The 144179-nt window shown below is 47.6% G+C and overlaps 1 protein-coding gene across 1 annotated transcript; it reads right to left on the bottom strand.

Moving 5' to 3' along the window:
• Positions 1 to 43355: 43355 nt before the first annotated feature.
• syt10 (synaptotagmin X) lies at positions 43356 to 133535 on the bottom strand. The gene is made up of 7 exons (XM_041216103.1): positions 133385 to 133535; positions 107407 to 107773; positions 75696 to 76269; positions 74170 to 74290; positions 72233 to 72404; positions 70671 to 70800; positions 43356 to 43557 (listed from the first exon to the last, which is right to left on the bottom strand). Exons 1-7 carry the CDS (start codon positions 133533 to 133535, stop codon positions 43486 to 43488), a joined length of 1587 nt encoding a protein of 528 aa, XP_041072037.1. The 3' UTR covers positions 43356 to 43485.
• Positions 133536 to 144179: the final 10644 nt, after the last annotated feature.

Here is a 144179-nt window from a genome sequence, read left to right as displayed (position 1 = left end):
ATGAATAAAAAAAAAAAACGATGCATCCACAGTATTTTGCTTTTGCATCCCAAGGCTCTTCACAGGAACATTACAAAACAAATTATGACACCGAGACACATGAGGAGTTATTTGGCCAAATGGCCAAAACTTTGTTCAAAGAGGCTGTTTTTAAAACAGTCCTAAAGGCAGAAGGAGAGGTAATGAGAGGCACAGAGGGTTAGGGAGGGTTCCAGAGCTTAGGGCCCAGGCAATTAAAGACACTTTTAAAAATTCATTCACGGGATGTGGGCTTTGCTGGCTGGGCCAACATTTATTGCCCATCCCTAGTTGTCCTTGAGAAGGTGGTGGTGAGCTGCCTTCTTGAACCGCTGCAGTCCACGTGGTGTAGGTACACCCACAGTGCTGTTAGGGATGGAGTTCCAGGATTTTGACCCAGTGACAGTTAAGGAACGGCGATATATTTCCAAGTCAGGATGGCGAGTGACTTGAAGGGGAACTTCCTGGTGGCGGTATTCCCATGTGCCTGCTGCCCTTGTCCTTCCAGATGGTAGTGGTCATGGGTTTGCAAGATGCTGCCTATGGAGGTTTGGTGAGTTGCTGCAGTGCATCTTGTAGATGGTACACACTGCTGTCACTGTGCATCAGTGGTGGAGAAGTGAAATGTTTGTGGATGGGGTGCCATTCAAGCAGGCTGCTTTGGCCTGGGTGATGTCAAGATTCTTGAGTGTTGTGGAAGCTGCACTCATCCAGGCAAGTGGGGAGTATTCCATCACACTCCTGACTTGTGCCTTGTAGATGGTGGACAGGCTTTGGGGAGTCAGGAGGTGAGTTACTCGCTGCAGGATTCCTAGCCTCTGACCTGCTCTTGTAGCCACAATATTTATATGGCTAGTCCAGTTCAGTTTCTGGTCAATGGTAACCCCCAGAATGTTGATAGTGAGGGATTCAGGGATAGTAATGCCATTGAATGCCAATGATGGAGCGATTGTAATTGGGAATGCTTTTGAGGCCAGAATTAAAGGAGTACAGGTATCTCGGTTTATATCTGAACTATCTCCATTTTGATGGGCTGCCATTGCTCATTTTCTGTTTTCCCGGCCAATCCTTGTTTCTAGTCCACCTGTACTAGATCACCTCTCAAATCACTAAAACTGGCTCCCTTCCAGTTGGGAATTTTCATTGTTGATTTTTCTTTGTCCCTTTCCATAGCTACATTAAACCTAATTATATTATGATCACTATTCCCTATATGCTCTCCCTAAATGTAACATATTCCACTTGACCTACTCAATTCTCCAGAAATAGATACAACGCTGCTTCCATCCTCATTGGGCTAGAAGCATACTGGTTAAGACATTTCTATCCTACATATTTTTAGGAGTATTTCACCTCCCCCCAACCCCACCAACACCGCCCCCCCTCCACCCCAGGCCCCCCACCCCACCTTCCAGCCTCTTGCTCTTCAAATTGTTATTCCTCAGTCCTTGTTAAGGTAATTGAAGTCCTCTACAATTACTACTCTATTATTATTATATTTACCTGAAAGGCATCTACAGATTTGCTCCTCTATCTCCCTCTCACTATTTGGAGGTCTATAGTTAACATCCAGCAAAGTAACAGCTTCTTTTCTGTGAAGGATGGTCTGAAGTTTTTAATAAGTATTTCAGCCCCGGGCTTGAATCTACTTACAACGAAGCATAAGTTGGGTGCAGCTTCTGGAACTTTAACATTTCCTAATTTAGTTATTACAGTAAATGGTTCCTACTTTTATTTTATTGTAATTTATCAAATGTCTCCTCCATGCAGTCACACACATATAAATTAGGTTGGCTGCCTGTAATAATGCCTTGACACACTGGTGTTAATGAACCATATCTAATACTGAACTCTTGTATACAGGGAGATGTACCGCAGATAACCCAGTGAATTCAGCCTTGTTATGCTCTAATTAGAATGGATAATGTTGTTATTGAAATAATGACTTATTGTCCTGCACTAATCATACAGCGAAAGTTGCTGCAGCCATTTCGTGTTGATCATCTGTGCAGCTTTTAGTGCACACCACTCCAGACCAACAGCCACAGAGCCCAGTAAAAATCAATGAATAGCTGTAGAAATGAAACAGGCAGTGGCAATTTTCAAATGCCAGCCTTTCAGAAATAATAAGACAGTCCCATCGGTGGCGTTAGGGTTAAGGGTCACTGGGAGGGCTAATTTGGATTTAGGGTTGGGGTTACCGGAATGGCTGAGTTCGGGTTAGGGTTAAGGCGGTGGGGGGGAGGGGTCACAAGGAAGGCAAATTTGGTTTTCGGGTTGGGGTCACTGGGAGGGCTAATTTGGATTTAGCGTTGGGGTTAACGCAACGGCTGAGTTCGGGTTAGGGTTAGGGGGGGTCACAGGGAGGGCAAATTTGGTTTTAGGGTTAGGGGTCACTGGAACGGCTGACCTGAGGTTAGGGTTAGGGGTCACAGGGAGGGCTAATTTCAGGTTAGGGTTAGGGGTCACGGGGGGGGGTGGGGGCTAAGTTGGGGTTAGGGTTAGGGGCCACAGGGAGGGCTAATTTGGGGTTGGGCTTAGGGGTCACTGAGAGGGCTAAGTTGGGGTTAAGGTTAGGGGTCACTGGGAGGGCTGAGTTGGGGTTAGGGTTAGGGGTCACAGGGAGGGCTAAGTTTGGGAATTCAGCTATAGTCAAAAGGAGTAGAAATCAGCTGCAGTAATGAATCAATTGATTGTAGTCACAGGTTTGTGAGTGCCTGTAAGGTTTAAGTGTTGAGATGAATAAACAGGACCAGTTTAGTAAAGCCTATGTTAACGGTTACTTCTCTTCTTAGGCTGCTCCGTATTTTAACTCCATGGACAGTCCTGGTGTCAGTAGAATGTTTCCAGAGTTACTTTTAACTCTCACATGAGCGGAAATAATGGAAAAATTGATCCTGTGATCCAGCAGTTCCTTATTGGAGGACGATACATGGTAGAGAGGGGTTGATGCGTCTATCCCAGTGGGGGAATGACAAACCCAGTAAGGCGAAACAGTCTCATCAGGGCAAGGCTCCCATATGAAGCAGCACTTCCAGTGAGTGTGCTACTGAAATTGGGGCATGAAATTCTCAGGGATGAGGTGCAGACAGCATTGGAACACACCCATCACTGGGACTTTTGGAGCACTGGAATATCTCCAGCACTAGAACACACCCAGCACTGTGGCATTCCCAGTGCGGGAGAACTCTCAGCACTGGAACACTCCCAGCACTGGAATATTCCAAGAACTGTGACATTCCCAGCATTGGAGCATTTTCAACACTGCACTCCAACACTGGAACACTCCCAATGCTGGAACACTCTCAGCTCGGAAACACTCCCTGCACTGTGTCATTTTCAGAATGGGAACCTGTTCACCACTGCATTCCCAGCACTGGAGCACTCTTAGCACTGGAACGCCCTAACACTGTGACATTCCCAGTGCTGAAATACTTGACACTGGGGCACTCTCAGCACTGAACCAATCCCAGCACTGCAACATTCCCAGAACTGGAACACCCCCAGCACTGCAATATTCCCAGCAATGAATTCCAAGCACTGGAACTCTCCCATTACTGGAAAGTTCTCAGCACTGGGACACATCCAACACTGCATTCTCAACACTGGAACATTGCCAGCATGGCATTCACAGGGCTGGAACACTTCAAGCACTGGAACACTGCCAGCATTGGAACATTTCCACCACTGGAATATTCCCAGCACTGGAACATTACCAGGGCTGGAGCACTCCAAGCACGAGAACACTCGTGACACTGGACACACTCAGCACTGGAACATTCCCAGCAAAAGAACACTTAGGGTGAGATAGTGGCATCACTGGACTAGTAATCCAGAGGCCCATACCCTGGGCACAAGGGTACAAATCCCACCATGGCAGCTGGTGGAATTTAAATTCAATTAATAATCTAGAATTGAAAAGGTGGCCTCAGTGATGGTGACCATGGGACAATGTTACAGCCCCACCAAAGGCAATGGGCAGAATTTTGACCCTGTCGGACAGGCACACGCCCAACCCGACCCGACCCGAACGAGTGTAAAACGACACGCGTTGACATTGGGCACGCGTGCTGACATCAATGAGCACTGGCGCGATATTCCGCTCGGTGGGCAATCGCGGGAGTTGGAGCTGTGCCCGCCATTAATTAAGAGGCCGGTTAAGGCCTTTGACACCCCTATAATCGGTGATTTAACGTTGCCTGTGTGATTTCTCGCCCATCGTATGGGCAAAACGGGTAGGCGGCCAGCCCACAATTTGCAAAGGCTCATCCACGGGCTGGATAAGGAGGGTCAGCAGCATTGTCAATGTGAGTAACGAGGAGTTTTGGAGATCGTTTGCTGCTGGTTGTTTGTTTGAGCTGGACAGTTTCATCTCGTTTCTCAGCTTCATTCTGATCAGTTCTAGGCTTCGTTCCAGGGCTCATCGTTGTCTTCCAGGCACCCCAGAGGATTCGGACTGCGCGGGCCCTTCCAGCTATCACTCAGAACCTTCCCTTGCCCTGGTAATGGGGATTGTGGTCTCTGCTGGAGGCACCTCCTCTGAGGAGAAACAGAGGGGGAGGAGGCCAGGTGTCCCAGTGCAGCTTCCAGGGGAGGGACCTGTGGGAGGAGAGACGCAGGCACAAGGGGGGCAGGGCCAGCAGGAAGTCCAAGGTGGAAGGGGCCACAGAAGATGTCACTGTCCTGCTGCCTGGATTTACAGGCAGCAAAGCAGCTACCACAATATGTCTTGGGTGCAATGTCGAAAGAGACCTCGCCTCTCCAGGGAGCCTGTGAACTCCATTTGTTAGATGATTGGGCCTGAGAGGCACCTGTGTGGGTGGACTTTCCATGTCAGTGGCTCTGAAGGTCACAGTGGCCCTCAACTTCTATACCTCCGGCTCTTTCCAGGAGTCAGTGGGGGAAACTGTGCGGAGTCTCCCAATCAGCTATCCACAGTTGTGTCAAGCTGGTGACAGAAGCTCTGTTCAGGTGGATACTGACCTTTATTCTTTACCGTATGGACGAGGCCAGCCAGGCTGAGCGAACCAGAGGGTTGCAGTGATTGCTGGGTTCCCTGCGTCCAGGCTGCAATCGACTGTACACATGTGGCCATCAAGGCCCCAGCGGGTCAGCCGGGTGCCTTCGTCAACAGGAAGGGATTCCACTCCATGATCGTGCAGATAATGTGTGACCGCAGGATGCAGGTTCTGCATGTCTGTGCAAGGTACCCAGGCAGCTCCCATGATGCTTACACCCTGAGACACTCCCGGGTGCCGGGACTCTTCAGTGCTCCAGCCCGGCTGGATGGGTGGCTGCTGGGTGACAAGGGCTATCTGTTGAAAAGATGGCTCTTGACACCTCTCAGCCACCCAAGAACAGAGGACGAGCAGCAGCACAATAGGAACCATGGCTCCACAAGGGCGGTGGTAGAGAGAACCATTGGTTTCTCAAGATGCTCTTCTGATGCCTGGACCATTCAGGTGGCGCACTCCAATACCCCCCAGATCGTGTGTCACTGATAGTGGTTGCAGGCTGCACTCTCCACAATCTGGCACTGGCAAAGGGGGGACCCACTGGAGGAAGAGGATCTTGACTCAGCTGCACAGGCCCCAGAGGATGAATCCAGTAGTGAGTCAGAAGAGGAGCACGATGAGGATAATGCTGAGGGCGTGGAGACAGACCTCGGTAACCTCCAGGGAGGCAGGGACACCAGGGATGCATTGATCCAACACTCCTTCAGCTAGGCTGCCAAATGAGAACTCCCACCTTAAGCCAGGGCTGCCGCCTCCATCCTAGTTCCCAGAAAAGACCCTTTCCTTGGCCCCCACAATACACCCGGTGCCTGTGTAATAAGGTTTCAGGACACCCACGATAAGCATTACATACTGGCCTACCCTGCACCTACAGAATAAATGAAGCTTACTCAGGCCAATAACACAAAATCAAACGTCATTTAATGTTGGAACTCACAGATTCTTGAACTGAACAATATCCGGTGTGGGTAGTCACACCACTTAAAAATGAAAAGCTAAACGGGGAACAAAAGATCGCCTGTGACCAGTCCCTCTTGTGTTTAAGGTGCTTTAAACTTACATTTACAGGTGCTACGTCTGGGTGCTCCCCCCTCGCTGGCACCAGCACTGGAGGCAGCTGCTGATTCTGCTGTCCTGTTGGCCTTGATGACCTTGGCGGGCGTCCTCTGGCCAGTAGAGCTTGTGCTGGGCCTGCCTGGGAGGGAGTGGCCAGTGCCACCGCTGGTATCTCCCCAGTCACCGCAGCCTCATCAGATACCACAGTCACTGACAGAGGAGCTGCTGCCATTATCCAGGGCGCCCTGAGAGGAACCCGCAGAGATGACAGGCAGCTCGTGCACAAACGTGAAGTCACTCTGGAGCCCCCTTCTCACCATTGATGGACGGCCACCTAGCTGGGATACTGGGTGCCCGATCCATCTCCCACACTGACACTGACCAGCTGAGGTCATTGCCTATGTGTGGCCTTGCAGGTCCGAACTCAACCCCAGGAACCCCTGATTGAGTCCCTGGAGGAGCCGCTCCATGAGAGTCGCTGCTGTCTCCATGGAGGAGGCATTGCGCTCGGCCATTAGGGTCAATGCTCCGCAGGGACTCCTCCACAACGGATACCATGGCACACACATCCTCATGGATCTCCGCCAGATCCTCCCACATATCTCGCTGGACTTCCAGCATCTGCTGCCTCAGGGACAACTCCAGAGGCTCATCATCAGCCTTCGACTGAGCATCATCCTGGTCTCCAGCCGTCCTCTGACTGCTGGTGCCCTGGGCACTCTCTGCCTCCACCTTCACCTCAAGCGAGTGTGAAATGCCCTCAGCAATGTGCAGCGAGATACTAGCCGCCGATCTACTGCCCACCAAGGTGCTGGTATCTGCACTGGTCCTGCTTGACAGAGCAGATGTGACACAGGTGCGTGGGGAGCATGGTGGTCTTCCGGGGTCAGGGGTGGGTCTTCAGGGTCCTCAGTGTGAACGCCTGCTGGTGAATCTAAAAGGGAGAAGAACATGTCATTAGTTAAAGTCATCACACTGTCACTGTGCATGCCAGGCACCCTGGTGAGACAATGGAGATCTGCATCACGGTGCCCTTATCTTTCGATTATCAATGGGGACTCGAAGTTCGAGGCTCTATCAATATAGAGACTACACTGCAATGGTTAACTGACATTCTCACCTCAGTGCACGGCACTCTTACCTTCGTCTAACACCCTAACCTCACTGCGGCCGCTTGACCGAGGTGCATGGCGCCTCTCCAGCTCCAAGGCCTCCTATTCATACCGGGTGAGGATGAGGAGGTGTGGGGGTCCCTCGCCAGTCCGCGACCTCTCAATATTGTTATGGGATATCTTCTCCTGAAAGGACAGAGGAGCATTGATTATTCCACTCTCTACCTGCAGCACCATTGCAGTCTGGCCAACCCCAGCTGAGGAACATCTCGCAGGGCACATCCGAGTCGTGGCCCTTGAGCTGCAAGACACTCAGACAAGCTGCCAGCCCTCAACCCATTGGCCAATCCTGGCGTCATTGGCAGTTGGCACTCAGACTGTAACAGCCCTGAGGTCCATGGGGGACGGTCAGTCCAAAACACTCCAGCACACTGACCCATGCCAACACAGTACTCACCCTTCCTGAGGGCAGCAGGTCATTGTAGCGCTTCCGGCACTTCACCCAGGAGCGCCGCACCACCCAGGTGCTCACTCGGGCTGCCACCTCCTCCTGTGCCCTCTTTGGGAGGTGTGGTGGCCTCCCCCTCCCATCCCTGTGGATGAGGGTGTCCCTCCTGGCAGCCACCTCCTCCAGGAGGGCAGCGAGAGGCGCTCGTCAGAGAAACCCTGGGGGGCAACTGTCCCGCCAACCTCACCGCCCGCCTGGGTTCACCATCCTGGGTCACAGCCATGTCGCTGTTGCTACTCCGACATGGGTAGCCTCCCTGCGGCTGCCTGCGCCATTGTTGACTTAGCCATCGGGTCACCATTGGACCCCCACCCCCACCCCCACCCGCCCCGTCTCGGAGATTCTCCAACCGGCGTTCGCGCTTAATCGGCCACCAGCATGAAATCGCCTTCCAGCCTGGATCGCGAGCAGAGGTCAGCTTCATTACCACCACCACCCGCCCCCACTGAGCCCACCCAACAAGGGCAAAATTCTGCCCAATGGGCTTTTGAGTGGCTCAAGCATTTTACAGCCCGGCCCCCACCAAATGGGGCCTTAAAATTCCAACCCATGAAACCATTGTCGGCTGCCATAAAAACCGATCACATTCACCAATCTGCCATCCTTACCTGGTCTGGCCCACATGTGACTCCAGACCCACAGCAATGCTGCTGACTCTGAGCTGCCCTCTGCAATGGTGGGGCAATCCACTCAGTTCAAGGGCACATAGGGATGGGCAACAAATGCTGGACTTGACAGCAAAGCAGACATCACATGAAAGAATAATAATAATAAAAAAAGCTCCCACACTGAAACACTCTCAGCACTGAGAAGCTCAGCACTGAGACATTCCCAGCACTGAGACACTCTCAGCACTGAGACGCTCAGCACTGAGACATTCTCAGCACTGAGACACTCCCAGCACTGAGACGCTCAGCACTGAGACATTCCCAGCACTGAGACACTCCCAGCACTGAGACGCTCAGTACTGAGACATTCCCAGCACTGAGACACTCCTAGCACTGAGACGCTCAGCACTGAGACATTCTCAGCACTGAGACACTCCAGCACTGAGACACTCCCAGCACTGATGAAACACTCCCAGCACTGACACTCCCAGCACTGAGATGCTCAGCACTGAAACACTCCCAGCACTGAAACACTCCCAGCACTGAGACACTCCCAGCACTGAGACGGTCAGCACTGAAACACTCCCAGCACTGAGACACTCCCAGCACTGAGATGCTCAGCACTGAAACACTCCCAGCACAGAGACACACCCAGCACTGAGATGTTCAGCACTGAGACATTCCCAGCACTGAGACATTCCCAGCACTGAGACACTCCCAGCACTGAGATGCTCAGCACTGAAACACTCCCAGCACTGAGATGCTCAGCACTGAGACATTCCCAGCACTGAGATGTTCAGCACTGAAACACTCCCAGCACTGAGATGCTCAGCACTGAGACATTCCCAGCACTGAGATGTTCAGCACTGAAACACTCCCAGCACCGAGACATTCCCAGCACTGAGATGCTCAGCACTGACACTCCCAGCACTGAGACACTCCCAGCACTGAGATGCTCAGCACTGAAACACTCCCAGCGCTGAGATGCTCAGCACTGAAACACTCCCAGCGCTGAGACATTCCCAGTACTGACACTCCCAGAACTGCATTCCCAACACTGAAACACTCTTTGCACTGCATCCCCAGCACTGCATTCCTTGCACTGCATTCCCATCACTGGAACACTCTCAGCACTGGAACGCTCCTAGCACAGTTTTCCCAACACTGAAACACTCTCAGACTGCATCCCCAGCACTGGAACACTGCATGCGCTGGAACACTCCCAAAACTGGAAACTCTCAATCCTGCATCCCTATCACTGGAACATTCCCAGCAAAAGTGGTAATCCCAGTAAGTTAACATCCACCTGGAACAATACTCACAAAGGGGTATTAGTCTCATAGGCATAATACTCCCAACAGGGTTACTACTCCCAAAGCTGTGAAACCCGCTGTGACATCCTGAGGCGCATCCTGTGACAAGCTGCTATATAAATATATAAATGCAAATTCCCTCTCTCCTTTTCTTCATACAAGCCTGAATTTGGAAAAAGTACTTTAACTGGCAATCAGAAGTCAGAAAGTTACCCCAAGTGTCCTCCCCATAACCCTTTCACTCCTGGTATCAATATAGAAACATGTCTTAGGTTAAATTGTACAAATGAGTCAATTGTGAACAGGAGACTCATTGACATCCTTGTCTCAATTCCCAATGAAGGTTAACTTTACCTTTCTTCTTTCATGGGATGTGGGTATTAGCAAGGCCAACATGTGCGGCCCTACCCCATTACCCTTCAACTGACCTTGCTAGGTCAGTTAAGAGTCAACCACATTGTTGTGGGCCTGGAGTCACATGTAATGCTCTAAAGGGGGTTAGTGAACTAGATGGTGTTTAATGGCAACTGATGATAGTTGGATGGGGGCAGAATTTTGCCCTTGGCATGCGGGATTGGCAGGGGCAGTGGGGAAGCCGCCCGCCGCTTGCGACCAGCTCCGCACTGCGATTTCACGCAGGGCGGGCCTTAATTGGATACGAGGCTTGGGAACGAGCAAGAAAGGGTGGGCGGGGGCATGATGTCCGCTGGGTCCAATGGCGACCCGGCGGCCAATTCAAAAGCGGCCTTGGCAGTCTCTGGAAGGCTGTTGCGGAAGGACGCTGGAGTCTACGCGATGGAATCCATCGCGGGCGGACACGGCAGGCGGGAGGGCAGGTCGGAGGGGCAATCGGCCGCGCGTTTCTCTGAGGAGTACCTCGTGCCCTCCTGGAGCAGGTGGCATCCAGGAGAGAAACCCTTGTCCCCAGGGACTGGAGGAGGAGGCCCCCCCACCCCACCCTCGCCTCACCAAAAAGGCCTGGGAGGAGGTGGCGTGGCATCCAGGGTGAGCAGCCTCAATGTGGCGAGGCACTCATGGGTCCGGTGCTGGAAACAGTTCAGTGATCTGCTGCGATCGGGAAGGGTGAGAACCCTGTTGGAATGGGTCACTTTGCAGAACAGGTAAGAGCTGCCCAACCGCCCCCACCACCACCCCCCCCCCCCCCACTCTGTGGACCTCAGAGATGTTAGAGTGCGAGCGGCAAATGTCAATGAAGCAACATCTGGCCAAGGCGGTGAGCCCCAGTGCTCGGACTGATTGTCTTGCCTAGGGTCACAAATCGGCTGAGCCCTGCGAGGTGTTCCTCAGGTGGGATTGGCCAGGTTGCAATGGTGCTGCAGGTAGAGGTCGGACTAATCAATGCTCCACTGTCCTTTCAGGAGAAAACATCCCATAACAACACAGAGAGGTCACGGACTGGCGGGGGACCCCCAGACCTGTTAATCCTCACTCGATACGAGCAGGAGGCCCTGGAGCTGGAGAGGCGCCATGCCCCTCGGCCAAGCGGGTGCAGTGAGGTTGGGGTGCCAGAGGGAGGTAAGAGTGCAGTGCACTGAGGTGAGATCTCGGTTATTGCAACCATTCCAGTGCAGTCTCTATATTTATGTGATCCTCGAACCTGGAATCCCCATTGATAATGGAAAGACGAGGGCACCACGATGCAGATCTCTGTCTCATCTGGGTGCCAGACATGCACAGTAACAGACTAATGACTTCAACTAGTGACATGTCCTTCTTCTCCCTTTTAGGCTCACCAGCAGCCCATCGGGGTGAGGAGCCTGAAGGCTCACTTCTGACCCCTCAGCAAGCACCTGCGTCACACCCTCTCTGTCAAGCAGGCACCAGCACAGATACCAGCTCCTCGGTGGGTATAAGATCACTGTCTGGTATCTCAGTGCACATTGCTGAGGGCATTTCACACTCGCTTGAGGTGAAGGTGGAGGCAGAGAGTGCCCAGGGCGCCGGCAGTCAGAGGACGGCTGGAGACCAGGATGATGCTCAGTCGATGGCTGATGATGAGCCTCTGGAGTTGTCCCTGAGGCAGCAGATGCTGGAAGTCCAGCGAGATGTGTGAGAGGATCTGGCGGAGATACATGAGGGAATGTGTGTCAGGGTCTCCATTGAGGAGGAGTCCCTGTGGAGCATGAGCACTGGATTGACCCTCATGGCCGAGCGCAATGCCTCCTCCATGGAGAGAACGGTGACTCTCATGGAGAAGCTCCTCCAGGAACAGAATCAGGAGTTTCTGGAGATGTGCTTGGACCTGCAGCCCTCACACTGACAATGGCCTCAGCTGGTCAGTATCAGTGTGGGAGATGGTTAAGGCACCCAGTATCCCAGCTCAGTGCCCGTCCATCAATGGTGAGCAGGGTGGTCCAATGTGACCTCACGTTGGCGGCCCCACACCTGCCAGTCCTCTCTGTGGGCTCCTCTCAGGGTGCTCTGGATAATGGCAGTAGCTCCTCCACCCCTCTGCCAGTGACCGTGGCATCGGATGAGGCTGCGGTGACTGGAGAGATGCCAGCGGTGGAACTGGCCACTCCCTCCCAGGCAGGGCCAGCACAGGCTCCACTGGCCAGAGGACGCCCGCCAAGGTCATCAAGGCCAACAGGACAGCAGAGTCAGCAGCTGCCTCCAACGCTGGTGCCAGCGAGAGGGGAGAACCTGGATGTAGCACCTGCAAGTGTAAACGTAAAGCATCTTAAGCGCAACACGTCCCTATTACGGGTGGTATTTTGTTTCCTCATTTTGCTTTTCATTTCTTCAGGGTGTGATTGAAAACACAGGCTAATGTTTATTTTTGCAACGTTTCACATTTACAATTAAATGTGATGTTATTTTGTGCAATTCGCCTTTGGATGCTTCATTTGTTCTGTAGGTGCGGGGTAGGCCATTATGTAAGATGGATTTGTGTCTCCTGAAACTTTATTGCACTGGCACATAGTGTATGTTGTTGACCAAAGAACTGGTCGTGTCAGGGATCGAGTGTGGAGCCTGCAGCCCTGGCATGTGGTAGTGGTTTGTATCTGGTGGGCTAGCTGAAGGACCATTGGATCAAAGCTTCCCCGGGTGTCCCTGCCTCCCTGGAGGTTGCCCAGATTAGAGTCTATCCCCTTAGCGTTCTCCTGACTGTGCTCATCCTCGGACTCACTACTGGAATCCTCGTCTGTTGCCTGTGCAGCTGCATCAAGATCCTCTTCCTCCACAGTGTCCCCTCTTTCCAGCACCAGATTGTAGAGAGCGCAGCATGCAGCCGCTATCAGTGATACCCGCTCTGGAGGGCATTGCCGTGCGCCCCCTGAAAGATTCAGGCACCGGAAGTGCATTTTGAGAAGACCTATGGTTCTCCCGACTACCGCCCTTGTGGAGGTGTGGCTGCTGTTGTACCGCTGCTCAGCCTCTGTTTTTGGATGGTGGAGAGGCATCATGAGCCACCTTTTTAGGGGATAGCCCTTGTCACCCAGCAGCCATCCATCCAGCCGTGCTGGAGCACTGAAGAGCCCCGGCACCTGGGAGTGTCTGAGGATGTAGGTGTCGTGGGAGCTGCCTGGGTACCTTGCGCAGACTTGTAGAATCAGCATCCTGTGGTCACACACTATCTGCACGTTCATGGAGTGGAAGCCCTTCCTGTTGATGAAGGCACCGGGCTCACCCACTGGCGCCTTGATGGCCACATGTGTACAGTCTATTGCACCCTGGACGTGGGGAACCCAGCAATCACTGCAAAGCCTCTAGCTCACCCTGGCTGGTTGGCCTCGTCCATATGGTAATGAATGAAAGTCAATGCCGTCTGAACAGAGCATCTCTACCAGATTGATACAACTGTGGACAGCTGATTGGGAGACTCCACACAGAACCCCCAGTGAGTGCTAGAAGGAGCCAGAAACATAGAAATTGAGGCCACTGTGACCTTCAGAACCACTGGCATGGGGTGTCCACCCACACAGTCAGAGCTGATCTCAGGGCTGATCATCTGACAAATGGGGGTCACGGTCTCCCTTGAGAGATGGAGCCTCCTTCGGCATTGCATCTCAGGCATATTGAGATAGCTGCATCGCTGCCTGTAGACCCTGGCAGCAGGATGGTGGTGTCTTCTGTGGCCCCTTCCACCTTGGACTACCTCTTGGCAATGCGTCCCTTGTGCCTGCGCCTGTCCTCCCACAGGTCGCTCACCTGGAAGCGAAGGAGGTGCACCCACCTAGTGAAATATCATGAGAGTGCATGTTGACGTTGGCATGCCAAGCTAAAAGTTCTGCCCATGGTCACCATTACTGAGAAAAGCTTTATATTCCAGATTTACTAACTGAATTCAAATCCCACCAGCTACCATAATGTGATTTGAACCCAAGCCCCCAGGGCATTAGCCTGGGTCTCTGGTCTAGCAACATTACCACTACACCACCAACTCACCCTCTGGAGCCGGCGAGACTGTGGACTGATAAAGTTCATCCTGTGACTGCGTTCTTGCAAGTCCAGCCTCTTGCTTCATCCCAGAGGACCCAAGCTCTTGAATTCCTCCCTAAAAGCTCTCCGCCCTCTACTCCTTAAAACCTACCTCTTTGACTAAGCTTTCAGAGTTACCTGTGACGATAGCTCCTTAGGTGTCCGCGGGTCAAACCTCATTCAGGATAAACACTCTTGTGAAGCACCTTAGGATGTTTTACTGTGTTAGACGTTGTTGCTGTAGACCATTGGGGTTTTTCTGGCTCCTCACGTCATTGGCTGGTGGGGCTCCACATTCTCCTCCTCAGATTGGCTTCTCAAGTATTCACCGTGGCCTCTGCACTCTCCTCTTCACTTGGTCTGTTCATCAGTCCTAGACTCGCTGACAGATGAACAGATGTCTGAAGCTTATTACCTTCTGCTTCCCGTTTTGTATGGATCATGATTTCCTCCTGTTAGACACTTGGTTCCATCCTCCAGGGAAACCGCAGCCTCATTATTCACACATTCACTCTCTGCAAGTTGTTCCTGTCAAATACTAATTCATAAATTCTCAATTATCCATTTGGCAGCCACTCAGCGAATAGTGTTCAAGCAGAGAATTCCGCAGCACCGAATTACAGCGGCCAGTGTTAATGCCCCTCCCCCATTCTCCAACCCCAGCTCCCCAAAAAAAGCTGGGGTCAGGTATAAAACATTTAAAAATCTCAAACCTGACCCCAATCCACCTCCAGCCTGTTTGTTCCCTCAAGTGGATGTAAAAGATTTCACGGCACTATATTGAAGAAAAGCGATGGATTTCGTCCTGGTCTCCTGGGCCAATATTTATCTCTCACCCAATCTCATTAAAAAAAAGACAGATTATCTGATCATTGTCACGTTGCTGTTTGTTGGAGCTTGCCAAGTGCAAATTGGCTGCTGCATCCCTGACATCACAACAGCAGCTCCATTTCAAAAACACCTCATTGGCTGCAAAGTGCTTTGGAACGTGCTGCAGGTGTGTAAAGCGCCATATAAATGCAAATCTTTTGGAGGTTTTTTTTCAGTCATATGATTGAGACCTTCTATTCCAAGTTAATGTGCTTTTGCCTTCTTTAACTCTGTTACACTATGTTAGTGTTTTAAAAAAAGTAGCTTTACTCAAAAGAAATTAAACTTCAGCGTAACAGGTTAAAATTATACCAGCAATCAGCCGTTTTATCTGCGATTGCCTCCTGAGGGAGGGATCAAATCACACAACTCAAATACAAACAGTTGCTCGGTAGAATAGAACTTGAGTCTTGCTGGTGAGAGGGACGTGTTGCCGAAGCTTTTCATCTTGCACTCATCAGGACAAACACAAGAATGCCAAATTTCAACCAATCAGAACAATTTATACTACAGGAGAAAAGGGTGCGGATTGTTGGCAAGTCGACTGTGATTGGCTGAGGCATTGCTATGGAGAAACAATGGGGAGATGTAGGTTGCCTAAGTGCCCGGGTAATTCAAAAAAGGTACAGAATTGAACATATTTCTTCTGTTTGCAGAGAACGGGTCCCTGTGTAAGACTGTATGTTGCTTTCAGCAAGCGTAAATGAGTCACGTTACAAGCTTGATTGATTATCTTGAATTGGTTGTTAGTGTAGCTATTAGCGCACTCAGGATTTTTCAGCAAGTGCTGCCCAATTGCAGAATTTAATCGAATAGTGGACGTTTTTGGCAACACATCTCTCTTTTCATCAATATTGAATAGAAATGGTTTGGGGATTTCCTGTAAGGACTCCATCCCATTCTCTCAGTTCCTTCGCCTCCGTCACATCTGTTCTGATGATGCCACTTCCCAAAATAGTTCCTCTGACATGTCTTCCTTCTTCCTTAACCGAGGTTTTCCACCCCCGATGGTTGACAGGGCCTTCAACCGTGTCCGGCCCATCTCCCACGCATCTGCCCTTGCACCTTCCTCTCTCTCCCAGAACTATGATAGGGTCCCCCTTGTCTTCACTTATCACCCCACCAGCCTCCGCATTCAAAGGATCATCCTCTGCCATTTCAGCCAACTCCAGCATCATGCCACCACCAAACACATCTTCCCTTCACCTCCACTGGCGGCATTCCGCAGGGATCGTTCCCTCCGTGACACCCTGGTCCACTCCTCCATCACCCCCTACACCTCAACACCCTCCCACAGCACCTTCCCATACAACCGCAGAAGGTGCAACACCTGCCCCTTTACTCCCCCCCTCCTCACCGTCCAAGGGCCCAAACACTCCTTCCAAGTGAAGTAGCATTTCACTTGCACTTCCCTCAATTTAGTCTACTGCATTCACTGCTCCCAATGTGGTTTCCTCTACATTGGAAAGACCAAACACAGACTGGGTGACAGCTTTGCGGAACACCTTCGGTCTGTCCGCAAGAATGACCCAGACCTCCCTGTCGCTTGCCATTTTAACACTTCATCCTGCTCTCTTGCCCACATGTCTGTCCTTGGCCTGCTGCATTGTTCCAGTGAAGCTCAATGCAAACTGGAGGAACAGCACCTCATCTTCCGACTAGGCACTTTACAGCCTTCCGGACTGAATATTGAGTTCAACAACTTTAGATCATGAACTCTCTCCTCCATCCCCAACCCCTTTCCGATCCCCCTTTTTCCAATAATTTTATTTTTTAATATATTTTTCTTTTCCCATCCATTTCCATTATTTTTAAATGTATTCCCATCCATTGTTTCATCTCCACCTTTTAGCCTATTTCGATCCCTTCCCCCGTACTCCACCCCCACTAGGTCTATCTGTACCTTGCTTGTCCTGCTTTCTACCCTTAATGTCCCCATTAGCACATTCCTTAGATAATATCATCACCTTCAACACCCCTTTGTCCTTTTGTCTATGACATCTTTGGCAATCTCTTCTTTGCCTCCACCTATCACTGGCCCTCTATGCAGCTCTACTGTCCCACTCCCCTCACCCAGCTGATATTTCACCTCATTTCTATATTTCCTCAGTTCTGTTGAAGAGTCATACGGACTTGAAACGTTAACTGTGTTCCTCTCCGTAGATGCTGACAGACCTGCTGAGTTTTTCCAGGTATTTTTATTTTTGTTGGGGATTTCTTCAGTTGAGTGTCTGAATAACAGTTTTATCTTTGTTGAACAGACAGTTATTTATAATCATAGAATGATACAATCACAAACCACAGACAGAGACCATTCAGCCCTCCATATCTGTGCCAGCCCTTTAAAAGAAATTTAAATTTGTTTGATATTGGTCACTTTTTTGATGAGGAATGGTATTATAAATCCAATATGAGTCCAGGACTCACATGTTGAACTGGAAATAATTAGCTGAATGGAAGGTAAGATTATGAAATACTACCACAGTGCACAACAGTAGAGAAAAGGTCCAACTGCACAGTTTGAGAGGCATGGCCGGAATTTTACGATGCGGGGATGGACACGCAATACTCACGACAAGCCGTAAAGTAGATCGTGATGATGTCAGGAGGGGGAACCCCAATGCCATCAAACTGCATCGCAATATGTCGGGTAGTGGGCATGTCCAAAATTCAGCAACCTGCCCGACGTCAAAACTGAAGGAGGCCATTCAGCCCCTCGAGTCTGTTGTACGTTCAATTAGATCAAAGGCTGATCTGTATCTTAACTCCATTAATCCATTCGTATTCTGTAATCCTTAATAGGACGTAATCCTACTTCAAGGCAGCAGTTGGCCGAGTGTGGAATCAAGGAGCCCTAGCAAAACTGGAGTCAATGGGATAAAAGCAAAATACTGCAGATGATGGAAACCGGAAATAAAAACAGAAAATGCTGGAAAAACTTAGCAGGTCTGGCATCATCTGTAGAGAGAGAAACAGAGTTAACATTTCTAGTCTGTATGACCCTTCTTCAGAGCTCTTTACTGGAGTCAATGGGAATCAGGGGAAAACTCTCAGCACAAAGGAAGATGGTTGTGGTTGTTGGAGGTCAATCATCTCAGCTCCAGGACATCACTGCAGGAGTTCCTCAGGATAGTGTCTTCAGCCCAAACATCTTCAGCTGCTTCATCAATGACCTTCCATCCATCATAAGGTCAGAAGTGGGGATGTTCGCTGATGATTGCACAATGTTCCGCACCATTCACCACTCCTCAGATACTCAAGTAGTTCATTTTATTTAATTGATCATTCATGGGGTGTGCGCATCTCTGGCTAGGCCTGTATTTATTGCCCATCCCTAACTGCCCTTGAGAAGATGGTGGTGAGCTGCCTTCTTGAACCGCTGCAGTCCATGTGGTGTAGGTACATCCACAGTGCTGTTAGGAAGGGAGTTCCAGAATTTTGACCCAGCGACAGTGAAGGAACGGCGATATATTTCCAAGCTAAGATGGTGAGTGACTTGGAGGGGAACTTCCAGGTAGTGGTGTTTCCATGCATCTGTTGTCCTTGTCCTTCTAGGTGGTAGTGGTCATGGATTTGGAAGGTGCTGCCTAAGGAGCCTTGGTGAATTCCTGCAGTGCATCTTGTAGATGGTACACACTGCTGCTACTGTGCACTGATGATGGAGGGACTGAATGTTTGTGGATGTGGTGCCAATCAAGTGGGCTGCTTTGTCCTGGACCGTGTCAAGCTTCTTGAGTGTTGTGGGAGCTGCACTCATCCAGGCAAGTGGGAAGTATTCCATCACACTCCTGACTTGTGCCTTGTAGATGGTGGACAGGCTTTGGGGAATCAGGAGGTGATTTACTCTTTGCACGATTCCTAGCCTCTGACCTGCTCTTGTAGCCACAGTATTTATATGGCTAGTCCAGTTCAGTTTCTGGTTAATAGTGACCCCCAAGGATGTTGATAGTGAGGGATTCAGTGATGGTAATGCTATTGAACATCAAAGAGCGATGGTTAGATTTTCTATTTTTGGAGATGGTCATTGCCTGATACTCGTGTGGCGCGAATGTTACTTACCACTTGTCAGCCCAAGCCTGGATATTGTCCAGGTCTTGCTGCATTTGGACATGGACTGCTTCAGTATCTGAGGAGTCGTGAATGATGATGAACATCATGCAATCATCAGTGAATATCCCCACTTCTATCTTAGGGTGGAAGGAAGGTCATTGATGAAGCAGCTGAAGATGGTTGGGCCAAGGACACTACCCTGAGGAGCTCCTGCAGTGATGTCCTGGAGCTGAGGTGACTGACCACCAACAACCACAACCATCTTCCTTTGTACTAGGTATGACTCCAACCATTGACTCCTGTTTTGCTAGGGCTCCTTGATGCCACACTCAGTCAAATGCTGCCTTGATGTCAAGGGCAGTCACTCTCACCTCACCTTGAGAGTTTAGCTCTTTATTCATGTTTGAACCAAGGCTGTAATGAGGTCAGGAGCTGAGTGGCTCTGGCAGAACCCAAACTGGGCATCAGTGAGCAGGTTATTGCTAAGCAAGTGCTGCGTGATAGCACTGTTAATGACCCCTTCCATTGCTTTACTGACGATCAAAAGCATCTACAGCACAAGTCTTCAGTACTATTACTGGAATATTGTCAGGGCTCACAGCCTTTGCAGTATCCAGTGCCTTCAGCTGTTTCTTGATACCACATGGACTGAATCAAACTGGCTGAAGACTGGCATCTGTGATGCTGGGGACCTCCGAAGGAGGCTGAGATGGATAATCCACTCGGCGCTACTGGCTGAAGATTGTTGTGAATATCTTAGCCTTATCTTTTGCACTGATGTGCTGGGCTCCTCCATCATTGAGGATGGGGCTGTTTGTGGAGTCTCCTCCTCCAGTGAATTGTCCACCACCATTCATGACTGGATGTGGCAGAGCTTAGATCTGATCCGTTGGTTGTAGAATCACTTAGCTCTGTCTATCACTTGCTGCTTATGCTATTTGGCACGCAAATAGTCCTGTGTTATAGCTTCACCAGGTTGCCACCTCATTTTTAGGTATGCCTGGTGCTGCTCCTGGCATGCCCTCCTGCACTCTTCATTGAATCAAGGTTGATCCCCTGACTTGCTGATAATGGTAAAGCAGGGGATATGTCGGGCCATGAGGTTACAGATTGAGTTTGAGTACAATTCTGCTGCTGCTGATGGCCCATAGCACCTCATGGATGCTCAGTCTTGAGTTTCTAGATCTGTTTGAAATCTATTCCACTTAGCACACAACACAATGGAGGGTATCCTCAATGTGAAAACAGGACTTCGTCTCCACAATGACTGTGTGGTAGTCACTCCAACCGATACTGTCATGGACAGATGCATCTGCAGCAGGCAGGTTGGTGAGGATGAGGTTCTCTCACCACCTGCTGCAGGCCCGGTCCAGCAGCTATGTCATTTGGAACTAGGCCAGCTCAGTCAGTAATGGTGTTACTGAGCCACTCTTGGTGATGGACATTGAAATCCCCCCCACCCAGAGTACATTCTGTGCCCTTGCCACCTTCCTCCAAGTGGTGTTCAACATGGAGGAGCACTGATTCATTAGCTGAGGGAGGGCGGTACATGGTAATCAGCAGGAGGTTTCCTTACCCATGTTTGACCTGATGCCATGAGACTTCATTGGGTCCAGAGTCGATGTTGAGGACTCCCAGGGCAATTCCCTCCCAACTCTATACCACTGTGCTGCCACCTCTGCTGGGTCTTTCCTGCCGGTGGGAGAGGACACATCCAGGGATGGTGATTGCGGTGTCTCAGACATGATCTGTAAGGTATGATGTCTGGCTGTTGCTTGATTAGTAGTACTAGCACATGTTAGTAAGGAGGACTTTGCAGGATCGACAGGGCTGAGATTGCCACTGTAATTTCCGGTGCCTACCTTGATGCCGGGTGGCCCATCCAGTTTCAGCTTTCTAGGTCATTTTAAGAGTCTGGAGTCACAGTCACATGTAGGCCAGACCAGGTAAGGACAGCACATTTCCTTGCCTAAAGGGCATTAGTGACCCAGATGAGTTTTTACAACATTCAACGTGGTCATCATTAGACTTTTAATTCCAGATTTTTACTGAATTCAAATTCCACCATCTGCCATGGTGGGATTCAAACCCAGGTCCCCAGAGCATTACCCTGGGTCTCTGGAACACTAGTCGAGCAACAATACCACTACACAATTGCCTCCCCGGTCCATATGCAGGCTTGGGCTGACAAGTGACATGTAACATTTATGCCACAAAAGTGCCAGGCAATGACCATTTCCATCAAGAGAGAATATAACCATTGTCCCTTGACCTTCAATGGCATTACCATCACTGAATCCCCCACTATCAAGATCCTGGGGGGTTACTATTGACCAGATACTGAACTTGAATAGCCATAAAACCATTGTGGCTATAAGAGCAGGTCAGAGGGTAGGAATCCTGCAGCGAGTAACTCATCTCTTGACTCCCCAAAGCATGACAACCATCTACAAAGCACACAGGAGTGTGATGGAATACTCTCTACTTGCCTGGGTGAGTGCAGCTCCATTAACACTCAAGAAGCTTGACACCGTCCAGGACAAAGCAGCCCGCTTGATTGGCACCTCATCCACAAACATTCACTCCCTCCACCACTGACGCACAGTAGCAGCAGTGTGTATCATCTACAAGACGCACTGCAGGAACTCACCAAGCCTCCTTAGACACCACCTTCAAAATCAGCCATCTCTACCACCTAGAAGGACAAGGACAAGGGCAGCAGCCACTTGGGAACACCACCACCTGAATGTTCTCCTCCAAGTCACTCACTATCCTGACTTGGAAATATATCGCCGTTCCTTCACTGTCGCTGGGTCAAAATTCTGGAACTCCCTCCCTAACAGCACTTTGGGTGTACCTACACCACATGGACTGCAATGATTCAGGAAGGCAGTTCATCACCACCTTCTCAATAAAGGGATAGGCAATAAATGCTGGCCCAGCCAGCGACGCCCACATCCCATAAAGAAATAAGTAACTTTAAGGGTATTCCTTTTGGTCCTGCACTGCCCTCTACCAGAGGAAATAGTTTTCCTCTCTCTACCTTATCAAATCCTTTAATCATCTAAAAACATCGAAATCAGATCACTCCTTTAATTTTCTATATTCAGGGGAATAGAAGTTTAGGATATGCAACCGGTCATTGTAATTTAAGCATTTTAGCCTCAGTATCATTGTGATGAATCTGTGTTGCACCCGCTACAAGGTCACTGTTTGTAAGATGTATTACCTATTTGGCTGCGATCTCAGAGTGGGTTGTTACATACTGCACAGCAATCAGTCGAGATTTCATGTGGCTCTCATGTAGCGTAGTTCAGCAGGTCTGGACATCAGAAGCTGATCTCTCCCATGGCATTTGTAGCCTTACTGGAGCTTGTAAGGGTCAGCTCTTCATTATCTGATTTAAGGATGTCTACCAGGAGTTTACTTTGATTTTTCCAGCAGTTTTTATGATTAACAGGATGTTGTCTGAATCAGCTTACAGGGTTGGGGGCTGTTTCTTTAATTTCCTTCCTTAATATTTAGCTCAATACCTGAGTACTCCTGTGAGGATTTAATTTGATGAATTGCTCACTGTATAGACAGGAGATTTGATTGGCTGACCGAGCCCTGTATCTATATTTGTACCCAGGCAGTCAAACGGATCAGTTAGGTTCAAGGCAAAATGTGTTATTTTCTGATTTGCCTTTACCATCAAGAGACCAACTGAGAAACTAGTAGAAATTAAACTCCTTTGATTGGGGGGTGAGGAGAGAGCTGTGAAAAGTGTGTGGGGGTGGTGGGGGTGGAAGAGATGGAGGGAAAGAGAGAGACAGGGAGAGAGACAGGTAGGGAAGAGAGAGGACAAGATGGGGAGAAAGAGGGAATCGGCAAGGGAGACAGACAGAAAAGGGGGAGAGAGGAGAGGAGAGAGAGGGAGATGGGGGGAGAAAGAGACAGACAGGAACAGGGTGGGGAGAAAGGAGAGGAGTGGAAAGGGAGAAGAGAGGGGAAGACAAGGGAGTGGAAGAGAAGAGAATCAGAGAGAGGAGAGAGGGAGAGGGTTGGAGAGAAAGAAAGAAAGGAGAGAAGGGAGCAGGGAACAAGAGGGGAGAGTGGGGAGAAAGAGAAGGGGAGAGGAGGAGGGAGGACAGGTACAGATTAGAAAGAGTGGAGGAAAGAGGAGACAGAGGGAAGGGAAAAGGGAAGAGAATAAGGTTAGGGTGGGGGAGATGGGAGAGAATAAGAAGAGGGGGAGGAAGTGAGAGGAGAGGGAGTAGGAAAGGAAAGAATAGGGAGAGAGGAGGGGGAGGGGAGCGAGGTGGAGAGATGTTAACACATGGTATATCTATTTGAGATGCAGTAACAATGAATGCCAGCACCCCATCACTGATAGACCTGCCATGCTATGCTGTGTGTTGATGTGGCACTGGACTAATAGTGCAGAAGTTGTGTGTTCAAATCCTGCCAGTACAGAGCCTCCAACAGCCGTGACGATAATGAAAGCTGCCTGATTGTCACAAGAACACAACTGACACCCACATTTTACTTGTCCCATGAATGACCCCAGTCTCAGAGCACATGACTGGGTCCCTGATTTGGGCTAGCAAGACATTCAGTTATAAAAGTCATTGCTTGAGAAGAGGGTGGGAGTGGGGGAGAGTTCTCCCCGGTGTCGTGGCCAGTATTCAACCCTCAAACAACACCACCAAAATAGATTATCTGATCTTAATCAGGTTGCTGTTTGTGGAAGCTTTCTGTGCACAATTGTCTGCTGCACTTCCTGCATCGCATCAGTGACCACACTTCAGAAGCATTTTGTCCATTGTGAAGAGGTTTGAGCTGCCCTGAGGTTGTGAAAGGTGCTACAGAAATGCAGGTTCTTCATTTTCTGAATCAGATAGATGTTGCTATTCAGAATAGATCTGTTTATTTGCAATACTTTGAAGCTAATAACGTCTTTTGACAATGTCCTTATGCAACAGCTAAAGGTGATCAGTGTCGATCGAAAGAAATGCTGTAAATATTCCTATCAATATCTGCATTTACTTGCCAGCGCTTTCGCAGGTTGCTAAGCAACGGAATATCAGAGAACATCACACTGTGGCCTGATAATTCTAGGTGAAAAGTGAGGAAGTTTGTTAATATCAAAGTAGCAGACTATAATTCACGTACTGGATGGATTTGGGCAAACAGATCTGAATCAAGATAGCGTGCTGGCACCTGTCACAAAATGTTTAACTCTCCCAAAACAACAAATACAATTCCACTTCACCATCATGCAGCCCTTGGCATTTTATCAAGAAGGGAATGGAACGTTACCAAGAGTCAAAACTTATTTTAGACCCTTTGCCTCAGCAACAAAATATAATTTTACGCTGACATTTTCTTCAAGCATCGCGATTGGACAGGGAAGTGATTAACACTGAAACATTAAGAATTATAGTGAATGAAAAAACCTTCACTCTTAAGTAGCCCTCAACAGTATACAGCCCGGTAGTCATTGCGGTGACTGATCTGTAGCTTAAACTGCCTGAAGGTACCTTTAATGCTATCAACGTTGAAAAAGTTTTATCTAAGATCATAAGAACATGGGAATTGTTGAATAGAAAAAGGCATCTAATTCACCTCCTGCCAACCTGCTAATCGGATGATACAATGATAATGGGCTTATTGACCAATCAGTGATCAATCTCTATCAATTGGTCTATCGCAGGCCCAGACATGAGCTGGGGAAAACCCCCAGTGGTGAAGACCAACAGGAATCAGAATTCTGTAAAAACAAGATAACTGTCACATAAAAATCTGTAGTTTTGTACAGTGGATTGTGAATGATGAATGCAGTAAGTACATCGATCAGCAACTATAACTAATCTCCATTGTCACATCCTGCATTTCACATTGGAAATATATCGGCCGTTCCCTCACTGTCGCTGGGTCAAAATCCTGGAACTCCCTCCCTAACGGCACTGCGGGTGTACCTACACCACATGGACTGCAGCGGTTCAAGAGGGCAGCTCACCACCACCTTCTCAAGGGCAATTAGGGATGGGCAATAAATGCTGGCCCAGCCAGTGACACCCTGTGAATGAATCCAAAAAGATTGGAATGCTTTCAGAACCTTAAAAGCAAACTGTAAAGATTTCAATTAAATTCAGATAGCTGAAATAATGCCTTTGTTTAAGCTATTTGTTTGCTTAACAGAAAATTAATGGCTGGGAGCTGATATTCATGTCATGCATTGGTTATTTTCTTAGCTTAACTGAAAACCCATGCTGTTTTCGCAGGAAATCTTGCTAGAATTTTGCCCTCGTCGGGTGGGTTCGACAGGGGCGAGCGGGAGGGGTCAAGAAGCCATCCGCCGCCCACCATCAGGGTCCAACCTCGGTTTCACGCTGGTGGACCAGTTAAGGCCCGCCCAGTGTGGAAGGCGCGTTGCAGGAGCTCAGCACTGCCTGCGTGGGGAGAGGGGAGGAGGGCGAGCATGCACAGAGCTGCCTCAGGGGGGCGAAGGTTTCTGAAAATTAAAAATGAAGAATTTTAAAATGTTAAAAAAAAATGCGTCCCCTCATGTGGCTATGAATGAAATGTTCAAATCTTAACTTAACTTTTAATCGCTGTTGGAGACCTCGTCCCACCCGTGGGTGAGGTTTCCTAAAAATCCCAAGGGCCGCTTGGCCTTTTCGCCTGCCTGCCAACCATAAGCAAAAAATTTAATTCAAATAGATCTTTAATGGCCTTAACAGGCCTGTTAATTGTCAGCAGGGACACTGCCGACTCCCGCTCGACGAGTGCAATGTTCTGGCCGTGGTGTGTAATGAAGTTTGTATCCAGCAGTAGGCGCTAGTTATGGAGGTAATATTGAAAGCACTTTCATTTTTATACCACTTCTCATAACCTCATGGTCAATTTATGACTTCTTATTCGAAGTGCTGTCAGTGTAGGAAAACAGAGCCCAGTTTGTATACAGCAAGGATCCACACACACAAGGTTAATCTGTTTTTACTGTTGTTGGCCGAGGGATAACTCTCCCACTTTTCTTTCAATGGTGCTGTGGGATCTTTCACATCCTCCTAAATAAGTGAACAACATCAGGGTTTAACATCTCACATAAAGGAGAGCGACTGAGTAAGGCACTCTCTTAGTACCACACTACAAACATCAGCTTAGATTACAGGCTTAAGTCTCAAGAGCAAGGCTTGAACACACAACCTTCTGTGCTCAGAAATAAGAGTGCTCAAAAACTTTGTAGATGGGGAGACTGGTTCTGACAACAGTGATATGTATGCCCTGGGAAAATACTGAAATATTCTCATGCAATGTGAAGGCTTGGCAGCTGTTAGTCATTTTACCCACAGCAGGGTCCTGAACTCCATCATCTGACTTAACAGTGCAAAGCAAACTAACAGTCAATGATAGAGGTTGCTTTTAGTTTCCATAATTGCTTTTATTCTAGTCAGTCTGCCTCAGAGCACTGAGCACCTGCTGGAACACACCACAATAGTACCTCGTCTTCAAATGTGACTTTCCAAGCCTCCTGCTGCAAATGTAGTGAAAAGGGAAGTAGATAAAAGCTTCCATTCAATCTTCTCTAGGCGTAAGGGCATGGCTGAGGAATAATGTACGTTTAACACAGGGCTTTGAGCTAAAGCTATTGCTGGAGACTTGCACAAATGAAACACCTTTCCCCGCTAATATTTATCTTCGCTTAGAACAATGGCAGAACTCAAACAAACATCCAACAATGAGCTCAAACAGGAAGTAGTTGATTATTCATCTCACACTACCCACACTGACCCTGGGACTATTCCAAAGCTTGGAAAATTTGGAAAGTAGAGTTCAAAAATGTTAAAGAAAATCAGAGCAGGAAGCTCTAAGTCTTAGAAACTGGATGACTTGGAGCTGGGGTGAATCGACACAAAGTGTGAAGCTGCTGCAGAGTAGGTAATTGGTGTGTGAGGTTCATTATGATATTACAGACAAGCTATGGGCACCAGTTATGGCCCTGCCTTTCTCACTGCTTTGCTATCAGTTTTGAAAGCCAAGCCTCCTGAAATGCTATCATCAAAGGAGGTTTCTTCTCAGAGCCAAACAGTTCTTTTAGCACCAGCTTCATGCAGCACCTGCTAAGGTGCTCCATCAGCGATCCTTAGGATTAATCTTCTGCTGAATTCCATTTGCAGTCAGTAACTTGCCTTTAGAATTGACTCTTCTCTCTTCAAAACAGCTGCTGTGACCCTTCGAAGTGCCGCAGCAACACTGTGATATTCTACTTAGTCCTGCGTGGATTTAACAAGCCTAGTGACTCCATGTGGCTGGGGTCTTTGACTGGATATTTAATTGGATCCCAAAAGAGATATTCAGATCAGAGCAGTCACAAACACGGATGGTCCAGAGCTCACCAGTTCAATCACAAACCCGATCCAAAACAGAGTTTGTAGCCTCCAGAATCCATGGTGTTCGAAGGAGCTAGACTCACTACAGGGCAACAGAGCCACTAAAGATTTTGGAATCATTAGTTCCTCATCCCGAGGAGCCTGCTTTAACCACACCAACAATAACAACAGCAATTTTTTAAAAACGAAACTTATTAAAACAGTTTATCTACTGACTGTTGATTTTGATCTCTCTTGAGGAGCTTAATGAAAGCTCGCTGTTCACTACGCAATGGGGTTGCAAGGGAAAACTGAAGAGAGCAATTTATTTTAACCCTGAAATAAGCGGGAAATACTCAGCGGGTCTGGCAACACCTGTGGCAAGGCAGGTCAATGGCCTTTCAAGAAGTTAGAGATTTGCTTGATCAGAGGTTGCTAAATCATGAACTTCTATAAATTCTGATGGAGGGTCATCAAATTGAAACATCAACTCTGTTTCTCTCTCCTGGTTGCTGGCTGCACAGCTGAGCAGTTCCAGCATTTTCTGCCTTCATTTTAAATAAACATCAATTTGGGCTCTTTGCTTACACACTGAGAATGATACACTTATCTTTGTGTAAGATTCATTGGGCTGTTATCTTGGCACTTGCCCTGGGATCAAACCCACTGCTACCCTCTGAAACCAAAATCCCCTGCTAGAGTTTATGGGCATCAGTAGGAGAGCACCCCATATCTTTACTTCCCACTTGCTCTGATGCACCTGGAGATAGGAACAGCCACCCTCCCTTGTTAGTGGGCTGCAGTGGTGTTCCAAATGGTCACTCCTGCCTCAACAGTGCTTTGTCCCCTTGTTCAACCTGGATCCCAGAGGATTTTCCTTGTGGTGGATCCAGTGGATCATACAGCCCTGTACAAATTTGACTAAAACATGTTGCACAATCTTAAATTGAGTTTTTTCAGCCACTGACTGAAATGTTTTGAACAGCTTTGAGCATCAGTACTGCAACTAAAGGGAACAATGGAGAAAGGAGAATAAAGCTAACAGTGAGTGATTGGATTCCATGATAAGGTCATTGCACAACAGGGATACAAGAAAGTGCACTGTTGTAGCAGATAGGGGCCAGTTTCATTGACCTTCAAAATATTTTCATTAATTGATTTAGATATGTCCTCCTGCATTATATAATGAGATAAATTTGAAGGTCTAAGGAAATATATTTATTTACCAAGTTTAGTCAAGCAGGTTACTCTTAGACATATTACATGTGTATAAATCAAACAAAAGCTTCTTGTTTGATTGTTGTATCATGGACTCTCTCCCCATCAGTCCGAGTCCATCCAAAACCTGTGTCTGATTTATTCTGCTGTTAATTCCCCTCCAACGCCAACTCTCCAATTTTAGTGACAATGATTTTCCTCTCCATTCTCCCCTAAAAAAGCAAACAATATTATTACATATCTCTACAACTTTCAAACCTGAATGAGCTCGTATGAAACAAATCAATAAAGAAGATTGCTGATCTCAGGCTTCTGTACAATGCAATAAGGCTTCTCATACCACAAGATCCAGTTGCAGATTTCTTCTGTGTCAACTGTGGTCTAATTGATAGAAAACTTGTCCCTAAATCACAAGGCTATGGGTTCAATTCCACTCCAGGGCTTGATGTAACAATCAAGTCCAATACTCCCATGGACTGCTGCAGTGTTGGAGGTGTTCAACTCCAGGGGATGTAAAAGATCCCTTGGCACTATTTTGAAGAAGACCTGGGGAGATGTCCCCAGTGTCCTGGCCATATTTATGCCTCAAGCAACATCACTAAAAACTTACGATTTGGCCATTATCTCAACGTGGGGACTTGCTAAATGCAAATTGGTTGACCCGTTTTCTACATTACAACAGTGACTACCTTTCAAATATACTTCATTGGCTGTAAAGCACTTTGGGATGTTTGGTGGTCATGAAATGTGCTTTGTAAATGCAAGTCTTCTTTTATGTAAGGTACGAGGGTCAGCTGTTCTGGTCAGTGAGTGGGGGTGGGTCCCGCTTGCTGACGTGTAAAATGATGCAGGGTTAGTTCAGGTAATCGTCCCGATGTCCCCGCCACGTCATTTAGATTTTCAGTTCGGTGGGCGCACAGCCAACTCGGCTGTGCAACCGCCGACCTGTCAACGGCCTATTAAGGACATTAAAAAAGTAATTGACATGATTAATGGACCTGCCCGTCCAACCTTAAGGTCAGTGGGCAGGCGAAGAGACCAGGCGGCCTTCCGAAAAAGCATGAAGCCTCATCCATGGGCGGGATGAGGGGTTTAAACATTTCAGAAAGTTTTTAAATAAAAGTGATGGATGCGTCCTAGCCCATGTGACAGTGTCACATGAGGGGACATGTCAGGAAAATTATTTCTACCCTTTAAAACATTTTTAAAGCTTCCAACGATCTCCCTGAAGGCAGCGCTTTGCCTCAGGGAGATCTGTGTGCTCTTTTGCGCGCATTTGTGAAAGAGCGCACTCCCAGCTCAGGGAACCTCCTCCCTCCGCCCGCACAGGGAGCGCTCAGCGCTTCCAAGCGGACATCATGCTGGGCGGGCCTTAATTGGCCCGCCTACGTAAAATGGCGGCGCGTCCCGGACTAGGGGCGCTGATCAGGAACCCGCCCGCCTGCGCCCACTCCCGCACAACCCCACCCGACGGGGGGACAATGCTGCCCAAGATGTTGCTGTGTTATACCTGCACTTTGCACTGTGACTTTGGACCAGGGACCAGGATTTCCAAAACTAAGGCTGGTCTGTGTTGTGCAAATTTTGGATTTTTGGAGGATATTCATGAGCACTGAACATGTATCTTTCATTTGGAAAGAGAAATCCTCAGGGTGTATATTAGGCAGTTAATACATTGTTGTCCATTTTACACCATTTTGCAATGTTAAAATGACCACTGTACAGTGATTGAGTTACCAATGTGGCCCCTATGTGAATGGTATGAAACTTGGAGGCATTGTGAACTGTAGGACAATGTAGAACTTCAAAAGAACATAGACAAGTTGGTGGGATGGGTGGACAGTGGCAGAGGGTCATGAGGACTCGAAACATCAATTCTTTTCTTCTCCGCCGATGCTGCCAGACCTGCTAAGTTTTTCCAGGTAATTCTGTTTTTGTTTTGGACAGTGGCAGATGCAGTTCAGTGCAGAGAAGTGTAAAGTGATTCATTTTGGTAGGAAGAATATAGATAGACAATATAAAATAAAATGTTCAACTCTAAAGGGGCAGGAGCAGAGGGACCTGGGTGCAAATGTGCATAAATCATTGAAGGTGGCAGGACAGGTTGACAGAGGGGTTAATCAAGCATCCTGGGCTTTATTAATAGGAGCATACAGTCCAAGATCAAGGAGGATTATGTAAGTTGTATAGGACACCAGTTCTGCCTCAGCTGGAGTATTGTGTTCAGTTCTGGGTGCCATGCTTTAGGAAGGATGTGAAGGTATTGGAAAGAGTGCAGAAAAGATTCATGGAATTGGTTCCAGAGATGAGAAAATTCAGTTATGAAGATAGATTGGAGAGGTTAGGTCAGTTTTACTTGGAGAAGAGAAGGCTGAGAAGAGGTTTGATAGAGATATTCAAAATCATGAGGAGTTTGGGGAGATAGGGAGAAACTTTTCCCACTAGTGAAAGGATGGAGAACAAGAGGACATGGATTTAGAGTAATTAGCAAAAGAGGCAAAAGTGATGTGAGAAAAAAATGTTCACACAGCAAGTGGTTAAGGTGTAGAGTGCACTGCCTGAGAATGTGGTAGAGGCAGGTTCAATCGAGGCCTTCAAAAGGGATTTGCTGTTATCTGAAAAGGGAGAATGTGCAAGGTTATAGGGAGAAGGCAAGAAAATGGCACAAAGTAAATTGTTTATTCCGAGAGCCAGTGCAGACACAATGGGCCAAATAGTCTCCTTCTGCACTGTAACAATTCTGTGATTCTGTGATTGATACTTAATCACTGGACAGATGCTCATTTTAACACTGTCAATAACTCAGTCAAAGTCACCTATCTTTATGACTAGATAGCACTCCACTCAGCATCTCAATCACTGTGCCATACCACTACTCTGTCCCGCCAATGACTGCTCAAAGATAAAAACAACCTGCATTTGTATGGCGCCTTCAAGACGGTAAAACATCCCAAGATGCTTCACAGGAGCGCAGTTGAACAAAAATTGACACTGAGACACAGAAGGAGATATTAGGACAGGCGACCAAAAGCTTACTCAAAGAGACAGGCTTTAAGGGGAGTGCCTTAAAAGAGGAAAGCGAGGTACAGAGTTGGAGAGGTATAGGGAGGAAATTCTAGAGCTTAGGGCCCAGGCAACTGAAGACACGGTTACCAAAGGTAGAACGATTAAAATTGAGGGTGTACAAGAGGCCAAAATTAGAGAAGGGTAGAGATCTTGGAGGGTTGGTGGAAATAAAAAAGGATGTGACCATGAAGGAATTTGAGAACAAGGATGAGAATTTTAAAAGCTGTCAGCTATCTGTAAACACCTACAACTCTAGGGGACATGTACAGAGTTGGTTTCCTTTTTTAAGGAAGAATGTAAATGCATTAAAAGCAGTTCAGAGAAGGTTTACTAAACTAATACAAGGAATGGTCTGGTTGTCTTATGAGGAAAGGCTGGACAGACTAGACTTGTATCCACTAGAGTTTAGAAGAGTAAGAGGCGACTTGATTGAAACACATGAGATCCTGAGGGGTTTTGACAGGGTGGATGTGGGGAGGGTGTTTCCTCTTGTGGGAGAATCGAGAACTAGGGGGTCGCCCATTTAAGACTGAGATGAGAAGAATTTTTTTCTCTCAGAGGGTAATGAGTCTTTGGAACTCTCTTCATCAAAAGGTGGTGGAAGCAGAGTCTTTGAATGTCTTCAAGGCAGAGCTAGATAGATTCTTGATAAACAAGGGCTGAAAGGTTATCGGGCGCTGGTGGGAGGTTACAGTCAGATTGGCTATGATCTTATTGAGTGGCGGAGAGGGCTCAAAGGGCTGAGTGGTCTACTTCTGCTCTTAATTCATATGTTTACATTGATGTTCTTGATCCACCACCCATAACCCCTGTTTGCTTTGAGCGCTTTCTCTGGGACCTGCCTTGATGTCTACATGAAACTCAACAAATGGTTCAGGTACTTCAAAATCATGGATTAACATCCATTTCCTCTTGTGAATGATGGACAATGTTATTTTCAGGTGCAACTGATGATCTGGTCTGAAACAGATATCGCCATCAAGAGCCAATATCCAGCTTTCAAATTCAAAACTAACCTTGGCTTGCCGGAGATGTTGATGTAGTGGTAATGTCACTGGACTAGTAATCCCGAGGCCCAGGTTAATGCTCTGTGGAGGTGTGTTCAAATCCTGGTAACTGATATGATTAAATTCAACTAACAAAGTCTGGAATTGAAAACTAGCCTCAGTAATTCTGTCCATGAAGCTATCATTGATTGTTGTAAAACTCCATCCAGTTTACTGAAGGAAAACTGCCATGCTTGTCTGGTCTGGCCTACATGTGACTCCAGACCCACAGCAATGTGGTTGACTCTTAATTGCCCTCTGAAATGGGCTAGCAAGTTTCTCAGTTTAAGGGTAATTAGGGATGGCTAACAAATGCTGGCCTTGCCAGCAACGCCTACATCCCATGGGAGAATAAATAAAAATCTATACATTCCCAGTATGTCAGTTGGCTATTAGTTACCAAATTTATTGCAAGGCAATAGTTTTTTGTATGGGAAAATAGCACCAAAGATTCAGCCAAGGTTTTGCTTTGGTCACAACATTTTTCACAGATATTCACAGAGTGCTGTCTGTTTTAATTTGCTGGATGATATTTGAGGAGTCTTTCCCGCTGTTACTTCATTAATGAGTATATCGCTTAATCGAGAGGGATGTTGCACACAAACACCCCACCCAGAGGCACTCACTAGATGCCTCTGTCACTCACTCTAGTTTCAAAACTGGCCTCGTTTTGTTATGTAACTATTTAAAACAAAAGTAACTGTCAAGTGAATAAACAACAAAAAAACAATTTACTGAATAAACTGATTCAATTCAATGTCATTCAGTTTCAGAAACCCAAGATGGTTTTCCTTTCAAATTATTATTTTTCTCCTCTACCCTGAAATCAAGTTTGATCCCACAAAGGACAATCTTCAGTCTGGTCACAAAGTGTAAAACTGAGTTATTTATTCTGTACACAACATCACATAGGATATAAAAGCTGGAAACTACTCTCCTCACCAAGTGAAACAATGACATACTTGATCATTTCCCTTGAACGACACATAAGCTCTAACCCTTCAAATCATTTCTTGGTGATAGAAAAGACCCAGAGCTGGAACAAGTAGAAATACATAACAACAAAATGTTGGGAATACTCAACAGGTCTGGCAGCATCTGTGGGGAGAGAAACAGGGTTAACAGTGAAGTGCTTTACAGAAAATGATAATCAAATAAAACATGACACATAAGGAGATATTAGTGCAGATGAGCAAAGGTTTTGAAAAAGAGGTAGGATTTAAAGTGTGGCTTAAGGGAGGAGAGAGAGGTAACTCTTAACATTACTAGGGTTTGATGTGAAATACCTGGAAAAACTCAGCAGGTCTGGCAGCATCGGCAGAGAACAACAGAGTTGACGTTTCAAGTCCTCATGACCCTTCAACAGAACTCGAAGGTGAACAAGGCAAAAAAAAGATATGGAAATCCTATCGGAGAGAAGACCAATACTTCTTCAAGGTAGGCATTTCTTGAAGAGAAGTGGCAGTTAATTAAACACAGAGATAAAAACAAAAAAACCGCGGATGCTGGAAATCCAAAACAAAAACAGAAATACCTGGAAAAACTCAGCAGGTCTGGCAGCATCTGCGGAGAAGAACAAAGTTCTGTTGAAGGGTCATGAGGACTTGAAACGTCAGGATTCTTAAGAAGCTGTTAAACTTTCTTCATCTGACTGAACTGATTTCTGCAGTTGGCTGGATGTTTGTTAATAGGCCACAGACTACAAGGGTCTCTTCAGACATCACAACTTCATCTTCTGCACAAGGGTGTGGCCCTGTCTGTCTCAAGAGGCACATTCAATCACCTCCTCCCAGTGGCTGAAATGCTCCTTCCAGAGTCACAGCGCGATTTCTGCCCATCGAGAGGCACCAGAGACATGATCGCCACTGTGCGGCAACTGCATGTGGCCTTCTTTGACCTCACAAAAGTCTTTGTCATTGGAGGCTTATGGAATATCTTCCTCAAATTTGGCTGCCTTCAGAAATTTGTCACCATCCCCTGCCTACTCCACGATGATATGCAAGCTGAGAACGGAACCATCACAAACCCTATCTCTGTGAAGAGTCAGGTCAAACAAATCTGTGTCAATGCATGAACCCTGTTCTCTGTTTTTCTCATTACAATGCTGACTGGTAGTCCGGGTATTACCATACACCACCATCTCACTCCCCGTCCTTCGAATATGGACAGAATAAAAATTGAACGGGTGTTAAATTGGCCATAATTCTTGTTAATGATTCACTGATGGACAGTTCATTTCTTCTTCATAAAAGAGTGAGAATTCTTAAATGCTATAAATTGATAACCTGGAGAAACCAGAGTATCAGATTTATTATCCTGACGCTACTCATGAGGTGGTTAGTTATTACTAACTAATTTGCTATCGACTGATACAATCATTCCTGCAAATAATTGTCCCTCCAGTTGATGAAAAAGTCCTGCTATTAAAATAAAAATGAACTAAAGGTCTTGGCTTTGTTTACACCTTCAGATGCTCTCTGTGCTATTAAAGTGGAGGAAAGTACCCATCTGCTGTTTGACATGTTCATTGGATGGGTGCATTTTTACATTTGCTGATGATATGCAACAAGACACGTTTGTTGACTTGCCATTACTGCAACTTGCCTGAGGGATCAGCATTTATATTTCTGTTCCATTGAAGTTCTGTTGGGAAACAGCTTAGACGAACCTGGAGATGTTCCAGCATTTTTACCCTGAGGGGATTTTGTTTTGTTGATGTTGGCGGTTGCTGTTGGCGTGTCGAAATGTGAAGGGTGCTGTGATTAACGTTAATCGATGTTGACATTTCGAGGGGCTCTCCACCCCTCGATGATGATGGCTTTCGTGCATCAGGTCTGAAGAATGATGTAGCTCCAGAGGTGATAATGCCTACAAATTAATCAGTGCAAATGAATCATTGTGATTATAATGCTGCCTTCACATTAAAATACAGACAAGGATGGCACCTCAGCATCCTACCTTAGGCCAACAACCCAGCAAAACCCTTCAATCTCCTCTTTCCATCGCAGTATTGAATTTTTCCTTCAATGTCTTCTACTCTACTTCAAAATCCTTCCATCTATCAATCACCATCCCCGGAGCATCGGCCAATCCATCCCTGTCTCAACCCACCTGCTGCTGAAATTTTTATGCTTTTGTTACCTCTAAATTTGATTATTCCGATGGCCTCCTGACTGGGGTCCCACATCCCCTGCTCTGTAAACTGGAGGTCATCCAATATTCGGCTGCTCACATTCTTAATAAAAGTTAAACAAAATAATCGACAGCCATTCGCTGACTTGTTCCTCAGGCAAATGCCTTGACCAATCAGAGTCAAGCTGCCTGGTTTAAATTTCAAACAATGTCTAGCAGTTAACTGTCAGTCACCATCAGTAGTACATTCTCCGTTGCAATGCCACTTGCCAACCAATCAGCACCTCCTTCACATACAGTATGAATTGTTGCTTTCACCTTTCACCGGGGGTGGGGGGGAGGGGGGAGGGGGTAGGAGGAGGAGGAGGAGGGGGGGAGGGGGGGGAGGGGGCGGACAGTGGGAGGGGGCGGAGGCGAGGGTGGGGTGGGGTGGGGTGGGGTGGGGGTGGGGGCAGGGGCGGGGGCTTGGGGAGGGGGAGGAGGGGGGGAGAGGAGGAGGAGGAGGGAGCGGGGAGGGGAGGAGGGTGGAAGGGGGGTGGAGGGAGGGGTGGAGGTAAGGGGGGAGGCGGCATTTAATCATGTGCGATGGTGGCTCACAAAGCCACAGCTGACACTTACAGGCATAATGTTACCAACCCTTCCTGTTACCTGTATAACTTTCTCAGTCACTCAGTCCTCACTGCAGGACACCCGCTTAACCTTAGATGTTTGAGTCTAGTGTCTGAAAAATGCATGCAGTTAATTGGTCAAGCAAAGTGTCATTCAGCAGCAGAGTGACCTTCACTGTATCAGAAAGGGAGAACATGTTTTTCTCTTTACATCAAAAACACTTTGCGATGTGTTGCAGCTAAATTTGGCTAAAATATTCTTGGGAGACGGCGGTGTCGTGGTAATGTAACTGGACTAGTAATCCAGGCTAATGCTCTGGCGATATGGGTTCAAATCCCACCATGGCAGCTGGTGGAGTTTAAATTCAATTAATTAATCTGGAATTATAGTAATGGTGACCATGAAACTATCATCAATTGTTGTAAAAACCCATCTGCTTCATCAATGCCATTGAGGGGGGGAAATCTGCCATCCTTACCTAGTCTGGCCTACATGTAACTCCAGACCCACAGCAATGTGGTTGACACTTAAACGCCCTCTGAAATGGCCCAGCAAACTGCTCAGTTCAAGACTAACATAGCATGGGCAACAAATGCTGGACTTGCCAGTGACACCCATATCCCATGAAAGAATAAAGAGAAAACAAATGTTCATTACCTCTTGTAAGAACTTGGGAAAAATGGACAATTACACCAACTGAATTGGACTAAATCAACATGAACCCTGATAATAGTTGCTGTTAAACACAGGATTAGAATCACCAAATCAGAGTCTTACAGCACAAAAGACTATTTGGCCCATCATGCACCTGCTTTCTGTTTCTTATTATCCCAGTCTCCAGCCCGCTCCTCATATTCTTGTGATTTGCTTTTCCTCTTTAAGTAGAGATCCAATGAATCTTGATTTATTTATAGGGTTTTGTCTAATTCTTATTGGAAGCGATTGAATGATATTGTCATTCTCCGGATACGTTTGGACTGCTTCTCATGATATACTTCCAATTGTGTATTCTGATGCAGCCTCCCAATGTGAAAGGGTTTAACATTCCCCTGAGTTGCTGATGATACTTCATCACAGCCCTGCCACATTTCCTCTCACTGTCTAATTTTTGGTATTTTGCTTTATCACAAGGTACAGTCAAGCATGATAATAACTTCTGACTATTCTGGCCTCTCTCAGAGCTCCTGGAGTTTGGCAGTTGTTAACTGCATGAGAACTCATTCATGATGTCCCAAATTCAAGTTAACCGGCACGTGAAGTCCTTGATATAATTAATTGAATTTAGTCACAGTCTGACAGGTGGACGTGTTGTAAGGAATTGTGAGCATTCTGTTGTATTAAAGCATTCGCATGTTACTGACATTGCTCATCAACCTATGTTGTCTTTAGCGTAGAAATATGGAAAAAGAAATTAATTGTATTGCTGCAATAACTCTCAAAACCTCGTAACATCCCAAAGCGCTTTACAACCAATTATATTACTGTTCCTTCACCATCACTGGGTCAAAATCCTGAACCTCAGTGGTGGGGAAGCTACTGGAAGTAATTCTGAGGGACAGAATTAATCTACTCTCGAAGAGGCAGGGATTAATCAAGGACAATCAGCATGGTTTTGTTAAGGGGAGGTCACGTCTGACCAATTTGATTGAATTTTTTGAAGAGGTGACCATGTGTAGATGAGGGCAATGCATAGTCTACTTGGACTTCAGCAAGGCTTATGATAAGGTCCCACATGGGAGACGGATAACGAAGGTAAGAGCCCATGGGATCCAAGGCAATTTGGCAAATTGGATCCAGAATTGGCTGAGTGGCAGGAAGCAGAGGGTGACGGTCGAGGGGTGTTTTTGTGACTGGATGACTGTGTCCTGTGGGGCTCCACAGGGATCGGTGTTGGGTCCCTTGCTGTTTGTGGTATATATAAACGATTTAGACGTGAATGTGGAGGGTTGATCAGTAAGTTCACGGGTGACACGAAAATTGGTGGGGTGGTAAATAGTGAGGAGGATAGCCTTAGATTACAGGAGGATATAGACGGGCTGGTCAGATGGGCAGATCAGTGGCAAATGGAATTTAATATAGATAAGTGTGAGGTGATGCACTTGGGCAGGACTAACAAGGCATGGGAACACACGATGAATGGTAGGATCCTGGGAAGTACCAAGGATCAGAGGGACCTTGGTGTGCATGTCCACCGGTCCCTTAAGGTAGTGGGACAGATAGATAAGGTGGTTAAGAAGGCATATGGGATACTTGCCTTTATTAGCCGAGGCCTGGAATATAAGAGCGGGGAGGTTATGCTGGAACTGTATAAAACACTGGTTAGACCACAGATAGATTATTGCGTGCAGTCCTGGAATCCACATTATAGGAAGGATGTGATTGCACTAGAGAGAGTGCAGAGGAGATTTACCAGGATGTTGCCTGGGCTGGAGAGTTTTAGTTATGAGGAGAGATTGGATAGACTGGGTTTATTTTCCCTGGAGCAGAGGAGATTGAGGGGGGACATAATTGAGGTGTTTAAAATTGAGGGGCACAGATAAGGTAGACAGGAAAGAACTTTCCCCTTTGGTGGAGGGATCAGTAACCAGGGGCCATAGATTTAAGGTAAGGGGCAGGAGGTTTAGAGGGGATGTGAGGAAGAATTTTTCATCCAGAGGGTGATGGGAATGTGGAACTCACTGCCTGAAAGGGTGATAGAGGCAGAAACCCTCATAACATTTAAGAAGTATTTGGATGTGCACTTGCGATGCCATGACATACAGGGCTATAGGCCTAGTGCTGGAAAATGGGATTAGAATAGTTAGGTACTTGTTTGACCAGCACAGACTCGATGGGCCAAAGGGCCTTTTTTGTGCTGTAGACCTCTATGACTCTTTGGACAGGATCTTTAGTTTGGCGAATGGGGGGCAAGGCCCACTTGCCAACGCGTAAAATGACGCAGGATGACGTTGGATGGAACTCCCGAGGTCACCCCGCAACATCTCCATTTTCAGGTCGCCAGGGGTGCAGCCGAACCAGCTGTGCGCGCATCGACCTGTCAACGGCCTATTGAGGCCATTTGAAAAGTAATTAACCTCATTAATGGACCTGCCCGTCCCGGCTTAGAGTTGGCGGGCAGGCTGAGAGCCCAGGCGGGCTTCAGAAAAAGCAGGAAACCTCATCCACGGGCGGGATGAGGTTTCACAAGGGTTTTTAAAAGTTTAATACATGATTGATTTAAAGTGATGGACATGTCCGATGAGGGGACATGTCAGGGAAAGCTTTTCAACATTTACCTACAAAGTTTTAATTCTGAGCCGACCTCCCTGAGGCAGCACTTAGCCGCAGGGAGACGAGTGCACTCTTTCAAATGCACATGCACAAAAGAGCACACACCCGGCTGAGGGAATCCCCCCACCGCCCGCACAGGGAGTACGTAGTGCTTCCTTGCGGATGTCACGCTGAGCGGGCCTTAATTGGCCCACCCGCTTAAAGTGGCAGCGCGCCCCCGACTGGGGGCGCCGATTGGAAGTGTGCCACCACACGCCCGCTCCTGCACTTCCCTCCCGACAGGGGGAAAAATTCTTCCCTATGACTCTATAACTTCCTCCCTAACAGCGCTGCGGGTGTACCTACACCACATGGACCGCAGCAGTTCAAGAAGTTAGCTCACCACCACCTTCTCAAAGAGCAATTAGGGATGGGCAATAAATGCTGGCCTAGCCAGTGATGCCCACATCCCACAAATGAATAAAAAATAGTGACTTATGCAACGTAGGAAACAGGGTGACCGATTTGCACACAGTAAGCTCCCACAAATGGCAGTTAAGTAAAGGGCAAGAGAGAGTGCTTCAAAAAAATCCAGTGAGTCATAGCTGCCACTATCAGATCACGAGCTAAAGAACTGGTGCTTCCTCACACTTACAAGCTGTTTAGTGCAGCTTGCCACGGAGTGTGGTGACTTATATCTCATATTCTAAATGTGAACCGAACGACCTACTATAAAGTGTTAAAATATTCTGTTTCAATTTATAACGAAACACCTTCAAGACAAGATCCCAGTGCCTGATTAGTCTGACAACCAATGTTTATTTTATTAATAACTCTCCATTGATCAGATATTTCTTGAGAATTGTTGACCCTCTCTCGCATCAGTGTAACAAAGAGCTCCTACGGCCATATTAAAATAATCATCAGTTTATTCATTCATTTATATTCAAAATACATATTAAACAGATATCTTTGCTATATAATTTTAATGTAATTATGATTTTACAAAATATATCACAAACTGTACACTTCATCACATATTAATCCATATATTATCCATCTGTAAATGTTACATATGATGCAGCGGATTTCCAGGCTCACAACAGGAAGTTCACACCACTGAACTCCATCAACAGTGCGTCAAATACATTGGGATAGAACAACAGCAGGATAAACCGGCACGCTTCGATTTCCACAATTTAGCTCACATTTACTTCAAAACAGTTACACAGTGCTGATCTGAAGCGTACAAGTAGTGCACAGTCCTTGTTCTGTTACAATATTTACTATTGATGTTAGTACATCTAATCGCATTATCACTAGATTATAGTCACAAAGATGTATCAAAGCACACTGCAAGGGTGTTAACGGAACTTCAGTTAAATGGCGCCTCCTTTTTTATTCAGTCCAAACATGAGTTTCACTTCTCCCAACACATTGTTAACGGCAATCATTTCCTATTGATCATATTGAGAGGAGTGCCAGCGGGGTCCCTGAATTTTTTTTTCAACATGGCAATTTTTGTTAACAAAAATGTTCTGGCAAAAAAACTTGCGCAGTTTTTTTTTTAAACTCTCCAATACAGCCACTTATCAAAGGACTTGGGGAAACGTTGAATTGAAATACACTAGTAAAACTTGCACACCTTCGGCTTACCATATCCCATCCTAGTTTATCATTGCACCAGGTTGGAGCCAAGAATGGTCCAAGGGCTTTTCTGCCAAATGTGCAATTGTTTCAAGTGTTTATTTTTGGCAGTATTTCTTTTTGTGTGGTTTTCAAGTCAGGTACAGGTTAGGTTTCAAAGGGCTTTGTACCTTTTAAACTTTCATTTTGAAGGTCAGTGCGAAAGGGATCCCTCAGCTTTTATCTTAAAAATGAAATGTGACCTTGTTAGCTTGCAATTTTATACCCAACGCCTTTATTTCTTTAAAATTGTCGCTCAGATTCATTCTTGGTCAGGTTGATTTTAGAAAAATCTCCAAAATGCTTGGAGGCCGACCAAAACATCAAAGTCACCAGAGGAATCGGTCATTATTATGATGCGTGATCGGGACAAAAATTAAACAGGAATGAAAAAGTTTTAATTCCAAGAGATGCATTTGTGCAGTTTAATCAATATTACAAATGCATGGGTTTTAGGGGTGATCATTCCAAGACATTATGGACAGAACTCTTTCTGACATTTTCTTGATTAATATTTAAGATATTTTATATTAATGACAATTAATGTTAGATTTGTTAAACATTTTCCATGTGTATTCGCTTATACAGTATCAGAGGGATGATTCAGGAAACAGCTGTTTCTGTCCCCAGCAAACTGAGCACTTAAGATACTGCAGACTTTGACATTAATGTAAATGGCTAATGGATTGCTTTTACTGGCTGACATCATTGACTGCCTGTTTTAAATGTGGGCGTTGTTAGGTGGTGGTGATCATACAGTAAAAGAACTTAGTGAGTGGTCCTCAAGAGTCTGTGTTGTGCGTGTGTGCGATGCACTGAAGGGATGATGCAGATTGCTGTAAGACACTTTCTACCTGCCAGTGTCAAGGAGATATTGAGACATCAGAAGGGGGGGAGGGGGGAGGTGGGGGTTTAAACTGCATCTTAAACAAAGCAGCTGCAAGCTGCCGGCTTCCAGTCCCAGATATACAGGACGTTCCACCGGTTCCAAGGTAACTGCCTGTGTCATGGCAACAGACTTTGCAGCTTAGGTTTGTTACCAAGGGCCTCAAACGCCAAAGGAACAGCACAGCAAACTGAACTTGGTGCCAGCCTGGGCCATTCTCCTCTTAATATTAATGCTTCAGGATGCTCCACATCTGCATCACAACCTCTAAGATAAGGATCAACCCCTTGGGTTTAAATCTCTGCAAAGTACAACATCAGTTCTTTTCATAACTGATTCCTCCAGGGTGCTCAGAGTTACGAGGCCAAGTTCTATTGCCTAAGCTTGTCTTCCTTCAAGAATGGAAGATTAAGGGGTGAATTAATTGAGAGGTTTAAGATGATTAAAGGAGTTAATAGGGTAATTGGAGAGAAAGTTTTTCCTCTGGTGGGGGTTTGGGGGTGGAGGGGAGGAGCGAGGGGGTGGGTGGGTGGTGGTGGGTGCGAGGGGTAGTCCAGAACAAGGGAGCAGTATCTTAAAATCAGAGCCAGATCATTCAGGGCTGATGTCAGCAAACACTTTTCCACTCCTCTTTGTGTGAACATCTGGGACATTCTCTCCACCACCCACCCCCCAAAAAAAACCTGTGGAATCTAAGGAGGTCAACTGCAAACGTCAAGACTGACATTGACAGATATTTTACAAAAAGGAAAATAGTGCGGAGGCTGGAAATCTAAAATAAAAAACAGAAATACTCAGCGGGTCAGGCAGCATCTGTGCAGAGAAACAGAGTTAACGTTTCAGGGCCTGCGATCTTTCATCAGAACTGGCTGATAGAGTTTTGGTGGGAAGAATATTATAGGTTACGCAGCCAAGCTGTGCAAATGGAGTTAAGGGTACAGATCGACCACTATCCAATTTAATGAAGGAGGCAGGTCAGAGGGGCTCAATGGCCTTCTCCTCTTCTTATTTCCCTAATCAAAGGATTTAAAATTCTCACAAAAAGCATCATCTCCATCACTGACACTTTCAGATGGAAACTGTCAATTGCAGCTCTTGAGAGGGTACATGGCCCTGTCTACTGATTAAACAGTTTCAGATACTCTATCTCTCCACTCTCTCCCTCCTGCTATATAAGTAAGATGGACAACTCCAGATACTCTTCAGTAATTATCCAGAGGTACTCAGCCTTGCACAAGCAGTGCTCCTATGGTGTGGGTGGCAGTTTGGGAGATGGACAGGATCCTTGACTGTCGAAGCTGGTGGCTCGATCTGGTGCCTGCAACAGAATCATTTCAGAGTTATTCCAGAAATCAACACCTGAGGATTTTGCTTTTATTTATAAAGGACTTGTAATTATGCAGCACTTCTCACAATGCTGGACATCTCAAAACATTTCACTTGCAAAGTGTAGTCTCTGTTTTACACAGCAGCCAGCGACACACTAATAACCAGATTTTCAGCGACTTTGGTGATGTTGGTTGAGGGATAAATATTGGCCTTGATACAGGGGGAGAACTGCCCTGCTCATCTTAGAAATGATGCCACAGGATCTTTCACATTTACCTGAGAGGGCTGATGGAGCCCTGATTTGTCTTATCTAAAAGACACAACCTCTGACAGTGCAGCACTCCCTCAGTACTGTCCCTCCAACACTGCAGGGCTCCCTCAGTACCTTCTCTCCGACAGTGCAGCACTCCCTCAGTGCAGCCCCTTCAACAGTGCAGCACTCCCTCGGTACCTTCTATCCAACAATGCGGCACTCCCTCAGTACTGTCTCTCTGACAGTGCAGTGATCCCTCAGTAATGACGTTCTGACAGTGCACTGTTCCCTCAATAGTGACCCTCCGACAGTGCAACACTCCCTCAGCACTGACCCTCTGACAGTGCAGCACTCCCTCAGTACCAATCCTTTGATAGTGCAGCAGTCCCTCAGTACTGTCTCTCTGACAGTGCAGCAATCCCTTAGTAATGACCTTCTGACAGTGCACTGTTCCCTCAATAGTGACCCTCCGACAGTGCAGCACTCCCTCAGCACTGACCCTCTGACAGTGCAGCATTCCCTCAGTACCGATCCTTCAACAGTACAGCACTCCCTCAGTACTGACCCTTCGACAGCGCAGCGCTCCTTCAGTACGGTCCCGCTGACAGTGCAGCACTTCCTCAGTACGGCACTGGGAATATCAGCCTGGATTGTGTGACCAAGTCTCTGGAGTGGGACTTGAAACCATGATCTAACTTGGAGACAGGAGTGATAGCCACTGAACTGACACTTAAGCAAGGAGCACGAAATTCCCCTGCGAGAAAGTTGAAGACCAGACTTGGACACCAATTGAAGCCAAATATACAACTCAACTAAGGGGTAAAACCCAGGTCAGTTAGCTATGGCTTCATCTTGGGTTTTATAAATAGGCACTGCTACTATGTTGTAAGCTCCTTTCCCTTAGAAAGAAGAATTCAAGTTACGCTTTTTTAAATGCATATTTATGGGCTCAGTAGCTTGGTGGTTATATTACTGGACTAATAATCCGGAGAACTAGGCTAATCAAGTTCATTTTTCTCATGGGATGCAGGCACTGCTGGCTAGGCCAGCATTTATTGCCCATCCCTAATTTTTTAAAGTGTCAACCACATTACTGTGGGTCTGGAGTCACATCTGCCAGGCCAGGTAAGGACAGCAAATTAATCACCCAGATGGGTTTTCACAACAATCAGCTTCACGGTCATCAGACATTTTAAATTCCAGGTTTTTACTGAATTCAAATTTCACCACGTACCTTGATGGGGTTCAAACCCAAGTCCCCGGAGCATTACCCTGGGTCTCTGGAACACTAACCCAGTGACACTACCACAATGCCACCAGCTCCCCCACAGTTCTTACCACAGCAGCTGTGGAATTCAAATTCAGTTAATGAATCTGCAATAAGTATCAGTAATGGAGACCACTTAACTACTGCATTGCTGCACAAACCTACCTGGTTTACTAATGCCCTTGAGAGAAAGAAATATGATGTCGTTACCCAGTCTGGCCTACATGTGGCCCCAGACCCACAGCAATGCAGTTGACCCTTAACTGCCCTCTGAGATGGACTGGGCAAGCCATTCTTTTGTCAACACAGTGACTCATCACCATCTTCTCAAGGATAATTTGTGGTAAATTCTGACTTTACCAAAACTAGTAGTCGACCTATAACCCCCTTCTCCCCAACCCCGCCCCATGGACCTATACCGTCAAACTAAAAGATCATGGCTGACCTTTGACTCAATCCCTGCTGACCCCCTGAGAGTCCAAAAATGTATCGATCTCAGCCTTGAATATACGCCAGGACTGAGCATCCATAACCCTCTCATCATGGCTGGTCTGTAACCTAAAACCACATACACCTCCAGTGCAGCACTGAGGGAGTGCCGCATTATCAGAGGTACTATCTTTTGGATGAGATGTTAAACTGAGGCCCCCCATTTGCCCTCTCACTTGGATTTAAAAGGTGATAAGGCACTACTTTGAGGCACAGCAGAGAAGTTATTCCCGGTGTCCGGGCCAACATTTACATTCACAGAATTTTAAGAGGTTCACCTGATAACTTACCAAAGGGAGATTAATCTTCACACTTCAATTGTCTTCGAAGTTTAGTTGCAAATAAAAAGATAATTTCATATCCAGCAGGACTAGCGACCATTCTATATACTAAACCAGTGCCAGACAACAATACACAACTTCCCAGTATTGTTGTTATACTTAATAGAATTTATAACTGGAATAAACAGACTGGTAGTGAGATTAAAGGGTTAAACTACAAGGACAAATTGCAGAAATTTAGTTTGTAATCTCTTGCGTTTAGGAGATTAAGGGACGATCCATATCGTTCAAAATAATGAAGGGATTCAATAGAGCAGATGGACAGAAACTGTTCCCTCTGCTGTGGCAGTGCTGAAGAAGAGGGACATAACCTTACACTTACAGCTCGGTCACTCAGGGGTAAAAATGGGGAGTGCTTCTCACACAAAGGCCAGAATTTTTAGCTGGCCGGGCGCGCAGACGCACTACCCAATCCGAACGAGCGTTAAACGACGTGTGGTGGTGTCGGGCGAGCGTCCCTACATCATAGCGCTCTCGCGGGGTATTTCGGTCAGTGTGCACCCGCGGGGTATTTCGGTCAGTGGGCACCCACGGGGTATTTCGGTCAGCGGGCACCCGCGGGGTATTTCGGTCAGCGGGCACCCACGGGGTATTTCGGTCAGCGGGCACCCGCGGGGTATTTCGGTCAGTGGGCACCCGCGGAGTATTTCGGTCAGTGGGCACCCACGGGATATTTCGGTCAGCGGGCACCCGCGGGGTATTTCGGTCAGTGGGCACCCGCGGGGTATTTCGGTCAGCGGGCACCCGTGGGGTATTTCGGTCAGTGGGCACCCGCGGAGTATTTCGGTCAGTGGGCACCCACGGAGTATTTCGGTCAGTGGGCACCCGCGGGGTATTTCGGTCAGCGGGCACCCACGGAGTATTTCGGTCAGTGGGCACACGCGGGAGTTGGCAGCGCGGCCGCCGACAATTAAAAGGCCATTAACACTGTAACTGCATTAAATTTTTCGCTGCCCGTCCAACCCAACAGTTGGTGGGAGGGGGAGGTGGGGGGAGGGTGGTGGGGGGCGGGTGGGCGGGAAGGTGGGGGTGGGGGGGGTGGGGGTTGGGGGTTGGGGGTGGGGGGGGTGGGGGGTTGGGGGTGTGGGGGGTGGGGGGCAGGCGAAAAGGCCAAGCGGCCCTTGCACTTTTTTGTGAAACTTCATCCACGGGCGGGATGAGGTTTCGGTCTCTCACTTAAAAAAAAAATATTTAAAAATGTTCGTACTAAATTCTAACATGTGACAGAATCACATCAGGGGACACGTGTTTTTAACAATAAAATTCTTTATTTTAATTTTGTTATATCTTCGTCTCCCTGAGGCCTCTCTGTGCCCTCAGGGGGCTTTTCCTGTGCATACCTGTGTGAAGTTCCCCACTCACCCTCCTTCCCTCCCTCCCTACACACACACACACACACACACACACACACACACACACACACACGCACACACACACACACAGAAGCAGCGCTGAGCGCTGCAGCGCTCGTTTCAATGCCAGGTCCACCAGCGTGAAATCGCGGTCCGGCCCCGATCGCGGGCAGAGGTCAGCTTACCGATCGCTCCCACTCGCACCACCCCCACCCCGCACCGAGTCCAAACGACCAGGGCAAAATTCTACCCAAAGGATAGCGGGGAATCTGGAACTCTCTCTCGCAAGAAAGGTGTGGATAGTGGGGTCAATTTACATCCCAGGGACGGAGAGACTTTTATTAAGTGTATCAAGGAAAATGGGGCAAAGCCGGGGTATTAGAGTTGAGGTGCAGATCAGCCACAATCGCAGTGAACGATGGAATAGGACCAAGGGCCTGAATAGCCTCCTCCTGTTCATTTGTTCCATTGTTATTGCTGAATCATTCCCTGTACTCTTTTTTTTAAATCTTCCCTTTTCAGATACTTTTCCCAATGATGTTACCATAAGACCATAAGACACAGGAGCAGAAATTAGGCCATTCAGCCCATCGAGTCTGCTCCGCCATTCAATCATGGCTGATAAGTTTCTCAACCCCATTCTCCCGCCTTCTCCCCATAACCTTTGATCCCCTTACCAATCAAGAACCTATCTATCTCAGTCTTAAATACACTCAATGACCCGGCCTCCACAGCCTTCTGTGGCAATGAGTTCCATAGATTCACCACTCTCTGGCCAAAGAAGTTTCTCCTCATCTCTGTTCTGAAAGGTCTTCCCTTTACTCTGAGGCAGTGCCCTCGGGTCCTAGTCTCTCCTACTAATGGAAACATCTTCTCCACGTCCACTCTATCCAGGCCTTTCAGTGTTCTGTAAGTTTCAATCAGATCCCCCCTCATCCTTCTAAACTCCATCGAGCATAGACCCAGAGTCCACAAACATCCCTCATATGTTAAACCTTTCATTCCTGGGATCGTTCTCGTGAACCTCCTCTGGACCCTCTCCAGGGCCAGAACATCCTTCCTGAGATACAGGGCCCAAAATTGCTCACAATATTCTAAATGTGGTCTGACCAGAGCCTTATAAAGCCTCACCAGCACATCCCTGCTTTTATATTCTAGTCCTCTCGAAATAAATGCCAACATTGCATTTGCCTTCCTAACTACTGACTCAGCCTCCAAGTTAACCTTAAGAGAATCCTGGACTCGGACTCCCAAGTCCCTTTGCACTCCAGATTTCTGAATTCTCTCCCCATTTAGAAAATAGTTACAGTGGCTGCTACAATGGTCCCATGTTGTGAAATGTGTCATGATGCATCAGCAAGAGATTGCAGGCAGTCCAGGGTCACACTGAACCAAAGACAAGTTTTCAGCTATTAAATGTAATGACTTCAGATGCGGTTATACCTTTACTCCGCCTACAGGTTTAGTAACAGAACTGTAAAAAACATAATAGATTACAATGCCCAAGGCTTCTGGTTAAAAAAATCCCTATACCCAGCCCTTACTACAATCTCGGCGGAACATAAAAATGTTAGCTTTTCATACGAAGAAAATCTACTTACAGTGTCAGTCATGGCTCTTTGAGTCACAGGGTCATGAGTTCAAGTGTAGTCTGACATTTCACAGAATCACAGTGCAGAAGAGGCCCTTCGGCCCATCGAGTCTGCACCGACACGTGAGAAACACCTGACCTACCTACCTAATCCCATTTACCAGCACTTGGCCCACAGCCTTGAATGTTATGACGTGCCAAGTGCTCATCCAGGTACTTTTTAAAGGATGTGAGGCAACCCGCCTCCACCACCCTCCCAGGCAGCGCATTCCAGACCGTCACCACCCTCTGGGTGAAAAAGTTTTTCCTCACATCCCCCCTAAACCTCCTGCCCCTCACCTGGAACTTATATCCCCTCATGACTGACCCTTCAACTAAGGGGAACAGCTGCTCCCTATCCACCCTGTCCATGCCCCTCATAATCTTGTACACCTCGATCAAGTCACCCCCTCAGTCTTCTCTGCTCCAACTAAAACAACCCAAGTCTATCCAACCTGTCTGCATAACTTAAATGTTTCATCCCAGGCAACATCCTGGTGAATCTGCTCTGCACCCCCTCCAGTGCAATCACATCCTTCCTATAATGTGGTGACCAGAACTGCACACAGTACTCCAGCTGTGGCCTCACCAAGGTTCTATACAACTCCAACATGACCTCCCTACTTTTGTAATCTATGCCTCGATTGATAAAGGGAAGTGTCCCATTTGCCTTTTTCACCACCCCACTAAAATGCCCCTCTGCCTTCAGAGATCTATGGACACACACGCCAAGGTCCCTTTGTTCCTCAGAACTTCCTAGTGTCATGCCGTTCATTGAATACTTCCTTGTCAAATTACTCCTTCCAAAGTGTATCACCTCACACTTTTCAGGGTTAAATTCCATCTGCCACTTATCTGCCCATTTGACCATCCCGTCCATATCTTCCTGTAGCCCAGGACACTCAACCTCACTGTTAACCACCCAGCCAATCTTTGCTGTGCAGTACTGAGGGAGTGCTGCACTGCCAGAGGTGCCATTTTTTAGATGAGATATTAAATTAAGGCTCCATCAGCCCTTTCAGGTGAATGTAAAGTTCTCCTAGTACTGTCTGAAGGACAGGGGAATTCTAACATGTCCTGGCCAATATTTATACCTCAACCAATATCATTAAAACAGATGATCTGGTCATTGCTGCTTGTGGGAGCTTGCTGTGTGCAAATTGAATGCCAAGTTTCCTGCATTATAAAAGTAACCATACCTGTGAATGTAATTTGATGGCTGTTCTGTGCATTGGGATGTTCTGAGGTCGTGAAATAAAGGCGAATACTTCCCTTTCTACCTGTCACTCATCTACAGTCACCGAAAAATTCAGCTTGCACCCAAAACAGCCACAAGATGAGCAGAGCAAGAACTCTGCTGGTTGGTCTATGCGCTGAGGTGAAATTTGCTTCTGGTCTCATTGAAATGCCATTGACGAGCTGTCAGGGGTCCAATGCTTCAACCGGCCGGTACAGCTGGGGAAACCAGCCAGCTCCTAACCTATCAGTCACCTGTCGACCATTTTGTGTAAAAAAAGACGAGTTTCCTTTCCTAAAGGACATTAGGATTGTTACGGCAATCTGAAAGCTTCATGACCCTTTTTACTGAGACTAGCTTTTCTATTTATAGACTGAACTGCTAAGGTGGGATTTGAACTCGCTTTCTAAAAAAAAGCATAAGAAACAGGAGCCAGAGTACCCTCCCCCATCAATCAATAAAATCATGAGTGGTCAACCTCAAGTCATCTTTCCCATCCAATCTCCATATCTCTTACTTCCCTTGGAGTCCAAAAAAATCTTCTAATCTGAGACTTAAACATACTCAACAATGGAGCATCCATAGCTCCCTGGAGCAGGAACCCCAAAGAGTCACATCCTAGTGAGTGAAGAGAAAAACTGGAAAATATTGAAGGCAAAATGCTCAACTTGGAAGAGCTAATTTCAGTGAGGTAGAAGGGACCCATCACAGGCAGATTGGAAAAGAAGATTGAAGAGTAATGTAGTCACGGAGAACTGCAGGATACCCAGGGAAGAGATAGTTCCCATATAACCTGGGCACATTCTGTTCAAAGAAAAAGTTAAACATCCAAAGTGCGGCCTGGATGATACTGGAAATAAAAACGAAAATAAAACAGACTTATGGAACATGTCAGTTAATAACTAGGAAGATTATGGAAAGCACAGTAGGGAACTGAAAAAAGTTAATAAGGTAGGCAAAGACAGATTACAAGGGAAAGATTTACAAGCAGCATTAAATTTAATGATAAAATATTTTATAGGAAGTGTAAACTTTTAGCTAGGGAGAAGCTGGGTCGATTAAGGACCCAAAGGGAAATCTTCATGTAGAGGTAGAGGACACGGTGAAATATTAAATGACTATCTTACATCAGTCATCATAAAGGAAGATGTGAAGGTTACACAAATAAAGGGCAGGGATGTTATAAACAGGATATGAATACAGAAGACCATACTGAAAAGATCAGCATTTTTGAACATTGGGAAATCACCTGGTCCATATGGAATGCATCCTAGGTTATTGAAAGAAGCAAAGGTAGAAATAGAAGAGGCATTGGTCACAATCTTTCAATACACACTGGATACTACAAGGAGCAGTGACAGAGGACTGTTCACATTGTGCTGCTGTTCAAGAAACCGGAGAAGAATAAGCCAGCAAACTACAGGCCAGCCGGCCTGACATGGTTGTGATGGGGGTGGGGGGGAGGTGGGAAAGTTATTGGCAACCATCTTCAGGAACAAAATAAATTATCATTTGGCATGGCATGGGTTAATCAAGGAAAGCCAATATGGATTTGTTAATGGTGAATCGTGTCTGATTGAACCGACTGAATTCTTTGATGAGGCAACAGAAAAGGTTGATCAAGGTGGTGTAGTGACAGTATCGGATCACAACACCTCCAATTGGGGAAGTTTATGGAATAGCAAAATCCAAACTCACGGACATGTTTTGACCTCACGGGCAGAGTTTTACATCCCTGGGGCGGGCGGGCGCTGGACCCGATCGGGAGTGAAATAGTGCGCGATGATGTGGGGCGAGCATCCTGATGTTATCGCGCACCCGCCCACTCCTGCGTGTGCCCGCTGTCAATTACCAGGCCTATTAAGGCCATCAATCAATGAATTTAACACTATTTTTTGCTGCCCATCCGGTTGGCGGGCGGGAGACTAGACCAGGCGGCCTCTGCATTTTTGACGAAACCTCATCCACAGTAATTTTTAAAAAAAATAAAAACTTTGAAACATTATTTTTAATGTACTTTAATACGTGGTGACATGTTTCCCTTATTTTTAAAGATACTTATTTTTCATTTAAAGTTACTCAGCACCGCCCCCCCCACGCCCCCTCCGCCAAGGCAGCTCCGTGCCTTCAGGGAGCTTCCTGTGCACACTCCCCCCAGCCCCGCGCACACGCAGACATCAGCGCCCGCGCTCCCCCCGGCCCCGCGCACACGCAGACCTCAGCGCCCACGCTCCCCCCAGCCCCATGCACATGCAGACATCAGCGCCCGCGCTCCCCGAGCACACGCAGACCTCAGCGCCCGCGCTCCCCCCAGACCCGTGCACACGCAGACATCAGCGCCCGCGCTCCCCGCGCACACGCAGACCTCAGCGCCCGCGCTCCCCCCAGACCCGTGCACATGCAGACATCAGCGCCCGCGCTCCCCGAGCACACGCAGACCTCAGCGCCCGTGCTCCCCCAGCCCCGCGCACACGCAGACCTCAGCGCCCGCGCTCCCCCCAGCCCCGCGCACACGCAGACCTCAGCGCCCGCGCTCCCCCCAGCCCCGCGCACACGCAGACCTCAGCGCCCGCGCTCCCCCCAGCCCCGCGCACACGCAGACCTTAGCGCCTGTGCTCCTCCCGCCCCCACTCCGTCAGCGCTGAGACTCTCAGTGCGCGTTTCACCCTTACTGGCCGTCAATTGCCCAGCCGGCGTGAAATCACAGTCCGAGCCCGATCGGTGGGGGTGGGGCGTGGCGTCTGTCTGCCTCGTGGCCGTTCCCAAGTCTGCCCACCACACCCGTCCGACGATGGGAAAATCCAGCCCCACGCTTTGAGCTATAAAGCACTAAAAGCCAGGCTGCAGCCGACAGCACTGGGCTGGGGCAGTGTTCTAAACAGGTCGAGTTACGTTTAGAACGGCCCCAACAGGCCGTTGACAGTTCGGCGGGTGCACAGCCGCCTCTAGCGCCCAGCGCCGAATGAAATATCGAAACGATGCACGTCGGGGTGCACGCCTGACATCATCGCCTGTCATTTCACACATGGGCGTGTGGGGCCTGGCTCCCCCTGCTCACCCACAGCAATATCCTGCCCTCTGTCTCTCTCTCTCTCTCTCTCTCTCTCCCCACAGACCCTGCCAGTCCTGCTGAGCTTTCCCAGTCTTTTCCCTTATCGTAGCTGATCACGTTCGTCTGGGTTATTTTTCCCCATGGGACGGCTGTATTGTCTCAGCCAGCGTGAGCTGATCACATTCACTTGGACTACGCGTGGAATAGACTGAAGAGGTGTTAGTTACCGGACATCGGAACAGCACGAACAACAGGAAATACGTTTGGTGTGTCAGAGCTGAACCGTTATAAAAAGGGCATATCAGAGTTCGACCGATGCAGATGGAAGAAAGGGTCAGGACTGGTCATCTTGACTCAGGACCTACAATCATTACCATGTTGGATTCTAAGCGTTTCGGCCAAATGGTAGCGATATCGGACTGAAGGTTTTGGGACAAAGGTTTAGTGTTTTTGTCTGCCTTTTGCCTGATTTAAACAAGTCGTAGTGACTATGTTTTGGCTAAAGGGGAGAGTCGGGGGGCGGGGGGGGTGCGGAGGGGGAAAGCAGAAAGGTTCAGCTGGGAGTTGAAGGTGCTAATTTCAGCGTGCCGCTGAACTGGGGAATTTGTGTCCGTTTTGGGGAACTTTTGTCGGCCTGTTTAATTTTGTGAGCTCGGAATCTGTCAGTCAAACTCAAGGGCATTTTGTACTGGGGATGGATTGTTTGTTTATTTGCGGGGGGTGGGGCGGGGGAGGTTTCTGTGTTATTCAGCTAATCATAGAGGTATCTCTATTGGGGATACAATAAAACAACAAACTTATGGTTTAGCCAAACCCTGTGTCTGTGTATTTCTATTTGTTATGAATCCCGAAGTCCAAGATCTGCTTGTAAGTGGGGGGATCGGGAACCTCTTACATATGGACTCTCAGAAGGCTTTCAACAAAGTGCCACATGAGAGGCTTATTAACAAGAAGATGGAATTAAAGGGAAGGTGGTCGGAATATAGAATTGGCTTAGTGACAGAAGGGGCAAAGGGTGGCGACGATGAATGGTTTTCAGACTGTGAGCTGGTTTGTAGCAGCTTCCCCCCAAGGGTCAGTTCTGGGTCCGTTTCTCCTGGAAATGTTTATAAATGATCCAGCTACAGGGAGCAGCAGCAGGAGGTCTGCAGGTGATACAAAACATGGCGAGGTTGTGGGCCAGCATGGGGACAGTTGTAGGTTTCAGGATGACATAGACAGGATGGTGAAATACTCAGGAGCATTGCAGATGGAGTTCAATAGAATAAAATGGTGCACTTTGGGAGCATTAATGTGGAAAGACAGAATACTATAGATGGCATGATTTTGGAAAGTGGTAATGATCACAGAGACCTTTACAGGGACATGCCAACTCTCATCAGCTAATCACAAGCGTAAGAAATTGGGGTCTTGAATAAACGGATATTTTCTGTATAATACAACCCCCTGAAAAGCTTTCTAAAAAGGCAACACTTTATAAACAGTCTGTGGAAATAGGCAAGGTCACTTAGTTCATGTTGTCATTCCTAAGTTAAGATGGTGTCTTCTGCACTGCCTTCTCTATGCAAGTGCTTAAAAAGAACCAGGATATGGCCCTCAGTGTGATGTCAAATAAAACTAACCTCGAGCGAGGTGATGCACGAGGTGGGCGGGGGAGGGAGGGGAGGTGGGTGCGGGGGGTGGGGGTTGGGGGGCTGGGGGGTGGGGGGTGGGGGGGTATTAACCACCCTGACGTTTTTGAGTAGCTGTCCTGTATCCATTTGTCAGGGTAATTAGATAGATGATCGACACTGGATAAGCCACCAACCACCAGCCCCCCCAAAAAAGGGTGTGTATGTTGGTGTCATACTGGCGAGGGGGCTGAGGTTGGGCGGCAGTGCTGGAGAGGTCCTGCCGAGGGATCGTGCGCTGCTGAGGTGCTGGGGAAGTTGCAGTACTCGTCGGCAGCTGCCTTCTTAACCTGGACAAGGAGGAGGAGGATGCTGAGGTCAACACATTCCGTGTGAAGTACGTGTCCGCTGTCTGGAATCGGTAAACCGCGGCTGTAACAGGTCGTGGACTTTTTCTGTCCAATTAGTTAACGTATCATATCTAAACTGTTGTTTCTTCATAAACTCAATAAACCATAATAAAATTACTTATGATTAGTCGACTGCCTAGTTAGTAGTCCAGAACCCAAAAATCTTACACAAGAGACGTGATTTCTTGGCCTAGTTCGGCTTCACTATGGTCTCACAAGAAGGCTCTGAAACCTTCTGGACTTAACAACTTCAGATCATGAACTCTCTCCTCCATCCCCAATCCCTTTTCGATCCCCGTTTTTCAAATATTTATTTTTATATATTTTTTTCCCACCTATTTCTATTATTATTTTAAAAATGTGTTTCCATTCGTTGTTTTATCCACGCCTTTCAGCCTGTTTTGATCTTTTCTCCCACATCATCCCCTCTCCCACACCCACTCGGGCCACTTGTCACTTGATCATTCTGCTTTCTACACTGAACGTCACCATTAGCATCTCCTTTAGCCAGTATCACCACCATCAACACCCCTTCCACCTTTTCTTTGTGACATCTTTCGCAATCTCTCCTTTGCCTCCACCTATCACTGGCCTATCCAGCTTCACCTGTCCCACCCCCCTTAAACAGCATATATCTCACCACATTTCTATTTCTCTTTAGTTCTGAAGAAGGGTCATACTGACTCGAAACGTTAATTCTGTCTCTCTCTCTCTCCACAGATGCTGTCAGACCTGCTGAGTTTTTCCAGCCATTTTTGTTTTTGTTTCAAATTTCCAGCATCCGCAGCATTTTTCGCTTTTATCGGAAAAATCAAGATTTTTAACAGCCCATCGGTGTATGCACGCTTAGTTCAGGATGCCCAAATGATTGATCTCGCCCACACACGCACCGAGATGGAGAGTTAATTGCAGAGTAAACTGGAGGTGGGACCTACTGCAGCTGACTACTTTGACAAGCCTGGATCCAGGAGCTGCTGTGCTCTCCTTAGCAGCTTGAGGACTGGAGTTGTTGCTGCTGCTGCGTTGGTCTGTGAAATTGCAGGCTGCTCTGATCTTGGCCCCTTTTGCTGTGCTTTGCTTTGCAATGATCCTCTAACTCGTTGCACTGTAGATTGCTCCTTTAATCATTAACAGTAATTCACAATATTGTTGTCAGAAATCAACCTTTGTGCTTAAATTGTGGATCGATTGGTACTTTGATCACTATTGGTATTTGGCTGCTTCATGTTAACTGCATGTTAACCTCAATATTAATCCGTGATAGCGACCAGTACAGTTAGCGAATTGCAATTGCTAGTGCTACACATGAGTCGGTTGTGGATTGATTGGTACTTTAATTGCAGTAATCATTCATGGTTGCACTACTATGATTCAGGCAGGGGGCAAGCAAGGCAGCCAGGAACCTCCAGGTCATGAAAGGCAGCTCCACGCTCCAGATTTGCAAAGGAACATGTGTTGACATGCCCCGCTTCTGGCTTCCTCTGCCATCAGCCCTCCATTCGTACGCACGGGACCTAGTGCACCCGCCCGCGCGCGCACACACGCAAGGACTGATGCGCCTTGCAGTCTGCCCACCTTCAGGTAGTTTTTGGCGACAGGACTGGCGTTCTAACAGAACATCCCCCAGAAACCTGGCTGATCCACCAGCTCCACCAACCAGTGTTACTGCAGCCCGGTAAACAGAGGGCAGGGTTTCCACCTTGATGGACGGGCACACACGCGTCCCGCTCGAGTGTGAAATGACGTGCGTCGATGTCGGGTCGAGGGTCCCGGCGTCCACGTGCGGTCGCGCGATAGTTTGGTCGGCGGATGTGCACGCAGGAACCAGAAACCCACCCGCCGACAATGAAAAGGCCTGTTTAAGGCCATCGAAGTATCAATTAAGTTAAGATTTTCACTGCCCGTCCAACCTTGTGGTTGGCAGGGGGGGGCGGTGGGGGGCAGGCGAAAAGGCCAAGCCGTTTTTTTTGGAAACCTCATCTACAGGCGGGATGAGGTTTCCAACATCAAATAAAAATAAAATAAATTTCTTTTAAACCTCACTTATAACATGTCCCGACTCGTGTGACAGAGTCGGATGAGTGGAGAGGTGGCTTTATAACATTTCTCACGTCTTCGGTATTTTTTTTTTAAAGCCCTTCATCTCCCTGAGGCAGCTCCGTGCCTCGGGGAGATTCTCAAACCTGCTCTCGCCCCCCACCCCCGCTCTCGCTTTCATCCCCCTCCCCTACAGGCAGCGCTGGGCGCTGCCGCTCGCGTTTCACGCTGGACGGGTCTGAATTGGCCCACCCAGCGTGAAATCGCCTTCAGGCCACGATTGACTTACCGTCCGCCCCACCTCCACTCAGCCCACCCCACAAAGGGCTAAATTCTGCCCAAAATACAGAAAATGCGGCAAAAACTCAGCCGGTCTGGCAACATCTGTGGGGAGAGAAGCAGAGTTAAACCTTGCGAGTCCATATGACTTCATCGGAGCTAAACCTCTAGCTGCAGAGACAGGATGCAGCACTGATAACAGGCAGGATATTTTAAAACATTTTTGTAAAGTACTTTCAAATGCAGTAATATGGTTTTTGTAAAGAGGTCTTTGTACATGACTGTTAATAAAATGATTGAGATTAAATAAGCCACCAATGAGCATTATAAACCAACCATCAATCTATATAGGTTTATGTTTAAGAATATAGCAGCTCATGATTTTTAAAGCAAATCTCCTGAAAAGTTTGTGTCTTGATTTACAAGATGGGGAATTTGGCTCATCTGTACCTGAATTGTTGTGGGTGTCAGTTAGTTTGGTTGGTTTGATGGCGAGAGTGTGGTGCCAAAAGATGCAAACATCATGAGTCCGATCCCCAGGCTGGTTGTGGTAGTTCATGGACTGCCTTCTTACCTTGTCCCACGCTTGTGGAATGGTGTCTCTCACGCTAAACCCCAGAAAATATAGGCCCTTTCTTCTCAAACTCCCCCCTTCGGTCGACCATCCCATCCCAGGTACTAGCGATGGGCTCAGTGGGTAGCACTCTTCCCTCTGAGTCACAAGTTTCTGGGTTCAACTTCCACTCCTGGACTTGAGCACAAAAATCCAGGCTTGGCACTCAAGTGCAATACTGGGGGACAGCTACCCTGTTGGAGGTGCCACCCTGCAGGTGAGGCAATAAACTGAAGCCCTGTCTGCGCTCTCAGGGATGTGAAAGATCCCGTGACCCTATTTCAAAGAGGAGTAGGTGGATTATTCCTGGTGTCCTGGTCAATATTTATCCCTCAATCAATATCACAAAACAGGTGACCTGGTCATTATCACATTGCTGTTCGCGGGAGCTTGCTGTGCACAATTAGCTGCTGCATTTCCTGCATTACAACAGTGACTACACTTCAAAAGTACTTAATTGACTGTAAGATGTCTGGTGGTCATGAATGGCGCTATATAAATGCGAGGTTTTTTTCCAAACTAGAAGCTACATATATTCATAGTCAGTGACCTATCCTCTGCAGCCAAAAGGAATACGTCCAGGCATTGTGCCTTTTTAAACTTAAACAATAGCATGGGGTACAATAGTTCCCCGGTGCATTCTCCATGGCAGTGCCTCAAACAATCAGAGTTGACTTGCCAATCAATCGGCACCCTTTTTTCATGCAGTATAAATTGTTGTTGGAAATCTGGCATTCTTGTATCTGTCCTGATGAGTGCAAGGCGAAAAGCTTTGACAGCTTGTCTCTTTTTTCAGCAATACTCGAGTTCTGTACTACCACGTAACTATTCCTTTGTATATTTTTTTTTCCCCTGTGGATTACCAGTCTAGCAACATAACCACTTCAGAGCACCAGCTGCTTTTGAAATGATAATGAGACAGTGAGTCAGTCATTTCATCTTTCCACAACTTGGGAACAATAAAAAGAGACTTCACATTACAGCTCGGATAGAGCAGGTTTAGTCAGAGTCTCTTTGGGTTGTGTAGCTTTTGTTTCCTGATCAGTTATTTCCTTTCAGTTCCATAATGGGGAATCATTCACGGCTTCCAAATTACATTTGAGTGGAATGAGCCTCCCGTGTGACGAAATATTTGGAAAATTAAATTGAAATGACGCATTCAACGAGCGTCGAACAGCCCGATCACACGTTAGGCTCGGAAAGAATTGTTAAGTAATCTGGGCAAGACAGTTTCTCTGCTCAATTTCAGAATGTTGTGTAGCATTGGCATAATTGCTGCTCCTTTTAGCACTTGGGGAACTTTAATTACAGTTAGATTCTCTGCAGCGTTCGAGATGCATTGACATTATCCTTCTTTGTCACACAAAAAACGGTCAACATTCTGGCAGCTAATCGTTCGCAGAATGTATAGAACGTACCTCAAAATACCAAACTGCCAGCTGCCACTTCCTGAAAGAGGTTTAAAATAATTCACGAACATACGACCAAGGAGCCAGGAGTAGGCCATTCGGCCCCTCGAACCTGCTCCGCCATTCAATCAGGTCATGGCTGACCTGATGCTAACTTGAAATCTGCGCCTTGCCTACCCCTGAGAACCCATCACCACCTCAACACCCCCAACCCCACTCGCTTATCAGGAATCTATCCACTTCTGCCTTAAAAATATTCAAAAACTCTGCTTCCGCCGCCTTTTCAGGGAGAGGGTTCCAAAGGCTCACGGCCCTACAAGAGAAAAAATTTCGCCTCGTCTCTGTTTTCGATGGGTGACCCGTTATTTTTAAACGGTGACCCACCCCCCCCCAACCACCCCCGAGTTCTAGATTCTCCCACAAGAGGGCCAGGAGTTTTGCATTCGTCGGGTGGGCTTGGCGGGGGCGGAGGCAGAGCTGATCATCACCCGCGATCGGCTCCGTGCCACGATTTCACGCGGGTGCACCAATTAAGGCCCGCCCTGCGTGGAGTGCTGCCTGTGCGGGCGGGGAGGTGGTGGGGGGAGGGGGAGGAGGGAGAGTCTGTTCCAGCGCCTCTTCACCGCATGCGTGCGAAAGAGCACTTCAATCTCCCTGAGGCATGGCGCTGCCTCAGGGAGGCTGAAGCACTTTTTAAAGACAAATATAAGGACGGTAAAAATTTGATGGAACGTGTCCCCCTCGTGCGGCTGTGTCACAGGAGATGGGGCACGTTTTGATTTTTAAAATAATGCTTTTATATAATCAGGATTAGCTTTACGAAACCTCATCCCGCTCGTGGATGAGGTTTCCTTTAAAAGTGTAATTTTTGCCTGCCCACCTCACTTTAAGGTTGGACGGGCAGTGTAAGTTTGAAGTTAATTAGTTGGTTAACGGCCTTAATAGGCCTTTCGATTGTTGGCGGGCGCGCAGCCGACTCCAGCACGCACCCGCCGAACGAAATATCGTGAGACAGCGCGATGATGTCAGGATGCGCGCCCAACGCCATCGCGCGACATTTAATGTTCCACCGCGTCGGGCACGCGCCCACACTCCGAATGTAAAATCCTGCCCGAGGAAACATCTTCTCCGCATCCACCCTGTCAAGTCCCCTCAGGATCTTATAAGTTTCAATCAAATTGCTTCTTACTCTTCTAAACTCCAGTGGATACAAGCCTGGCCTGTCCAACATTTCCTTATAAGACCACCCACCCATTCCTGTTATTAGTCTGGTAAACCTTCTCTGAACTGCTTCCAACTCATTTATGCCCTTGCTTAAATAAGGTGACCAATACTGTACACAGTACTTCAGATGTGGTCAAAAGAACATAAGAAATAGGAACAGGAGTAGACCATTCAGCCCCTCAAGCCTGTTCTGCCATTGAATAAGATGGTGGCTGATCTTCTTGTGTTTCGATTTCCACATTCCCATCTAACCCCAATAACCTCTGATTCACTTTCCTAACAAGAATCTATCTACTTCTGCCTTAAAACTATTTAATGACCCCGCCTCCACCACCTTCTGAGACAGAGAGTTCCAAAGTCACACAACCCTCTGAGAGAAAAAAATTCTCCTCATCTATGTCCTAAAAGGGCGACCCCTAATTTTAAAACAGTGCCCCCTAGTTCTGGACTCACCCACAAGAGGAAACATCCTTTCCATGTCCACCTTGTCAAGACCGTTCAGGATCTCGTATACTTCAATCAAATCACCCCTCACTCTTCTAAACTCCAGTTCTAAACTCTTCAAGCCCAGCATGTCCAACCTTTCCTCATAAAACAACCCACTCCGACCAGTGCCCTGTAGAAATGAAGCATAACTTCCCTACCTTTGTATTCAGTTCCGCTCACAATAAATTATAACATACTATTAGCTTTCCTAAATGCTTGCAGTACTTGCATTATAGTCTTTTGCAATTCATGCATTAAGGCACCCAGATCCCTCTGCAGCTCAAAGCTCTGCAATCTCTCACCATTAAGATAATATGCTTCTCGTTTATTCTTCCTGCCAAAATGGACAATTTCACATTTTACTCCATTTGCCAGGTCTTTGCTCACTCACTTTCAATATCTTTTTGTAGCCTGCTTAGATCCTTTTCACAAAATACTTTCCTACCTATCTTTGTGTCAAAAAGCAGGCCATTCACAGTGCTGCCTTTTCTGCACTGAGTGCTGTCTTGAGTTGCATTTGAGTGCTTCAGTTGGAGTTTGGTGAGTGAAGGAGCTTGATGAAGGGGGAAGGAGGTGATCCATTCATTTTCTACCTTTCCTCAAAAAGATCAATGGCCTTGGTAAGTAGAACTTGGTGAGCATTTGCACTGTCCTTAATATTTTCTAATCTAGAGGGAGTAATTTAAGGGTAAGTTGTAATAGGGTAGCTCAGTCACGTGAAATGCTCCTCCTGTGCAATGTGTGAAGTCAGGGACACTTCCAGTGTCCAGGGCAACTACATGTGCAGGAAGTGTCTCCAGCTGAAGCTACTGGAAATCCATGGTTCTGATCTGGACCAGTGGCTGGAGTCACTGTGGAGCTTCCGCAGGGCTGAGATCTTTATGGATAACATGTACAGTGAGGTGACCACACTGCAGGTGAAGAGTGCACAGGCAGAAAGGGATTGGGTAACTGCCAGACAAAGTAAAAGCACTGGGCGGGTATTGTAGGAATCCCCTGGGTCCATCTCTCTCTTCCACAGGCTTTCTGTTTTGGATACTGCTGGGAGAGATGGTTTCTCAGGGGGTTGCAGCAAGATCCAAGTCCGTGGCACCACAAGTGGATCAGCTGCAGAGTAGGGGAAGGAGAAAGAGTGGGAGAGCAATAGTGATAGGGGATTCTATTGTAAGACAAAAAGGTAGACATTTCTACGGCTGCAGAGGTGACTCCAGGATGGTATGTGGTCTCCCTGGTGCCAGGGTCAAGGATGTCACTGAGTGGCCGCAGGACATTCTGAAGGGGGAGGGTGAACAGCCAGAGGTCGTGGTCCATATCGGTACCAACGACATAAGTAAAAAGAGGGATGAGGCCCTGCAAGCAGAGTATAGGGAGCTAGGAAGTAAGTTAAAAAGCAGGAACTCAAAGGTAGTAATCTCAGGATTACTCCCAGTGCCACGTGCTAGCGAGATCAGGAATAGGAGAATAGACCGGATGAATGTGTAGCTGGAGGGATGGTGCAGGAGGGAGAGATTTAGATTCCTGAGGCATTGGGATCAGTTCTGGGGAGGATGGGGCTTGTACAAGCTGGAGGGGTTGCACCCCAGCAGGAGCGTGACCAATATCCTCACAGAGGTATTCACTAACACTGTGGGGGAGGGTTTAAACTAGAGTGGCAGGGGGATGGGAACCTGAGCAGGGGGCACAAGAGAGTGAAACAAAGATCAGAATGAAAGATAGCAGAGTAAAAAGCAGCAGTGGAAGGCAGAGGAAACAAGGGCTAATTGCAAATAGGGCCATAGTACAAAAAGAGTAAAAGTATTAAAAAGACAAGTCTAAAGGCATTGGATCTGAATGCATGGAGCATTCGCAATAAGGTACACAAATTAATAGCACAAATAGATGTAAACGGATACGATATGATCACGATTATAGATACATGGCTGCAGGGTGACCAAGGCTGGGAACGAAATATCCAAGGCTTACTTGATATTTAGGATGGACAGGCAAAAAGGGAAAGGAGATGGGGTGCCGTTTTGAGTTAAGGATGAAATCAATGCGATAGAGAGGATATTGGCTCAGAAAATCTAGATGTAGAATCAGCCTGGTTGGAGCTAAGAAGCAACAAGGAGAGGAAACCATTAGTAGGAGTTGTCAATAGGTCTCCAAATAGCAGTGATAAGGTAGGGGACAGTATTAATCAGGAAATTAGAGATGCGTGTAACAAGGATGCTACAGTAATAATGGGTGACTTTAATCTACATATGACTGGGCAAACCAAATCAGCAATAATACCGTAGTGGATGAATTCCTGGAGTGTGTACAAGGTGGTTTTTTAGACCAGTACATCGAGGAACCAACCAGGGAATAGGCGACCCTAGATTTGGCTTTGTGCAATGAGAAGAAGTTAATTAACAATCTTGTTGTGTGGGGTCCTTTAGGGAACAGTGAACATAACATGATAGAGTTCTTCATTAGGATGGAAAGTGAAGCAGTCCGATCTGAAACTAGGGTCCTAAATCTTAACAAAGGAAACTACAAAGGTGTGAGGAGTGAGTTGGCTAAGATAGCTTGGGGAAATTCATTAAAAGGCATGATGGTGAATAGGCAATGGCTAACATTTAAGGAATGAATGTGTGTATTGCAACAGTTATACATTCCTTTCTGGTATAAAAACACAACAGGAAAAGTGGCCCAATCGTGGCTAACAAAAGAAATTAAGGGTAGTATTAGATCCAAAGAGGAGTCATATAAAGTTGCTGGACAAAGCAGCAAACCTGAGGATTGGGAGCAGTTTAGAATTCAGCAAAAGTGGACCAAGAGATTGATTAAGAGGGGAAAAATAGAGAATGAGAGTAAACTTGCAAGGACCATAAAAGGAGGACCATAAAAGCTTTTATAAGCACATAAAAAGAAAAAGATTCATCAAGACAAATGTAGGTCCCTTACAGTCCAAAACAGGAAAATTTATAATGGAGAACAAGAAAATGGCAGAGCAATTAAACAACTACATTAGTTCTGTCTTCATGGAGGAAGACACAAATAACTTCCCAGGAGTAGGGAAACAAGGGTCTAGTGCAAAGAAGGAATTAAAGGAAATTAGTATTATAAAGAAACAGTGCAGGAGAAATTAATGGGACTAAAAGCCAATCAATCCCCAGGGCCTGATAATCTATATCCCAGGGTACTAAAGGAGGTGGCCATGGAAATAGTGGATTTGTTGGTTGTCAACTTACAAAATTCTGTAGATTCTGGAACAGTCCTGGCAGATTGGAGGGTGGCAAATGTAACCTTACTACATAAAAAAGGAGGGAGGGAGAAAACAGGGAATTACAGACCAGTTAGCCTAACCCTGGTAGGGAAAATGCTACAGTCTATCATAAAGGATGTGATAACTTAGGACACTGAAGGCAGGATCTTCCGGACAGTGAGCAGGGGTGGGGCCCACTCGCCGATGTGTAAAATGACACAGGATGATGTCGGGTGGAACCCCCGATGTAACCCCGCTTCATCCCCATTTTCAGGCTGGTGGGGGTGCAGCCGAATCAGCTGTGCGCCCGCCGACCTGTAAATGGCCTATGGAGGCCACTTAAAAACTAATTAAGGCCATTAATGGACCTGCCCGTCCAACATTAAGGTTGGCGAGTAGGCTGGGAGCCCAGGCAAGCTTGTGAAAAAGCATCAAACCTCATCCACAGGTGGGATGAGGCTTCATCAATGTATTTAAATTTTTATAAAATCTTTAAATAAATGTTGTGGACATGTCCCAACTCATGTGACAGTGTCAGGGAAATTTTTTTATCATTTCTATTAAAAATTTTAATTCCGAGCCGATCTCCCTGAGGCAGCACTTAGTCTCAGGGGGATCTGTGTGCTCCTTCACACGCATGCCCATCTGAGGGAATCCCCCTCCCGCCCGTACAGGGAGCACATAGCGCTTCCTGGCAGACATCACGCTGGGCACCAGCCCGCGCACTGTCCCACACTACTCCCCCCCCACACTACCCCCCCACCCCCCCCAACTTAGAAAATATCAACTGGGTTAGGCAAAGTCAGCATGGATTTACGAAAGGGAAATCACGTTTGACAAACCTACTGGGGTTTTTGGAGGGTGTAACTAGCAGAATAGATAAGGGAGAAACAATGGATGGGGTCTATTTGGATTTTTAGAAAGCTTTTGATAAAGCTCCCATAAGAGGTTAATGTGTAACATTAAAGCACATGGGTTTGGGGGTAATATATTGGCACGAATTGAGAATTGGTTAACAGGCAGGGAACAGAGAGTAGGAATAAATGGGTCTTGTTTGGAATGGCGGGAGGTAACTAGTGGGATACCACAGGGATCAGTGCTTGGGCCTCAGCTATTCACAATATATATCAACGATTTGGATGATGGACCCAAATGTAATATTTCCAAGTTTGCTGATGACACAAATCTAGGTGGGAATGTGAGTGGTGAGGAGGATGTTAAAAGGTTTCAAGGTGGTTTAGACAAATTGAGTGAGTAGTCAAATATATGGCAGATGCAGTATACTGTGGATAAGTGTGAAGTTATCCACTTTGGTAGGAAAAACAGAATGGCAGAGTATTATTTAAATGGTGATAGATTGGGAAATGTTGATTTACAAAGGGACCTGGGTGTCCTTGTACACCAATCACTGAAAGCAAGCATGCAGGTACAGCAAGCAGTTAAGAAGGCAAATGGTATGTTGGCCTTCATTGCGAGAGGACTTGAGTACAGGAACAAGGATGTCTCACTGCAGCTGTACAGGGACTTGGTGAGACCTCACCTGGAGTATTGTGTGCAGTTTTGTTCTCCTTACCTAAGAAAGGATAATCTTGCCATAGAGGGATTGCAGCGAAGATTCACCAGACTGATTCCTGGGATGGCAGGATTGGCGTATGAGGAGAGATTGGGCCAACTGGGCCTGTATTCACTGGAGTTTAGAAGAATGAGAGGGGATCTCACTGAAATGTATAAAATTCTGTCAGGGCCGGACAGACAGGATGCAGGGATTATGCTTCCTTTGGCTGGGGGTCTATAACAAGGGATCAAATGGTTGGCCATTTAGGACTGAGATGAGGAGAAACGTCTTCACTCAGAGGGTGGTGAACCTGTGGAATTCTCTACCACAGAAGGCTACTGAGTCAAAGTCACTGAACATATTTAAGAAGGAAATAGATTTTTAGACTCTAAAGGCATCAAAGGGAGAGCGCAGGAGTATGGTGTTGAGATAGAGGATCAGCCATGATCATATTGCATGACAGAGGAGGCTCGAAGGGCCAAATGGCCTACTCCTGCTTCTATGTTTCAATCATCAAATTTGGCAACCATCCCATCCATCCCTTCATTCAAGTCATTTAGATAAATTGTAAACAGTTGAGGTCCCAGCATTGAACCCAGTGGCACACCACTCATTACATCTTGCCAACCTGAAAAAGACCCATTCATGCCTACTCTCTGCTTCCTGTTAGCCAGCCAATCTTTTATCCATGCCAATATGTTACCTCCGTACCATAAGCTTTTATTTTCTTGAATAACCTTTGACGTGGCACCTTATCAAATGCCTTCTGGAAATCCAAGTCCAGTACATCCACCTTTTCCTTTTTATCCACACTACAGGTTACTTCCTCTAAGAACTCCACTAAGTTGGCTAATCATGATTTCCCTTTCACAAAACCATGTTGACTCTGCCCAATTACCTTGAAAATTATCCATGTGCCCTGCTATAGCTTCTTTAATAATAGCTTCTAACATTTTCCCTATGACAGATGTTAAGCTAACTGGCCTGTAGTTTCCCTCTTTCTGTCTCCCTCCCTTTTTGAATAATGGAGTTACATTTGCTATCCTCCAATCTAATGGGACTTTTCCCAAATCTAGGGAATTTTGGAAAATTAAAACCAACGCATCAACTATCTCACTAGCCACTTCTTTTAAGACCCCAGGATGAAGTCCATCAGGACCCAAGCTCTTGTCAACCCGCAGCCCCAACAATTTACTCAGTACCACTTCTCTGGTGATTGTAATTTTTCTGAGTTCCTCCCTCCCTTCCATTTCCTCATTTATAGCTGCTTCTAGGATTTTACTTGTATCCTCTATAGTGAAAACTGATGCAAAAACCTGTTCAATTCATCTGTCATTTCCTTGGTTTCCATTATCAACATTCTCCAGACTCACTTTCTATAGGACCAGCGCTCACTTTATTAACTCGTTTCTTTTTAAAATGTTTATAGAAACTCTTACTGTTTATTTTCATATTTCTGGCTAACTTTCTCATGTACGCTAATTTTTCCCTCTTTATCAATCTTTTAGTCAACCATTGCTGTTCCTTATCCTTCATTTTCAAGTTAACTTGAAAGTGCACGCTCTAGAATTCTAAAATTACAGAGTGACTTCAAGGCATAGAGTTCATTGTCAAGTTCAGCAACAATCAGACAACTTTAGACCTTCAGTCTCATAGTGGGCAACGTAATTTCCATAAGAATCACTTGTTCCAGTGTGTGTGTCCTGTCCTGATCGATAGACCATGCTTCCCAATTTATGGTCTTCAGCAGCGACCCAATTCCAGCCAGCGACTGGAGGGATATGTATTAGGATGTCGGGACTCGGAGCATGAGAACAAAGAATCTATCTTCACATTCTTTCATTTTTTCACTTTCCTCAACTAGATATGGACCCTGACAGCAGGATTATTCCTTCGGTGATGGCTGTCTAATGTCAATGGTCCCATTGTGCGATAGCCCTCATGTAAAAACAGAAAATGCTGCAAAAACTCTGGCAAAAAGTCCACAGGTCTGGCAGCATCGGTGGAGAGAAAAACAGAGTTAGCATTTCAAGTCCTGATGACTCTTCAGGGCTTAGAGGAAGAGTTCCAAAGAAGAGTCATACGGATTCGAAGCATCCCTCCCTCTCCACAGATGCTTCCAGGCCTGCTGAGTATTTCTAGCATTTTCTGCTTTTATTTCAGATTTCCGGCATCTGAGGTATTTTGCTTTTATTTTTATGGCTGCGGCCCTGTCCTGACTTCCAGGGCTGGATTTTGTGCACTCCCCATGAGGAGTTCTGAGGCAGGGAGGGCATATAATTGGGTGGGACGTGAGCGGGTGGGGACCCTGCCATCTTCTCGCCTCCCCCCCACCCCCCCGATTTAGTCTGCAGTGGGGAAGCTTGCGGACTGCCCTCCCAACCTGCCACTAGTTGAGCCCCTTTGAGGAGCGATTAACATCCAATTAAGGGCCACTCTCCATCACCGCTGGTATTAATCCAGCGTCAGGCAAGCCTGTCAACATGCGGGCAGCACGCAACACAAGCCTGTGCTTACGATCTCCTGGGGGGAGAAGGGGGGGAGGGTGTTGGTGGGGGTGGGGGGTGGGGGGGGGGGTGGGTCCCTCAATCAAAGGCGCTCAACGCTTGATCAAGGGATCCAGCATCAGAAGCACCAGCCCCCTGACCTTGCTGCTGACCTCCCGCAACCCGTGAAACCCCTTCCACCATTCGGCCTGGGTCACTCTGCCATTCTGAGCCTTTGGCGGGTGCCATTCCAGCGGCAGCCACCGCCTACCAAGTGGCGCTGCTGAGCCAAAGAGGTTCCCAGCCTCCAATTGGCCAGCAGCTCTCAGTGGGCGGGGCTGCCCCACCGCCAGGCTCCTGATCTAGGGTAAGACTCGCTGGTGGCCTGTTGATTGGCTCATCGTTCGGCGGGCTTTCCACAAAGGAGGCAGGGCGGGTCTCGTAAAGCTTCAGTGTTATAACCTGATTGAGTGAGAGTCCTCTAGGAATGGTAATTCTCACAACTAACCCAGCAGTATTAAAAGCCTCTGGCAAAATGTCAATATTGATAACTAGAGCACGTTTTTAAAATGTTGTCACCCAGTGACAGCAAACCCAGGTAGTGCGAATCCAGTCACATGCTGAATAAAGTCCTTTAATCTGGATCATGTACCTCAACCACAAGCGCAAAATCCTACTGTTTGCGTAAATACAGGTTGGCAGTTTCCACACTCACCATCCCCCTGGCCTCTGTAATTGAGATGGTCAATGTCTGTCGGGGATTTATCACAGGTGGAGTGGATCATTTCCCTCATATTGCACTTGGTGATTTTTGTACATAATATTGAAATTCGGTATCTCAGCCTCCCATTCTCTGTAGAAGATAATGTTAATCCTATCATCACCAGCTTGCACACTGACTAGGTCTCACCCTCTATCTATGCACGGGGAGTGATTTTAACCTAATTTACTAAGTGGGAAATCTCTGGGATTGGGTGGAACCAGGGAACATAGGAACAGGAATTGGCCATTCGGCCCCTCAAGCCTGTCACACCATTCAGTAAGATCATGGCTGATCAGCTTGTGGTCTCAGCTCCACTTTCCTGTCTGTCATCCATAACCCTTGACCCCTTTGCCTAACAAAGATCTGTCTAACTCTGCCATTACTTACTGGGGAAGAGAATTCCACACACCAACGACCCTTTGGCAGATAAAGTTTCTCCTCATCTCCGTCTTAAAAGGGAGTCCTCTTATTTTTAAACTGTATCTCCTAGTTTTAGTCTCCACCACAAGAGGAAACATCCTCTGGGTATCCACCTTGTCAAGTCTCCTCAGAGTTTTATATTTCAATAAGATCATCTCTCATTCTTCTTAACTCCAATGGGTACAGGACCAACCTGTTCAATCTTTCTTCATAAAACAAACTCTTCATCTTAGGAATAAGTCCAGTGAACCTTCTCTGAACTGCTTCTAATGCAATTATACCTTTATTTAAATAAGGAGACCAACACTGTACATAGCACTCCAGATGTGGTCTCACCAAGGCCCTGTACAGCTGTAGTAAAATCTCCCAATTTTTATATTCCATTCCTCTAGCCTTCCTAATCACTTGCTGTACCTCCAAGCTAATTTTATGTGATTTAAAGTGGATCACCAGTTCCCACTCCAGATGAGGCATCAAATCGAGGCCCCACCTGCTCTCTCAAGGGGGTCCCACGGCACTATTTTGAAGAGGAGCAGGGGAGATCTCCCCAGTGTCCTGGCCAACATTTATCCTTCAGTCAACGCCACAAAAACAGATTAACAGTTCATTATCACATTGCCATTTGTGGGATCTTGCTGTGCACAAATTGGCTGCCACATTTCCTACATTACAACAGCGAGAACCCTTCAAGACTTCAAGAAGTACTTCATTGGCTGTAAAGCACTTTGGGACATCTTGCGATCATGAAAGGCGCTATATAAATGCAAGTCTTTCCTTCTTTCATTGATACCCTGCCCAATATTGCTCTCTAATGATTTAAACAGAGTAATATCAGTCAAGGTACGCCCAATCCCATCATTTCCCATTGGGGTGGTGGGGGGGAGGTCACATTAACGCTGTCCCCCGTCTAACCAATGAAGAATTATCCCAAGACCCAGGAAAGCTTCCAACTGCCAATGTTACCTCTGCCAGCAGATGCCAATGGGCAATGGGTTTCCGAGGGTATGCCAACATTTCATTCCAGTGATCTCGTCCAAGCCCTTCCGCATCTTGTCCTACTCGACAAACCCCAATAACTTCATTGTGACCAACGCTGTGGGTGAGGGAAAAAAACTTGTTGTTACAGAGCAGGAATGTAACAGTGAGGTGAAAGACAGGAGCCGTGCAATGTGTGGACAGAATTCACAACACAGAGAGAAAAAAATATATATCCTTCTTAAATTCATATATTTTTGGGTATTGTTGAAAAGAGAGACATGCTGACGAAGCTTTTCGTCTTGCACACATCAGGACAAATGCAAGAATGCCAAATTTCAAACAACCACAACAATTTATACTGCAGGAGAAAAGGGTGCTGATTGCTTTGCAAGTTATCTCTGATTGGCTGAGGCATCGCCATGGAGAAAGCAATGGGGAACTATTGGCTCCCCAAGCCCCGGGTAATTGAAAGAAGCCACAAAGCTTGAACACATTCCTTTTGTCTTTTAGTCCCTGCATATGAATGTATGTCGCTTCTCGCAAGTGTAAATGAGCCATGTTTTGAGCTGGATTGATTATCTTAAATTGGTTGTTAGTGTAGTTATTAGCACACTCAGGATTGTTCAGCAAGCGCCACCCAATCACAGAATCACATTTGTTTTTTGGTTTTGCAAGCGTGAGCTAATTGAGTACGGTCTATATTCTGCCTATTCCGAAGGAACATGCTGTTTGATTTGATCAGCCAATCACTGGAACATACAGCCTATGCACCTGGCATCACGCTGGCACTGAAATTCTTACACAATGTTGCTCGATTGTGTGGTAAACCTTTTATGACTGCATCCTATTAGTGGAAAATAGCGCTTACATAGCCAAGGTATAGTAGCAGCATGAATCAACCTGCCTAACCTTCTCCTGTAGTATAAATCGTTGTGATCATTTGAAATTTGGCACTCATGCATTTGTTCTGATGAATGCAAGATGAAAAGCTTTGGCAACATGTCTCTCTTTTCAGCAATATTCAAGTTCTGTGCCACTGAATCACGTGTCCATTAGACCTCAAATGAACACTGCACCAGTATTACTCATGCCTCTGTAAAACATTGTGCTGTTGACCACTGGTGGTGAGAAGCTGGGCTCACCCTGTCTAAAGTTTTCTCCTGGTTGGAGGAAAGGGTTAGTGTTCAAAATACGGGGACCCTGATATTCTCCACCTGAACCAGTACACTTCCCCCAACAACGTGTAGCCACCTTCAGGGGAGATAGTCTTAGATCTTCTCAATCCAATTAGGGACCTTCACCAATGCCAGGAACTTTGGTGGGATCAGCACCAGAGGCCCAGGTAAAGGAACGTCCTGTGACTATAGATGATTAACACCTGCTGCCGCAGGTTTTCCGAACTCCAAAATATCTGTCTCCTTAAACAGAATCAGTCCCTGTTATGTTATTTCCTGGCACCAATCCAGGCATTCATTTGTTGCATGTTGTTAAATTTTGGTAAATAGTCTATTTAAGCATCAGGCAAAACAGCCGGAAGGGAAACTTACCGATCGTAGTCCATTACTGTAATTGAGAGGCTGACCTGTTCCATACTCTCTGGAGGGATATCAAAGATGATGGCCTCATTGTAAACTGGGTTGAGAGTGTTCTTCTTTGTGGTGGTTTTACGCTTTTTCAATCTTCGTCCTTCGCAAATTAAAGACACTTTAACGTACGGGTCTGAAAGATGAACGGGTAATTTTACTGCAGAGAGCAGCTCACCTCCAGACTGCCCCAAAGATCACTCTACTGTCTACAAATCAGAAGTAACCTTCACTTGTCTGGACTTTCATCCTTGTTTTCAAATCCCTTCATGGCCTCCCCCCCTCCCTATCTCAGTAATCTCCAACCTCACAACTGTCTGAGATCTCTGCCCACATCTAATTCTGGCCCCCTAGAGTATCCCTGAGTATTTTATCATTCCACCACTGGCGGCCATAGCTTCAACTGCCTGGGGCCTAAGCTCTGGAATTCCCTCCCTGCACCTCTCTGCCTCTCTAGCTCACTTTCCTCCTTTAAGACGTTCCTTAAAATCTACCTCATTGACTGAGCTTTTGGCTATCTGTCCTAATATGTGCCTCAGTGCCAGATTTTGCTGAATAGCACCTTGGAGTGTTTTGCACATTAAAGGCGTTATTTAAATACAAACTGTTGTTATTTTGGATGAGCGCAGCTCCAACAATATTCACGTAATCTGTGAAGGACTGGCACCCTTCTTCTTTAGTTCTCTGCCTGAAGGCAGGTCTGACCCACAGTGCCATGACCTCCACTATGGGTACAGTAGGCAGGCAAGTCCCAAACCCAGCCCAGCTGCAACAGGGATCGAACTCCATGCTGTTGGCACCAATCTGATCCACACCAGCCATCCAACCAACTGAGCCAACCAGCCCCACTGCGAGTTTCCGTGGCAACATCCACCTTTACATGGGTGTTATGGTCTGGAGCCATGGATTGTGATGGCAGAGGCTCCAATTCCTTTCCATCACCTTCCCTCTCTTACCGCCTGCCATTGGCGTGTGTTGGAAGGATTTGCAGGTTGATACTTAACCTGTTTGGCAACAATATGAACACATCCTCCTTTGACCATCAAGTTCTGGAGTGGGACTTGAACCCGGATCTTCTGGCTCAAAGGCAGGGGCACTACCCACTGCACCAAAAGACCTCCTATTGGCACCCTATCCACTAGCTTAAACATTTATTCCGTCCACCACTTGTGCGTCCTGTCTACGGGTGTACTGCCCACAGGATGCACACAGCAGCAACTTGCCAAGGCTTCTTCAGCAGGAATTCTCAAACCCGCGACCTCCACCACTGTGAAGGTCAAGAGCAGCAGGAGCATGGGAACACCAGCACTTGCAAATTCCCTTCCAAGTGACACAAAAATCCGACTTGGAACTATATCATCATTCCTTTACTGTCACTGGGTCAAAATCCTGGAACTCTTTTCCTCCCAGCACTGTGGGTGTACCTACACCAGATGGACTGCAGTGGCTGAAGACGGTGGCTCACCACCACCTTCTAATGGTAGTTAGGAGATGAATAATAAACGTTGGCCTTGCCAGTGATGCACAGAACTCAAAAATTAATTTTGCAAAAAACAAAGATCTTTAGTGCCCTCTTGACAATTTACAAACCCATCCACGTGACCAATGATCTGGAACTCGCTGCCTATGAGGATGGTGGAAACAGATGCAATCAATGATGTTAACAGGAAACTGGATAGACACTTGAGGGAAATAAACTTGCCGGGCTACAGAGACAGAGTGGGGAATGGGACTAACTAGATTGCTCCACAGAGACACAACATGGATCCGAAGGGCTGAATGGTCTATCAGGTCACTTTTTCCCGCCATTCACCTTTGCAATGCTCCCTGAATTAATTTGTTTTATTCCAAAAGGTTTCTCCCCATCCCTGCCAGGAGTTCTGCTTCTTTGATCGTCGTACCAGAGAATCCTGTAATGTCCATGGCTTTAAGGTTCCTGCACTTTATGACGGTCAGTGTCATTCGACCAGCTGTTGGAAGGTAGCAAAGAGAAAACATAATCTCCCCTAAATCCACGCTCTCCTAGGAGAAGAGAAATAAAGAATTAAAGCTGCACTTTTGACATCTCCAAGTTGTTGACCATTCAGAGGTAGTAACCTCAATTGATGATTTGAAACTGTAAAAGCAAATAAAAGCAAAATACTACAGATGTTGGAGATCTGAAATAGAAACAGAAAGTGCTGGAAATACTTAGCAGGTCTGGCAGCATCTGTGGAGAGAGAAACAGAGTTAATGTTCCAAGTCAAATGTGACTCTTCCTCAGGACTCTTCCATTCCGGAGAAGATTCCACTCAAAACGCTAACTCTGTTTCTCTGTCCACAGATGCCGCCTGACCTGCTGAGGTTTTCCAGCACTTTCTGTTTCCCTTATAACCTACCTCTTTGACCAAGCTTTGGGTCACTTGTCCTAATATCTCCTTATGTGATTCGCTCCTGCATAGTGCCTCGAGATCTTTTACAACGTTAATGGAATAAATCAGCATTTATATCCTGCCTTAGGATGTCCACGGGACATCCCAATGTTCTTCACTCTCAGTGAGTTGTTTCTGAAGTCTCGGTTCTGTGATTTTGTAGCCAAACCAGGCAGCCAACATGAATATGGCAAGTTCCCACGGAGGGGTTTGGCTGTGTTGGTTGAGGGAGTGATGTTGGCTTGGACACATGGAACGTTCTATATACAGCTAAGCAGGCAGCTGGGTCTGTCGTTTAACATCTTGCTGCAAAAATGGGAGGGGCAAAACTACAGCAAAACGGTGCAATAGAAGATCAGCATTCCCCATTCAAACCCTAAACTTGGACAATAGCGAATCAGCATCCCCCTTTCAAACCCTAAACTTGGACAATAGCGAATCAGCATCCCCCTTTCAAACCCTAAACTTGGACAATAGCCAATCAGCATCCCCCTTTCAAACCCTAAACTTGGACAAAAGCCAATCAGCATCCCCCTTTCAAACCCTAAACTTGGACAATAGCGAATCAGCATCCCCCTTTCAAACCCTAAACTTGGACAATAGCGAATCAGCATCCGCCTTTCAAACCCTAAACTTGGACAATAGCCAATCAGCATCCCCCTTTCAAACCCTAAACTTGGGCAATAGCAAATCAGCATTCCCCTTTCAAACCCTAAACTTGGACGATAGCGAATCAACATCCCCTTTTCATGTCCAATTTTTTTTTATCATTTAAGTAACTTCAACACTGTTTGGTTGCTTATCACCCAATTGGCAAAATAGTTAAGTATCAATTTCAAAGCCACCCTTGCATCATAGAGCATTGCAACTTCAGCCAAGATTATGTGATAAATTTCTGGAATGGGACTTGGACCCACAACCTTCAAACTAAGAAGCAAGCATACTACCAACATGGACACCTGGGAACATTGCAAAGGCTGATGGGGGTTTCCATTACTGGCAACAATCATACTCACTGTTTGGACACAAATGATGTCTCTCCAGATTGTGTCTTCCTTGGGAAGGTCCAACAACTCGAACAGGTTGTCCACAATTACCTCTCCAATCATGTCATGTCTAGAAAATCGATCAAAGTCAAAAACACTGAAATGCAGCTTCCTGTTGTTGAGATGGTCCAATGGCACCGGAAACTGAAACGTTTCATTAAAGATGGGATTGAGTGTCTTTCTGTGAACTCGAGTCTGGAATTTCTTCTTCCGATCTGGAAGCAGGTAAATTTTAACATAAGGGTCTGAGGTTCCAGAAAAGTCTTTTGCTGGCAAGTCCAAGGATTTGAGAATTGTTACAATCAAGTGTTCATTCTCATAATCATACTTAAGAGTAAGGTTTAACTTTCCACTGGTTTTTAAATCCTCTTTGTCACCATCCTGTGAATCGACTGACTTCTGTTTGTAGAGCTCTGGTTTAATTCGTCCAATGCTAGTGGTTGTCTCTCCTTTCTGTAAACTGTCTCTCTGTAAACTGTCCATGCTGAAATCAACACTTGAAACATGCATTTGTCTTGGTAAGTGCCTTCTAAAGGAGTTATGCCTGCAAAAGAAAAATGGGCCACTCCCTTATGAATCAATCTTGATACCATGTACTGTTACCACTTTGGACTCAAGTTAGATCAAAGGTGCATCAGATGCAATTTTTACGCAAGGTTTAGCATCCCCTTCTCCCCAACAGACAGCAAAGATCTGATATCAAAACTTCACACTTTAAGCATCGCTCTCATAAGCTTAAATTCCATCAATATTCTTAAGAAAGGCAGACTTGCAGTTGGAGCACTTTTCATGACCTTAGGACATTCCAAAGTGCTTTTCAGCCAATTAAGTACTTTTGAAGTGTATACATTGCTGTCACGTAGGAAACGTGGCAGTTAATTTGAGCACAGAAAGGTCCCACAAACAGCAACGTGATAATTACCAGATGATCTATTTTTCGTGATGTAGATTGACAGCTGAATATTGGCCAGGACACTGGGGAGAAATCCCCTGCTCTTCATCAAAAGAGTGGGATCCACCTAAGATAGGCCTCGGTTTAACATCTCATCAAAAGACAGCACCTCCAACGCTCCCGCAGTGCAACACTGGAATGTCAATCCAGATGTTTGTGCTCAAATCCCTGGAGTCAGATTTGAACCCACAACCTTCTGACTTAGAGGTGAGAGAGCTACCATTAAAGGACAGCCAGTTGTCAATGGCTGAACATAGGAAGGTCCATCTTGGTCATCTTCCACCATCCTGGTAGTCTCCGTGATAAAGCAAAAATTGAGTTATTGGCCAATCACAGTGATCAATCTCTATCAATGAGTCTACAGCAGAGCCAGGTACAAAGTGAGGAAAACTGCCAGTGGTGGAGAGACTTGGGAATCATTAATCCAAACTGAACTGTTCCTCCTAAACACACTCCTCTCACTACAGGTCACACCTTTCATTACATATCTCCAGTGTTCCAGAATGTAAAAACTGGGAAGAAATCTCCCAGATTATACTTGAATGAATTAGCATTTTCTGTTTCCCCCACCCCCCAGGGGAGCCTGTTCTATAAATGGAGTGCTCGCTCAATGAAATGTTGGCCTCAGTTTTGATAGAGATGTGTTTGGTGAGCAGAGAGCCCGAGTTCAGATATCCCGGATGCTGCAGAGTTTTATTGACACAGTGTGTGTATATTTTTTGTTAAGATTACTGTACCCGCGTGGGGCTCAGTCTGATTGACAGGCTTGGCTCCCAGTCCGTCATTGTGGATTCTGGAGGAGGCTGCAGGAACAGGTAAGGAGGCTGTGGAAACAAGCAGGGAGGCTGCAGGAACAGGCAGGGAGGCTGCGGGAACAGGCAGGGAGGCTGTGGGAACAGGCAGGGAGGCTGTGGGAACAGGCAGGGAGGCTGCGGGAACAGGCAGGGAGGCTGTGGGAACAGGCAGAGAGGATGCGGGAACAGGCAGGGAGGCTGTGGGAACAGGCAGAGAGGCGGCTGGAACAGGCAGGGAGGCTGCAGCAACAGGCAGAGAGGCGGCTGGAACAGGCAGAGAGGCGGCGGGAACAGGCAGAGAGGCTGTGGGAATAGGCAGGGAGGCTGCGGGAACAGGCAGAGAGGCTGGGAGGCTGCAGGAACAGGCAGGGAGGCTGCAGGAACAGGCAGGGAGGCTGCAGGAACAGGCAGGGAGGCTGTGGGAACAGGCAGGGAGGCTGTGGGAACAGGCAGGGAGGCTGTGGGAACAGGCAGGGAGGCTGCAGGAACAGGCAGGGAGGCTGCGGGAACAGGCAGAGAGGCTGTGGGAACAGGCAGGGAGGCTGCAGGAACAGGCAGAGAGGCTGCGGGAACAGGCAGAGAGGCTGCGGGAACAGGCAGGGAGGCTGCAGGAACAGGCAGAGAGGCTGCAGGAACAGGCAGAGAGGCTGTGGGAACAGGCAGAGAGGCTGCGGGAACAGGCAGGGAGGCTGTGGGAACAGGCAGAGAGGCTGCGGGAACAGGCAGGGAGGCTGTGGGAACAGGCAGGGAGGCTGTGGGAACAGGCAGGGAGGCAGCGGGAACAGGCAGAGAGGCGGCGGGTACAGGCAGAGAGGCTGCGGGAACAGGCAGGGAGGCTGCAGGAACAGGCAGAGAGGCGGCGGGTACAGGCAGGGAGGCTGCAGGAACAGGCAGAGAGGCGGCGGGTACAGGCAGAGAGGCTGCGGGAACAGGCAGGGAGGCTGCAGGAACAGGCAGAGAGGCGGCGGGTACAGGCAGAGAGGCTGCGGGAACAGGCAGAGAGGCTGTGGGAACAGGCAGGGAGGCTGCAGGAACAGGCAGGGAGGCTGTGGGAACAGGCAGGGAGGCTGTGGGAACAGGCAGGGAGGCTGGGAGGCTGGGGGAACAAGCAGGGAGGCTGTGGGAACAGGCAGGGAGGCTGTGGGAACAGGCAGGGAGGCTGTGGGAACAGGCAGGGAGGCTGTGGGAACAAGCAGGGAGGCTGCAGGAACAGGCAGAGAGGCGGCGGGAACAGGCAGGGAGGTTGTGGGAACAGGCAGAGAGGCTGCGGGAACAGGCAGGGAGGTTGTGGGAACAGGCAGAGAGGCTGCGGGAACAGGCAGGGAGGTTGTGGGAACAGGCAGAGAGGCTGCGGGAACAGGCAGGGAGGTTGTGGGAACAGGCAGAGAGGCTGCGGGAACAGGCAGGGAGGTTGTGGGAACAGGCAGAGAGGCTGCGGGAACAGGCAGGGAGGCTGCAGGAACAGGCAGAGAGGCTGCGGGAACAGGCAGAGAGGCTGGGAGGCTGTGAGAACAGGCAGGGAGGTTGTGGGAACAGGCAGGGAGGTTGTGGGAACAGGCAGGGAGGCTGCGGGAACAGGCAGGGAGGCGGCGGGAACAGGCAGAGAGGCTGGGAGGCTGTGAGAACAGGCAGGGAGGTTGTGGGAACAGGCAGGGAGGTTGTGGGAACAGGCAGGGAGGCTGTGGGAACAGGCAGGGAGGCAGCGGGAACAGGCAGGGAGGCGGCGGGAACAGGCAGAGAGGCTGGGAGGCTGTGGGAACAGGCAGGGAGGCTGTGGGAACAGGCAGGGAGGCAGCGGGAACAGGCACAGAGGCTGCGGGAACAGGCAGGGAGGGTGCGGAAACAGGCAGGGAGGCTGCGGGAACAGGCAGAGAGGCGGCGGGAACAGGCAGGTAGGCTGCGGGAACAGGCAGGGAGCCTGTGGGAACAGGTAGAGAGGCTGTGGGAACAGGCAGGGAGGCTGCGGGAACAGGCAGGGAGGCGGCGGGAACAGGCAGAGAGGCTGGGAGGCTGTGGGAACAGGCAGGGAGGCTGTGGGAACAGGCAGGGAGGCAGCGGGAACAGGCACAGAGGCTGCGGGAACAGGCAGGGAGGGTGCGGGAACAGGCAGGGAGCCTGTGGGAACAGGTAGAGAGGCTGTGGGAACAGGCAGGGAGGCTCCGGGAACAGGCAGGGAGGCTGCGGGAACAGGCAGAGAGGCTGGGAGGCTGTGGGAACAGGCAGGGAGGCTGTGGGAACAGGCAGGGAGGCTGCAGGAACAGGCAGGGAGGCTGGGAGGCTTTGGGAACAGGCAGGGAGGCTGTGGGAACAGGCAGGGAGGCTGGGAGGCTGTGGGAACAGGCAGGGAGGCTGTGGGAACAGGCAGAGAGGCGGAGGGAACAGGCAGTGAGGCTGCGGGAACAGGCAGGGAGGCTGCGGGAACAGGCAGGGAGGCTGTGGGAACAGGCAGAGAGGCGGCGGGAACAGGCAGAGAGGAGGCGGGAACAGGCAGGGAGTCTGCGGGAACAGGCAGAGAGGCTGCGGGAACAGGCAGAGAGGCTGCGGGAACAGGCAGAGAGGCTGCGGGAACAGGCAGGGAGGCTGTGGGAACAGGCAGGGAGGCTGTGGGAACAGGCAGGGAGCCTGTGGGAACAGGCAGTGAGGCTGCGGGAACAGGCAGGGAGGTTGCGGGAATAGGCAGGGAGGCTGGGAGGCTGTGGGAACAGGCAGGGAGGCTGGGAGGCTGTAGGAACAGGCAGGGAGGCTGCGGGAACAGGCAGAGAGGCTGTGGGAACAGGCAGTGAGGCTGCGGGAACAGGCAGGGAGGCTGCGGGAATAGGCAGGGAGGCTGGGAGGCTGTGGGAACAGGCAGGGAGGCTGGGAGGCTGTAGGAACAGGCAGGGAGCCTGTGGGAACAGGCAGTGAGGCTGCGGGAATAGGCAGGGAGGCTGCGGGAATAGGCAGGGAGGCTGGGAGGCTGTGGGAACAGGCAGAGAGACTGGGAGGCTGTAGGAACAGGCAGGGAGGCTGCGGGAACAGGCAGAGAGGCTGCGGGAACAGGCAGAGAGGCTGCGGGAACAGGCAGGGAGGCTGTGGGAATAGGCAGGGAGGCTGCGGGAACAGGCAGAGAGGCTGGGAGGCTGTGGGAACAGGCAGGGAGGCTGCGGGAACAGGCAGAGAGGCGGCGGGAACAGGCAGAGAGGCGGCGGGAACAGGCAGGGAGGCTGCGGGAACAGGCAGAGAGGCGGCGGGAACAGGCAGAGAGGCTGCGGGAACAGGCAGGGAGTCTGCAGGAACAGGCAGAGAGGCTGTGGGAACAGGCAGAGAGTCTAGGAGGCTGTGGGAACAGGCAGGGAGGCTGCGGGAACAGGCAGAGAGTCTGGGAGGCTGTGGGAACAGGCAGGGAGGCTGTGGGAACAGGCAGGGAGGCTGTGGGAACAGGCAGGGAGGCTGTGGGAACAGGCAGGGAGCCTGTGGGAACAGGCAGTGAGGCTGCGGGAACAGGCAGAGAGGCTGGGAGGCTGTGGGAACAGGCAGGGAGGCTGCGGGAATAGGCAGGGAGGCTGGGAGGCTGTGGGAACAGGCAGGGAGGCTGTGGGAACAGGCAGAGAGGCTGGGAGGCTGTGGGAACAGGCAGGGAGGCTGTGGGAACAGGCAGGGAGGCTGTGGGAACAGGCAGGGAGGCTGTGGGAACAGGCAGGGCGGCTGCGGGAACAGGCAGAGAGGCGGCGGGAACAGGCAGAGAGGCTGCGGGAACAGGCAGAGAGGCGGCGGGAACAGGCAGGGAGGCTGCAGGAACAGGCAGAGCAGCTGGGAGGCTGTGGGAACAGGCAGGAAGGCTGCGGGAACAGGCAGAGAGGCGGCGGGAACAGGCAAAGAGGCTGGGAGGCTGTAGGAACAGGCAGGGAGGCTGCGTGAACAGGCAGAGAGGCTGCGGGAACAGGCAGAGAGGCTGCGGGAACAGGCAGGGAGGCTGTGGGAATAGGCAGGGAGGCTGCGGGAACAGGCAGAGAGGCTGGGAGGCTGTGGGAACAGGCAGGGAGGCTGCGGGAACAGGCAGAGAGGCGGCGGGAACAGGCAGGGAGGCTGCGGGAACAGGCAGGGAGGCTGTGGGAACAGGCAGGGAGGCTGCGGGAACAGGCAGAGAGGCGGCGGGAACAGGCAGAGAGGCTGCGGGAACAGGCAGAGAGGCGGCGGGAACAGGCAGGGAGGCTGCGGGAACAGGCAGAGCAGCTGGGAGGCTGTGGGAACAGGCAGGAAGGCTGCGGGAACAGGCAGAGAGGCGGCGGGAACAGGCAAAGAGGCTGGGAGGCTGTAGGAACAGGCAGGGAGGCTGCGTGAACAGGCAGAGAGGCTGCGGGAACAGGCAGAGAGGCTGCGGGAACAGGCAGGGAGGCTGTGGGAATAGGCAGGGAGGCTGCGGGAACAGGCAGAGAGGCTGGGAGGCTGTGGGAACAGGCAGGGAGGCTGCGGGAACAGGCAGAGAGGCGGCGGGAACAGGCAGGGAGGCTGCGGGAACAGGCAGGGAGGTTGTGGGAACAGGCAGAGAGGCGGCGGGAACAGGCAGGGAGGCTGCAGGAACAGGCAGAGAGGCTGCGGGAACAGGCAGAGAGTCTGGGAGGCTGTGGGAACAGGCAGGGAGGCTGTGGGAACAGGCAGGGAGGCTGTGGGAACAGGCAGAGAGACTGCGGGAACAGGCAGGGAGGCTGCGGGAACAGGCAGGGAGGCTGTGGGAACAGGCAGAGAGGCTGTGGGAACAGGCAGGGAGGCTGTGGGAACAGGCAGGGAGGCTGCGGGAATAGGCAGGGAGGCTGGGAGGCTGTGGGAACAGGCAGGGAGGCTGAGGGAACAGGCAGAGAGGTGGCGGGAACAGGCAGAGAGGTGGCGGGAACAGGCAGGGAGGCTGCGGGAACAGGCAGGGAGGCTGCGGGAATAGGCAGGGAGGCTGGGAGGCTGCGGGAACAGGCAGTGAGGCTGGGAGGCTGCGGGAACAGGCAGGGAGACTGCGGGAACAGGCAGGGAGACTGCGGGAACAGGCAGACAGGCGGCGGGAACAGGCAGAGAGGCTGCGGGAACAGGCAGAGAGGCTGCGGGAACAGGTAGGGAAGCTGCGGGAACAGGTAGGGAAGCTGCAGGAACAGGCAGAGAGGCAGCGGGAACAGGCAGAGAGGCTGCGGGAACAGGTAGGGAAGCTGCGGGAACAGGCAGAGAGGCAGCGGGAACAGGCAGAGAGGCTGCGGGAACAGGTAGGGAAGCTGCGGGAACAGGCAGAGAGGCTGCGGGAACAGGCAGAGAGGCTGCGGGAACAGGTAGGGAAGCTGCGGGAACAGGCAGAGAGGCTGCGGGAACAGGTAGGGAAGCTGCGGGAACAGGCAGAGAGGCTGCGGGAACAGGCAGCGAGGCTGCGGGAACAGGTAGGGAAGCTGCGGGAACAGGCAGAGAGGCTGCGGGAACAGGCAGAGAGGCTGCGGGAACAGGTAGGGAAGCTGCGGGAACAGGCAGAGAGGCAGCGGGAACAGGCAGAGAGGCTGCGGGAACAGGTAGGGAAGCTGCGGGAACAGGCAGAGAGGCAGCGGGAACAGGCAGAGAGGCTGCGGGAACAGGTAGGGAAGCTGCGGGAACAGGCAGAGAGGCTGCGGGAACAGGCAGGGAGGTGGCGGGAACAGGCGGAGAGGCAGCGGGAACAGGCAGAGAGGCTGCGGGAACAGGCAGGGAGGCTGCGGGAACAGGCAGAGAGGCGGCGGGAACAGGCAGAGAGGCAGCGGGAACAGGCAGAAAGGCTGCGGAAACAGGCAGGGAGGTGGCGGGAACAGGCAGAGAGGCTGCGGAAACAGGCAGGGAGGTGGCGGGAACAGGCAGAGAGGCCTCAGCTGCTAATGGCATCCCAGGATGGGAGATGTCTTTGTATGGGGGAAGGCCTGACTGGGGGAGCTTGTGGGGGAAGCACTCCTGGCTGCTCCTCTTGGCCCACAAGGAGTGCTGTGAAGGCACTTACCTCCTCTCGAAAGCTCTCCTCAACTCTCTACAGCTGTCAATTTTCCTGTAGTCTGGAAACCGTGGCTGGCCACTGCCCAAACTGCAAAGCAGGTTAAAACCAGCTTGGTTAAAATATTTCAATTGCCCGCTTGCCTCATGGGATCGGACTGTAGGCCTAGGCCTTGTGCTGTCTCCCATAAATCCTGAAGTGGGTGGGTTGGGGACGATTTTAACATCTCCCCCAACCCCAACCCACCTGTTTTGTGAGTTAAGATTCAGCTCTTTGTTTCTGCATGTTAGTTTTGAAATCTTGCCTTCCCAGTACCCTCTGGATCTACAGTTCCAGACTTGTTGAAACAGCTTGTCATAGTGAACATTATCCATTCCATTTCACTTTTCCAAAGACCCAATGAGAAGCACTTTAAGGAGCTTCTGCAAATGAGGCGAATCAGTTTAATGCTGTCTCTTTGAAAAGTGGAATACACGCTGTAATATCATTAACGCTTAGCTGGTTTAACATTCTAATTTCACAGTATAATAATAAGTGACTGCTCCATTACACAGCTCTTTCAGGAAATAGATGGACAATTTAATTGATTCATTGCTTTATCACCATTTGTAGTAGCTCACTTCTTATTCTGACATTAAATTTATGTAGGAAATTAGGTGTGCAAACTCTGTCTTAATCCACATTGACATTAAAAATTAATTACCATTTTACCGTACAGATTATTGAAATATCGGAACGACTGGAGAAAGGGAAATGCTCAGTCGGAGTTTTAATAGCTGTTTTACAAACACAGGCCCATTCCGTGGCTCAGAGCGGGAAGTGGAGATCACAGGATCGTAGGGCGGGATTTCCCCCTTTGTTGGGTGGGCAAGGGGTGGGCACAGGCCACTGCCCGTAACCTGGACACCCCCACCACCACCCCCCCCGCGCCTTCCCCGGCCGCGATTTCACTCTGGCTGGCCAGTTAGCGGGCAGCCAGCCTGAAAGGCTCAGCGCTGCCGGGGTTGGTGGGGGGGGGTGGTGAACACGGAATCTGCACATGCCCGAGGAGGAGGTGGGGGGTGAGGGAGGAAACGTGCACTGACAGCTCCCTGAGGGCACAGAGCTGCCTCAGGGAGCTGAAGATTTGGACCAAAGAAAATAAAGATTTCACAAATGGTATCAACACGTCCCCCACATGCGACTCAGTCGCATGAAGAGGGACGTGTGCAAAACGAAGTGGAAAATTTTGGGGTTTTTTTTACTCACCCTCAGAAGACCCTTACCGCCGGTGGGTGAGATGTCATTAAAAAGTCCAAAGGCCGCCCGGCCTCTTCGCCGGCCCACCACCCGAGCGGTCGAGGGGGGTTGGGAGGGGGGAGGGGGGGGGCAGCGAAAAATACAACTTAATCAATCGCTTAAGGGCCTTAAACGGGCCTCTTAGTTGTTGGCGGCCATGCTGCTGTCTCTCGTGCCCACCGAGATCGCGAGAGTGGGCGATGACATCAGGGCGCTTGCCCCGACATTACAGCGACTGATTTTACACCCGATTAGGTCGCTGGCACTTGCCCACCTGAGGAACGTAAAATCCTGCCCCTAGAATAGTACAACACAGGAGGTCGCCCTTCGGTCCATCATGGCTGTGCCAGCTCTTGGGGGAAGAGCACGGCTGTAACACTGTAGACCCATTCTGTGACCCACAGTGGGATTGAGGATTGTTTCCGGTGTGGGCTGTGTAAATGGAGCAGCCAGTTAGCAATGCACTGCACAATTGGAATGTTAACCCCGCAAAGTGCTCACGCTATTATTACACAGTGTATTCCACCTTCCAAAGGGATGGAACTTCATTGGCAGGAGCTCCCTACAGGCATTCCCTTTGGGTCCATGCCCATTTAGGAAAGTGGAGGAGATAGATCACCTTGACCATGAGTTACTCGTTCGGAGAGCCAGCACAGGTACGACAGGCAGAATGGGCTCTTTTTGTGCTATGACAAGTCGGTGATTCTGTGATGTCGACTCTAAAGGATCCATTTTGAACCTACACTGGGAGTGGAGTGAGGACTTTAATAGGGTCCATTCTGTACACTGACCGGGAGTAAATATGGAGATCAGGGAAGTGTAGAGCAAAAATAAAGTGAGAGATGTTAATTTTCACAGGGGCTTAGGAGAAACAGTCTCTGCCAGGTAGTAAAGGCAAAATATCTAGACTGTATTCTAGATGTGCACTCAGGACAATTTTCAAGAAACAAAATGTTTTAGAACCAACAAATCATGCCTACGATATTGTTGTATGATTCCAATATGATTCAGGAACTATATGTTCATGTGTATGTACACATAGGTCTCCACAGTGCTGCATTGCTCACTACTGCACCACAGCCTGTGAATCAAATCAATAATGTACATGGAATGATCTGAGAAATACATATAATGAAGCTCCAGCACTTGAGTTTAAAATTGTGATTATTTCAAATTTCTAAGGACCACAAGTCATAACAGTAACCATAATATGAATGAATATGATTGAATTAACATAACCTAATGTTAAACTTGTATAAATCACTGTTTCAGCCTCAGCTGGAGTATTGTGTCCAGTTCTGGGCACTGCAATTTAGGAAGGATGTGAAAGCATCGGAGACAGTGCTTGCAAGATTCACGAGAATGGTTTCAGGGATGAGGAACTGCAGTTTGGAGATAGATTGGAGAAATTGGTTCTGCTGTCCTTGGAGAAGAGAAGGTTGAGAGGAGATCTGGTAGAGGTGTTCAAAATCATGAGGGATCTGGACAGAGCAGATAGGGGGAAATTGTTCCCATTGGTGGAAAGATCGAGAACCAGAGGGCACAGATTAAAGGTAATTGGCAAAACAAGCAATGGTGACCTGAGGAAAAACTTTTTCACGCAGTGGGTGGATCAGGTCTGGAATGCACTGCCCAAGAGTGTGGGGGAGGCAAGTTCAACCGAGGCATCCAAAGAGGGAATTGATTATTATCTGAAACGGTAGAATGTGCAGGGTTACAGGGAGAAAATGGAGGAATGGCACTAAGTGAATTGCTCACTTGGAGGGCCAGCAAAGATACGATGGGCAGAATGGCCTCCTTCTACGCTGTAACAATTCTGAGTCCGTAAATTTGACATTAGGTTTGAGAGGTAGAGTTACAAACCAAGGCTTTAAATTAAATAAGACACATTTCAAAGGGATGAGGAACAATAGACAAACCTGCAGATAAACAATGGGAAATATTCAGATATAGTTGGAAACCAGAACACAGCTCCCAAAGGCAAAATTGTATAGTTAACCGAAGATGATTAACAAACGACATCCAGACAGCAAACTTAAACTTAATTCCTTCAACCTTTAACACTGCAGCTTTAAAGATCATAATCTCTCAAGGTTCATTTATATATTGCCAGTATGGGCAGAATTATTCAGAGGGGGTGGGCGCGTGCCTGACCCGCTCCAGCATAAAAGGACGTGTGACGATGTCGGGCGAGCGTCCCAACATCACTGAGCACACGCGCAATATTTCACTGAGTCAGAGCCGCGCCCACCATTAATTAACAGGTCAGTTCAGGCCTTTGACAACCCAACTGAAGGCGATTTAACGCTGCACATGCGATTTTTCACTCGTTGCATGGGCAAAATGGGCAGGCGGGCAGACCACAATTTGCGAAACCTCAAGCACGGGTGGGATAAGAAGGGTCAGCAGCATTGTCAATGTGAGTGGTGAGGAGTTTTGGAGATAACTTGCTGCTGGGGGCTTATTGAGACTTGGCAGCTTAATGTCAGATTGGGGCTTTATTCTTAGCATTTCCAGGCTTCACTCCAGGACTCATCGGTGTCTTCCAGGCCCCCAGAGGATTCAGACCGTGTGGACCCTTCCAGGTGTCAGGCAGCCTTCCCTTACCCTGGTAATGGGGATTGTGGTCTCCGCTGGTGGCACCTCCTCTGGGGAGGAAGAGAGGGACAGAAAGGGGAGGAGGCCGGGTGTCCCAGTGCAGCTTCCAGGGGAGGGACCTGTGAGAGGAGAGGCGCAGGCACAGGGGGCGAAGGGTCAGCAGGTAGTCCAAGGCATAAGGGGCCACAGAAGCTGCCACTATCCTGCTGCCAGGGTTTACAGGCAGCGATGCAGCCACCTCAATATGTCTGAGGTGCAATGCCGAAGGAGACTCCACCTCTCATGGGAGACAGTGACCTCCATTCGTCAGATCATCAGGCCCGAAATCGACTGTGACTGTACGGGTGGACACCCCATGCTAGTGGCTCTGAAGGTCACAGTGACAGCTCTTTCCAGGGCTCAGTGGGGAAGCTGTCTGGAGTCTCCCTATCAGCTGTCCACAGTTGTGTCAAGCTGGTGACAGAAGCTCTGTTCAGGCGGGTACCGACCTTTATTCTTTATCATACGGACGAGGCCAGCCAGGCTGAGCGAGCCAGAGGCTTTGCAGCGATTGCTGGGTCCCCCGTGTCCAGGGTACCATCGACTGCGCACTTGTGGCCATCAAGACGCCAGTGGGTCAGCCGGGTGCCTTCATCAACAGGAAGGGATTCCACTCCATGAATGTGCAGATAGTGTGTGACCACAGGATGCAGATTCTACAAGTCTGTGCAAGGTACCCAGGCAGCTCCCACGATGCTTACATCCTGAGACACTCCCAGGTGCCGAGGCTCTTCAGTGCTCCAGCCCGGCTGGATGGGTGGCTGCTGGGTGACAAGGGCTATCCGTTGAAAAGATGGCTCTTGACACCTCTCAGCCATCCAAGAACAGAGGACGAGCAGCAGCACAATAGGAACCATGGCTCCACAAGGGCGGTGGTAGAGAGAACCATTGGTTTCTCAAGATGCACTTGCCTGGACCGTTCAGGGGGCGCACTCCAATACCCCCCAGATTGTGTGTCACTGATAGTGGTTGCATGCTGCACTCTCCACAATCTGGCACTGGCAAAGGGGGGACCCACTGGAGGAAGGGGATCTTGACTCAGCTGCACAGGCCCCAGAGGATGAATCCAGTAGTGAGTCAGAAGAGGAGCACGATGAGGATAACGCTGAGGGTCTGGAGACAGACCTCGGTAACCTCCAGGGAGGCAGGGACACCAGGGATGCATTGATCCAACACTCCTTCAGCTAGGCTGCCAAATGAGAACTCCCACCTCATGCCAGGGCTGCCGCCTCCATCCTAGTTCCCAGAAAAGACCCTTTCCTTGGCCCCCACAATACACCCGGTGCCTGTGTAATAAGGTTTCAGGACACCCACGTCCAGCATTAAGTACTGTCCTACCCAGCACCTACAGAATAAATGAAGCTTACTCAGGCCAGTCAAATGTAATTTTATGTTGAAGCTCACATAATCTTGATCAGAAAGAAACCGGTGTTGGTAGTCACACCATTAAAAAATGAAAAGCTAAACGGGGGAACCAAAGATCACCTGTGACCAGTCCCTCTTGTGCTTAAGATGCTTTAAACTTACATTTGCGATTGCTACGTCCGGGTGCTCCCCCCTCACTGGCACCAGCATTGGAGGCAGCTGCTGACTCTGCTGTCCTGTTGGCCTTGATGACCTTGGCGGGCGTCCTCTGGCCAGTGGAGCCTGTGCTGGCCCTGCCTGGGAGGGAGTGGCCAGTGCCACAGCTGGTATCTCCCCAGTCACCGCAGCCTCATCAGATACCACAGTCACTGACAGAGGAGCTGCTGCCATTATCCAGGGCGCCCTGAGAGGTGCCCACAGAGACAACAAGCAGCTCGTGTGCCAACATGAGGTCACTCTGGACCTCCCTGCTCACCATTGATGGACGGGCACCTAGCTGGGATACTGGGTGCCCCATCCATCTCACACAGGGAGAATGACCAGCTGAGGCCAGTACCTGTGTGAGGGATTACAGGTCCAAGCGCAACCTCAGGAACCCCTGATTCTGTTCCTGGAACAGCCTCTCCATGAGAGTCGCCGATCTCTCCAAAGAGGAGGCATTGCGCTCGGCCATGAGGGTCAACATAGTGTTCATCTCCGCAGGGACTCCTCCACAATGGAGACCATGGTACACATTCCCTCATGTATCTCTGCCAGACCCTCCCACACACCCCGCTGAACGTCCAGCATCTGCTGCCTAATGGACGACTCCAGAAAGCCATCATCAGCCTTCAACTGAGAATTGTCCTGGTCTCCAGCAGTCCTCTGACTGCCAGCGCCCTGGGCACTCTCTGCCTCCGCCTACACCTCATGCGAGTGTGAAGTGCCCTCACCAATGTGCACCGAGATAATAGCCACCAAGCTAATGTCTGCCGGGGTGCTGGTACCTGCGCTGGTGCCTGCTTCAGGGAATGGGTATGCTGCAGGTACGTGGGGAGCATGGTGGTCCTCCGGGGTCAGGTGTGGGTCTTCAGGGTCCTCAGTGTGAACGCCTGCTGGTGAACCTAAAAGGGAGAAGGACATGTCATTAGTTAAAGTCATCACACTGTCACTGTGCATGTCAGGCACCCTGGTGGGACAATAGAGATCTCCATCATGGTGCCATCGTCTTCCAATGATCAATGGGGATTCCATGTTCGAGGCTCACATCAATATAGAGACTACTCTGCAATGGTCGCACAAGCTGAAACTCTCACCTTGGTGCACTGCGCTCTTACCTTTGTCTGACACCCCAGCCTCGCCACAGCCAGTTGACCGAGGTGCATGGCGCCTCTCCAGCTCCAAGGCCTCCTATTCATACCGGGTGAGGATGAGGAGGTGTGGGGGTCCCTCGCCAGTCCGCGACCTCTCAATATTGTTATGGGATATCTTCTCCTGAAAGGACAGAGGAGCATTGATGAGTTCACTCTCTACCTGCAGCACCATTGCAGTCTGGCCAACCCCAGCTGAGGAACACCTCACAGGGCACATCCGAGTCGTGGCCCTCAAGCCACAAGACACTCAGTCCAAACAGCCAGGGCTCTGCCCCTTGGCCAGCTCCAGCGTGACAGACAGTTGGCGCTCAGACTGTAACATTCCTGAGCTCCATGGAGGGATGGCCAGCCCAAAACAATTGAATACACCGACCCATGCCAACACATTACTCACCCTTCTTGAGGGCAGCAGGTCACTGAAGCGCTTCTGGTACTTCACCCAGGAGCGCTGCACCGCGTCATGGCTGCTCACCCGGACTGCTACCTCCTCCTGTGCCCTCTTTGGGAGGTGCAGTGACCTCCTCCTCCCATCTCTGGGGTCAAGGGTGTCCCTTCTGGCAGCCGCCTCCTCCAGGAGGGCAGCAAGGCACTCGTCGGAGAAACACAGGGGGTCAAGTGCCCCCCCTGACCTGCCCTCCTGCCTGGCGTTTGCTGACAGACTGGACTCCATCCTTGCAACAGCAGACAGACCTCCTTCTCCGGCAGCCTTGCTGGGGCTGCCTGGGCTGATTTTAAACCAGCCACCGGGTCTAGCAACAATGGCCTTAAAATTTTAAGACTCTGTATCACCCTTCCCCCTCTTAAAGTAACACCCACATCACCGACCCATGTCACACTACACTCCGGATAAGGGTGCCCATTAATGCCTCTAACACCTTCCTCCACTTTAACCTCCTTACATCCACCGCGCCCATTAGATGGGACACACACTCTGTATGAACCTTATGCAGGTAAACACACACACACACGTACCCACACACACACACACATACACACACGTACACACACACATGTATACACACACACACACACATACACACATGTACACACACACATGTATACACACACACACACACATGTATACACACACACACACACATGTACACACACGTACACACACACATGTATACACACACACACACACGTACCCACACACACATACACACACGTACACACACACATGTATACACACACACACACATGTACCCACACACACATACACACATACACACACGTACACACACACACACACATGTATACACACACACGTACACACACACACATACACACACGCACGCACACACACACACACACACACACACACACACACACACACGCACACACACACGCGCACACACACACATGCGCACGTACACACACACACACACATACACACACGGACACACACACACACATGTACACACACACGCACACACACACGTATACATACATGTACACACACACACACGCATACACACACACGTATACACACACACACGTATACACACACACACGTACACACACACACGTACAGACACACACGTACAGACACACATGTACGCACACACACATACACACACGTACACACACATACACACACGTACATGCACACGTATACACACACACACACGTACACACACACACACACACGTACACACACGTACACACACCTATGTACACACACACACACACACACGTACACAAACACACACACACACACACACACACACACACACTCACTTCCTCCCCCTTCTTTAGTGGTTTTATGGTTAGTTTTATTCATACCAATTTATAGGCTGTAGATTTTAAAACGTATTTTCAGATTTCTCTGGTGGGATTTGAACTTGTGATTTCTGAATTCTTAATCCAGGGGCAAAATTTTTAGCTCAGTGGGCGCACACCTGACTCGCTTAGGCACCAGGCGAGTGCCCTGATGTCATCGCACAGTCGCGCCCGCCGACAGATAGAAGGCCTGTTAAGACCATTGAAAAAGATGATTGAACAAAACTTTTCACTGCCTGTCTAACCTAACGATTAGCAGGGTCAAGCAAAAAGGCCAAGCGGACTTTGCACTTTTTATGGAAACCTCATCCACGGGTGGGATGAGGTTTCCTAAAGCAAATAAACATCAAATAAAAAATTTAAAATTTAATTAATAACAGGCCCCTGCTTATGTGACAGAGTCACACGGGGAGACATGTTTTATTACATTTTTTATTTCTTTATTAATTTTTTTTAACACTCTTCATCTCCCTGAGGCAGCTCTATGCCTCAGGGAGATTATCAAGCGCGCATTTATGTGCATGCGCAAAGTTTACATTCCCGCGCCCCCCCCACCCCCTAACACCCACACACGCAGCACTGAGCGCTGCCACTCGCATTTCACGCTGGGCGGGCCTTAATTGGCCTGCCGGACTGAAAGTGCCTTCCGGTCAGCTTCCTGACTGACCCCGCCTGCTTCCCCTGAGCCTGCCCGACAAAAGGGCAAAATTCTGCCCCTGGACCCTGGTGAGATTTCCACACTCAGGTGACATGAGACCCAGTAGCAAATGTTTAAACTCAATCCTAGAAAGTTCCCTCTGCTGGTGAACAGCAGCATGACCAATGCTGAGGAAATTCAGAGCAACCACTTCAACAAATCGTTGCTCTCACTGGCAAACAGGGTTGCCAACTCTGGTTGGACATATTCCTGGGGGTTACATCACATAATTGCTAACCTTCAATCGACTGCCTGGTCAACCCGACTTTTCTCCCTTTCTTCAGTATTTATTTAAAACTAAATTGACGTTGTTAAAGATTTTTCTTCAATGCTTTGTTGAGTTGCTCCAGGCGTTTGTTGGTAGCGGTGTCCAGGAGGTTAATCTTTAGCATGTGATGGTGAAGATGTGGTAACAGGGCACTTAGAAAAGATCAATCATATTAGACTAAGTCGACATGGATCTATGAAAGAGAAATCATGTTTGATAAACCTACTAGAGTTTTTTGAGGACATAACTAGCAGAACAAGGGAAAAACAGTGGATGTGGTGCATTTGGATTTTTGCAAAGCTTTTGATAAAGTCCCACTGAAGAAGTTGGTATGTAAAATTAAAGCACACGAGATTGGGGGTAATATACTGGCACGGATTGAGAATTGGTTAACAGGCAGGAAACAGAGAGTCGGAATAAATGGGTGTTTTTCAGAGTGCCAGGCGGTGACTAGTGGGGTACCACAGGGATCATTCCTTGGGCCCCAGCTATTCACAATATATATCAATGATTTGGATGAGGGAACCAAATGTAATATTTCCAAGTTTGCTGACAACACGAAACTTGGTGGGAATGTGAGAGGTGAAGAGGATGTAAAGAGGCTTCAAGACAATTTAGACAAGTCGAGTGAGTGGGCAAACACATGGCAGATGCAGTATAATGTGGGTAAATGTGAAGTTATCCACTTTGGTAGGAAAAACAGAATGGCAGAGTATTATTTAAATGCTGATAGATTGGGAAATGCTGATGTACAAAGGGACCTGGATGTCCTTGTACACCAATCACTGAAAGCAAGCATGCAGGTGCAGCAAGCAGTTAGGAAGGCAAATGGTATGTTGGCCTTCATTGTGAGAGGACTTGAGTACAGGAGCAAGGATGTCTTACTGCAGCTGTACAGGGCTTTGGTGAGACCACACCTGGAATATTGTGTGCAGTTTTGGTCCCCTTACCTAAGAAAGGATATACTTACCATAGAGGGAGTGCAGCGAAGGTTCACCAGACTGATTCCTGGGATGGCAGGATTGGCTTATGAGGAGAGATTGGGCCGACTAGGCCTGTATTCATGAAGTTTACAAGAATGAGAGGGGATCTCACTGAAACGTATAAAGTTCTGACAGGGCTGGAAAGACTGGATGCAGGGATGAGGTTTCCTCTGGTGGGGGATCTAGAATAAGAGGTCACAGTCTCAGGATACAGGGTGGACCATTTAGGGCTGAGGTGAGGAGAAACTTCTCCACTCAGGGGGTGGTGAACCTGTGGAATTCTCTACCACAGAGGCTGTGGAGGCCAAGTCACTGAATATATTTGAGGAGGAAATAGATAGATTTCTGGACTCTAAAAGCATCAAGGGCTATGGGGTGAGCACAGGAGCATGACGTTGAGATAGAGGATCAGACATGATCATATTGAATGGCGTGGCAGGCTGGAAGAGCTGAATGACCCAGTCCTGCTTCTATTTCCTCTGTTTCTATGTTTCAATGTTTAACTCCTGGATGCTCCAGGGTAATCCTGGAGGGTTGGTAACTCCACCAGCCAGGCCAATATTTTTGCTCATCTCTAGTTCCTTACGACAGTGAAGTTAAGAGTCAAAATTGCTGTGGGACTGGGTCACACGTTGACCCAGAGTGGGAAAGGACAGCAGATTTCTTTCACTGGCAGACAATAGTGAACCTGTAGTTTTGAGATCATCATTACTGGGAGTAATTTTTTATTCCAGATATATTAATTAATTGAATTTAGATTTCCCAGCTGCCATGGTTTGAGCTCATAGGAACATCTAGACACCCCCCACCACCCACCACCAACCCCCCACCACCCACCACCCCCCCCACCCCCCACCCACCCCCCACACCCCTCCCACCGCCAACCAGAGGAAACATCGTCCCTGCATCCAGTCTGTCCATCCCTGTCAGAATTTTATACGTCTCAATGAGATCCCCCCTCATTCTTCTAAACTCCAGTGAATACAGGCCTAGTCGGCCCAATCTCTCCTCATACGACAATCCTGCCATCCCAGGAATCAGTCTGGGGAGAGAGTGGAAATATGGCGTTGAAACATAGAAACTAGGAGCAGGAGTAGGCCATTCAGCCCTTCGAGTCTGCTCCGCCATTCAATATGATCATGGCTGATCCTCTATCTCAACACCGTACTCCCGCGCTCTCCATATACCCCTTGACGTCGTTAGAGTCCAGAAATCCATCTATTTCCTTCTTAAATATATTCAGTGACTTGGCCTCCACAGCCTCTGTGGTAGAGAATTCCACAGGTTCACCACCCGCTGAGTGAAGAAATTTCTCCTCATCTCAGTCCTAAATAACCTACTCCACATCCTGAGACTGTGAGAAATCTGCCGTCCTTTCCCACTCTGGGTCAACGTGTGACTCAGTCCCACAGCAATTTTGACTCTTAACTTCACTGTGAGGTTTCCAGCAAGTCACTCAGTCATAAGGAACTAGAGATGGGCAAAAATATTGGCCTGGCTGGTAGAGTTACCAACCCTCCAGGATATCCCTGGAGCATCCAGGAGAACAACATAGAAACATAGAAAATAGGGGCAACAATAGGCCATTCAGCCCTTCCAGCCTGCTCCACCATTCAATATAGTCACGTCGGATCTTCTATCACATCTGCCACTTTCCCACTCTCTTCCCCTACCCCTTAATGCCTTTAGAGTTAGTCACCACCTGCCACTCCAAATAATATCCATTTATTCCTTCTCTCTGCTTCCTGTCTGCTAACCAATTCTTAATCCAAACCAATATATTACCCCCAACCCCCTGTACTTCAATTTTACACACTGGGCAGGATCTTCCCATCGGCGAGCAGGTGGGGGGAGGGCGGGGCGTTGGAGGGCGGGGCTCGCTCGCTAACGCATAAAATGACGCGGGATGATGTCAGGGGGAACTCCCGATGTCACCGCGCCCCATTTAAATTTTCAGGTTGGCGGGGGCTCAGCAGAATCAACTGCGTGCCCGCCGACCTGTCAATGGCCGATTGAGGCCACTGACAGAGTCATTTCACTAATGAATGGACCTGCCCGTCTAACCTTAAGGTTGGCGGACAGGCCGGGATTAGAAAAAGCCTGAAACCTCATCCACCGGCGGGATGAGGCTTCATGTAGGGATTTTAAAAATTTAATTAAAGTTTTTAAAAAAAGTTATGGGCATGTCCCAACTCATGTGACAGTGTCACATGAGGGGACATGTCAGGGAATTTTGTTTTCTATTTTTAATATTTTTGACAGTAGAGCCGATCTCCCTGAGGCTGCACTTAGCCTAAGGGAGACGAGTGCACTTTGTCATGCGCATGCGTGGAAGAGGGCACTCTCAGGTTTAGAGCTTCCCCTCCCACCCACCCCCCCCCCACCGGAGCACTCAGCGTTTCCGTGCGGATGTCACGCTGGGTGGGCCTTAATTGGCCCGCCCATGTAAAATGGCCGATCGGAGGCACGCATCCACGCACCCGCACTTCAACTTCCCCCTCAACGGACAAAAAATCCTGCCCACTAACTTCTTACGTGTGACTTTATCAAAGGCCTGAAAATCCAAATACATTACATGCACTGGTTCTCCCTTATCGGTTCTGCTAGTTTCATCCCCAAAGAACTCCAGTAGGTTTGTCAAACATGATTTCTCTTTCATAAATCCATATTGATTTTGTCTAATCCTGTTGATATTTTCTAAGTGCCTTGTTATCACATCCTTTATAATAGACCGAAGCATTTTCTCTACTACTGAGGTTAGGCTAACTGGTCTGTAATTCCCAGTTTCCTCCCTCCCTCCTTTTTTAAATAATGGGGTTACATTTGCCACTCTCCAATCTGCTGGGACTGCTCCAGAATCTGCAGAATTTTCTCTTGCCTTCATCGCCTTAGTCTAAGCTTCTGGAGCAACCAGCCTGTTGTAGGGTGCTGTTTATTGCTTGGTAGTCTTAATAAAGTCTTCAACATCTTAAGTAGGTTAACAGTATGTATTTATTAACAAGAACCATGTGTGTATATTTATATATATATACAGTAAAGGGTCCAAGCAAGGAGCTGTCTCCATACTTGCATGTGCACACGGCTCTGTCCAACCCGAGACTGACACCTAGGTGCAGGTCATGTGTTCTCTTTACATCACTGTACTCAGAGCCAAGTTAACCCTACATGTGCCAGGCCCTTAAACTATAGCCACCCCATCAAAGTCTTTATCCAATGTATTTCAAGTTATTCTACTTTACCCTATGTATTTACATCATTATTACTACCCCCCATCCCTCCTTCAAGTCTCTGAGTTCAGAGGTTCAGGCAGTCTGGAGGCCTTATAACCCTTCCATATCTCATTCGCACTGCAGTCAGAGGAGTGGTAGGTTCTGTCACTGCAGATAAACTCTGTTGACTGGGAGGTTGTTCTGGGTATCTTTTCATCCTCTTTTTCCATTCCTTGGTATTGAACTGCTCTTTGTCGATTTGGCAGCTATGGTGATGGGCGATTGTTGCTCCATCCCCATTTTTTGCGTGCTGGGCGAACATTGTGCTCGTCTCCATGTCATTTTATTCTCCTTCTTTCATCACTATGGGTCGTTGCAAGGTCCTCTGTGACAGGAGACGGCCATTCCTGTCATGAGGGCGTGGTTTTCTTTTAGTAAGCTCACCTTTGTGTTCGGCTGCGTGGTGTGCAGTTGGCAATGGACGGTTGCTACTTGGTTGCAGCACAGCCTGTGGCCCTGTCGTGCTGGCCGGGGAGTTGCAGTGTTCGCTCTGTGGTCGCAGTGTTGACATCATCAACAGTCGCCGAAGCCAGAGGTTGAGGCTCTTCTCTGGCTGTTGGCTGCTCTCTTGTCTATCCTCCACTGGAGACGTCATGGTAACAGTCTGAATAGTTGGCTGGTCTGACCAATGAGGAGCTTCTGGCACCTGTAACAAGAATAGACAAACCTGCTCTGCAAAGAGAGAAGGTAGTTCAGAGCTGAAGACCCAGTCGAGAACCTTCCTTGTTTGAGCTCTTGGGAACTTGCAGTTCTGTATAATTTATGACAGTGGTTGTCTTGACATCTTCTGCTGTTTTGAGGGAGATTCACGGCTACACAGGTATCTCTGCTCAAGAGAAGAAAGGCTGGTTACGGACGATGTACATCAGCTCGAAGATTTGTTTGCCACTACGCCTTACTGGTTCCAGAATCATGCCTATGACCGGAAGTCAGATTCCTCTGAGCCCATAGAGCAGTGTGGCTGTTGCTTGAAGCCAGAGGTCTCTCAGCCACAGCTTTTTGTCCAATAGGACAGTCACACTGGTTTCCCTGTCCAATTTAAAGTTTGTGAGACAACTGTTAACCAAAATGTCCACATTCCAATATTAAATTCCTGGATCTTTGACCTCACCCAAGAAGCATGGCTGTGTGTCCTCTTGCTGTGCAGTCTCGACTTCATGAATCATCGTTGGGTCTTCTGTGCCTTTAGATGTTTTGGCTCTGCACAGGTTCCCGAAGTGTCCTATTCTGTTGCCTTGGACTGAAATTGCAGGTCTTGATCTCGCCGTTGCTCCACAATGCTGGCAAAGTCACTCTACTGGTCAGTTAGGGTATTGCTTCCCTTGACCTGGAGTGTCCCTGTTTCTGTGCTGTTTAACTAACTGGATTGTGAGGTTTCCTTTGTACCACAGTTTATTTTCTCCTCTTAAAACGGACCTGTGCTGCACACGGAGTTCAGATTGCCGAACAATCTGGATAGCTTTCTCGAGGGTTAGATCTTCCTTCGCTCGCGGCATGTCAGAGAGTGCGTCGTCCCCTATTCCTACAATCAGTCTATCCCTGATGAGGTCAGATTTTAGGTCTCTGTATTTGCAGCCTTCAGCCATTCTATACAGGTCATTAATGAATGAGTCCACAGGTTCTCCTGGCTCCTGGACTTCTTATTAAATTGAGCCCTCTCAAGGATTTTGCTACTTCTAAGGTTAAAATAAACATGGAATAATTTTAGTACTTCTTCAGATTTAACAGATGATTAGCTGATTCTTTGCCTGGCAATAATGTTGTCTGCTATTGGGCCTACCGAATAAAGCAGTGTGCTAACTTGTTGAGCTTCTGTCTTTTTATCCGGACCTGAAGCAGTGACATAGCTGAGGAACATTTCCCTCCAAAATTCCCAGTCATGTGATTGATCTGGGCCTTGGAGAAGTCCAAATTGATGTGGAAGGATAGATTTATGATGCATGGTTAAAAAAAAATTAAAGTGCAAGCTCAGCTTTGAGGTGCTGTTGAAATTCAAGATGGTGCAGCTGTTTGTCTGCAGAAAAAGGGTTTATCTGCGCTTGCAGGTTTTGGCAGGCTCCCGCTGCAATGGCGCTGGTGCTGGCGCTCACCCCTGAAAAGGTTTTAAACAATGGCTGCTTGGATCAACCCAGCCGCAGGTTTCTCCGTTTGAGCTTCAGGGTCACAAAAATCACCGAATCCTGGTCTTTGCTGAACATTAAAGCCAATTCATTAGTTGCGATTCTTCCGAATTAATTCATTCAGCTCTTGTTCTTTCCCTTTTCAGAGCGAGCTCGGACTCCATGTGTTCAAGGGCTGACTCGGGAATCTGGTTTCTCCCACAATGGGGTTTTTAAATGGAAATTTCTGACCACGGTACTATTTAGAAGTTTCACTAGGACCTGCTGCATCCTGGAATTTAAAAGCACCCCTGCTAAGTCTGCTGACTTTACACTCTGGGAATTGAAGCTGGGCTTCTAAGAGATTGAATGGAATCTTCTGCTGCACTAAAGGATTTTAAATTTCTGCCTTTGGCTTCCCATCCTTTCTTTAGAGATTTTCTGTGGTGCTTTTCCTCCGGCACGTCTAATTCTCACTCTTTCCTTCAGGTCGGAATGCTGCTTCAAATTTTTCTTCAGTCTTGCAGGACTTTAGTTTTTCTCTGCATTTTTTATAAGGTTTTAGATTTTTCCATTCGCTGCCACCATGCTGTAGGGTGTTGGTTATTGTTTGGGGGTAGGTCTTAATGAAGTCTTCATGATTTTAAGTAGGCTGCCTGTATTTATGAACCACAAGGACTATGTAGGTAAATTCAGTAAAGGGTTCAAGCTGGGAACTGGCTCCATGCTTGCTTGTACACACAGCTCAAGACTACACTATACTGAGCCCGAGATGCAGGCCATGTGTTCTCTTACATCGCAGTGTGGGCAGCACTGAACTCAATCCTATGTTAACCCGATATGTGCCGGACCCTTATGCTATATAGCCCAACACCATTACCACTATAAAACCATCCCCCTTCTTGTCTACATTTCATCTTTCCCCCACCTTCACGTGGTGCGTCTCTGGCTCTTCCCTCCCCTCCCTCAGCTTCTTTATCTCCATTTGGAGGTAGGCTATTGACCAATATGTACTCTTGGCCCACCAACTCCGACAACTACACCAGCTACATTTCCTCGCACCATGCTCCCTGTAAGGATTCCATTCCATTCTCCCAGTTTCTCTGTCTCTGTCACATCTGTTCTGATGATGATGCCTTCCTTACTAACGCTTCTGTTCATAGAATGACAGGATGGAGACACAGGAGGCCTGTGTTGGCCCTCTGTAAGAGCAATACCCTCAGTGCTACTCCTCGGCCTTTACACCATAGCCTGAACATCTTTATCAGAAAGTCATCCAAATCCCTCTTAAAAGCCTTGATTTGACCATGCCTCCACCATTCTCAGGCAGTGCATTCCAGATCCTAACCATTCACTGGGCAAAAAAGTTTTGCCTCATGTCGCCATTGCTTCTGTTTCCAATCACTTTAAATCTGTGCCCTCTGGTTCTTGATCCTTCCACCAATGGGAACAGTTTCTCACTATCAATTCTGTCCAGACCCCTCATAATTTTGAACACCTCTATCAAATCTCCTCTCAACAGTCTCTTCTCTTCTCCAAGGAGAACAGTCCCAACTTGTTCAATCTATCTACATACCTGCATCCCAGGAACCATTGTTGTAAATCTTTTCTGCACCCACTCTAAAGCCTTCACATTATTCCTAAAGTGTGGTGCCCAGAACTGAACACAATGCTCCAGCTGCAGCCAAACCAGTGTTTTAAACAAGTTTAACATAACCTCCTTGCTTTTGTACTCTATGCCCCTACTGATAAAACCTAGTATGTTTTACTAACTGCACTCTCAATCTTTCCCATCACCTTCAATGATTCACACATATATACACCCGAGTCCCTCTGCTCCTGCATCTCTTTAGAATTGTACTCTTTATATTGGCTCTCTGTGTCCTTATTACCAAGATAGTTGTCTTCACAATTCTCTGCATTAAATTTCATCTGCCACTTATCCACATATTTTACCTTTTGAATTTTCAAACTAACCTCACAGTTCACGATACTTCCAAGTTTCATTTTGTGTCGTCCGCAGATTTTGAATTTGTGCCTTTTACACCAAAGTCTAGGTCACTAATGTATGTCGGGAAGAGCAGGGGTCCTAACACTAACCCCTGGGAAACTCCACTGTTAGCTTCCCTCCAGGCCAAATCACACATGTTTACCACTACTCTCTGCAACTTGTCATTTAGGCAATTTTGTATTCATGTTGCACTGTCTCATTTATTCTATAAGCTCTAACTTTGCTCTATCCTCAATCAAGGATCACCCCCAACACCCATCACTCCCAAACCCCATCACCCCCAAACCCCATCACCCCCAAACCCCCATCACCCCCAAACCCCCATCACTCTCAAGCCCCATCACCCCCAACCCCCATCACCCCCAAACCCCATCACCCCCAAACCCCATCACTCCCAAACCCCATCACCCCCATCACCCCCAAACCCCCATCACCCCCAAAGCCCATCACCCCTAACCCCCATCACCCCCAAACCCCATCACTCCCAAACCCCATCACCCCCAAACCCCATCACTCCCAAACCCCCATCACTCTCAAACCCCATCACCCCCAAACCCCATCACCCCCAAACCCCATCACCCCCAACCCCCTGCCAGCCCCGACCCGTGTGGTTGACAGGACCTTTGACTGTGTCCATTCCATCTCTCACATTTTTGCTCTCACCCCTTCCCCTCCCTCCCAGAACCATGATAGGGTTCCCACTGTCCTCACCTGCCACCAAACCAGCCTCCATATTCAACAGGTCATCTTCTACCAGTTCCACCACCTCCAGCGTGATGCCACCACCAAACGCATCTCGCCCTCCCCTCCCAGTATTCCAAAGGCTCTGGAGAAGATTTATAAAGACTCAAGACATTAACTCTTTTTTTTTTCTCTCCACAGATGCTGTTAGACCTGCTGAGTTTTTCCAGCATTTCCTGTTTGTGTCTACAATTTAGGATACTGAATTCACTGCTTACGATGCAATCTCTGCTGGCGAAACCAAACACGGATTGGGTGACTGCTTTGAAGGATACCTCAGTTCAGCCCACAAGCATGGCCCAGAGCTTCCTTCATATCCTGTCACTTCAATTCTCCACCTTGTTCTCATGCTGATCCCTCTGCTTTGGCCTCTTGCAGTGTTCCAATGAAATGCGAGTTAGCACTTTACAGCCTTTCAGGCTCAACATTGAGTTCAACAATTTCAGATCATATTCTCAGCCCATTTATTCAGACAGCGACTGTTGATGGTGTCCCTGCTTTTACCATTGACACCTCCTCTGGACACACCTTTTACTTCTTTACCTGTCCCATGCACTATCATCCATGTTGTTATTTAGTCTCTCCTGCCTCCCACCTAATCAGAGAACTTTCCCATTGCTCTAGCCCTCCTCCCTTTCCCTGCCTCAGTCCTTGTTTAAAATCTGTTACATCTCTAACTTTACCAGGTCTGGTAAAATGACATTGACCTGAAACACTACAAAAGCAAGATTATGCAGAAACTGGAAATCTGAAATAAACTTAGAAAAGGTCCATTTGTGGAGAGAGAAACAGAGTTAATGGACTGAATCTTGTGTCCCACCACCCCACCACAGCCCGTGGCAAGTTTGGTGGCATGGGGAGCATTTAATTAGATGGGAGGGAATCAGATACCTTCCTTGTAGTGTTAATGTCTCTGGACTAGTAATCCAGAGGTCCAGGCCAATGTCCTGGGGGACATGGGTTCAAATCCCACCATGGTAGTTGATGGAATTAAATTTAGTTAATAAATTTGGAATTAAAAGCTGGCCTCAGTAATAGTGACCATGAAACCATTGTCAATTGTCATAAAAACTCATCTGTCTCACTAATGCTTGTTTAGGGTCAGAAATCTGCCATCCTTACCTAGTCTGGCCTACATGTGACTCCAGACCCACAGCAATGTGGTTGACTCTTAAATGCCCCCTGAAATGGCCGAGCAAGACACTCAGTTGTATCAAACCACAACAAAGTCTCCAGAAAATAAAGAAACCGGACAGATAATCCAACATTGACCTAGGCACAGGAAACAAATCCTCCTGACTAACATTTGGGGCTTGTGCCAAAATTGTCTCACAGACTAGTCAAGCAACAGCCTGACACAGTCGTCCTCACAGAACCATACCTTGCAGGTAATATCCCGGACACCACCATCACCATCCTTGGGTATGTCCCGTCACACCGGCAGGACAGACCCAGCAGAGGTGGTGGCACAGTGTTATACAGTCAGGAGGAGGTCGCTCTTGGAGTCCTCAACATCGACTCCAGGCCCCTTGAAGTCTCTAGGCATCAGGTCAAATATGGACAAGGAAACCTCCTGCTGGTTACCACTTGGCGCGCCCACACCACACCCCACCACCCCTTCCCCACCGCCCTCCCTCAACTGATGAATCAGTGTTCCTCCATTTTGAACACCACTTGGAGGAAGCATTGAGGGTGGCAAGGGCGCAGAATGTACTCTGGGTGGGGGACTTCAATGTCCATCATCAAGAGTGGCTCGGTAGCACCACTACTGACCAAGCTGGCCGAGTCCTAAAGGACATAGCCGCTAGACTGGGTCTGCGGCAAGTGGTGAAGGAACCAACAAGAGGGGAAAAAAAAAACATACTTGACCTTATCCTCACCAACCTGCCTGCCGCAGATGCATCTATCCATGACAGTATCGGTAGGAGTGACCACAGCACAGTCCTTGTGGAAACAAAGTCCCTTCTTCACATTGAGGATACGCTCCATCATGTTGTGTGGCACTACCACTGTGCTAAATGGGATAAATTTCAAACAGATCTAGCAACTCAAAACTGGGCATCAATGAGGCGCTGTGGGCAACAGAACAGCAGCAGAATTGTACTCAACCACAACCTGTAACCTCATGGCCTGGCATCTCCCCCAATTTACCATTACCACAAAGCCAGGGGATCAACCCTGGTGCAATGAAGAGCGCAGAAGGGCATGCCAGGAGGCAGCACCAGACATACCTAAAAATAAGGTGTCAACTACAACACCAGACTACTTGCGTGCCAAACAGTGAAAGCAGCACGCAATAGACAGAGCTAAGCAATTCCACAACCAACCGATCGGATCTAAGCTCTGCAGTCCTGCCACATCCAGTCGTGAACGCTGGTGGACAATTAAACAACTCACTGGAGGAGGAGGCCCCACAAACATCCACATCCTCAATGATGGGGGAGCCCAGCACATCAGGGCAAAAATCAAGGCTGAAGAACTTCAGCCAGAAGTGCAAAGTGGACGTTCCATCCTCCAGCCTCTTCCGATGGTCCCCGTATAGAAAAATAGAAAATGGGAGCAGGAGTTAGATCATTCGGCCCTTCAAGCCTGCTCCACCATTCAATATGACCATTGAGATCCTCTATCTTAATGCCACACTCCTGCACTCTTCCCATACCCCTTGACACCTTTAGTGTCCAGAAATCTATCTGTTTCCTTCTTAAATATATTCAGTGACTTGACCTCCACAACCTTCTGTGGTAGAGAATTCCACAGGCTCATCACCCTCTGAGTGAAGAGGTTTCTCCTCATCTCAATCCTAAATGGTCTAACCCCGTATCCTGAGACTGTGGCCCCTTGTTCCAGGCACCCCCGCCAGAGGAAATATCATCCCAGCATCCAGTCTGTCCATCCCTGTCAGAATTTTGTACGTTTCAATGAGATCTCCTCTCTTTCTTCTAAACCTATTTGGCATCACAGATGCCAGTCTTCAGCCAGTTCGATTCACTCCACGTGATATCAAGAAATGGCTGAGGCATTTGATACTGCAAAGGCTATGGGCCCTGACAACATTACAGCAATAGTACTGAAGATTGGTGCTCCAGAACTTACTGCGTCCCTAGCCAAACTGTTCTAGTACAGCTACAACACTGCCATCTACAAGGCAATGTGTAAAATTGCCCAGGTATGTCCGGTTCACAAAAAGCAGGACAAATCCAACCCAGCCAATTATCGGCCCAGTCGGTCTACTCTCCATCATCAGCAAAGTGATGGAAGGGGTCATTGAGGGTGCTGTCAAATGGCACTTACTCAGCAATAACGTGCTCAGTGACACTGAGTTCAAGTTCCCTCAGGGTCATTCAACTTCTCTCCTCATTATAGGCTTCACTCAAACATGGGCAAAAAGAGCTGAACTCCAGAGGTGAGGTGAGAGTGACTGCCCTTAGCAGCAAGGCAGCATTTGACCGAGTGTGGCATCAAGGAGCCCTAGCAAAACTGGAGTCAATGGGAATCAGGGGGAAAACTCTCCACTGGGTGGAGTCATACCTAGCACAAAGGAAGCTGATTGTGGTTGTTGAAGGTCAGTCATCTCAGTTCCAGGACATCACTGCAGGAGTTCCTCAGGGTAGTGTCCTCGGCCCAACCATCTTCAGCTGCTTCATCAATGACCTTCCTTCCATCATAAGGTCAGAATTGGGGATGTTTGCTGATCATTACACAACATTCATCACCATTCGTGACGCCTCAGATGTTGAAGCTGTCCATGCCAATATGAAACAAGACCTGGACAATATTCAGGCTTGGGCTGATTAGTGACAAGTAATATTCACACCACACAAGTGCCAGGCAATGACTATCTCCAACAAGAGAGAATCCAACCATCTCCCCTTGACATTCAATGGCATTACCATCACTGAATCCCCCCATTATCAACACCCTGTAGGTTACCATTGACCAGAAACTGAACTGAACCAGCCATATAAATACTGTAGCTACAAGAACAGGTCAGAGGCTGGGAATTCTGCAGAGAGTAACTCACCTACTGACTGCCCAAACCTGTCCACCATCTACAAGGCACAAATCAGGGTTGCGATGGAATACTCTCCACTTGCCTGGATGAATGCAGTTCCGACGATACTCAAGAAGCTCAACACCATCCAGGACCGAGCAGCCGACTTGACTGGCATCACATCCATCACTTTCAACATCCACTCCCTTCACCACCGACACACAGTGGCAGCAATGTGTACCACCTACAAGATGCACTGCAGGAATTCACCAAGGCTCCTTTGACAGCACCTTGCAAACCCGTGACCTTTACCATGTAGACAGACAGGAACGCCAGTACCTGCAAGTTCCCCTCCAAGCTGCTCACCATCCTACTTGGAAATATATCGCCGTTCCTTCACTGTCACTGGGTCAAAATCCTGGAACTCCCTCCCTAACAGCACTGTGAGTGTACCTACACCACATGGACTGCAGCGGCTCAAGAAGGCAGCTCACCACCACCTTCTCAAGGGCAACAAGGGATGGGCATGCAATACTGGTCTAGCCAACAATGCCCACGTCCCATGAACAAAAAGAACAAAACCCCAATTAAGTCTTTGTTGAGAAGATCTGTGGACAAATTTCTCACCCCACTGCCAATTGAGACTCTTATGTGGGCAATTAATGTCCACTCAGAGGGCCAAATCCTACCGCCTCTAGTATTTACCCAGCAATGGTAGTGGGGTTGCCATGCAGGGAGCATGACAAGCAATCGGTGTGTGGTTGCTTGCAGACTTCCGGGGAGGGAGAGCGGCCCCTCATTCAAAGGTACTCAGAGCTTGATGGTGGGGCCTGGCATTGGTGGGGGGTGGGGTGGGAGGGGGCGTGGGGGGTGGGGGGGGGATGTGGGGGGGGCGGCCCACTGAGAGCCTCCTCCACAGCCCTTGCTGATGACATCCTCCCCCGTGAACCCCTCCCCATGCCATTACTCACCCCTGGCTTGGGATTCAGCGACAGTCCTAGGCCTCGGGTGGGTGTCAGACAAGCAGCCCCCACCTCCCATCACCCCAGAGGCGCCGCCATACAATGGTACTGCCGGCCTCTGATTTGCCAGCAGCTCTATGCAGGCGAAACTTCTGCACCCCACCCCCCCCGGGGTCCTTGATGCCAGGGGAAGGCCTGTCGCTGGCCTGTCAAACGCCTGAGTGGGGCGGGCCTTCCCGAAAAAAGAGACGACACAGGAATCTTGCCGGCTCTTGAGACGGGGGAGAGAAGACCCCTGGCGCCTTCACAAGATTCGGCACAACGTTTCAACCTTTCGAACTTTCAAGTTCTGAGGAATGTTAATCGACCTGAAACGTCAACTTCCTTTCCCTCTCCACTGCCAGGCCTGCTGACTATTTGCAACGTTCTCTGTTTATTTCCCCCATTGCTCGTCCAGTAACATAACCCCAAACACCGCCCTACCCCCTCCTCCTGACTCCAAAACAGAAGCAAGCACGATCGGTCTGGGACTAACCTGGAGGAGGATGTGGGTTCTGTAGTCTGACGTTGCACACGCGTGTGCTTGAGGAGATGCTCCTTGAGTGCCGCTTGGACCTCCGCGGGTATGTCAGGAGAGGTCTGGCTAATCTTCATGGCGGTCGCCAACAGTATGACTGAGTTCTTTCCATTCTCTTTAACCTCCTTAATTTCCTTTTTCTCCGGCGCTTCCACAGGCTCTGGTGCATCGTTCGATGTTTGCTGAGGGGTGTTATTTGCATTAGAGGTAAGATCTTTGTTCCTCCAGTATGGCCAGCAGAGCTTCCAAAATACAAACAGAGACACTACCAACAGGGCCAGCCCACAGAAACTGACGACTACAGCAAGCAGACTGACTGAAATGTCTACAAGCGAGCAGAAACAGGAGGACAGCAAACAGCATGACAGACAAACAAGGAGGAGAGAAAAGAGGAAAAGGTGTGAGAAAGGAGCTGGTCTCAAGAGTTCACATCCAAATATCATTACATTACACACCCAGCACTAGGCAAAATGATAATAGCCATTTTGATATAGAGAGGAGTGTTTGCTTGGCACCATTTGGAATATCAACAAAGGGAGTGGCAGAAATACTGGGCCAAAATTGCAGGCTGCTTTTATACTCCCTTCTCTAGTGACGTTAGTGTCACAACCATTTAATTGTGTTTGCATGAAATTCCATTTTAACTGAAGCATTATTTCACTCCGATACCTCACATCATCTCCTCAATTGTCCTTAACCAAGGTTATATTTTCAAAACTTGCTGCAGTCAATAAATTAGGGGGTGGCATGAGCCTGGGACCGGGCTCCGCACCCCAATCCTGCAACCCTCGCTCCCAGAATTTACTCCGTTTATCTTTACGATGCGAGACTTTTGCAGAAATTTCCCTTCGGCTGCTGCCCTGGGACATGATGGGAATGCTGCAGCCCTGGAGTTGTTGCTCGTTGAGCTTTGCTGTGTCTGTGAGGCAACTGGACAGCCATCGACAGGACCACATCTTAGAACAGGTGAAAAAAAAAGGAAATCTTACATTCATTAGAACCTTTCATGACCTTAGGATGTCCCAAATCACTTTACAGCCAAAGAAGCACTTTCTTTTTTGAAGTGTAGTCAGTGGCGCAAAGTAAGGGAGGAAAGCAGGTTGTAAAGAGAACATAGGGAGGCTACAAAAGGATATAGATTGATAAGTGAGTGGGCAAAGATCTGGCAAATGGAGTATAATGTCGGAAAAATGTGAAATTGTCCTTTTTGGCAGGAAAAAAATTTTAAAAAAATAAGTATTTATCTAAATGGTGAGAGAGTGCAGAGCTCTGATATGCAGAGGGATCTGGGTGTCCGAGTGCATGGATCACAAAAGGTGAGTATGCAGGCACGCCGAGTAACGAGGGGCCAGGATTTTTACCTCGTCGGGTGGGTGCACACCCGACCCGACTGAACATAAAATGACGCGCGATGGTGACAGGCGAGCGTCCCAACGTCATCGCACACTTCCCCGATATTTCAGCGGGTGAGTACACGCGTGAGTGAGCAGGGCATCTGTCGACAATCAGCAGACCTATGAAGGCCATTAATGTACCAATTAAATGTAACTTTTCACTGCCCGTCCAACCTTACGGTAGGCGGGCAGGCGAAAAGGCCAAGCGGCCTTTGGATCTTTTAGGAAACCTCAACCACGGGCGGGATAATGTTTCCAACAGCAATTAGAAATAAAGTAAAAGTTTTAACTTTTCATCAGTAACATGTCCCTGTTCGTGTCACATGAGGGGACGTGTTTTGTACCATTTTTAAAAATCTTTATTTTTGATGTTTTTATATCTTCAGCTCCCTGAGACAGATCTGTGCGAAGTTCCCCACTCGCCCTCCTCTCCCCAGCCCCCACATGGGCAGTGCTGCAGCGCACGTTTCACACTGGGTGGGCCTTAACTGGCCTGTCAGCATGAAATCGCAGGCGGTGGTCAGCTTCCCGGCCGCTCCCACTCACCCCCACCGAGCCCACCCGTCAAGGGCAAAATCCTGCCCAGGAAAGCTGGTAGAATGTTCCCGTTTATTGCAAGGGGAATCGAATATAAAAGTAGGGAGTTAGTGCTTCAGTTATACTGTGAGGCCACATCTGGAGTGCAGTGTACAGTATTGGTCTCCTCATTTAAGGAAGGATGTAAGTGCATTAGCAGCATTTCAGAGAAGGTTTACCAGATTAATGCATGGAACAAGTGGGTTGTCTTATGAGGAAAGGTTGGACAGACCAGGCTTGCATCCACTGGAGTTTAGAAGAGTAAGAGGTGACTTGATTGAAACATATAAGATCCTGAGGGGACTTGACAGGCTGGACGTGGAGAAGATGTTCCCTCTTGTGGGAGAATCTAGAATTAGGGGTTACTGTTTAAAAGTAAGGGGTCACCCATTTAGGGCAGAATGAGGGGAAAAAAATGATCTCTTGGAGGGTTGAGAGACTTTGGAATTCTCTTCCTCAAAAGGTGGTTGAGGCAGAGTCCTTGAATATCTTTAAGGCAGAGGTATATAGGATCTTGATAAGCAAGGGGATGAATGGTTATTTGGGGTAAACGGGAATGTGAAGTTGAGGTTAAAATCAGATGAGCCATGATCCTATTGGATGGCAGTGCAGGCTCAAGGGGCCGAGTACTCTGCTCCTAATTCATATGATATGTGGGAAACACAGCAGGATCACGCAAGCAGCTATGGGATAACGATCTGATTTGTAATCGCCCCGCCGTTGGCAGTTACCTTCAGCTACAATGACCTTCTGAATTTCTGGAATTCCAACACTTTTCTCTCCCCCCTTCGAGATGCTCCTTAAAACCTATGGTCTTTTGGCTGCCTGTCCTGTTTGACGCTGCTCCAACAGCTTCTTGAGTGATTTTGGAACTGCACCGATCCAGGCAAGTGGAGAATATTCCTTTATCCAAGTAATCCAAGGTCAGAATTTTCCGATGTTGGGCGGGCTCAGAGGGAGCGGGTGGAGGCAGTCGTGGAGCCGATCGCCACCTGCAGTTGGCTCTGCGCCACCATTTTACACGGGCGGGCCAATTAAGGCCCACCCGGCGTAATACACGACCGGTAACGCTCAGCGCTACCTGTGTGGTCAGGGGGAGGAGGGAGAGTCAGGGCCAGCATACTTTCGGCATGCCCACAAAAAAAGCACTTCAATCTCCCGGGGGCAGCTCTGCACTTTTGAAAAACATTTATAAATGTAATAAAAAATTTACTGAAACATGTCCCCTCGTGTGACTGTGTCACATGAGATGGGACACGTTTTTATATTTGGGAGATTTTAAAATTTTAATTAATAAAAGCTTTAGGAAACCTCATCCCGCTCGTGGATGAGGTTTCCTAAAAAACCGTAAAGGCCGTTTGGCCTTTTAGACTGACCGCCAACCATTACGTTGGACGGGCAGCGTTAACTGGAAATTAATTACCTAATGGCCTTAATAGGCCTTTCATTGCAGAGGCAGGGCGGTGATGTCAGGACACACATCAGCATGTTGGGTTTATATTCCCTCAAATTTGGAAGCTTGAGGGTTGGTCTAATTGAGGTGTTTAATATGACTAAAGTTAATTTGATAGGCTCGCCAAGGGGAAACCGTTTCCTCTGATGGGGCAGTCCACGCCAAGAGGGGACAATGTTAAAATTAGAGCCAGGGTATTTAGGACTGAAATCAGGAAGCTCTTGGTCACACAAAGGGGCAGTGCAAGGCTGAATCTCTCTCCCTCAAGCAGCTGCTGAGGCTGAGGGTCAAAAGGAACTTTCAAGATTCAGGTCAATAGATTTTTGCTGGGTAAGTATATTAAGGGGTGGTCTTGTGGCAGAGTGGGTAGCTTTCCTGCTTCTGAGCTAGAAGCTCCGGGTTCAAGTTCCACCGCGGGATTTGATGGGCAAGGAAGGTGCATTCATGTGTGGCCAAACAGGTGGAGTATCAACCTGCAAATCCATCCAATAAGCCTGATGGTAGGTGGTGAGGATGGGAGAGTTTCCTGATCAGCCAAGCTGCAGAAAGCCACTGCAGTGCTTTGCCGAGCATAATCATGGACCAATCTAATGGAAGTCCATGGTGGCCAAAGCCTTCTAAGGGCATAGTCCTTGGAGGAGGAGGAGGAAGTGTATTAAGGCGAGGTTGTGTGGTGCAGTGGGTAGTGTCCCTACCTCTGAGCCAGAAGCTCTGGGTTCAAGTCCCACTCCAGGACTTGATGGCTAAGGAAGGTGCATTCATAATGTGGCCAAACAGGTTGAGTATCAACCAACAAATCCTTCCAACACATGCCAGTGGTAAGAGTGCAAGAGATTCCTGCTCAGCCATGTAATGGAAAGAACATCGCAGCTTCTACCATTGCTATCCATAGCTCCAAACTACATATGTGTGTGTTGCCACAACAACTCAGACTCCCTGAGTGAACTGTTACACAGCACCAGGGTATGGGGCAAATAATCCCCTATGATGTTACTGAACGGTGGAACAGCCTCAAGAGGTTCAATTTTCAGGTTAGCGGGGGCACAGTTGAATCAGCTGTGCTCCCGCCAACCTGTCAACAGCCAATTGAGGCCATTTAAAATCTAATTGCAGTAGTTAAAGGACCTGCCTGTCCAAGCTTAAGGTTGTCAGACAGGCTGGGAGCCCTGGCGGGCTTCAGAAAAAGCATCAAACCTCATCCACGGGCAGTATGAGGTTTCATGTAGGTTTAAAAAATTTAATAGAAGTTTAACTAAAAGTGATGGACATGTCCCAACTCATAGGGACACGACAGGGAAATTTTATCTTTATATTTTTAACATTTTTGAATTTGGCGCCGATCTCCCTGAGGCAGCACTTAGCCTCAGGGAGATGAGTCGCTCTTTTGTGCACATGCGTGAAAAAGTGCACACTCGCCTGAGGGAATCCCCCCCTCTCTTGCCCGCACAAGGAGCACATAGCGCTTCCTGGCGGACATCACGCTGGGCGGGTCTTAATTGTCCCACCCACGTAAAATGGCAACGTGCCACCAATTGGAGAGGCCGATTGGAGGCGCACCTGCACGTGCCCGCTCCTGAACTCCCCCCTCCCCCACCCCAATCGGGGGGAAAATTCTACCCTTTGTGTCCTATGGTGCCACTGTGTCTCCATTGAAGCTAACGTGTGATCACCAGAGACTGCTGTTCCTTTATTACTAGGCAGAGTGTGACCTGCAGTTGACAGTATAAGTTTTACTAGCTGTGTGCTACACTGCGCTTGTGCCCAAGATCCTCTGCCTGTGGCAATAAAAGGACATTTAGAGAGTAAATATTAACTTCCCAGCTTCAGCTCTCCCAGTGCTCCATGTTTCAGTAACATAGAACTGCCATACACTCCCAGCGTAATGTGAAGTTCTGTTCTGGGGGGATTAAAAACTTAAGAGCTTGCATTTATCTCATGTAGCCACAGTCCCAAAGGACCACAGGCATCTCCCACCATGAGAGAGACAACTTTGGCAGCTCGTAGCGTGAGGGGTGCCACTCCGCAAGCGCAGAGCAAGACCAGGAGGCAGAGCCTCTGTGAAACACTACAGTGGGACGGAGATTGCACCCTCACTGATGGTGTCATTCTGCACTTGCACTTACATAGCGCCTTTAACATCCTCAGGATATCCAAAATCAATTTACAGCCAATTAAGTACTTTTTGAATTTAAATCACTGTTACAATGTAGGAAATGTCGCCGGCAATTTGTACACAGCAAGATCCCACAATCAGCAGTGAGATAAAATGACGAGATAATCTGGTGATGAAATTCATCTTTAGAGCGAACATTAAGAAGGAAATTAGCGGATTGGCAGGCGACTCATTTTACACTCAATCCAATTCGTTTTTTCAATGAAAGTTTGCTGTTCTTCAAATAGTGCCTCGCGATCTTTCACTTCCAGCTGAGAGGGCAGACTGGGCCTTGGTTTAATGTCTTATCCAAAAGTGCAACACCCCTCACTATTTCCACTGAAGTGTCAGCCTGGATTTTGTGCTCCAAAGTGTGACTGTAAATCAACGATCTTCTGACGCAGAGCGGGAGCACAACCCACTAGGCCACGGTTGACAACATAAAGAGCAGTTTAGTGGTTGAGGAGAGACTAGATGAAAGAGATGAAGCTTGAATGTCACTAAGATTTCTCACTTAGCCTCGGATTACACCAGCAAAATCCTGATATATTCATGATGGGCCAAATGGCCTCCTTCTTGTGTCATAAACCTTTTGGTTCTATGGAACTCGCCACTTTCAGGCTACAGCTGACATATTTGAAGGTGACTTTGTAACTGTTACACTGTGATGTTTACATGATTTAGATGTACCAATTCCAAACTGTTACAGCAGATGTTCTATAGTGTCGCCCGCAGCAAGTTAGGTGATTCTCCACGTTTTGATGATGGGAGTATTGTACCATGTAGAAATGTAGAAAATAGGAGCAGGAGGAGGCCATTCGGCCCTTCGAGCCTGCTCCGCCATTCAATATGATCATGGCCGATCCTCTATCTCAACGCCGTACTCCCGCTCTCTACCCATACCCCCCTGACACTTTTAGAGTCTAGAAATGTATCTATTTCCTTCTTAAATATATTAAGGTGTTGTAGTGGTAATGTCAATGGACTAGTAATCTAGAGGCCCCAGGTTAATGCTCATGTTTTAAATTCCACAATGGCAAGTAGCGTAATTTAAATTCAACTAATAAATTTGGAATGCAGTAAACTGTGTCTTATCCAGCATTCTACCAACCAGAATGTATGAGGTTCCCTGAATACAAATCTTCACTTTACCAACCAGAAGCAATTACAAAGTTACCTCGAACTTGCCTGTATACTATATTCTTTTATAATTCAATTTCTGTTTTAATGTACTGTTGAAGATTAGAAATAAAAGGAATACTGTTCTTTACTTCCTGGGCACTTGCATATTAAATCATGCTCCATGTATTGCTCCATATTCCATTGGTAAATGGAACCCTCTGTTAAGCGGCATGTTTGATTAACTGACAGCACCCATTCCCTGAGCATGCGAATAAAAAAGCTTTTATTGTATAAACTGCACCCAAGACAATTATCATTGATTGTTGTCAAATCTGATTCCTTTCGGGAAGGAAATCTGCCATCCTTACCTGGTCTGGCCTACACATGGCATGGCCCCAGACCCACAGCAGTGTAGTTGACTCTTAACTGCCCTCTGAAATGGCCTAGTGAGCCATTCTGTTCAAGGGCAACAAATGCAGGTCTTGCCAATGATGTTCACACCCCATCAAGGAATGAAGGAAAACTTTATGGTAACATAGGAAAGCTTTAGTTCAGAGAAGGTAACCTCCAAACCTCCCGACAGTTTCCTTCGATTCTGCCTTTAATGACAGGATTCCATCCAGTGTTTGTTAAACCCTGCTGTTCCACTTTGTTCCATCTCTCATTCACAATCATCGTTCTTCACCACCCTCCCAGGCACCATAAAAATTTTCTCAGAGACTTCTTCACTGCTTCCCTCACTCAGCCCCTGCACCAAATGATTTCTCATTCTCCGTGATTTCAACTTCCACCTCAACTCATCATGCTCCCTTATCCTCCCTAAATCTCTTCCTCCACATAAACCCCTCAACCCATACTTATGGCCACTCTCTTGACCCTGCCATCTCACATGGGTCTTGCTAGTCCCACCATATCAATCACAGATAAGGCCATCCCTAATCACTTCCTCATATTGCTCACCACCCACATCCCTCTTTCCATGTTCCAACCCTGCCTCGTTCTGTGTCTGTCCCTGGGGGACAAGAAACCTATCCTCCGATTCACTTACAACTGCACTTTGAAAGTCCCAACTATCTAGTCTTTGACCCTCCATTTGTCACAATATTTCTGCAGCTACTGATTTAGTCAATCGCACTTTCACCTACACCTTTGATACCCTGGTCCGCAATAAAACCATTATGTTCTCTCGCCTTGGCTATTTCCTCGGGTACAACCCTCGTGTCCCCTCCCCTAATCCCAAGGGGATACAGACAGCTGGTTTAGCTGTGCCTTCAGCTGCCTGGGCCCTAAGCTCCGGAATTCTCTCCCTGCACCTCTCTGCCTCTCTACCTCACTTTACACCTTTAGGAAACACCTTAAAACCTACCTCTTTTATTACCAAGCTTCTAGTTATTCTGACTGAATATCTCCTTATGTGGTTCAACGTCATATTTTGTTTTGTAATGCTCCTGTGAAGAACCTTGGGGCGTTTTATTATATTTATATAGCACCTTTAATGTAAGTTTTTGTTACTGGGGTTTTATATTCCACCGGGTGCATTGGTAATCTGTCAATTCTCTGACTGAAAATGTTGTCTAAGTTCCTTATTATCTTCCAATTCCCTCCTTAACTTTAAACTCTGTCCCTTTGACCTCCAATCCTCTGCCAACCTTAAGAACTTCCCCCGATCCAGGTTTTCCACATCCATGAAAATGTTAATTCCTCGTTCATCCATCCCCTCTCCACAGTTAAAGTCCCAAGGTAGAAAATATTTCCTCAGCCCTTTAAATTTGCAATGAGCCTGGTAGTCTCCCACCAATAATTCTTCATCCTTCCTGTAGTGCAGGGACCAAAACTGTTTTATATTTATTCATGGGATGTGGGCATCACTGGCTAGGCCAGCATTTATTGCCCATCCCTAGTTGCCCTTGAGAAGGTGGTGGTGAGCTGCCTTCTTGAACCGCTGCAGTCCATGTGGTGTAGGTACACCCACAGTGCTGTTAGGGAGGGAGTTCCAGGATTTTGACCCAGCGACAGTGAAGGAACGTGATATATTTCCAAGTCAGGATGGTGAGTGGCTTGGAGGGGAACCTGCAGCTGGTGGTGTTCCCATGCACCTGCTGCCCTTGTCCTTCTAGGTGGTAGAGGTCGCAGGTTTGGAAGATGCTGTTGAAGGAGCCTTGGTGAGTTGCTGCAGTGCATCTTGTAGATGGTACACACACTGCTGCTACTGTGCATCAGAGGTGGAAGGAGTGAATGTTTGTGGATGGGGTGCCAATCAAGCAGGCTGCTTTGTCCTGGATGGTGTCAAGCTTCTTGAGTGTTGTGGGAGCTGCACTCATCCAGGCAAGTAGGAGGCATTCTATCACACTCCTGACTTGTGCCTTGTAGGCAGCGGACAGGCTTTGGGGAGTCAGAAGGTGAATACAGTCCTCCAGAAGTAACCTACGCTGTGTTCTTAAGGGCCAATGGCCCAATTCTCAAACATATCCGGGCAAAGGAAAGTGAACAACAGTGCAATACTATGCAGATTGCCAGTAAAAAGCCCCAAACACATTCAACATCACCTCCTTTCACATAAAACACGCTCCCTTCATGCACATCGCAAATTTTATTTGCTTTTTTAACAGCATACCAAAATTAATCCAAAGATTTGAATGATCTACTTACCTAAAGCCCCAAGTCTCTGCAACCTTAAACATCTAGCTGCATGATGTGTCTTCCACATTCTATAGCTCTTCTACCTAATCTCATTGCTCTAGCCTTTATGTTACATCTGCCACCTCTCTGCCTATTGACCAAGGTTGTTTAGATTATCACAAATGACCCTTTGAAAAAATAAATTCCTGGGATGTGACCAAGATCAGCATTTATTGCCCATCCTTAGCTGCCCTTGAGAAGTTCAGGATACAACGCTAGGCCACATAAAGACTCTGAGTGTGCTCGGATGCTTTGATGTGTCTTGTATTGGACATTTTTATGACTGGTATGGTCAACCACATTAGTGTGGGATTGTTTTTATGGGTTTTTCTGTTTGAGCAGAACCTGATAGAAACATTTATCAGAGTTCGTAGTATCTGGGGGGAGAGGTAGGTCAGGTATATGTTTCATGTTGATGACTGTCCAGCAGTTACTTTGCTTTAGGATTTGCTTCTGTCTCTAATTTAAAGTGATTTGCCTGTTCTCTCGGTCCGTGGAAAAATATTTATTTGCTTATGCACCAGCTACTTCACACAATTTTCAAACAGGACTGGCATAACTATCTCAAGAGAAAAAAAAATTCTAGGTTATGGAGAAAGGGCAGGGGAGTGGGACTAGCTGAGTAGCTCTTGCTACTCGGAGCTGAGGAGCAGTCACCCATACCTCCAATTTGCCTTGTTTTTCAACTGTTAATCTCCTTCAGTGGCTAAGGGAAATCAATATAAATCCACAGCAATCAAAACTCTTCAATTCCTACAATTAATCTTTGATTTGACCTGGCAGTTAACTAAGTTTCCTGCACCGGGTAATCCTTCTGCCTGCACTTTGAAGTCATTAGTAAGCTATCCTCCTTCATTCTGGCACATTCACTTCCCATCTCGCTCGGGTAACACTCCTTCATTATTGATTCCTTTCCTCTTTTGAACACATTGCCCATTGCTGTCATCCAGAGATCAATGGATGGGCGTGGAAGGGTAGGGTGTATCGCTCTCCAGTATTCTATCTGAATGGTTGCTGTTTCCTTCTATTCTAGATAGCTCATTGCTTCAGGTATGCAGAAGGTTATATACAGCTAATTTACATATCCCCAACAATCCCAGGAGCCCAAAAAGAGGGTGGCTTAGAAATCTGTACTACAGTCTTATCGCCCCGGTGATGATCTTCACCCCCAAGAGTATGGCTCCTGGATGGATTCATTAGGTTTGAGTCAGGAGGACATGGGTTCAAAACCCACCAGCTACTTGAGAACATGAGCCAGGTTGAATCTCCCAGTGCATCACTGAGGGAATGCTGCACCCAGGCGCTGTCTTTCGAATGAGACGTTAAGCTGAGGCCCCGTCTGGTATCTCAATTGGAAGTAAAAGATCTAATGGCCCTATTTTTGAAGACAAGCGGGTGAGGGGGAAGCAGAGGGGGAAGAGGGGGAGGGGGAGGGGGAGGGGGGGAAGGGGGGAGGGGGTGTTTTCCCAGCTGTCCTGCGCCTCAACCAACACCACACAAAACAGATGATCTAATCATTATCATAATGCTGCTAGTGCGAGCTTGCTGTGTATTTCCTATATTACAACAGTGACCACACTTCATAAGCACTTCATTGGCTACAATGCACTTTAGGCAATCCTGAGGTTATAAAAGGTGCTATAGGAATGAAAGTATTTTGATATATTATTTATGTAATAGATCTACAATGAAACTCAATAACTAAAAATACAACAATTGGACATTGGAAACACAATATTCAAATTAATAAATGTTTCCTGCCTCCTGTGAACTGCTTTTACATCAAAATAGTTATTGCAATAAGTATTGTATTTCATAAAGCAAGGTAAATATGATCAATAACTACAATGATATTGGCTAAAGCAGTGAGGTTAAATCATTAGCTTGGCAAAATTTAACTTCAGCACTGGAATGATTACATTAAGCACCATCACATTAAGCAGTAATCACTGAGTCAGAAGACTTGACAGTTTGATTCCACAAACCACCAAAAATAGGCAAACTCATGACTGGTATAAAATTAGGCTTAAACTCCAACCAACTCTACATTCAGTCATGTTCATTTAACATGATGATGAACAAGGAAGTGATGAATACTTTATTGAAGGTTGAACTACAGCTGGCGTATCCTGTACAGTCCTAGACACCTAACCATAGGCAACGACATTAGAAGCGTGGAAATAGGGAGAATGAAGATTCTCTCAGGCTGCATAGGGAGTGATAAACTCAAAATCGTAGAATAGTACAGCACAGGAGGAGGTCATTCAACCCATTGAGTCTGCGTCACTCCTTCGGAGAGCAATCTATTAGTCCCAATCGCTCTCTCCTCACATGCCTTCATTTTTTTTTCTCCTTCAGATATTTGGATATTTTAGAGGAAGTTGAGAAATTGATAGTGGTTTTCAAAATCGGTAAATGATGCCGGATTGATCCCATCGGTTGTGAATCAGTAACAGAGGCACAGGGCTGAGTGTTCTCATGGTAAAATAAAGGGGGAGTCTGAAGAAATGTTTTCATGCAGATGATTATCAGAATTACATAGAATGTACAGCACAGGCCATTCAGTCCAACTGGCCCATCCTGGTGTTTATGCTCCACAGCAGCTCCATCCCACCCCTTTTTATCTTGTCCTTCTATTCCTGTCTCCCCCATGTCTTCATCCAGCTTCCCTTTAAATGCATCTATGCTTTTCACCTGAACCATTCCACATGGTAGTAAGTTACATACGAACATACGTACTAACATACGAATTAGGAGCAGGAGTAGACCATTCGGTCCCTCGAGCCTGCTCTGCCATTCAATAAGATCATGGCTGATCTGACTGTAACTCAACCCCACATTCCTGCCTACCCCTGATAACCCCCTTGTTAATCAAGAATCCATCTACATCTGCCTTAAAAAATTCAAAGACTCTGCTTCCACCTCACTTTGAGGAAGAGCTCAGAAGACTCATGACCCTCATAGAAAAATTTTCTCCTTATTTCTGTCTTAAATAAGTGACCCATATTTTTAAACAGTGATCCCTAGTTCTCGATTCTCCCACAAAAGGAAACATCCTTTCCACATCTACCCTGTCAAGACCCCTCAGGATCTTAATGGCTTCAGTCAAGTTGCCTCTTACTGTTCTAAACTCCAGTGGACACAAGCCTAACCTGTCCAACTCTTCCTCATAAGACAACCTGCCTATTCCTAGTATTAGTCTAGTAAATCTTCTCTGAACTGCTTCTAACGCATTTAAATCTTTCTTTAAATAAGGAGACCATTACTGTACATAACACTCCAGATGTGGTTTCACCAGTTCCCTGCAAAGCTGAAGCATAACCTCCCTTTTTTTTGTAATCAATTCCCCTCACAATAATGGATAACATTCTATTAACTTTCCTAATTTTTTGCTGGTACCTGCATTCTGGCCTTTTGCAATTCATGCACTAGAACACCCAGTTCCCTCTGAATCTCAGAACTCTGCAATCTCTCACCATTTAGATAATATGCTTCTTTTTTATTCTTCCTGCCAAAATGGACAATTTCACATTTGCCAGATCTTTGTCCACTCACTTAACCCACTTATATCCCCTTGTAGCCTCCTTACATCCTCTACACAATTTACTTTCCTACCTATCTTTGTGTCATCAGCAAATTTAGCAGCCATTCCTTCGATCCCTTCAACCAAGTCATTTATATAAATTGTAAGATGTTGAGGCCCCAGCATTGATCCCTGTTGCACACCACTCGCCACATTCTGCTAATCAGGTCCATTTGTGCCAATTCTCTGCTTTCTGTCAGCCAGCCAATCTTCTATCCATGCCAAATGTTACTCCCTACACCAGGAGCTTTTGTTTCTTTGATGTGGAACTTCATCAAATGTCTTCTGGAAATCTAAGTACAGCACATCCACTGGTTCCCCCTACATCCAAAAGTTCTACATCATCACTTTTTTGGTGAAGGTGTCTTTTCTGACTTCCCTACTGGATTTATTAATGATTGTGTTATAATCTACGGCCACTAGTTTTTGTCTCCCCAACAGGTAGAAACATTTTTTCTATGTCTACCCCAGCAAACCTCTTCACAATTTTAAATACCTCAGTTAGGTCACCCCTCAGCCTTCTCTTTTCTACAGAAAGGAGCCCCAGTCTGGTCAATCTTTCCTGATAGTACTTCTTAGTTCTGGTACCATCTTTGCAACCTCCTCCAGGGCCTCTCTATCATTTATATTATATGGAGACCAGAACTGTGCACAGTACTCCAAGTGTGAGCCTGAGAAGAGGAGAAGAAACTTTAAGACATTAAGGTCTCAAGGGCAATTAGGGATGGGCAATAAATGCCGGCCTTGCCAGCAATGCCCACATCTCATGAACAAATAAGAAAAAACCTCCTTATACTTCCTACCAAAATGCACCATCTTATAATCATCAATATTCAAATTTATTTGCCAATGACATGCCCATTCTGCTTGTTTATTAATGCCTTTCTGTGTTTGGTTACAGAGTTCCTCTGATTTAACGACACCTCCCAATTTGGTGTCATTTGCAAATTTTGAAATTGCTCTTCTGAAAAACACAAGTTCCATACCAGAAGCAGACGGTTAGCCTAGGGGCTAAAAAGAGAGGAAATTAAGGAAATCAATATCAGCAGAGATAAAGTGTCGGAGAAACTTATGGGACCAAAATCTGACAAATACCCTGGGACCTGATGACCTACACTCTAGGGTTCTAAAGGTGATAGCTGCAGAGATAGTGCATGCACTGGCTATGATTTTCCAAAATTGCTTAGATTCAGGAATGGTCCCATTAGATTGAAGTTGGCAAATGTTACATCACTTTTCAAGAAAGGAGTGAGAGAGAAAACAGTGAACTACAGGCCAGTTAGCCTAACATCAGTTGTTGGGAAAATGTTGGGATCTATTATTAAGGAAGTGTTAACAATGCACTTAGAAAAGCACAGTATGATTAGAGCAAGACAACGTAGTTTTACTAAAGGGAACTCCTGTTTGACAAATTTATGTGTTTTTTGAGGATGTAACTGGTAGGGGAACTAGTAGATGTAGTATACCTAGATTTGCAAAAGGCATTTAAAAAGGTGCCACATAAAAGGTTGATAGGCAAGATGGAGTTGGGGTAATATACTGAAATGGATAGAGGATTGGTTAATAGATACAAAACACAGAGTGTGCATAAATGAGGCTTTCCAAGCCAGCAGGCAGTGAATAGTGGAGTGTCGCAAGGGTCAGTGCTGGGGCCTCAGCTATTTACAATCTATATTAAAGACTTAGATGAAGAGACAGAAAGTAATGTATCTAAGTTTACTGATGATACCAAGCTAGGTGGGAAGGTAAAACAAAAATAAAAATACCTGGAAAAACTCAGCAGGCCTGACAGCATCTATGGAGAGGAAGACAGTTAACGTTTCAAGTCAGTATGACTCTTCAACAGAACTAAGGAAAAATTGAAAAGAGGTGAAATATAAGCTGGTTTGGTGGGGGGGGAGGGGGTTGGCGGTGGGACAAGTAGAGCTGGATAGAGGGCCAGTGATAGGTGGAGATAACCAAAAGACGTCACAGACAAAAGGACAAAGGGGTGTTGAAGGTGGTGATATTATCTAAGGAATGTGCTAATAGGTGACATTAAGGGTAGAAAGCAGGACGAGCAAGGTACAGATACCCCTAGTGGGGGTGGGGTGGGGTGGGAGGAAGGGAGCGAAATAGGTGGAGGACACAGAGAGGCTGCAAGGAGATAGAGACAGGTTAAGTGAATGGGCAACAAGATGGCAGATGGAGTATAATGTAGGGAAGTGTGAAGTTATTCACTTTGGTTGTAAGAATAGAAAAACATTTTTTTTTTTAAGTTTAGAAACATGTAAATGCTGATGTTCAAAGAGACTTTGTGCCGATACAAAAAACACAGGAAGTTAACATACAGGTGCAGACAGCAATTAGGAAGGAAAATGGCATGTTGGCCTTTATTGCAAGGGGATTGGAGTACAAGAATAAAGAAGTCTTGTTGCAGTTGGTGAGACCACATCTGGAGGACACCGTGCAGTTTTGGTATCCACATTTAAGTAAGGATATACTTGCATTGGAGATGGTACATGGGATGAGGAGGTTGTCCTATAATGAGAGGCTGAGTAAACTGGGCCTATATTCTCTGGAATTTAGAAGAATGAGAGGTGATCCCACTGAAGCCTACAAAATTCAGAGGGGGCTTGATAGGATAAATGCTGAGGGATTGTTTCCACTAGTTGGGGAATCTAAAACATGGGAGCACCACCTCAGGATAAGGGGCTGATCATTTAGGACAGAGATGAGGAGAAATTACTTCACTCAAATGGTTGTAAATCTTTGGCATACGTGATCAAAGAGGGTTGTGGATGATCCATCGGTGTATACGTTTAAGCCTGAGATAGACAGATTTTTGGTCTCTCAGGGAATTAAGGAATATGAGGAGCAGGTGGTAAAATGGAGATGAAGTCCAATCAGTTGTGATCATATTGAATGGCGGAGCAGGCTCAATGGGTCATGGGATCTACTCCTGCTCCTATTTCTTGCATTTTTGTGATTCCCGAATCCAAATCATTTCTGTGAAAGGTGAACAGCAGTGGTTCCAGCACAGTGGAACATCACTTTCTACCATTTGCCAGTCTGACTAACTACTTTTAATCCTTACATTCTGTTTCTGTCTTGTATCCACCTTGCTGTCCATTCTGCCACTTGTCCCCTGACTCCACATGTTCTGACCTCAATCGCATATCTACTGTGTGGTACTTTATCAATGGCCTTCTGGAAGTCCAAATATATCACATCTACTACATTAATCTTATCTATCCTTTTATTTTTACTTCAAATAATTCAGTAAGGTAGGTCAAGCATGACCTTCCCTTTCGAAACCTGTGATAATTCTTTACTAGCTTTTTGGTTTCTCGATGTTTTTCTAATATATCTTTGAGTAAGAATCACATGATCTTTCCTAGCACTGATGTTAGGCTAATTGGTATATAGTTGCCTGGATTTGTTCTATCTCCCTTTTTAAATATAGAAATCACATTAGCTGTCCATTAATCTATCGGCACTATCCCCTTTTCTAATGCAATGGTGCCTGTGCTTTACCATTTATTTTTATATTCCTGAATAATTTAATTTAATGTTGCTTTTATTTACTTTATTTTTACTTCTTTCCGAACCACTTTTCATTTTCTTTTGTCATCCTTTGCTTTATACTTGGTGTGTGCCTTTTCCTTTAGTTTCAATTTTATTCTTATCTCTTTATTCATCCAGAATGTTTCATTATTGGTTAGTTTGTTCTTTTTTTTTACCGGAATATGTTTCTCCTGAACTCTATTGACCACTGTTTTAAATATTTCCCACTGCTGTTCTAATCTTTGTCTCTGATTCTCCCCCCCAATTTCCCTTCCCTAGTTCCATTCTCATCCCCTCAAAATTAACTTTTTTTGAATCTATTACTTTGTTTTTGGTTTACTTATGTCTTTCTAATCTTATCTTGTGATCGCTGTTGCCTAGGTGTTCCCCTACATTTACTCACTGATCTGCATTACCACAAGGCACTAGTGATGACAGGGGTGGCTTAGTAATATTTGTGCTACTGTAGTAATAATCCAAAGACCAAGGCCATAAACTCCATTCCCTCGCCATTGATTCCATCCCTCTCCCTGACCACTGTCTGAGGCTGAACCAGGCATTTTTGCAACTATGTGGTTCTGCTTGACCCTGAGCTGAGCTTTCAAACTCACATTCTTTCCATCACCAAGACAGCCTACCTCCACCTCCATCACATCGCCTGTCTCACTCCCTGCCTGGCTGCTGATTGACACACTGGTGACTAATAATATTGAAGCAAGGTTTTAAGTATAAATGACTCCCACACAATTAGAGAAAGAACACCCATTTGTATGGGAACCTGATACACTATGATAGGCAGCACTCAAAAGCAATCTGGTGTCACAGTCAAGTCAATTCTACAAACCAATTACTAATTTTGAGTACACGTTACTAATGTTTGCTTTCAAGTAGGTCAATTATTGTTCAGCTGAAATGGAGAAGATGCTTTGAATAATGTTTTGTGATAGTTATAACACTTAGCTTCCTAAATTATTCACTTAATCAATTAAGCAACAATTAGAGGGTGCCAATTCTGATCCCTGCTCTTACTAACAGTTTATACGGGGCGGGAGGGGGTGGGGTGGCAGAGGGAAGAATTAATGAAGCCTTGAGAAGGAATTTCACATGATTTGAAGTGTGACAAGCACCCAGTGACTTTGCGTGTAAGGGTCTGTGTGCAAATTTGGGGCCAATTTTAATCTAAACCAGTGGGGGAGAAGCAGGGTGGGTTCATGTTGCACATCCATTTTCTATCCCACCTGAATTTTACACTACACTACAATAGTGACTATGCTCCAAAATAGTACTTTGTTGGCAGGAAAGTGCTTTAGGAAGTGAAGTTGCAAAAGGTGCTATATGAATGCAAGTTCTTTCATTCTTCTTCCTGTTGAAATCAACAGGTCGGGGTGTTAAGCAGGCATCCAAACTCATCCCAGCCCATTTCCCATTAAAATTACACACAATACTGTTAAAAAAGAAAGGGGAAAGTGATATTAGTTGGTGCAAGTTATTGATCTCATTATGATGGATTGGATCAGCCAGTGCTTCAAAGTATCACAACATGAACAAACATTTTTACACTTGTTGTTCAGATACTCCAAGGAGATGCTTAGACTCTGTAAAAAAGAACTTGCATTTATATAGTGCCTTTCATATATATTTCATTTATATAGTGCCTTCCATGACCTCCAGACATCCAAAAGTGCTTCACAGAAAATGGTCATTTTGAAGTCTGCTCATTGTTCTCATGTAGGAAACGCAACAGCCAATTTGTGTGCAGCAAGCTCCCACAAACAATAGGGTGATCTTTTTTAGACCATCTGTTTTTAGAAATGTGTGTTGAGGGGTAAATAGTGGCTAGCACACCAGGGGGAACTTGGTTGTTCTTTCTCAAACTAATGCTGTGGGATCGTGTATGTCTGCCTGAGAGGTGAGACAGGGCCTCAGTTTAATGCAGCACCCCCTCAGTACCGCACTGCAAGTGTCAGCCTTGATTTCAGTGTTCATGTTTCTGTGGGACTTGAACCCAGAACCTTCTGACTCAGAGGCAATGGCGTCATGGTTGACATGTAAATTATGAATTATTTAAAGTCAGATTAGCTGACAGTTTACTATTATTATTTATGTATTCTCATTTACTGTATTGTTTAATGATTTACAAATTTTACTCACCAGCTCTCCTGCCCCAAAACTGAAAATCAGCCTTTGTGTTATATCGGTCTATATCAGTCAACTCCTAAGATTTTACTTACAGGGACAGTTGGGGTTAGTGGAATTTATTTTGGATCACTCAATGAGCCAGCACAGGCACAGAGGGACGAATGGCCTCCTTCTGTGCCAAAAGTGACTCTAAGGCAGTTTCACAGCTATTAGCCATTCAGCTAAACCCCTTTAGCTTTAAGTATTATTCAATATTTGAGGTCCGTTCTGTAACTGCATTACAACAGTATACTGCTCTGTAACTAACAGGCAGTCAGTGTTCATTTTATTTTTTTCTTAAGCTCATGTTTATAACATGGCTTTGTACACTGACCCCACTTACAACAGCAGTCATGTCACAAAAATGTCCTCCGATGTGACTCCAATTCACAGAATCAGGTTTAGCGTTTCAAGTCTAACGCGCATCTATACATTCAGTTGCTAATTCGCTCGGGTATAATAAGCCACAATGAGTGCAAGGTCCAGTGGAATCCTTCAATAATCTTTCAGGACTAACGGTTTAATAATTGATAGGCCTATCAGGAGTTTCCAAATGATAAAATTGCACCATTCCATAATTTAACATTCTGACTAAGAGGGTGAGCACAGAGGTTAAGGGGAATGTTTTTAGATGAAGAGCTGTTGGAGTGCAGATTACACTGCCACAGTGAGTAGTTGAGACAGCAACCACTGTATCATTTAAAGGAAGAGTGAATAAATATTTGAAGGCGGGAGCGATGCAGAATAAGGAGGCAGCAGTAGATAAATTTCACTAGAAAAAATGGTGCAGACACAATGGGCTGAAGGGCCTCCATGTGGTTCTAGAACACCGGAGTCCCAAATGCCATTTTAACAAAAAAAAAACTCACTTCCTCCAGTAAGAATTTGGCATCTGTGGCTAAAATGAACGGGAAAATTAAAATCTGGAAAATCCAGCTGGTGCAGGATATAAGCAGGAGACCTCACAGCAGAGCTGGAGGCCATTCCGCCCACTGTGTCTGTGATAGATCAGTGTTAAAATCACACATGTAGGACATTGGTGAACACACATCCTCACTCAGTTTGGGTGTGGTGTGAGAACAAGGCACAGTAAGTGTCAACACCCATTGTGCCTGTGAGTTAAACACTGGCGTCATCTTATCCAAAAGCAAAATACCGCGCAGGTTGAAAAGCTGAAATAAAAACAGAAAACGGTGGAAACACTCAGCAGGTCAGGCAGCATCTGTGGAGAGAGAAATAGAGGTTAACTTTCAGACTGAAGCTCTCCTGTCAGAAACTCCCCTGATATCCTCCTCTTAATGCCTGATACAAATTCGGAAATAAAGAACATTGGGGTAGAGACAGAATTTTTTAAGACAGGCAAATGGAAGAACAATTTTAAATCCGAAAGTACTGTAACCAAAAGGAGGTCTGAAAAGGGTTTGGTCCCATATTGGGCGATTTACCAGGTGTCTCTGGTTGCCACTTAAAACAGAAGTTAAACGAGGGGCCTGTTTTAGGCCCTTTCTGTCTCAGTGTGAGAATCTTACAGCACAGGGGGAACCCATTTGGTCTGTCATGTCTGTGCCATCTCTTTGAAAGAGCTACCTTAGTCCCACTCTCCCTGCTCTTCCCCAATACCTCCTGCAATATTCTTCCACTCCAAGTATTTATCTAATTTCCATTTTAAAAGTTACTATTGAATCTGCTTTTACCACCCTTTCAGGCAGTGCATTCCAGACCATAACAACTCGCTGCATTAAAAAAAAAACTCACGTCTCCTCTGACTTTTTTGTCAATTACTTTAAATCTGTGTCCTTTGGTTACTGACCCGCCTGCCAGTGGAAACAGATTCTTTCTTATTCACTCTACGAAAGCCATTCATGACTTTGAACACCTCTATTAAGTCTCCTCATTCCCTTCTCTGCCCTAAAGGGAGAAATCCCAGATTTTCCAATCTCCGAGAAACTTAAGTCATTCGTCCCTGGTACCATTCTAGTAAGTCTTCTCTGCACCCTCTTCAAGGCCTTGACGTTCCTTTGGCTAACCTTGGTGCCATTTCCAACAGACAACCTTCCACTCCCCTCCAGGTGCCTGGATTTACTAAGGAACCTTAAAGAGTTCAATGTACACACAAGAGAAACTGGGCATTTCAAGGCAGAGCAGGACAAACTATTTCCTCTGATGGGGAATGTTTTTTAAATTATTCATTCACGGGATGTGGGCTTCGCTGGCTGGGCCAGCATTTATTTCCCACCCCTAGATGCCCTTGGGGAAGGTGGTGGTGAGCTGCCTTCTTGAACTGCTGCAGTCCATGTGGTGTAGGTACATCCACAGTGCTGTTAGGGAGGGAGTTCCAGGGTTTTGACCCAGCGACAGTGAAGGAATGGCGATATATTTCCAAGTCAGGATGTTGAGTGACTTGGTGGGGAACTTGCAGGTGGTGGTGTTCCCATTTATCTGCTACCCTTGACATTCTAGATGGTAGTGGTTGTGGGTTTGGAAAGTGCTGTCTGAGGAGCCTTGGTGAGTTCCTGCAGTGCATCTTGTAGATGGTACACACTGCTGCTACTGTGCGTCAGTGGTGGAGGGAGTGAATGTTTGTGGGTGTGGTGCCAATCTAGCGGGCTGCTTTGTCCTGTATGGTGTCAAACTTCTTGAGTGTTGTGGGAGCTGCACTCATCCAGGCAAGTGGGGAGTATTCCATCACATTCCTGACCTGTGCCTTGTAGATGGTGGACAGGCTTTGGGGAGTCAGGAGGTGAGTTACTCATCACGCGATTCCTAGTCTCTGACCTGCTCTTGTAGCCACTGTATTTATGTGGCGAGTCCAGTTCAGTTTCTGGTCAATGGTAACCCCCAGGATGTTGATAGTGGGGGTTTCAGTGATGATAATGTCATTTAGTGTCGAGGGGCGATAGTTAGATTCTCTCTTGTTGAAGATGGTCATTGCCTGACACTTGTGTGACACGAATGTTACTTGCCACTTGTCAGCCCAGGCCTGGAAATTATCTAGGTCGTGCTGCATTTAGGAGGCATAGTCTTAAAATGAGAGCCAGGCCACTCAGGGGTGATATCAGGAAGCACTTCTTAACACAAAGGATAAATCTGGATCTCTTCCTCCCACCAGCTGAGACTGCGGATCTATGGTGCATATCGAAACGCGGATGGATAAAACTTTAATAAAAGCAAAATACTGCAGATGCTGAAAATCTGAAACGAAAACAAAAAGTGCTGGAAATACTGGGCACATCTGGCAGCATCTGTGGAGTGGGAAAGAAAGTTAACATTTCAAGTTGAAAAGACTCCTTCAGAAATGGATTTTTGTTAAGCAAGATTTCTAAAGGTTATGGAATCAAGGTGGGCAGTTGGAGTTAAGATACAAATCAGTCATGGTATTACTGAATGTTTGAAGGGCTGAATGGCCTCCTGCAGCCCTCTGTTTCATCTGTTTGTGAAGTAAATGTACCTGAATGAATTGTACAAGAGACATTTTCTACTGAAGCAAGTACGTGAGGCTGAAACAACATCACCATAGCCCAACCTATGGCTAGTCGGTGATTTCTATTGGATGACACTGATTTACAGACTAGTCATACTACCTGGGCCAGACTAGGTTTTTTTAAATTCTTTCATGGAATGTGGGTGTTGCTGGCAAGGCCAGCTTTTGGTTGCCCATCCCTAATTGCCCTTGAGAAAGCGGTGGTAAGCCAGCTTCTTGTACTGCTGCAGTCCATGTGGTGTAGCTGTACCCACAGTGCTGTTAGGGAGGGAGTTTCAGGATTTTGACCCAGCCACAGTGAAGGAACAATGATATATTTCCAAGTCAGGATGGTGTGTGACTTGGCGGGGAGATCAAGGTGGTGGTGTTCCCACCTTTCTGCTGTCCCTGTCCTTCTAGATGGTAGAAGTCAGGGATTTGGAAGGTATCGAAGGAGCCTTGGTGAGTTGCTGCAGTGCATCTTGTAGATGGTACACGCTGCTGCTACTGTGCATCAGTGGTGGAGGGAGTGAATGTTGAAGGTGGTGGATGGGGTGCTGATCAAGCGGGCTGCTTTGTCCTGGGTGGTATTAAGCTTCTTGAGTGTTGTGGGAGCTGCACTCATCCAGGCAAGTGGGCAGTATTCCATCATACTCCCAGCTTGCGCCTTGTAGATGGTGGACAGGCTTTGGGGAGTCAGGAGGTGAGTTACTCATCGCACGATTTCTAGCCTCTGACCTGCTCTTGCAGCCATAATATTTATATGGCTAGTCCAGTTCAGTTTCTTACACAGTAAACCATTGAATCATGAAATTAATTCTGAATAACTTCTGAATTTACCTCAACTTTAAATTATGATCCCTTGGAAGAAACGTTTTTAATCATGACATTGATGAAGTATTTATACAGCAAAGTCAGATAGCAGAAAGTAGTCACCCTCAGTGGGTGGCACCACTGCCTGTGAATAAGGTCAGAAGTTTAAATCCCTGTGACTTCAGTCCATAATCTAGACTGACAGTGCAGGACTGAGGGACTGCTGCACTGTCAGGGGTTCATCGAAATGTTAAACTGAGGCTGCAGCTGCCCTCTCAGGTAGATGTAAAAGATTCCATGTCACTACTTGAAGAGAAGAGTCCAGGAATTATTCCCGGCATTGCCTTACAATCAGCATCATCGAAACAGATTATTCGGTCGTTATCTCCTTTCTGTTTTTGGGATCAGGCGTACAAATTGGCTGCCACATTTTCTATATAAAGCAACAGTGACTACATTTCAAAAGAACTTCATTGGCTGCAAAATGCTTTGGGATATCCTGAGGATAAGGACATTACATATCCATCTACAGGCCATTCGGTCCAATTGGTCAATGTGGCTAAAATAAAAGCAAAATACTGCAGATGCTTGAAAGCTGAAATAAAAAACAGGAAATGCTGGATAAACTCAGCAGGTCTGGCAACATCTATGGAGAGAGAAACAGAGTTAATGTTTCAAGTCCAATACGACTCTTCTTCAGAGTGCTGTCAATGTGGTTGTTTATGAGTTGCAAGGTGCTATATAAATGCATCTTTTTTCTTTCTAAAGACTGACTTTTTAAATAACCCAAGCTTTTCTACACTTTAGATGTGTTCTGTTATTAGCCTGCGGCACTGTACTGACACTGCAACAGATACCAGAAAGAAACAGTATGTACAGGTTATAGTATATACAGATTCGGAAAGCAGTGAGGTGATCAGCTTCATTAGAAAATGAATTGAAACATGCAACTTTGAATCAATTTATTGAATGAACAAGCTTACAATTTACAACTATGTTTGTGTTCTACTAGCATGTGTTTTTGACATATACATGTCTTTCGACAAAATGAAAAAGTAAAATAAAATCCAAAATTGATGATTAATAATACCTTCTTGACCATTGCAGACACATTTCCCAGTTGGCAGATTTCTTTAGGGAGGGTGACTGGAATGTTTTAACAATATTTTCGTGAGGACTATCAGAAACATCAAAGAAATCAGATTGACTTCCAAGAGACAAAAAGTTCAGAGAGCAACGAGAGAGAGAGAGAGAGAGAAAGATGTTCAGAGGGAAGAAATGAAAGAAGAGAGATAAATTTCAGAGAGAGAGTGAGTGAGGGATAAACTTGAGAGAAAAAGAGAGACGACTAGAGTGAGAGGGAGGATCAGAGTCAGCTCTCGTAGCTAAATGAATGAATGGAAATTCTCCCCCAACTGCTTGTGAATGGCTACGAAGCAGGGAGCTGGGAGAGGAGCTGCAGGGACTTGGGAAGAGGGTGGGAGGGTTTGAAATTCCAGGATAGGTCCATGGACAGCTGGTGATTGAAAAGGCAGCTTTCACCTTTTGACCACAATAAATGTGCTTGTGATCCAGCAGAATCAGAGGGAATCCAATGCAAACTCAGCCCGTCAATACATAATTCAGATTATCATTCCACACTCACATACTTGGTGGTGCGTTTTATATTTAAAATACTGTGGATAACCCAAAGCTCCATTAGAGGCATTACATGGACCTTAAATAATCCCATTCCAGTTTTGTGAATGTGTTTCAATTATTAATTTGCCTTCACTGACAAGCCCAAAGCCAAAGCAACATTCCCATCTTTTCCAGCAGTTTTCTGCTCCGAGCGTTCAGCTTATTTAGGATCAAAATTTAAGGAGAGGGGTCTGGAGTCAAATTTCCTGGAAACCCTGTACTGGATTTCCACAGTAACAGCTCCCTGATCCCATTCACTCCATCCATTAAGCAACAAGTGCACTGCTCCCACACATTCTGCTGGCTCTCTCCATTTCTGTCTGTCTGTCTCTCTCTCTCTCCACTATTTCTGTTTCCCAGCCACAAATTATTGTTTTTATTGTTGTTTTTCTCTCTCTCTCCCCCACTCATCTCATTCCTTTCTCAACTCTCCCCTTTCCTTCTCTTTCCTCCTCACCTGTTCCTCCCCCCCCCCCCTTGTCATCTCTCTCCCTCTCGCTGGACCCTACTCTCATATCTCCATCTGCCCCCCCAACACCCTCCTTCTCTCTTTCCCTTTCTCTAACCCCCACACTCTCTCCTCTTTCCCTTCTAACTCCTTCTGTCTCCATCCCTCACTCCAATTCTTTCCTTTCCCAATTACCCCACTCTCTTCCCCATGTACCCCACTCCCCACCCAGTGTCCCCCTTTCCCCTCATTCTGTCTCCCCCATTCCTCCACTCCCTCTTCCCCCACACCCTCTTCTCCCCCATTCCCCCACTCCCCCACTCCCTCTTCTCCCCCACTCCCCCCATTCCTTCTTCTCCCCCACTGCCCCCATTCCTTCTTCTCCCCCACTGCCCCCATTCCTTCTTCTCCCCTACTCCCCTCATTCCTTCTTCTCCCCCACTCCCCCAATTCCTTCTTCTCCCCCACTCCCCCAATTCCTTCTTCTCCCTCACTGCCCCCATTCCTTCTTCTCCCCCACTCCCCAATTCCTTCTTCTCCCCCACTCCCCCCATTCCTTCTTCTCCCCCACTGCCCCCATTCCTTCTTCTCCCCCACTCCCCCCATTCCTTCTTCTCCCCCACTCCCCCCATTCCTTCTTCTCCCCTACTCCCCCCATTCCTTCTTCTCCCCCACTCCCCCCATTCCTTCTTCTCCCCCACTCCCCCCAATTCCCTCCTCTCCCGCTCCCTGCTCTCCCACTCCTTCATCCTCCACTCCCCCTCCCTCCCTCTCTCTCTCTCTCTCTCTCCCCCTCTCTTTACCTCCCCCCCCCCGCCCCCCAACACTCTGTTCGCCCTCCGCCCCTTTTACCTGCTCCGCTGATCCCAGACTTCCTGCGCTCTCCGCTGAAGATGAATTCGTAACATTGCTTCTGCTCCACCAGACCCCTGAAGCAGAGCTCGGTGACAATGTGGAGCGCCTTCTCGCACAGGCTGATCCCGTCTTCTTGTTGGCCGTTCATCTCCGCTCAGCCATCGTCGCTGGGGCGGGCTGGCTCCCTCTCCCTCGGTCCCTCGGTCCCTTTTTCAGCCGGTAACAGAGTGAGGGTAGCTCGGTTGCTCTGCGCCGAGGGCGGCGTTGGTCCCTGCGCTCACCTCCCTCACCTCCCTCTTCTCCCTCTCTCTCTGGCTCCAAGCTCTTCACTCAATGGTCCACTTCCACCAAGACCTCGGGTGCGGGCGGCCGGGCAGGTAAGGGACAGGTTGGTGGTGGTGGGGGTGGAGTGGGGTGGAGTGGGGTGGGGGGGGGGGGGTGGGAGCTTCAGCCCCGCAGCTCCCGGTGGAGACCGGCTATCAGGCCACAGTGTGCATCACACAGCAGCGCAGCTGAAAAATCCACACTCCAGACTGGGAATTGTAAACAGGCAACAGACCACTTGTGCACAAGTTCCAGCTTTGCCGCTACTGGAAATTATCGCTGCTAATTCCAGCCCGAGGTTTGCTTTCCTTCGTCGGCTCAGTAAGTAATTCTCGCCCCCCCTCCCCTCCAGGGTTGAAGCACCCCCCACCCCCCACCCACCTCTCTCTAGACTGACCACCCTCCCTCTCCCCCCAACCCCACCCCACCGTGTTCTGTTGTGTCTCCTGGAGACGAAATCCTTTTGTTCAGGCGATCGTTACCTTTAACAGAGAGCTTGCATTTATGTAGCACCCTTGTTGGCAGCCTGGTCACTGATGGGGTACCGCAGGTAGGAAACGCGGACCCCACTTTGTGCACAGCCAGCTCCCACAAGCAGCAATGTGGTCCCGAGGTTGGTGGAAGCATAAATATCAGTCACAAACCCGGGAGAGCTCTCCTGTCCTTCTTAAAAACACTGGCCGTGGGATCTTTTATGTCAGCCTCAGAAGGCAGAAGGGGGACTGGGTTAAACACATCGTCCGACAGCGCAGCGCTCCCTCAGTACTGACCCTCTGACAGTGCGGCACTCCCTCAGTACTGACCCTCTGACAGTGCAGTTCTCCCTCAATACTGACCCTCTGACAGTGTGGCTCTCCCTCAGTACTGACCCTCTGACAGTGCGGCTCTCCCTCAGTACTGACCCTCTGACAGTGCGGCTCTCCCTCAGTGCTGACCTTCCGACAGTGCAGCACTCCCTCAGTACTGACCCTCTGACAGTGCCGCACTCCCTCAGTACTGACCCTCTGACAGTGCAGCACTCCCTCAGTACTGACCCTCTGACAGTGCAGTTCTCCCTCAGTACTGACCCTCTGTCAGTGCAGCACTCCCTCAGTACTGACCCTCTGACAGTGCAGCACTCTCTCAGTACTGGCCCTCTGATAGTGCAGTTCTCCCTCAATACTGACCCTCTAAGTGTGGCTCTCCCTCAGTACTGACCCTCTGACAGTGCGGCTCTCCCTCAGTACTGACCCTCTGACAGTGCGGCTCTCCCTCAGTGCTGACTTTCCGACAGTGCAGCACTCCCTCAGTACTGACCCTCTGACAGTGTGGCTCTCCCTCAGTACTGACCTTCCGACAGTGCAGCACTCCCTAAGTCACAAAGGCACAAAAAAGGAATGAAACTGGACAGACTACCCTGCATCGTATAGGCACCAGAAACAACAACGGCCATCTCAGCCCTGCTGACCCTGCAGAGTCCTCCTTACTAATATCTGGGGGCTAGTGGAAAAATTGGGAGAGCTGTCTCACAGACTAGTCAAGCAACAGCCTGACATAGTCATCCTCATGGAATCATATCTTACAGATAATGTCTCAGACTCCACCATCACCATCCCTGGGTATGTCCTGTCCCACCAGCAGGACAATCCCAGCTGAGGTGGCTGCACAGTGATATACAGTCGGGTGGGAGTTGCTCTGGGAGTCCTCAACTTTAACTCCGGACCCCATGAAGTCTCATGGCACCAGGTCAAACATGGGCAAGGAAACTTCCTGCTGATTACCACGTACTGCCCTCTCTCAGCTGATGAATCAGTGCTCCTCCATGTTGAACACCACTTGAAGGAAGCATTGAGGGTGACAAGGGCGCAGAATGTATTCTGGGTGGGGGATTTCAGTGTCCATCACCAAGAGTGGCTCGGCAGCACCACTACTGACCGAGCTGGCTGAGTCCTAAATGACATATCTACTAGACTGGGTCTGTCGCAGGTGGTGAGGGAACCAACAAAATGGAAAAACAGACTTGACCTCATCCTCACCAACCTACCTGCTGTAGATGTATCTGTCCATGACGGTATAGATAGGAGTGACTACTGCACAGTCATTGTGGCGACAAAGTCCCGTCTTCACATTGAGGGTACCCTCCATCGTGATGTGTGGCACTACCACCCTGCTAAATGGGATGGATTTCAAGCAGGACTAGCAACTCAAGACTGGGCATCCATGAGGCGCTGTGGGCCATCAGCAGCAGCAGAATTGTACTCAAACACAATCGGCAACCTCATGGCCCGACATATTCCCCCACTCTACCATTACCATCAAGCCAGGGGATCAACCCTGGTTCAATGAAGGGTGCAGGAGAGCATGCCAGGAGCAGCACCAGGCATACCTAAAAATGAGGTGTCGACCTGGTGAAACTATAACACAGGACTACTTGCATGCCAAACAGTATAAGCAGCAAGTGATAGACAGAGCTAAGCAACCCCACGACCAACGGATCAGATCTGAGCTCTACAGTCCTGCTACATCCAGTCGTGAATGATGGTGGACAGTTAAATAACTCACTGGAGGAGGTGGTTTCTCAAATATCCCCATCGTGAATGATGGAGGAGCCCAGCACATCAGTGCAAAAGATAAGGCTGAAGCATTCGCAACAATCTTCAGCCAGAAGTGTCGAGTGGATGATCCATCTCAGCCTCCTCCAGAGGTCCCCAGCATCACAGATGCCAGTCTTCAGCCAATCCGATTCACTCCATGTGATATTAGGAAATGGCTGAAGGCACTGGATACCGCAAAGGCTATGAGGCCTGACAACATTCCGGCAATAGTAGTGAAAACTTGTGCTCTAGAACTTGTCACACCCCCAGCCAAGCTGTTCCAGTACAGCTACAACACTGGAATCTACCCAGCTATGTGGAAAATTGCCCAGGTTTGTCCTGTGCACAAAATGGAGGACAAATCCAACCTGGCCAATTACCGCTCCATCAGTCACTGTCGATCATCAGTAAAGTAATGGAAGGAGTCATCAACTGTGCTATCAAGCGGCACTCGCTTAGCAATAACCTGCTCACTGATGCCCAGTTTGGGTTCCCCCAGAGCCATTCAACTCCTGACCTCATTACAGCCTTGGTTCAAACATGGACAAAAGAGCTGAACTTTCGAGGTGAGGTGAGAGTGACTGACCTTGACATCAAGAATATATTTGATTGAGTGTGGCATCAAGGACCCCTAGCAAAACTGCAGTCAATGGGAATCAGGGGGAAAACGTTCTGCTGGTTGGAGTCATACCTAGCACAAAGGAAGATGGTTCTGGATGTTGGAGGTCAGTCATCTCTGCTCCAGGACATCACTGCAGGAGTTCCTCAGGGTAGTGTCCTCGGCCCAACCATCTTCAGCTGCTTCATCAATGACTTTCCTTGCATCATAAGCTCAGAAGTGGGGATATTCGCTGATGATTGCATAAGAGGATTATATTCACTGGAGTTCAGAAGAATGAGGGGGGATCTCATAGAAACCTATAAAATTCTAACGGGACTAGACAGGGTAGATGCAGGAAGGATGTTTCCGATGGTGGGGGAGTCCAGAACCAGGGGTCACAGTCTGAGGATATGGGGTAGACCATTTAGGACTGAGAAGTGGAGAAATTTCTTCACCCAGAGAGTGGTGAGCCTGTGGAATTCATTACCACAGAGAGTAGTTGAGACCAAAACATTGTATGTTTTCAAGAAGGAGTTAGATATAGCTCTTGGGGCAAAAGGGATCAAAGGGTATGGGGAGAAATTGAGAATAGGCTATTGAGTTGGATGATCAGCCGATTGAGTTGGATGATCAGCCATGATCATAATGAATGGTGGAGCAGGCTCGAAGGGCCAAATGACCTACTCCTGCTCCTAGTTTCTATGTTTCTATTCAGCACCACTCACTACTCCTCAGATACTGAAACAGTCCATGTCCAAATGCAGCAAGACCTGGACAATATCCAGGCTTGGTCTGACAAGTGGCAAGTAACATTCGCGCCACACAAGTGCCAGGCAATGACCATCTCCAACAAGAGAGAATCCAATCAACGCCCCTTGATGTTCATTGGCATTATCATCTTTGAATCTCCCACTATCAACATCCTGGGGGTTACCATTGACCAGAAACTGAACTGGACTAGCCATATAAATACTGTGGCTACAAGAGCAGGTCAGAGGCTAGGAATCCTGTGACAAGTAACTCACCCCCTTGACTCCCCAAAGCCTGTCCACCATCTACAAGGCACAAGTCAGGAGTGTGATGGAATACTCCCCACTTGCCTGGATGAGTGCAGCTCCCACAACACTGAAGAAGTTTGACACCGCACAGGACAAAACAGCCCACTTGATTGGCACCACACCCATAAACATTCACTCCCTCCACCACCGGCGCCCAGTAGCAGCAGTGTGTATCATCTACAAGATGCACTGCAGGAATTCACCAAGGCTCCTTCGACAGCACCTTCCAAACCCACGACCACTAACACCTAGAAGGACAAGAGCAGCAAATAGATGGTAACACCACCACCTGCAAGTTCCCCTCCAATCACTCACCATCCTGACTTGGAAATATATTGCCGTTCCTTCAATGTCGCTTGGTCAAAATCCTGAAACTCCCTTCCTAACAGCACTGTGGGTGTACCTACACCACATGGACTGCAGCGGTTCAAGAAGGCCGCTCACCAACACCTTCTCAAAGGGCAACTTGGAATGGGCAATAAATGCTGACCCAGCCAGCGAAGCCCACATCCCGTGAATGAATAAAATAAAAAGCTCTGACCCTCCGACAGTGCAGTACCCCCTCAGTGCTGACCCTTCCCAACAGTGCAGCACCCCCTCAGTGCTGACCCTTCCCAACAGTGCAGCACTCCCTCAGTGCTGACCCTTCCCAACAGTGCAGCACTCCCTCAGTGCTGACCCTTCCCAACAGAGCAGCACTCCCTCAGTGCTGAACCTTCCCAACAGTGCAGTACTCCCTCAGTACTGACCCTCCAACAGTGCAGCACTCCCTCAGTACTGACCCTCCAACAGTGCAGCACTCCCTCAGTACTGACCCTCCAACAGTGCAGCACTCCCTAAGTACTGTCCTTCCCCGACAATGCGGTACACCCTCAGTACTGACCCTGCAAACAGTGCAGCACTCCCTCCGTACTTACCCTCCAACAGTGCAGCACTCCCTCAGTACTGACACTCCAACAGTGCAGCACTCCCTCAGTACTGACACTCCGGCAGTGCAGCACTCCCTCAGTACTGACCCTGCAACAGTGTAGCACTCCCTAAGTACTGACCCTCCCCGAAAGTACAGCACTCCCTCAATACTTACCCTCTGACAGTGCAGCACATCCTCAATACTGACCCTCTGACAGTACAGCACTCCGTCAATACTGACCCTCTGACAGTACAGCACTCCCTTAATACTGACCCTCTGACAGTGCAGCGCTTCCTCAGTACTGACCCTCTGACAGTGCAGCACTCCCTCACTACTGACCCCCTGACAGTACAGCACTCCCTCAGTACTGACCCTCTGACAGTGCAGCACTCCCTCAGTACTGACCCCCGACAGTGCAGCACTCCCTCAGTACTGACCCTCTGACAGTGCAGCACTTCCTCAGCACCTACCCCCTGACAATACAGCACTCCCCAGTACTGACCCTCCGACAGTGCAGTGCTCCCTCAGTACTGACCCTCCGACAGTGCAGCGCTCCCTCAGTACTGACCCTCCGACAGTACAGTGCTCCTTCAGTACTGAACTGGATGGTCACTGGATGGTCAGCTAGATTGGGATTTGAAGATCAAGGAGCTATTTTAGTTTCTTGGGCACTGTCCATCCATCAAGCAAGTTACCTAAAAGCCATTTTGCTGTGTGCACATCAGCTGCTGCATTTACCTACAAAACAGTATTTGCACTATTAAAAAGTTAATTATTTGGATGTGAATTTCTTTGGAACCTACACAATACTTAAGAAGCCCAACCCCATCCCGGGTAGAGCAGCTCACTTGATCAGCACCCCTGCCTTTGCATATCCACCTCCTCCATGACTCCATGACTCGAGCACCAAAGTTGCAGTGTGTACCATCTACATCTACGAGACGCATGGCAGCTAGTCACCATGGTTACCGCAGCAACACCTTCCAAAGCTCATGACCTCTACCACTGAGAAGGAATGGGAGCAGTGATGTCGTGAGAACACCGTCACCTACAAGTTCCTCTCCAATTCACACACCAACCTCACTTGGCAATATATCAGTCATCCATTCAGCTTGGCTGGGTCAAAATCCTGGAACTCTCTCCCTTACCATGCTGCGGGACTACCTTCACCACAAGGAGCGCAGTGGTTGAAGAAGAAAGCCTAACACAACTTCTCAAGGATAAACTAGGGATGGACAATAAACGCCAGCCTTGCCAGTGATGCCAACATCCCAAGGATACATGAGAAGAGATGCAGCATCTGCTTATTTACCTCTTCCTTTCTCACCGACCAAGGCCCCAAACAATCCTTTCACGTGAAGCCGCAATTTACTTGTGCTCTGTTCAATTTATTCTACTAAACTCACTGCTCACAATGTGGTCCCCTCTACATGGGGAAGACCAAATGCAGATTGGGATGATCGCTTTGTGGATCACCTCCATCCAGTCCGCGTGATGTCACGTGACTTCGAGCTTCCAATCGCCTGTCGCTTTAATTCTCCACCTTGGTCTCACACTTGACCCTTTACATTCTTCCAGACTTAACATTGAGTCCAGCAATTTCAGGTCATAGCCAGTTGGTGATGATTCTGCTTTCTTCAATTAACACCTTCCTTTCACCCAACTTGTCTCGTTATCATCTCCTTTTGCTTTGCACCATCATCCCCTGTTCCCTTTAATCTCCCCATCCATTCCGCCACATCACACACCTTCTCTTTCCTGTCCTTTTCTCCACCACCCCTTTCCCTGCATCTGTTACTGCTCAAGACTGGTGGCATGTCTAACTTTCTCCGGTTCTGGTGGAAGATCGTTGACCTGAAATGCTGACTCTGTTTCTCTCTCCACAGATGCTGCCTGGCTGAGTCTTTCCAGCTTATATTTAAAAAGCGGCACAATAAGCTGCAGCGTATTAAGTCAAATCTTTCCCATTTTTGAGCGTAAAAGTTATTAAATGCTTACTTGCGTTGAGGAGGGACTATCCGTGAGTGTTAAAGGTAGGAATCATTTTTGTGATGTTTTCAAGCAAAGGTTAAATGTGCTCACATCAAATCCCTGCCCTTATCAATAGAGAGAGGAACCTCAAGAACTGAGTTCAGTTATTTTTACACTGAAGGGTTTTTATAGCATCAAATTTCTGTCCTTCTTTATCAGAGCAAACTATCCTCGGTTACTGAGTGTGGCCACCGTTCATCGTACAACTACTTTTAGACGTTCTTTTCATTTGTGTACTTTTTAATCAACATACCATGACAACGCAACGCCCACTGCACCTCCAAAAGCGATTCGAAAGGCTTTGAAAGAACTCCCAGAGATATAACCTGCCATAGTGTAAACACGTCTTTTTTTATTTCGCAAAATTATAGGCGTACAATAGAATTTATTTTTATGGGTCATTTACGTGGTCTGAGACTCAAAGGAACATTTAGCCCATGTTCCCATTCGTTCGTCTATATTGCAGGGGTTTGGGGGGTGGGGGGGCCCTCATTTTGAGCTTGTTTATAATCCGTTCCTGATGCCCTAATTCAGGATTTATCCACCAGTGAGGCAACGAGGCTTATAACTTCCCTTTCCAAGCCAACACACCCATCACATTCAGACAGGATAAACCAGAAAATGAGAAACATCAGCCTGCTGGGGTGGGCGGAAAGAGTGTGGTCGATGGTGCCACCGTGGGCGTGGGTCAGTGCTGCGAGAGAGCTCCCCGGGGTGGGGGGGGGTGCAGACAGCTGCCCCAAGGAGCTGCAGACCTGCAAATGATGAGATAAAAGTGTAAAAAAACTGTCGATGCAAAAAAAAAGGAAATGTCCGTGCATCACAATCAAGCACCTGAAAGCATTCCTCATGAAAAGGCTGCTCACAGATTTTTGCTTTATCTCATGACAGAGATTTCACCCCGCCCTTGGAACGAGGCTTCGTTAAAAGATGCAAAGGCCGGCCGGCTGGTCCGTCCGTCTGCCCAGTGTAGGGATGGACAGGCCATGAAAAATCGGGGACGGTTGTCAGGGGGTTGGAGAGCGCGCTTCCGACTCTTGCACCCGCCTGTCGCAGGTCACCCGGTCGGCTCGGGGGCGCTCGCGCCCACCTCTGGGACGTAAAGTTCTTCCCCCTATGGGAACAAGTAGGTCCTGGCTTCCCCAGGATCGACGGGTTGGACTGGCAGGTCTCTGGGGCAACGGGTGTCCGTGGACCCGTGTTTGGAAAATTCAGCCCATCATAGGTTGGCGTGACTAGAGAAATGGTCAAGCTTTCGAAGCCGGATTAATATTACGTCGTCCAGGAGAAATTGCATATCACCCATAGGTGGGGCTACAGCAGCACCGTTTCAAAGTAAGACGGAAAGAACTTGCATTAATATAGCACCTTTCACGATCTCAGGATGTCCAAAAATGCTTTATAGCCAATCGAGTGGTTTTGAGGTGTAGTCACTGTTGTAATGTAGGAAACTGGCAGCCAAATTGCACACAGCAACCTCCCACAAACAGCAACGCGATAATGACCAGATCATCTGTTTTTACTGATGTTGGTAAAGGGATAAATATTTGCCAGGACACACCAGGTAGCACTCCCCTACTCTTCTTCATGATAGTGACTGGGATCTTTTACATCCGCCTGAGAGGGAAGTTTAACGTCTCCCCCACATGCACTAAGTTTAGTAGAAAATGTATCGCACTCAATGCAGGTGAATGTTCTCCATTTGCGTATAATAACTGAACAAACACCTTCCTCCATTCAGTAACCAAGTACTCAATCAAAAACCACTTGCACACTCTGCTCTCTGTCTCACCATTTTACCAACAAACAATAAAAAGGTTAAAGTTCACACACATGCCATGCGAAAATGAGTGGGGTCATGTGACCAACAGCTGTGTCTATTACTCATTTTTTATTTATGAATCACAAATGCAATTAATCACATTTGGATTCCCAATTCACCACATGAGGCTAGTGCAGGATGTACTGAAGGACGCTGTTTTTAATAGCTACCTTTGTTCACTGTTGTGTAGACATTGCGCTAGATATGCCTACAATTTTATTTGGCCATATTATAACCAAGATGCAAATAACGTCTTTCTAGATTAGCACGATCATGGAGTAACTTTAAAATTACTGAAGAAATTGTAGAAGCTAACAAAAATTCACTAGTCTGAAGATTAAAGAAACCACTGAACAGAGAGACTCAACAGTCCAAATATGAAAACGGGAACATAGGACCAGGACAAGCTCCTTCAGCATGTTCCGTCCTTCAATGAAATCATGACTGATCTGTGACCTAACTTCATATTCAACCCACCTTTGCCCCACATCTATTATTATCTTCAGAAAGCAAGAATCCATTAATTTCAGTTCTAAAATTAACAATTGATCTCTCAATTGCACTTGTGGAAGAGAGTTCCAAACTTCTACTACCCTTTTTGTGAAGAAATGTTTCCTAACTTCACTTCTGGAAGGCCTGACTCTACTATTCCCCCACCGCACCCTCACTACCAACCCCCGCCCCCCCCACCACCCCCCACACCCCATCCACCACCTTAGATCTAGACTTCCCAACCGGGAGAAATAGTTTTTCCTAATATATCCTATCATTTTTTCATTCTTTCATGGAGTGTGAGTGTCATTAGCTAGGCCAGCATTTATCGCCCATCCCTAATTGCCCTAGAGAAGTTGCTGGTGAGCCGCCTTCTTGAACTGCTGAGTCCATCTGTGGTGCAGCTACACCCACAGCACTGTTAGAAAGGGAGTTCCAGGATTTTGACCCAGCGACAATGAAGGAACAGCGATATATTTCCAAGTCAGGATGGTGAGTGGCTTGGAGAGGAACTTGCAGGTGGTAGTGTTCCTATGTGTCTGCTGCCCTTGTCCTTCTAGGCAGTGGAGGTCATAGGTTTGGAAGGTACTGTCGAAGGAACCTTGACAAGTTGTTGCAGTGCATCTTGTAAATAGTACACACAGCTGCCGCTGTGCTGAGGGAGTGAATGTATAAGGTGGTGGATGGAGTGCCGATCAAGCATGTTGCTTTGTTCTGGATGGTGTCAAGCTTCTTGAGTGTTGTTGGAGCTGCAATCACCCAGGCATGTGGAGAGTATTCCATCACACACCTGACTTGTGTCTTGTAGATGGTGTACGGGCTTTGGGGAGTCAGGGGGTGAGTTACTTGCTGCAGGATTCCCAGCCTCTGATCTGCTCTTGTAGCCACAATATTTATCCGGCTGATCCAGTTCTGTTTCTGGTCAATGATAACCCCCAGGATGTTGATAGTGGGAGATTCAATGTTGGTAATGCCATTGAA

Source organism: Carcharodon carcharias, chromosome 21 (assembly GCF_017639515.1).
Source record: "Carcharodon carcharias isolate sCarCar2 chromosome 21, sCarCar2.pri, whole genome shotgun sequence".
In the NCBI taxonomy this organism is placed as follows: Eukaryota; Metazoa; Chordata; class Chondrichthyes; order Lamniformes; family Lamnidae; genus Carcharodon; species Carcharodon carcharias.
This window is presented reverse-complemented; position numbering and strand designations above follow the sequence as displayed.

What these genes read in the sequence shown, in the direction of transcription:
- syt10 (XM_041216103.1), bottom strand. Translation starts at nt 133,535, where the DNA reads ATGAACGGCCAACAAGAAGACGGGATCAGCCTGTGCGAGAAGGCGCTC. An exon ending in ACATCATTTGTGTCCAAACA is followed by an intron (nt 74,291 to 75,695) that starts GTGAGTATGATT and finishes CTCTTCTCCTAG; the next exon opens with GAGAGCGTGGATTTAGGGGA. An exon ending in ATTGGCATCTGCTGGCAGAG is followed by an intron (nt 43,558 to 70,670) that starts GTAACATTGGCA and finishes ATTCTGTTGCAG; the next exon opens with GCACCAGATCGAGCCACCAG.